At 39.7% G+C, this 144,179-nt stretch overlaps 1 protein-coding gene and 1 long non-coding RNA gene across 4 annotated transcripts; one reads left to right on the plus strand and one right to left on the minus strand.

Moving 5' to 3' along the window:
- Positions 1 to 15,070: 15,070 nt before the first annotated feature.
- On the minus strand, positions 15,071 to 24,216 carry LOC124805172. Its single transcript, XR_007017401.1, has 3 exons — positions 23,887 to 24,216; positions 17,143 to 17,281; positions 15,071 to 15,364 (listed from the first exon to the last, which is right to left on the minus strand). It is a non-coding gene; the product is annotated as an uncharacterized LOC124805172 (long non-coding RNA).
- LOC124805171 (germ cell nuclear acidic protein-like) lies at positions 24,149 to 102,008 on the plus strand. Of its 3 annotated transcripts, none has more exons than XM_047265657.1 (11): positions 24,149 to 24,211; positions 24,894 to 24,985; positions 25,065 to 25,806; positions 51,701 to 51,759; positions 59,499 to 59,667; positions 65,332 to 65,603; positions 66,276 to 66,490; positions 74,376 to 74,489; positions 81,582 to 81,694; positions 96,146 to 96,253; positions 100,298 to 102,008. In XM_047265657.1, the coding sequence occupies exons 2-11, from the start codon at positions 24,925 to 24,927 to the stop codon at positions 100,578 to 100,580; spliced, it is 2,136 nt and encodes a 711-aa protein (XP_047121613.1). In that variant the 5' UTR covers positions 24,149 to 24,211; positions 24,894 to 24,924; the 3' UTR covers positions 100,581 to 102,008. The 3 variants fall into 3 exon arrangements, with proteins under 3 accessions (XP_047121613.1, XP_047121612.1, XP_047121611.1); XM_047265656.1 differs by lacking the exon at positions 24,149 to 24,211 and adding an exon at positions 24,285 to 24,420; XM_047265655.1 differs by lacking the exon at positions 24,149 to 24,211 and adding an exon at positions 24,299 to 24,443.
- The last annotated feature ends 42,171 nt before the right edge of the window (positions 102,009 to 144,179 follow it).

Genomic DNA, 144,179 nt, shown 5'->3' on the forward strand with positions numbered 1-144,179 from the left:
TGCCATGACGCCTAAGTGATAATTTCATACTTTCTGGGATATGATTAGCGCTCTCGCAACTCATTTCTGTTTATGTGGACATACTTATACAGTAGACATTCAAGATGATAAAATGTGTAGGTTTATTAGATTACAAAACACGAACTGTTTCACTGTTTCGAAACAGCGTATCGAAACATTACATTGTACTGTTTCATTTGTTTTGAAGCAGTTACGTGTTTCAGTTTGTCCATTTCTACTTTACATACTGTATTACCCTTTCAATATTTTCATCTCTCTTCATATCTCTTCATCTTCATCAACATTGGCATGTATACCTGAACTATTGTTGTTGTTGGTTTGCTATCGATTCTGATAAGAACAACCTTATCACTGAACTGTTCACAGTAACACACTCTCTGTCCTACCTTCCTATTCATAACGAATCCTACTCCTGTTATACCATTTTATGCTACTGTTGACTTTCGTTCCATTGCCAAGGAACGAAAGGCTCTGAATGACAGCTAAACGTATTCACCCCGTCTCGCGTCTGTACCAGAGCTGATGGGGAATCCTTTGTGTCCATGAGGCCTCAGTCCTTTGTAGAGCATTTAGGGAAACAAGTTCGGGGAGGTAGCGGGCTTGTCAAAAATGCGGTCTGTGTAGGTCTTGATAAAAACAGCATCATCTGCCCAGTCACAGGCATTACTCGCTTGTAAGAAGCTGATTAGAAATTCTTGTCGTCTTTCCACTTCACTTCACTGACCCCTCCTATATCTAGATTGAGCCTTTGCGTTTCCCTTTTCAGATTTTTTTAGTTTCCCTACCATCTTCAAGCTTCCGACTTTCCACAGCCTGACTTGTAGAACATTATCCTTCCATTAATTATTCAATCTTTTACTCATAGTAAGCTCCCCCTTGGCAGTCCCTCCCAGAGATCAGAATGGGGGACTATTCTGGAAGCTTTTGCCAATGGAGAGATCATCATGACACTTCTTCAATTACAGGCCACATGTACTGTGGATACACATTAAGTGTATTTTATGAATGGTTTCCATTGCCTTCTGCATCCTCAAGCCATTGATATTTAGCTGATTCTTCCGCCTTTAGTGGCAGTTTCCCGCCATCTTTGACAAGGCCGTTGGCAGAATGAGGGGTGATTTCTCATGCCAAAGCTTCGAGCGCCAATGCTGATTATTAACGAAAATTTATGCAGTAACGGGATTCGAACCTGAGACCAAAGACCTTTTGATTATGAATGAAAGACGCTACCCCTAGATAGCAATTGTGATAGAAGGTGGACCATTGGCTGTATTTTGAAGTTTGAAACGATTTTAATTTGCCTAATTTTTTTAAGAAAGATTGTTCGAAAGTCAGGTTAATGATACAAAAAATTAATTTAGAGAACATATCATTGTGGTACAGAGATGATTTTACTTTGTTGAGTATTTCTGTTGTGTAGTTCAAATAGAAGCATAAGGATTGAAGATAAATAGGAAGGAGTGCAGTGATTGAGATGACGATATAGTAAACACAGGGTATGATAATCTCTATTCATATTGACATGTAACCATGATAATCGTGCATAGGCAGGAATGATATGGTCGAAATAGCATACATCGCCAGTTCCAGGAAAATGTGAGCTGTCATACAAAAGTCCTTGAAGAATAAGATCACCATAATCATGGATGAGGAGTATTAGTGACTGTATGCATTCCTTGCAAAGCTTGAGAGGAAATACTTTTTGTGTTTGTGCAGTGAATGAAGTGATACTGACAAATTCTCAGAGACTGCAGTTGTGTATGCAGTCCAGTATAGGTGATCATCCAGGACTATCGCAAAATTGCTTTCAGAAGAAAGAAAAGGTGATTTCTGCGCTGTTCAGGATTAAAGGTGGAAAAGACACTCTGAACTGAGGAGTAATAAATCTTCTGTGAGCGATGAAGACTGCTTTCATTTTAGATGAGTTGAGTTACAAACTTACGTTCTGTGCCCACTCTGATAAAGCAAGTGAATCAGCATTTACGTTTTTGATGGCTGTGTGCAGATTTGTTGGTCTTACAGTTAGGTATAACTGAAGGTCGTCACTGTCTAAATATTTGCAATGGGAGATGGTAGTCGATACATCATTAGCATACAATGAGAAAACAAATCGGCCAAATTCTGACCCTTGTAGGACTTCTGATACTGCATTCTTCCATTGTGACCTTTCTGTTCCGATTATTCACACTGTTGGCAGGATGTAAGATATGAGTGGAACCATTGTACAGCAGTTGAAGAAATTTTTGACTTTTGAGTTCAGCAAGTGGAATATCAAAGACGACGGAGTCGACAACTTTGCTGAAACCCAAAAAGCACCTAATAGTCACCTCTTGTTTGTCCATAGCTTACTTGAATTCTGTGCAGATACATGGTGAAATAAACCCCCCCCCCCCCCCCAGATATGGTAAAGTTAACATTTATTAAAATATGAAACAGTGATAATGACAGAATCAAGACTGACCATAAGCATCAGCAAAGACATTAATTATGAATGTGCAGTAAGGCGCAGACAAATGAACAAAAAACATCGTTCACATTTTTGTACACGATTTTGTTTCACTCTCTCGTATGTAGAAGGATGGTTAAGATGTATTGCTTGGAGTGTGACATGCTATGAGTGTTTTGTGTTATATGTGATTCTGAATAAGAGAAGACTTAATAACAGTATTAAGTATTCTTATTAAAGTGAAGTGTATCCAAGTTGGGAGGCATTCCTTCATGTTTGATATTCTCTTGAGAGGCACTGGTGTTCCTTGGAGTCAGCCGCCTGCATCTACAATTCAAATGTAGGGAAGGAAGTTCCCCATCATATTTTTGCAAGATGAACAAGAAGATAACAAATATAATTTATATATATATATATATAGATAGTGATGGACATAGAAAAAAGGAGAAATGATGCAAGTTAAAGTGAATGAACAATAGCAAAATTTTGTACATGTAGTACATTTAATAATAATGCACTTGTACTATCCTTTAATTTTTCCATTTTTAATTATATTTTTTTAGTATTATAATACAACTGGTGACCTAAGTACCACGACTTCAGGACACCAGTTGTTAAAAAAATAATAAAAAAATTCCTGTGATATTGATACTAGTCATAAATAATAATAATAAAAAATTCCTGTGATGTTGATACTAGTCATAAAAACTAAATGTCTGTATTTCATGTTTGCTTGAATCATAAAAGGGACCAAGTAAAGCATAAAGCTAAAAACTGAAGACAAATTTTTGGAAAGGAATAAGAGTTAGTCCTAGGTTACGTACAATTTTCCATAGTAAACGGTTTTGTTCAGCACAGCAAAGGTAGGACAGCTATGCAAGCTGCTTGAATGGTTACACTTGGTGACACCTCCTTTGATAGAAACCTTTTCCTCATTATTATTTCCTTGAGCTTTATTGTGGAAAATTTAGAGCAATGTTTCAGTGTGATACGCATTGTCAGTAAAACATAAAGAAAAGTAATGTATCACGAAGCAAATACTGTCCGCACTGGTGGAACGTTACGTGACACCACGTACTTATACGTTTGTGACTATTATAGCGCCACCTATCGCAAAGTGGTCCAACTAAAACATTCATATTTCTTTACATACTACACGAATATGTGATAAAAAATGGGGGTTCCTATTTAAAAAAACGCAGTTGATATCCGTTTGACCTATGGCAGCACCATCTAGCAGACCAACCATAGCATCATCTGATTCCCCCTTCAAGGTAGACAAGTTTCGTTCTTTGTAGTTTTTTAGTTTGACACTTATCTTGTGGGATATTTGGCCTGGTCACGATCAATTGACCACCCTGTATACAATTTAAACGAGCTTTTTTCGACAAATACTGGTCTGAGGCAGAACAAGAAAGACTCCAATGCAAGGTTTTCAACCCTGCACCATTCAATGCAAATACGATGATCGACACAAATACTTTGAAAAATACCTGAACAAGACACAGGTAGACGTATTAAAAATTTTGAAAAGTCGTTTACCATCGCACATTAGAGAAAAATTAGTCACAACACCAGAGCATGACACTGAATACTTTATGTCAGTGCTTGATTCTATCGAATTCTACCGAATAGAACAACAGAAAATCACGTACAAAAACAACATAGTTATGTAAACCAGTCAATGAAACGTGATCTAAACACACAGCAGGGATGGTACACGCAACAGCAAAGTTAAATACCCAGAGGTAGCGAGTATGGCAACGGGAATGGCAAAAAACAAACGATTTAAAACAAATTTTCAAAATAACAAGAGTTATTTCAATGCACGAGCGAAGTACAATCCACCATCACAAGGCCATATGACGAACATAAACAGTAACAGTAACAATCATCTGCAGCAGTGGCCAATGAGTGGCAACAATACCTTACGCTGTACCGCAGCCAACCTTTGGGTAACAAAATAATGCAACAGCAGCTTTTATTAATGACAACACGAGCACTCGCGAAGGAACGTCGCGAGCAGCCAACGATACAATTTGGCGAAGTACTCACACTGTGAACTAACTGAAATTACTCGAAGTAATGAATTAAGTCACACTACACCGTCGGAAAACACCAACCAGTCGTAGTTAAGCCCCAGGCTATTGACCTCTCAGGGAATGGGGTCAAAGCAAAAGTACAAACATGTTTCATAAGATTTGACAAACACAGTGACACCAAGGATGATCTGTATCAGCATGAGTTAGATACAATGACTAATATCCAGGAAGAACAAGTACAAGCAATCATTAAGGTGAAAATACTTAACATTGACACATAGTTAATTTTAGATACAGGTTCAACTACCAACCTAATGTCAAATGCATTTTTCTGTGAATCGAAGAAGAGAAGCAAATTTTCAACATTTCCTGTCAAAAATTGCACGGTACAAATTGCTACGGGCAGCAAGACTAAATTGGTAAAACATCAAGCACTTACTCCATTACAAACTGAATATTTTACAGTGAAATGCAATTTTCTTATAATTGACAAACATATAGTTAGTCGTCTTATTGGCATGGACATGTTTAGAACATACAAAACACAGATTGACATAGGTAATAGTAAATGCCACTTTTATGTAAAGGATCAGATTTTTCGATTGATTTAGTCAAAACACCATAAAAAATAACAAAAACAAACCAGAGTCAAATGTAATAGTACAATATTCCTTTCCAACTATATATCTCACAAGGAAATTTGATGCTGAACAAGAACCAAACACTGATGTTAGTTACGAAATGGTAGAGCAGAAACTAAGTGAACTGTAGACACTAAATGAAATGCAACAACAAGAACTTTCTAACTTGTTATTTAAGTATGCAAATGTTTTCAGTAAGGAGCCAGGATTAATTAAAGACTATGAATATAAATTTGAAGTTTACCCAAATGAAACCTTTTGTGTAACGTCATATCCTATTCCATGGGCAAAATGAGAGGCAGTAAGGGAAGAGTACAATCATATGATTAAATGGGGAATTATACTACCTTCATTTTCTAACTATTGTAGTCCTATATTACCAGTAAGTAAACCAGACGAATCTGTAAAATTAGTTCTCGATGCTAGATGTGTCAAGAAGATTTAGTACCAGAATGCGTAAGGCCAGACAACTTGGACGAACAGCTTTTAAAGTTTTACAATATAAAATAGTTTAGTATACTTGATCTCAAGCTGTGCTACTGGCAAATAAAGCTTGGCGAAGAAAGTAGAAAATATACAGCACTTGTTTCTAGTGGCAGAAGTTACGAATTCTGTGTTCTACCTTTTGGACTCAACATTAGTACAGGAGGGTTTATCTCTGCACTGGACAAGGTCTTAGGACCACGACTGCTTAGCAAAATCACTGTTTATGTAGGCGACATGCTAATAGTCACACCCACTTGGTTAGAGCATATCAAGCTGATTGAACTGAAATTTCAACGATTTACAGACACAGAGTAACAGACAATTTAAAAAAGTCTTGTTCTAGTAAGGAGCAAGTCAAATTTTTAGGATATGTTGTGTCAGAACAACACAGATCCGAAAAAACTTGATGTCATATGCAACTGTACAGCTCCAACAAATAAAAAACAACTAAAAGCTTACTTAGAACTAGCACCCTTTTTCGTAAATTCGTACCACAGTAACTGATGAACAGTAAAGCTTTACTCAACTTGCTACGAAAAATAGGCCTTGCTTATGGGATGATAAGAGTCAGAAGGACTTTAGTAACATTAAGCTGACATTAGTCAATGCAAACATTCTTAACCACCCTGACATGTCCAAGGATTTTTGTCTATGCATAGATGCCTCATCTCAGGCACATCAGATAACAAAATAAAGACAATACAGGATAAAGTGAAAGAGGAGACTGGTAGAACCAGACATGAAGAGGAACAAATAGCATTAAGAGTAAATGATACATTGGTGACAGATGTGTACAGTGTTGCAGAACTTTTTAACAAACATTTTATAACTGTTATTGAAAAGATGGGGTTGTCAGATTCTGTAGATGCTGCTATGGAATACATCAGACCAGACATTTCAAGTGACTTCCATAATATGAATTTGACCTCACTACCTCAGTAGAAATAATGTCAATCATAAAATCTTTAAAATCAAAAACATTTAGTGGGTATGATGAAATATCAACAAAGTTAATTAAAGAATATGATTCTGAGTTAAGTAACTATTAAGCTATTTGTGTAACCAGTCGTTTATCAGTGGAATATTTTCTGAATGGTTGAAATGTGCTGAAGTTATGTTTAAGAAGGGAGATAAAGAGACAGCATCAAATTTCCATCCAATTTCACTTTAGTCAGCATTCTCAAAAATTTTAGGAAAACTAATTTATAATCAGCTTTATAACCATCTTATCTCAAATAACATACCGCCAAAGTTGCATTTTGGATATCTAAAGGGTTCTGATATTGAGAAGGATATCTACACTTACAGTGAAAATGTGCTTAACTCATTAGACAAAAAAATTTCAGGCAACTGGTATATTTTGTGATCTGACTGTGTAAATTGCAATATCCTTTTAAATAAATTAGAATATTGTGGTGTAACAGGAAATGCAGCAAAATGGTTCAAATATTATGTCTATAGCATGAAACAAATGGTGTTATTAGGAAAGAGACATATATTAAGCTATCAGACATCATCCAACTGGGAACTAATTACATGTGGGGTCCCACAAAGTTCCATCTTGGGGCCCATACTTTTCTTGTGTATCTCAATGACCTTTCATCAGTAACATTGCCAGATGCCAAGTTCGTTTTGCTTGCTGATGATACAAACATTGCAATAAATAGCAAATCAAGTGTAGTCTTAGAAAGATCGGCTAACAAAATATTTGTGGACATTAATCACTGGTTCCTAGCCAATTTTTTGTCACTAAACTTTGAAAAAACACACTACATGCAGTTCTGAACTTGTAAGAAGTGTCCCACGAGTATATTCCTAACATACAGTGACAAGCAGAGAGAAGAAGTGGACAGTGTTAAATTCTTGGAATTACAGCTTGACAATAAATTCAACTAGGAGGAGCACACCACAGAACTGCTGAAGTATCTTAACAATCTCTATTTGCAATGCGAATTGTGCCAGACATAGGGGATATAAAAATGAAAAAGAAAGCATACTATGCTTACCCTCATTCCATAATGTCATATGGGATTATTTTTTGGGGTAAATCATCAAGCCAAGCTAAAGTTTTCTGGGCACATAAACGTGCAGTAAGTGTTATATGTGGTGTGAACTCAAGAATATCCTACAGAACCTGTTTAGGGAACTAGGGATACTAACTACTGCTTCCCAATATATTTATTCCTTAGTGAAATTTGCCATTAAAATATGTCACTTTTTCAAACCAACTGCTCAATTCATGGTATCAGTACTAGAAATAAGAATAATCTTCACAAGGAGTTAAAGACACTTACTTTTGTACAAAAAGGTGTGCATTATTCAGAAACACACATTTTCAATAATTTGCCAGTAGGCATAAAAAGGGTAACAACCAATAATTCAGTTTAAGAAAAGCCTAAACGATTTATTGGTGGCCAACTCTTTCTACTCCCAACTGGTGTGTGTGTGTGTGTGTGTGTGTGTGTGTGTGTGTGTGCGCACATGTGATTACCATAGCTTATAAATAAAACTTTTTAATTTTAAATTCAGTGCATTGGTGTTTCTAAAATGATTCTTTCATATAGTGTTGATAAAAAAAATGACAATCATTCCACTTGGGACCTGTGGAATGGTACATTAGCTTATTTGTTTGAGTTGTAAATATTTGTCATGTATTATTGTTTTTCTGACATGTTCTACTTCCTGGTGGACCTCCTCACTACAGATCAATTGGAATGAAAGTAAATCTAATCTAAATCTAATCTAATCTAAAGGGGTTGGGGCATGCTTGTTCCACATGCAAGAAGAAGAAGGTAAAGAAGTTCCCAAGGTCATCAGTTTTGCTAGTCGAAAATTATCAGAAGCAGAAAGATCTTACTCTGTATCAGAATTGGAAAGTTTAGCTGTAGTATGGGCATTTAAAAAGTTTGAATATTTTTTGTGGGGTAAGAATACCGAAGTTTACTATGACCATCAGTCGCTGTCATCTTTTAACATGTAAACTATTGTACTGTAGATTAGCTAGGTGGTGTCTATTTTTACAAGAATTCAATGTGGAGATCATTTATATTAAAGAAAGTGAAAATGTTATTGCAGATGCCTTGCCTAGGTTACCACGAAGTTTAGAAGAATTTAGTGAATTAACAGAGCAAAATGCAGAAATCAAAATGCTATTAATGCAAGGTACAACACAACAGTGTGATTACCATAAGTTTCGTAATCAAATGAAAATTATATAACAGCAAGATCACAGATGGAGTAAAGCCATGCAAAACCTTAAGCAAGATGAAGGTGGGAAGGTGAGTAAATGGTATCTGGAGTAAAAGGGCGTTTTGTTTCGTAAGAAACATAAAAAATATGATCAATGGTGTGTGTGTGTATTGCTGACGAATTTATAAGACAAACGCCTGAGGTATGGGGACATTATGGAGTAGGTAAATATACTGAAAAAATTGTAACACTTTGTTATTTTCCAAATTTGAAAAGGAGAGTCCTACAGGTATTAAGAAAGTGTGCGATATGTCAAAAATCAAAACACTCCAATGCGTAAAACTACAGGGTGTTTCAAAATGAATATACAGGTTTTAAGACTTTGTAGCACATATTACATTCACCTTACTATTATAAATAATACACGAAATGAAAGAGAAACTCAAACACTTTTTCTCAAAATTTTTCAGTGTGAACACTGATCACTAATTGAGTCGATAAGTGAGTTTTTTAGAAACCTTGATCATTGTGTCAGGACTAACTATTGCAATAACACCGTTTCTAAAGTCGGATAGATCAGCTGCTATTGGAGGCACATATACATGGTTGCATCAGATCATGTGTGAACCTGGAGGTCATGCTTAAAATGCTGTGTCAACCGGCCCCTCGCGCCCAATCCACCAGATGGATACAATGTAATTTAACCAGTCACATACTGAGTTACGCCAGTGAGGCGGCGCACCATCTTGCTCCCAAATAAAGATATGTTGTTCGGCTTCTTCCCATTGAGACATGGGCCATAGCTGTAACACATCAAGATAAGAACCATCAGTTACATTCGATTCACCGAAAAAAAAAGCCCATAAACTTTCCATGGGGATATTTCTTGGGGCTAAGCATGAAAAGACTCGCACCTGTTCCACACGTTTTTCTGTCACTCTTTGTCATTCCATACTCTTACCATTGTGCGCAGGTATACAAACAAAACTGTTTGAGTTGCTCTTTCATTTGGTGTATTATTTATAATTGTGAGTTGAACGTAATAAATGGTACAACGCCTCAAAAGAGGTATGTTCATTTTGATGCACCCTATATACTGAGCTACACCTTGTAGTGACAAAAAACCCTCTTGACAGATTATCCTTGAACATAGCTGATCCATATCCAAGAAGTAAGGGAGGTATAAGATATGTAGTGGCACTATACGATATTTTCTCGAAAGATGTCAAAATGCATGCCACTAAAAATGCAATAGCCACAAATACCAGAAAAAGAATTGGGGAAGACTATTTGAGAAGATTAGGTAAACCAATAGTACTACTAACTGATAATGCTTCACATTTCATTGGACAAAAGCGGAAACAATTTATGACCTCACTGGGCATAAAACAGGTATTAGTAAGCTTTTTTCACCCAGAAGCAAGCACAGTTGAACGGGTTTTTAAAGAATTTAACCGGTTTATTAGGTCATACACCCCTCACAAACACACCTGATGGGTAGAATACGTAACTCCTATCATCCAAATTGTCAACAAGCCGTCACTGTCTTCAAAAGGTTTCACACCTAACCAACTGATGTTCCACACAAAACAAACGAGTGAGTGGGAGTCACCCATACCAGAAGTACTCACTACAGAAATGACACTACAAGACAAATCAAACAAGCCATGATTACACTCAAAAACAGGGCCAAGTATAGAAAGAAAATTTATAATAAGAAATTGAAACATGTTACACAATTTTTTGAAGGGCAACGAATCGTCTTTAGGACGCACCTTAAATTGGCAAACTGAATAAGAAGTGGCAATTACTCTATTCTGGACCATATATAGTTTCTAAAATACCTTATCCTCGAATGTACAGATTATTCTATGAGAAAACAGGGAGAGACAAGGGTCTCCACCTTCACAAAGATATAAAAGCTGTTATAGAATGATGAAGCAAGGTAACATTTTTCTTTCTATCACAAGATAAATGTACATATTGTACATAACTCTAAGTGTAATTTTTTCTGGAGAGTATTTTAGGATAAAGTAATTCTTTTGATTTGTACACATAAGCATAAAATCAACAGGATTGAGAAGTAATACACCACTTCATAGAATTACCCTATGGCTCAGCTGAACCATGGACCTTGCCGTTGGTGGGGAGGCTTGCGTGCCTCAGCGATACAGATACCCGTACCGTAGGTGCAACCACAACGGAGGGGTATCTGTTGAGAGGCCAGACAAACGTGTGGTTCCTGAAGAGGGGCAGCAGCCTTTTCAGTAGTTGCAAGGGCAACAGTCTGGATGATTGACTGATCTGGCCTTGTAACAATAACCAAAACGGCCTTGCTGTGCTGGTACTGCGAACGGCTGAAAGCAAGGGGAAACTACAGCCGTAATTTTTCCCGAGGGCATGCAGCTTCACTGTATGATTACATGATGATGGCGTCCTCTTGGGTAAAATATTCCGGAGGTAAAATAGTCCCCCATTCGGATCTCTGGGCGGGGACTACTCAAGAGGATGTCGTTATCAGGAGAAAGAAAACTGGCGTTCTACGGATCGGAGCGTGGAATGTCAGCTCCCTTAATCGGGCAGGTAGGTTAGAAAATTTAAAAAGGGAAATGGATAGGTTGAAGTTAGATATAGTGGGAATTAGTGAAGTTCGGTGGCAGGAGGAACAAGACTTCTGGTCAGGTGACTACAGGGATATAAACACAAAATCAGATAGGGGTAATGCAGGAGTAGGTTTAATAATGAATAGGAAAATAGGAATGCGGGTAAGCTACTACAAATAGCATAGTGAACGCATTATTGTGGCCGAGATAGATACGAAGCCCACGCCTACTACAGTAGTACAAGTTTATATGCCAACTAGCTCTGCAGATGACGAAGAAATTGAAGAAATGTATGATGAAATAAAAGAAATTATTCAGATTGTGAAGGGAGACGAAAATTTAATAGTCATGGGTGACTGGAATTTGAGTGTAGGAAAAGGGAGAGAAGGAAACATAGTAGGTGAATATGGATTGGGGGACAGAAATGAAATAGGAAGCCGCCTGGTCGAATTTTGCACAGAGCACAACATAATCATAACTAACACTTGGTTTAAGAATCATGCAAGAAGGTTGTATACATGGAAGAACCCTGGAGATACTAAAAGGTATCAGATAGATTATATAATGGTAAGACAGAGATTTAGGAACCAGGTTTTAAATTGTAAGACATTTCCAGGGGCAGATGTGGACTCTGACCACAATCTATTGGTTATGACCTGTAGATTAAAACTGAAGAAACTGCAAAAAGGTGCGAATTTAAGGAGATGGGACCTGGATAAACTAAAAGAACCAGAGGTTGTACAGAGATTCAGGGAGAGCATAAGGGAGCAATTGACAGGAATGGGGGAAATAAATACAGTAGAAGAAGAATGGGTAGCTTTGAGGGATGAAGTAGTGAAGGCAGCAGAGGATCAAGTAGGTAAAAAGACGAGGGCTTGTAGAAATCCTTGGGTAACAGAAGAAATATTGAATTTAATTGATGAAAGGAGAAAATATAAAAATGCAGTAAGTGAAACAGGCAAAAAGGAATACAAACGTCTCAAAAATGAGATCGACAGGAAGTGCAAAATGGCTAAGTAGGGATGGCTAGAGGACAATTGTAAGGATGTAGAGGCCTATCTCACTAGGAGTAAGATAGATACCGCCTACAGGAAAATTAAAGAGACCTTTGGAGATAAGAGAACGACTTGTTTGAATATCAAGAGCTCAGATGGAAACCCAGTTCTAAGCAAAGAAGGGAAAGCAGAAAGGTGGAAGGAGTATATAGAGGGTCTATACAAGGGCGATGTACTTGAGGACAATATTATGGGAATGGAAGAGGATGTAGATGAAGATGAAATGGGAGATATGATACTGCGTGAAGAGTTTGACAGAGCACTGAAAGACCTGAGTCGAAACAAAGCCCCCGGAGTAGACAATATTCCATTGGAACTACTGACGGCCGTGGGAGAGCCAGTCCTGACAAAACTCTACCATCTGGTGAGCAAGATGTATGAAACAGGCGAAATATCCTCAGACTTCAAGAAGAATATAATAATTCCAATCCCAAAGAAAGCAGGTGTTGACAGATGTGAAAATTACCGAACTATCAGCTTAATAAGTCACAGCTGCAAAATACTAACACGAATTCTTTACAGACGAATGGAAAAACTAGTAGAAGCCAACCTCGGGGAAGATCAGTTTGGATTCCGTAGAAACACTGGAACACATGAGGCAATACTGACCTTACGACTTATCTTAGAAGAAAGATTAAGGAAAGGCAAACCTACGTTTCTAGCATTTGTAGACTTAGAGAAAGCTTTTGACAATGTTGACTGGAATACTCTCTTTCATATTCTAAAGGTGGCAGGGGTAAAATACAGGGAGCGAAAGGCTATTTACAATTTGTACAGAAACCAGATGGCAGTTATAAGAGTCGAGGGACATGAAAGGGAAGCAGTGGTTGGGGAGAGAGTAAGACAGGGTTGTAGCCTCTCCCTGATGTTGTTCAATCTGTATATTGAGCAAGCAGTAAAGGAAACAAAAGAAAAATTCGGAGTAGGTATTAAAATTCATGGAGAAGAAATAAAAACTTTGAGGTTCGCCGATGACATTGTAATTCTGTCAGAGACAGCAAAGGACTTGGAAGAGCAGTTGAATGGAATGGACAGTGTCTTGAAAGGAGGATATAAGATGAACATCAACAAAAGCAAAACAAGGATAATGGAATGTAGTCTAATTAAGTCGGGTGATGCTGAGGGAATTAGATTAGGAAATGAGGCACTTAAAGTAGTAAATGAGTTTTGCTATTTGGGGAGCAAAATAACTGATGATGGTCGAAGTAGAGAGGATATAAAATGTAGGCTGGCAATGGCAAGGAAAGCGTTTCTGAAGAAGAGAAATTTGTTAACATCCAGTATTGATTTAAGTGTCAGGAAGTCATTTCTGAAAGTATTCGTATAGAGTGTAGCCATGTATGGAAGTGAAACATGGACGATAAATAGTTTGGACAAGAAGAGAATAGAAGCTTTCGAAATGTGGTGCTACAGAAGAATGCTGAAGATTAGATGGGTAGATCACATAACTAATGAGGAAGTATTGAATAGGATTGGGGAGAAGAGAAGTTTGTGGCACAACTTGACCAGAAGAAGGGATCGGTTGGTAGGACATGTTCTGAGGCATCAAGGGATCACCAATTTAGTATTGGAGGGCAGCGTGGAGGGTAAAAATCGTAGAGGGAGACCAAGAGATGAATACACTAAGCAGATTCAGAAGGATGTAGGTTGCAGTAGGTACTGGGAGATGAAAAAGCTTGCACAGGATAGAGTAGCATGGAGAGCTGCATCAAACCAGTCTCAGGACTGAAGACCACAACAACAACAACAATACCACTTCATAGAATTAGCTTATGGCTCAGCTGTGCACACTCAACAATATGTGCTGACATCAGAAGTAAGAGAGGAGGCATTGACCTGTGCCCATGAGTGACAGACTGGCAGAAGGCGTAACCAAATGGGAATGCAATATGTACAAGTACCTAACTTAAATAAAAGCAAATAGAACTACTAAGAATTACATCTACTGTCTAACAATTACTGAATCTATTGATACATGTACATAGAGATGTAATTAAATACTAAGCGATATACAATATATTTACAAGCAAAGGGAAGCATTATGGAAAAAATATATGAGATGTGTAAGCTAAGAAGAAACTATAAACTATAGTAACAAATGTCAAGTAATTTTCTTTGCAGGGTAAATGATCATACAAGGTAACAGAATAAACGAGGATCTATGTATTTAAACAAAGCATGGAAAAATCTGCAGACAGATATAATGTATCAATGACACCACTGAGCTATGTAATGTAATTAGTTTTAAGTTACTTTTAAGTTTTTTTCTGTCAGCGACCAGTGCTCGTCACAGCGCACAAGAGGAGAATTACATCAAGAGTAGCAGGTACCAAATGAATAAATGGGCGGCACCTCGAGTAAACAATTTAGTAATGAGAATATTTGTACAAAGGTCATAAGGCAAATGAAAAATGCATCATTGCACTATAGCTCCGTGACATTTACCAGTACCTATTTGCTGCAAATTCCGTATTTACATTTAAGCATGTGATTTTACATAAAACCACTTAATTTTTAATGTGTTTCATGCAAGCATAAATGATGACATTTCCATGCATTTGAGAAAGATAAGTCTACAATGATTCGAACGCCTTCATAATTAACACTAAGCTACATGTGAATTGAAGTAAACAGCACTAGTGCATGTAGAAACAACATGATAGTACATGAATGATCAGTCAGTACACATCCTTTCTTTGAAATAAGAGTTCCTTGGCAACTAGTACATGATTGTACGAGTAACATTTCCTCATAAATCCTTGAACCAGTAGATGAGTATTTCCTTCCTTCCCTCCCAAGCAAGGGGGCGGCGCCAAGCATAGTTAGGCCAGCCATGTGTAACGTTTTAGTCCTATTGTGAATGTTTTTCTCTCTCCTCTACCTAAGAAAGAGATGAGTTTCCATAAAAGAGAAAAGTCTATCTATAAAATGACAAATAAATGTATCATATGCATGTGTTGTACCATAATAATGTGTTATGTAATTAATTTGTATATGTGATGTGAAGGGAGATAAGTTAAAACTAACAAGCAAACTGTAGTAACAGAATCCAGTTGATGAAAAATTTGTGATGTTTTAAAACATAAGAAATTTATGTTCATACTATAAGCGGTGTGCAGAATGTGAGACATAGGTGTAAGATATCCTGTAATATATTGTTGTAACTCAGTGCTTGTATAAATTTTCGTTGAAAACGAAACTCCATGTAAAGGAGTGAACTTTAAAGACAAGCAATTTATACCATGTTTTGATGGCAATATGAGTCTTTCAACAAAATAAATGGTGAAAAGTGGTCAGATTAACATATATGCGCAATGAAGTAATCTCTGAGTATTGTGTCTCGCCACGCCTGATACATTAATAAGTGAACTATAGTTTATAAATTATAGAGTGCAGCAATCAGTCGTCCTTTTTAAAATTTTGTTACATAAATCAAGATTTCGGCTAGTGGCTAGCCGAAATCTGGATTTACGTAATAAAATTTAAAAAAGGACCACTGATTGCTGCACTCTATAATTTATAAGCTACATAACGGATGCTGAGTGCACCCACTTTCCGAATGGAAGGTAACCTGATGAACTATAGTTGTTCGAGCCAGTACTTACCTTGTCGATGGATGCTGTTGGCCTGGGTTCTCTCCACTGAAAATGCGAGTACGATGAGTAATAATGACATCCAGGCTGTAAGATTGGAGATCTTCTGCTACAGCGTCGGATTTCGAACAACAAGCACACATACACACTGCACCCAGAATGAAGGCAAACTCCACAGAAATTCTTAATATGTAATACTCAGGTGAAAGTGTGACTCTCAATGTGAAGAAGAAATGAGTGCATGCACATACAATGGTAGCAACTAGCAAGTTGCTCGTTAGTGGCTCGTGCTTAGCTACTAAACCTACTAGTGTGCAGGTGCTAAACCTGGCAGTGAGGCCAAAGGAAACTGGACATTACTGTCAGTGGATTAAATTCAAACAGGTAAGGAACTATCATATGAGGTATATAATCTTTTAATTTCTTGTAGAACTCTGACATACATAGGATAAGCTAACATATCTATTCCATTAAATAAAAGAGAAACCGACAAATAAAAGGCATCGACGCCTATCAGCAAAAGTAAATGTAAGTTATGTACATGTAAAAACTCTGTAAATATCTGTAGTATATTAACATACAGTGTGAAGGCAATTGTGCTGGTACATGGTGAAAGACCACCCAGATATGGTAAAGTTAAAATTTATTAAAAATGGAACAGTAATAATGATGGAATCAAAGACCAACAATAAGTGTTGGCAAAGACATTAGTTATGAATGCACAGCAAGCTACAGACAAATTAACAAACAACATCACTCACTTTTTTGAACAAGATTTTGTTTCACTCTCTTGTAAGCAGAAGGATGGTTAAGATGTATTGCTGAGAGTATCACGAGCTACAAGTGTGTAGTATTACATGTGATTCTGAATGAGAGAAGATTTAATAACGGAATTAAGTATTTTTAATGAAGTGAAGTGGAGCCAAGTTGGGAGGAATGGGTCAAATGGCTCTGAGCACTATGGGACATAACTTCTGAGATCATCAGTCCCCTAGAACTTAGAACTACTTAAACCTAACTAACCTAAGGACATCACACACATCCATACCCGAGGCAGGATTCGAACCTGCGACTGTAGCGGTCGCGCGGCTCCAGACTGTAGCGCCTAGAACCGCTCGGCCACTTCGGCCGGCTGGGAGGAATTTCCTTCATGTTTTATATCATCTTGAGAGACACTGGTGTTCCCTGGAATAGGCTGCCTGCAGCTGCAATTCAAATGTAAGAAAGTAAGTCCATGGTCATATTTTCGCCAGATTAACAAGAAGGAGAAACTTTCAGAAGATGACAAATGTAATTAAAATATATATAGTGATGGACACAGAAAAAAGGAGAAACAGCGAAAGGTGAAGTGACTGAACAATAGCACAATTTTGTACACACAGAACATTTTATAACAATACAGTTGTACTATCCTTTAATTTTTCCATTCTAACTATTTTTTATAATTATAACACAATTCGCCAGTTACTTTTATGAGAGTAGTAGTCGTCACGCTGCGACATTTCAGGAAACTAAATTGGTATTCATCCAGAAGACCATTTGGTGTTAAGTAATTGGTAAGCTGATCATAAACTGTGTATTCTAAAGCTTTAGATAATGGTGATAGACTGCAAAAGAACCTGTAGTCAGAAGGTTCTTTGGCAGATTCCTTTTCGGGTAGAGGTTTTATCAGCCCATTTTTCCAGGCCATTGGGATGATGCTGGGGGTCAGAGAATGGTTAAAATATCCGTTGTTATGGGTAGTAATGGACGCAGGAATAAGCTGATCATTTATATTGTAATATTGTTGTGTCCTGCAGCTACCGTACGTATTCACACAATTACTTTCTGACTATGTTAAGGCTTACAAGCTACAAAAAAAAATTTTCGTTTGTACCGGCTGCAGATACTGCAAGAGAATCAGTGTACGCATGCTAGAGTACTTACCAAGTGCAAACGTAGGTGTGGTGAAATACTCATTTAATATAATAAAAAAACTAATATAACAAAACATAAAGTACATAATGGATCCATAGAGTGTGTTGCTGGTGCAAAATTTTTAAGTATGTATGTTGATCACCAATAATTGGTCGCCCACCGGGGAAGGGTATAAGTCCTAAAATGGCCAATTTGAGTTATTACATCCAGTGCATTCGGAAATGTCTGATCTTGCTTGAGGAAAGGGGTATAAGTTACATGGAGAGGTTTTTCCCGAGTTATATCTTTATGGGTTTGATAAGACTTCTGAAAACGAAGTTTCTTCCTGGGGAAAGGGATATAAGTTGACTTATGCCCCTTTGCACATTATCTGTTGTTGTGGAAAAGAACATACATTAACTTGTGCCCCTTCACACAATTATATTTCAAGGCTTACATCTTTAAACACAAGTTGATTCTTTAAATAACATTCTGAAGGGCGTTGTTTTATGAGGTTTTAGGGTAACAGTATTTTTACAGGTTTAACACATGTTTACTAATTCTTTTCTTATATGTAACAATGTAAGTGACATTGTATTTACATTATTACATTAATATTGTTGTTGCCATTTATCTCTGCAGTTACCAGCAACATCCTGGTAGAGGCTATTATAAAAAAGTGAATTGTGACTTTACATTTCCATTATTACATTACACTCTTGTTGGCAATCCCACCTTGTATTAAGATAACACACTATTTTCATCATCCATCAGCTTGCTTGTAAAACACAAATATTACCTACCAAAGTTTTTATGGTGTGGAGTGAACGACTTTGAAGAATGGTTCCAATGTGCAAAACATATTTGGGAATGGATGACTCATAAATTTGAGTACCTACACCAGGGATTGACTCCTATTACCAGTGGTTATTGACGAATAGTATTAGTTCAAACCTCATATAGAACCGTTTTTTATTTATTTCATGAGGTAACAGTATGAGTCTTAATATTACTCTTGTGCTATATTCTATTTTTCTGCAGGTTCAAATCATGTCCCATTAATTTCAAATGGCATTTGTCTAGTATTGAGTTATTTCGAGAAAGATACAATGTATGTCCCACAAGCTGAAATGCGTTCATCTGTTAGGTAATCAAATTGTATGACATTTAAATGTATTAGAAATCATAGAAATACGTTTAAATATTTTTTTCTGTCATACATCAGTGATGACGTATACAACCATGATTTCAAATGTTTTGTTTTGCAGGGTCCAGTGAAATCTGCAAGACTTTCATATCACAGAGGAATCAGAGGATACTTCTGAGATGGAGCAACATAATGGAAAACTAATAAGTTTTCGCAATCATAAGGAATAAATGAGTTTAAAAGGCGAAACACGTGATATAAGGTTTCAGAGGAAGGTAAACAGGAACCATGGAAAGGAATACGTTTCAAAGAGAGGAAAACTTGTCAAAAGAAACTCATATAAGAGGCTGGAAGTGTGTAGAATGAAGTGCAAGGACCGTATTTCTGATGAACAGCGAGAAAATGTCTTCAAAGAATATTGGAATATGGGAGATTATAGCAGAAGAGTTGCTTACATCGCCAGTCTTATTAAAAGTACTGGAAGGTCGGTTGCTGATCCTAACAAACTGAAGATGCTGTTCGTAAACCACAAACATCAATTACAAATATTTGGGGAATTGGTTATAGTGTATAAAGCATGTAGTCTGACAATTTTAGACGAAAATAATAAGTTTGTTACTCGATTTCAGGCATATCAAGTGAAGATAGCAGAGGCCCTCATGAACCAGTAAACGAATCACAGCAGGAGCATTAGGACATAGCAATCCAACACATAAATTCTACCCTGGCCTATGGCAGCGACTCGTGTGAAATATGTCACTACTTATTCAAATATTTGTGGTGGACAGAAAAAAACAGTCATTGGTTGCTATGGTATGTCTTTATGAAAAATGTTATCAACATAGAAATGACTGATGACTATCCTTTTTGCAGAGCATACTCACATGGAGTCCGAAACCAATCACTCCTCAATAGAAAAAAAAGGAACAGAAGAACAAACCGCCTATAAACCACCCTCAGGATTGGATGCAACTGGTACAACAAACAGGAAATTACAAACATTTCAAGGTATTACAGATGACCCAACATGACTTCTTTCAGTATTCTGATCCACTCAAAAAGTCTCTGTAAATAAAAAAGGTTGATGTGTTGGATACAAAACCATCCAGAGAGATATGAAATGGCTACATTTCACAAAAAAAAAAAGAAGTAGGTTCTATGTTACACAAGAATATGCTGGACAAAACACCTGAATTAATGAAAGAAACTTGCAGGCATCGAGGTAATGCTCATGATAATATTCTGCCAGAATTACCTTATCAAGGTAAATTGTGTATTAGCAGAGAAAAGAAGAAGAACCACCTGGATTTACTGCCAGTAATAGTTACTGCATTTCGTGCATATTATAGAGATTTAAATTGTGATGTACATATGAGAGACAAACTTCCTTACACCATTGAAGATAGTCAAGATGCAATTTGACTTAAGTAATCTTTGAAGCAGTTATTAATTAACAAATTTCAGTTTTTGAGTACAATGTAAATCGTTAAAAATGAAGTTCCTAGCTCTCAAAACTACTTTTTAGTTAAAAATATTATCACAATTATTGTTATTATTATTATTATTTTGTTGTCATTGTTGTTGTTGTTGTTGTTGTTGTTGTTGTCATCACGTGCTTAACGTTTAATTAACTGATAATATTTACTCTATGACTTATCATAAGACTCTAAGTAGTATCATCTAATCAATCACTTGATTACCAAATCAAATGACAAATAATGAAATGTACACAACCCAAACGTACACAACTCAGCTCTTTACAAATTTCACAATTCGTCACAACAAAATCTATTAGCCTTGAGATCATACTACTCTTACTCAGTTCTCTAATCAGTAAACTATCCTCTCTCATCAATGAAGGAAAAAAAAACAAATATGTGTAGTTAGGATTTTCAAGGAATAGCTGATTTCATTTTTGTTTCATGAAAAGTTGCATTTTTGGACATATGTCCCTTTATCCTGAGACCAGTAAATCAATATTGGATGGACACATCATGCTATGCATTATGAATATTAACCACAATGTGTAATAACTCATGCCTAAAAGCAACATATTACACAAACATACGTTCTGTCGCCGTTATGGCATAGTATTCTGTGGTGCAAATGCTCGGGATATGAGAAATATGTACAAACTGCAAAAACGAGCCATCAGAATGATGAGAAAGACTCATGAAAGGGTCCACTGCAAAGAGCTATTTAAAAATTGGGTGTTCTGACACTTTTAAGTGAATATGTGATCAAAACAGCATTTGTTATACAAAAAACATTGAGCAATATGAAGTAAACAGCTCCATACATTACCATCAAACCACATTGCTTGCACATTTATAGGGTGAACAGGGCCAATACCCAAACCACTATGTTTTACCAAGAAATCAAGATACGTAATAAACTGCCAAAAGGAATCAAGGAAGTCTATAAATTTAAAAGATATCTTAAAGAATTGTCACTAAAAATAGTTTTTATTCTTTTAAAGAGTTCATGCAACATAAATTATTACAAATAAACACACAGCTTAACCAATTACAAAGTAAATAAAGAGGATGGCATATACTGATAAGCAGCACAATACATTGTAGTTTGTAATTTACTCCATGCAATACAAAACCAAGGTGTATTATTGGAGGATACTTATGATTAATTTCTCTTGTTTGAAACAGGCTCTTTCTTTCTTATGTAATTCAGTGATATGTTAAATATAAGTATATTTGTATTAATTTGTATTATGAATTTCTTGTATATACCATGTTTTTTTTTTCCATTATCTTCTCCACCTCAGTTATATATGGTGTGTGTGTGTGCGTGTCTGTGTGTGTGTGTGTGTGTGTGTATGTAATGATGACATCCATAGAAAGAAATTTGTCTACAGATGAATGAACAAGTAAATAAATAAATTATAGATCATCAGTAGGAACTAGAGGTTCAACTGCAGATTGATGTTTGCCTATTTCTAGCCCTTCTAGATTTTCCTGCAAGACTGAGGGACTGTGGAAGTCCTCAGCGAATGAGTGAGTGTACCTGACTTTTGCATTTCTCATAAACTGACCTGTTCAGTTGCATAGTCTCCTGTAAGCGAGATGATTCTCAGCGGTCTGGTGCCGTTTGTATTTCCTTGTGTGTTGTGCCTCTGGTACTCATAAGGTGTCTGAGCTGATCAGTAAGCCATGGTGCAGGTTTTCCCCTAACTCTTACAGTTTTTATCAGAGCATATTTAACGTACAAATCATTGAGTCTCTCAGTGAAATTAGATACTTCATAATTTATGACAAAGTTATTTCCTGTCTTTCCCTACCAAGAGATACCATAGCAGTCAATTGTAAGTACAGATATATTCAGGTGCTTAAAATCTCTAAAAATTGCAACTTTTGGTTGGTTCCTTGGGACACTGCAAAGAATAAGTCATGAATATTACGTAATGAGCAATAGGCCAGGTGCAGAAATTTGATCAGCATATTACTCTGTTTGGAGACTTGGTTGCGAAGATATCGATCATGGTATGAGCGTTTGCTGTATGATTGATTGGGCCAAGTGGAAGCAGCGTAAATTGCAGCAGAAAACATACGCTTGTAGTTTGAAACTAGGGCTGTTGTCTACAAAATTTGTGTTCATGTCTCTGGCTACAGTTACGTGTTCATACAAAGATTCAATACCTGAGAGACCTTTCCAGATTCAGATGGATTGCTACACGGATGTATTCTGTTTAAATACTTAATTTCAATGAATATGTATTCAGGGTGTAAGTTAGCATGTATATACACAATCACACAACCACCTCTTCTGTTGTCCTCTCATGTATCAGAAGGACCTAATCATCAAGGCTTACAGAACTGGAGGGATACTCAGCTTCAGCCCCGTCTCCAACAGGAGTATAAAATGAAATCTAAGGTGCTGAAATATGCATATAAGTTCAGTCAAGTGAACCGGTAAATACTGCACATTTGCATGCAAGAGCCGTAACGTACAGCTGTCGCGAATTACTCTATAATGCTACAACAAGGGACAGTGGCTCCACTGGGCTCTGGCATAAGTTCCTTGCGGTATGCGACGGGGTTGGAACAGAGAGGGACCTACAGGCAGATAGGGGTTGGAGAAAGAGTGGAGTTAAATGCCGATTATGCTTCCCTAACACAAAGCGTGGAGGTCGGTGCGGATACAGAGATGTGGGAAGCAGAGAGTATTCGTTGTGAGAGAATGTGACTGAGAATTGTGACGACTGCAAAAGGATGGTGTATCAAAGGATGAAAATTACTTAGTGCACTGTACAGGTAGGATGGGAGGAGTGAAGCAGATGATTTACAAGACAGATGCTGCTAGCAGAGGAAAATAGGTTTAATAACTGCAAGATTCACGCAGAAAGCGAACAATTAAATTAGATATTACTAAAACAACAGTGATTGTGACTTTGTTCTAGGCAATTTAAACCAAAAAGTTGAGTGAATAACGTAACCTGAAAAAGAGTACTAATTATAGTACAACTATTACACAAGGTAATGAATTCTCTAGCAAATGATGTTAACAGTAAACAAAATTAAGTAATACTACAGTTAAGGGTAATAAGCGAAGTACAAAAATAATAATAAATTATAATTACAAGGAAAGTAGGTAAATACGCGGTTACGAAGATAGTTACAGACTTGGTACAGTTTCCAGATAGTTTTAGCTAACAGAGGATGTTACGGAAGGTTAGTATTAAACCAACGTGAGAGGTGTTAAATGCTCTCTTTGGCTCGCGTAGTTTCAGTTAATGCTGTTCAGTTCTCTCACGTTTGTAACTGTCTTCTTTCCAGCTGTGGTCTTGATAATTACTTTGCCATCCTGAGTTCACATATTCTGGAAACCAAAATGGGATATTCAAGGTCTTTAGACGCTCTTATGTAAGACTTTTCTTATTGTAATCTCTGTCCCCGTTAATTTTCTCTTGCGGTTAAAGCTCTCCGCTCATTTTAAGTATAAGACAAACTTCACAATTATTGGACGATATTTCATAGCACCTGATAATCTTCGTCCCACTTAATGGCAATGGCCCCTGTTAATGTGCGCTTTACTTATCCCAGTGCCTAATTTCGTACCTCGTGTAACCACACACAAGGTAAGTGATTTATGTCTCGAAAGTGTATCCCGTTTTATATCGATATTAGTCGGTCCTGTCGATATTAGTTTAACGGATATCCTTGCTACATTGCTGTATGAATAACATCTGTAAAAGATACGAGATTTAAATCCACGACGCTTGAATGTGTTTGTCAGATGGTAAAGAACTGATGCTGGACATGCGTTATAAATGCTGGTGTTGAACTGGTAATGTGAATCGAAGTCATAATGTGCGTGTCAACAGTAGTATCCATTATAACGACCAGTACTGGATTTGTTTTAGATTTCATACCAATTCTCATTTGTGACAACCCTATTGTTAAAATTAGAGGCGAACCAAATGTTTGACTAGCACTTTCACAAATTACTTGTTTGTTGCTTTCTTTTAATTCATTAGCTTAATGCGACTTAGTAACTTGGATTCGTAGGGCATCCTTGATAGTATTGCCAAATGAAAAGCAGTGGCATAGCATCATTGTATTAACTGACAGCAAAGTGAAACTTTCTTAGTGGTGCCTGCTCAGTATATTGTTAATCATGTGCACTGAACTGGTTGAAGGTTAAAAGTGTGAGAATTTACGAATTATGTGAAGACTTCTCTGACGAAATCTGTAAAATGTGCTATGAAATAAGTATGAAAACTTGAAATAAAATTTTAATTACATCTTATATTGTTTTAGGATTAAAGTGTGAGGTTCCAATTCCTTTAATATGGATTCATCCTTCGTTTCATTTAGCCCCAAAAGAAAACTAAAGAAACACGTGCATAGCAGTGAGTATAAAATTTATTTCAATGTACATTTTCGTTAGTGCATATGTGTAATAAATGTTCATGTCTATTTGCTTTACAGAGATTACCAAATTGTCATTGAGACACGCTAATAGAGGCCAGGATAAGAAAGCCAATGCCTTATGTAAAAATAAATCCCCTCAGAGATGTGATCGTCTACAACAGACGCCTCTTTTTACCAGGATTAGTAATTTGTCGACAGATGATATTCACCGTAAACATTTTGATAAAACATATTTGGACGCAGAGGATAACATTTCTCTCAAAGAAACTAAAATAGAAGTCGCCAAGACAAGCTTGCTGAATGAGGAAGACCATACTCTTCCCTTTGACCCATCTAGGAGGGGTAGTGTGTCTCAGTTTACTTGCAGTGTCAAAGTAGATAACAAGATTAGAATCAGCGAAGACGTAGAAAGCCCTAAGGTAAAGATTGAAGTGAGGACGCCAGCCAGTGTTTCCAGATGCAATAGTACTATAGTGATATCTGAGACTAGCTCTGACGAGTCCAATTCAGTTGCAGCGGGAAAGCCTAAGAAAACTTCTACTCAGAATGTAAACATTGTTATCAGTGAGTCTGATAGTGAATCTGAAAGTTCTTCCGAAAGTGCAAACTCTCTCATGAAAAGTGTCTTATCTCATAATGCAACCAGTACAGTATTATGTTCCAATGATTCATCTGATAAACAATCTGAAATTGAAAAATGGTTGCAGAACATTTCTCCCAAATGCAAGAATAATTTTCTTGGACCCCGGGAAGAACATGTGATATTCCCCAGGAATGAAGTTAATGATCCACAAAAGAGGTATGTAGCTTATGAGTATTTCTTTCCTTCTAATTTTCTTTGTGTAAAAATTATCCACCATATGACCATTTTTACAGTGTTTAAGACAAAAAAAAAAGGCAGATGTCCGTGTGTGCCGCTTAGATATCCCCTGTACTTCGGCCATCAGCCTTTATTTTGCTGCCCAAGTAGCAAAACTTGTTTACTACTTTCGATGTCTCATTTCCTCAACATTGCCTTCTTTATTTTGGCTACATTCCAGTACACTAGTTTTGTTTTTGTTAGTGTTCATCTTATATCATTTGAAGACATTGTCCACTCCATTCAGCTGTTCTTTGCCATCTGACAAAACTAAGCCATGGCTAACGTTAAAAGTTTTCGTTACTTCTCCGAGTTTTTCTTTGGTTTCCTTATTGCATGCCCGGTGCAGAAATTGAAGACGACTCGGGATAGTCTATAACCCTGTCTCTAGTTTCTCAACCACTGCTTCCGTTTATGCCCATTGACTCCTAGAAGTTCTGTCTGGTTTGTGTATAAAAGTTTTATGTAACGTTGTGCTCCTTGTATTTTATCCCTGCTAGCTTCAGAATTTTTAAGAGTATATTCCAGTCAACATTGTCAAAAGCTTTCTCCGAATCTACAAAAGTTATAAGTGTAATTTTGCTTTACCTAAACCTAACTTCTAAGATCAGTTGTAGGATCAGTGTTGCCTCGGGCATTCCCATATTTCTTCAGAATCCTAACTGATTATCCCTGATGCCAGCTTCTATCAGTTTTTCTATTCTTAGATAAATAATTTATATCACTATTTTGTAACCATAACTTATTAAACAGTTACTTCGGTAGTATTCAAACCTGTCTTCGCCTGCCTTCTTTGGAAATGGAATTACTACATTCTTCTAAAAGTCTGAGTGTGATTCCCCTGTCTTATCTTACACAACAGGTGGAATATTTTAATCATGCTTGGCTCTCGCAAGGATATGAATAATTACATGGGAAAGAAATATAGTCCAGAAGCCTTGTTTCTTTGGTCTTTAGTGCTCTGTCGAATTCTTGTAGTGTCGTATCATCTATCTCATCTTTCTATAATATTGCCCTAAAGTTTGTTTTCCTTATACAGGGTGTTACAAAAAGGTATGACCAAACTTACAGGAAACGTTCCTCGCACACAAATAAAGAAAAGATGTTATATGGACATGTGTCCGGAAACGCTTAATTTCCATGTTAGAGCCCATTTTAGTTTGTTCTTCCACCTACGCTCAATGGAGCACGTTATCACGATTTCATACGGGATACTCTACCTGTGCTGCTAGAAGATGTGCCTTTACAAGTACGACACAACATGTAGTTCCTGCACGATGGAGCTCCTGCACATTTCAGTCGAAGTGTTCGTACGCTTCTCAACAACAGATTCGGTGACCGATGGATTGGTAGAGGCGGACCAATTCCATGGCCTCCACGCTCTCCTGACCTCAACCCTCTTGACTTTCATTTATGGGGACATTTGAAAGCTCTTGTCTACGCAACCCCGGTACCAAATGTAGAGACTCTTTGTGCTCATATTGTGGACGGCTGTGATACAATACGCCATTCTCCAGGGCTGCATCAGCACATCAGGGATTCCATGCAACGGAGGGTGGATGCATGTATGCTCGCTAATGGAGGACATTTGAACATTTCCTATAACAAAGTGTTTGAAGTCATGCTGGTACGTTCTGTTGCTGTGTGTTTCCATTCCATGATTAATGTGATTTGAAGAGAAGTAATAAAATGAGCTCTAACATGGAAAGTAAGTGTTTCCGGACACATGTCCACATAACATTTTCTTTCTTTGTGTGTGAGGAATGTTTCCTGAAAGTTTGGCCGTACCTTTTTGTAACACCCTGTATATACCTCCCATCTTTCAGCTATGTCTTCTTTGCTTAGATTTGACATGTAATCTGAGCTCATAGTATACATACAGGTGTTTGTCTTCTCCAAAGGGCCAAGTGAGGTAGTGCAGTGGTTAGCACATTGAACTTGGATTTGGGAGGATGATGATTAAAGTTCCAATCCAACCTTCCAGATTAAGGTTTTCTGCAATTTCCCTAAGTGACTAAGGTGAATGCCAGGATTGGCCCTTTTAAAGGGTCTGGCTAATTTCGTTCTTCATCCTTCCCCAGTCTGAGCTTGAGCTCTGTGTCTAATGACCTTGTCAATTGTATGTTATACACTAATGGGTTTAGTGTTGTAGGATTGCCGGATACAATGATGTACACTATACCACTGACTGCACCCAAAGAGCTTGGAAAACTAAGATGTTGATGATCAACTTGGTTGATAATCGCCACATTAACATCGTCCCCTCCCTAGAGTGTGGAGACAAATATTAGGTCATACATGTAAAGGAAGCACCTGGGGGAGGGGAGGGGGGTGAGGGAGGAGGTTAAACAGAAAAAAACAATATATGGGTCATTCCATGTCAGTTCAACCAGAGGCTCCAGCTCATAATCTCAGATTTGACTCAAATTCTGTACACTAATTCTACCATGTGTGGAACACTTGTGTACAAAGTATTAGTTTCCCCTGCCAATTAGTTCCAGAATTATGACTTGTGAAAGAAGGTGGCGTGACTCGGAAATTGCAACCCGCATCTGGCAATCTATCTTCAGACCCAAATTCGGGTCGTAATAACTTTGGAACTATTCCACACAGTCCAGTGAAATTTTTACAACCCAGTAACATCCATTTAGAGAACACACTCCATGAATCGAAACACCAACAACATATTTCTGAGGGAAAATAAAAAATTCCAAAATGTGATTTAAAAAATGTAATATGTTAAAAGATACATATGGTAGGTGCCCTCTATGCCAAATATAGGCTAATTCACTCAAAAGGGTATAAATTTTTTTGTGGTAAGCTTAATGTGGCTTAAACACACACAGAACTCATCATGCCCATATCAGTCACAAAAACTGAGTTACATGCACACGAAAATACAAAAATTTGAAAAATTACCTGAAAAACATCGATTTTCAAAGTGTGGTAGCACAAAACGGACAAGTGGTATCCAAGCCAAATTTCACACACTGCATAAGTTGACCATAATGATATATATCTCAAAATTTCAGCATGTTATTGCTAGACATTTGCGTACAGTGGAAGTTGACAGATGTATTTGGTGATGTGGCCATTGTTCCACAACACAATTTTGTAAAAACATATCGGAAACTGTTCTGCCTCTTCTTATCCTCTCCCACAACCGTTTATTCACTAAGCAACAGCATATAGACAGATTAACACAACCTATCATTCATGTTTACTGCACCTTAACTGCTAAAAACCAGTCGATTGTGCTTCAAACAGAAGTTATCCCACACTTTAGTTACTGTACTCTGTACACTGAGTGGCAAATTGTACTGTCTTCTTGACACTGTGGTAGGAACTGGAACTGTCATAACAATATGTTCAAAAGGAATCCAACACCTGTCTGCCAAACGTGGCCAATAAAATGATCTTGCTGGTCCTGTTGGTGCCATGAAGTTCACAAATACGCCACCTTCTGCTTCACAGCACTATGCAACACATCCTAAGTACCATTTGTCATCATAAACAGCAGTAACATAGCAACCTGGTAGTATGTTGCTGCTTTTGCTTCTGAATTCTGAGTCAGACACACTGTGAAGACACATGTTGTGCATGAACCTATAGTTATAACCGGACAGTCTGCTCATCTGCACATTGTCAGAGCCCGCTGGAGGGAAGTGATGATGGCTCCTTGTGCCTGCAACAGTTTTAATGTGTTCTAGTCTGCTTTTTAGCAACTCTTCAACTGATTTCACCTCATCTTTCGAAACATAGAATGATTGTATGCCAGAGATATTTTTCTGTACCCAGGTAAATAATTGAAGAGGTGTTAGAATGTGACCTTCTGTAGGGTGCTGCAGACTAGCTCGTAATGTCATGCGCTTAATGGTAGCACCAATACCAACCGTCACGTACATTTTTACCATGACTTGTTGCGAAAAAATTCCAATCTGCGTTAATCTGAAAATCATGGCAACGCATGCATAAATTTTGGAAATTTTTACAGTTTTTGTACTGACTAGCTGCCCCATCACTCTGTAGGGTGATGTCACATGCACATGTAGCTCTGTCACAAGGCTGGGAGTAGGTAACATCACAAGAGTAGGAATGGTCGTCACTCACCCGCAAACCATTCGAGGCGGGTGTAGCAGGAGGTGGTGGCTGACTTGATGGAGTGTCGAGCAGTTCTCCTAGAGCCCACGCCAGTTTGAGGCAGCAGAGAGATACGGTTTGAGGTGTACTGTTAATGAGCACTTTGAACATGTTATGCTGCAAGATGACTTTGTATGGGCCAGAGTACGGAGGGCTGAGTGCGACAGTGTCATTGCGCACCATGATGCGAGTGCACAACGCTAAGTTTTGGTGCAGGAATATGGGGGTAAGTAAGTGCAGCTGAGGAGGGGCCACACAAATGTTAGTGATTAGCTGCTTAACAGGCCTGACAAAGGTTGAATCGCAGATTTGATCCAGAGGGAGTGAAGGCTCAACTAACTCTGCTGGGAGTGTGAGGGGTTCTCCGTATAATACTTCCACCAGAGATGCGCCAAGGTATTCTTTGTATGCTGCCCGAACACCTAATGTTACCCACGGTAGGGTGTCGGCCCACTTGCCTTCATGGCAGATCAGTGAAGCTTTAAACTTCAGTGCCAGCATTTGACAGGCCCGTTGCTCTGAGCATGGTATGCTGCTGTTCTAAGTTGTTTCACCCCGCACAGTTCACAAAGCTGCCAGAAGAGGGTGGACTCAAACTGATGACCCTGATCAGAGGCGATAGAAGCTGGGCAGCCAAAGTGCGAGATCCACAATAATAAAAGGGTTGGGGCCACCGTGTCGGCTGTAATAGTAGTGAGGGTATATCTGTCGATGGCGTCTGTATATAATGGAAAGAGCGTGGGGGGGGCTACAATATCTCTCTCTCTCTCTCTCTCTCTCTCTCTCTCTCTCTCTCTCTCTCTCTCTCTCACGTGTGTGTGTGTGTGTGTGTGTGTGTGTGTGTGTGTGTGTGTGTGTCAGACGTATGCATCCTGTTGAAATATTGCACCAGATGGGTGACAAGAAACCGGAAAGTGTCTAAATCAAGTTTGAGTCCTGTTTTAGTATTGGAGTGCAATGCGGCGTAAATGGCAAATAGTTCCCAGTCGAAGGTCGACCATTTGCATAGGGAAGTGGACAGTTTGTTGGAGAAAAATCTGAGTGGCTGTATAACAGAACCCACAGTTTGCTGAAGTACTGCCCCAACTGCTGTATCACTTCTGTCTGTAGTAAGCGAGATTGGAGCGTGAGGGATGGGGTGAGCGAGCGTAACAACCGTCTGTAAGGCTGACTAGAGGTTGTCAAGTGCATGTTGCATGTCGGGAGTCAACATGACCGCCCAAGACCCTGAAGTCTTTTGGCTTGCAAGAGTGTTCATCAGTGGGGTTTCTGTTTTGGCAGCTTGGGGAAATTGTTTGCGGTAGTAATTTATAGTTCCTAGGAAGCAGCAGAGGCCCTTGAAAGTCTTTGGGCAAAGGCACCGTACTAATAGCCTCGACCCGTTCTGGTACAGGGGACGCCGCTATCAGAAACTATGTGGCACAGAAAAGTGACACTAGTGTGGCAGAGTTGTGACTTAGCATTGTTTACCACAACAACGTTTGCTTGTAAGAGGGACTCCATAATTAAGTGGAGTTCATGTTCGTCGAGTGAGGAAGAAAAAAATTAACAAATCGTCCAGGTGCGCATACACAAAGTCCAGTTTTCCAACCAATGAGTCAATGAACCGTTGCCATGTCTGTGCGGCATTTTTAAGGCTGAACGGCGTAAACAGATACTAGAACAATCTGGACAGGATGATGGCAGTTTTTTCGATGTCTTTGGATGCCATTGGCAGTTGGTGGTACACCTTGTGACAGTCAATTGCACTGACAATTTGTGCTCCATGCAGTTGGGAAGTAAAATCTTGAGTATTAGAGATGGGATAATTATCTGTTGTTAATCGCTCAATAATCTCCGCAGAGAGAGAAAGTATTGTCTTTCTTAGGTACCAAATGAATGGGCAACGACAACTACTAGAAGGGTGAATAGTCTAAAAGTTCCTGAATAATCGCTTTGGCATGTTTAAGTTTTTCTGGTTTTAAACACCTGGCCTTTGCAAGCAGCAGTGGACTTTCCATGGTATTGATGCTACGGACAGTACCCTTGTTGATCCCAAACACTGACGTGGGTGATGGACCCGCACCTGATGAAGTATGTCTAACCTGTAATGCACATGTTTGTGTGTCCCAGGCAGGAAGATAAGCATCAGTGATGGTGATCCACTGGTAGTCCCTGTCGTGGAGCTCAGTGGGATACTTGGTGGTATCGTGAGCACAGCTTCTGCCTGATAGTAGAAATGTCACGCGGCATCAGTTGCGGGTGTGAGGAGGTGGTGCGGGAGCTGGGGCCGTGGCCTTGTGTGACAGTTGGGTGATGTGCTTACGAGCATCCGTGAGCTTGGCTTGCACTGCGGCAATGTGTAAGTGAGGGCTTTGCTGTTGTCCCAAAGCTCGTCATTGCATGATTTGAGAGAGAGCATTTCAACAGCTGCTTCAACTAGCACGTACAATAGAGTGGTGCTCTCTGAGGAGAGGGAAGAAATATCAGAACCAGTGGTACAGTCTGCCGAGTTAAAGATTAATGTACCTCATTGTAAGTTAGGAGAAAGAGCATGGCCTAAGAGAAAACCCTGAGCGCGGGTTCAACCACGTCGGTGATAATGAAATTCCACTGTAAGAGAGTGTTAATGAACTGCTGTTGAAAGTTTAAATTATTTATGTAATGAGATTGTATCAAAAAATTATTGGCAGCTCGAAGTGGGGGCAACCACCAAAGTGGGAATGGAAATAACATCAAGCAGAGCAGTGCGTAGTGTTATCCGTCGACCTGCCTGAGGTCGAAGCAGCGATGGAGGCGGTAGTGTTTGTAGATTCCTCAGATGGCGCCGCCGCAGTAGAGCTGGTATGCAAGGAGTTACGGCAACGGCTACCAGGCGGCGTTGGGTCGGCATGCATGCACAGAGTGATTTGTGTGCACTCTGTAACAAATGATGGAAACTGCAGCACAGCTGTGCCAACCCCTGAAGCTTGAGGGCTCCTGTGAAAGTACGCAGGGGTGGCAAGATAGTGTAAACCTATTCTGCAATCTTCAGTTTAGCGTCCAGTGGGGCTGAAGTTAGACGGAGAAAGTGAATTTGACCTTCTGGAGGAAGTTTGAGCAACCAGATGGTCCAAAGTGTAGCGTCCGGCATATGATGTGTGTCAATCGTAGTGCAGAGGTGCCGCCAGAGCTGTGAGGGGGATCTGGAGTCCAGCAACTCGTGACTGATGATGATGATGCGGATAGCTTCCTCTGTAGATCTGGAGAGGTGCTAGACGATGGTGCATTGGCCGAATACATATTTGTCCATAGTGAGGGGCGAAGCCACAAAATCGCAGATCAGGCCCGGTTCATCATGGATGTGACACAGTAAGCAAAAGAATTAGTTGTCATGAGCGATGCCATGTAGCTGCAGGACATGGTTGACCAAGGCAAATCATGTGCATGGGTGGTCCTTGTGAAGGGGCTGTAGTTTAGGTGAACGGATGGGGGAGTTCCGGTGTAATGATTTGTTGGAAACTGCTGCTCCCTGTTTGTAGCTCTACAGCGTAACTGGCTTGAGTGCAGTGGTGGTATACCAGTTCACGACATAGTAGGCGCAGCTGGCTCGACCGTGGTCGAGAAATGAGTCGGGCATTCGATGGAGTAACGCCATCAGGCGTAGAGTGGACTGGTGAAGAGTTGACCGTAGTCAACCGGTGTGCGGAAAAAAACAGAGTACAGTTCCTGGGCCCCTTCCGCTACCAATGCATTGAAGTTGTTGAAATAGTCTAACATTGCAGAACAGATGTGGCAGGGATGGCGTGTGCCATTGGATACACTCTTAAAGCAGATGCTGGTAGTGTGGGGTGGGGGAGTAGGAGGGGATGGCGCAAAATCCGTAGTTCCAGGATGAACAAGAAATTTCCTGGCCTGAGCATCTGGCTTGATTTGTAATGCCACTGACCTCAGCCCATGTGTCGCCTAGAAAAGAAGACACTGCGTCTTTCACATACAAGTGTCCTAGAGCATGAGGTGAAGAAATATTAACACACAGGCATCTGTGAGATGTGCCTGAGTGGGGTCGCGGTATTAGTTTGGGAACGACATTTCCTAGCTGCGTAACAAAAGCAGGAATGGAAATAAAACCAAGCGGAGTGGTGCGTAGTGTCGTCTGTCGAGTTGCCTGAGGCCGAAGCGGCAGTGGAGGTGGTTGTAGTTGTAGAGTCCGCCAACGCCAGCCTTTGTTGAGCACTCGGTAAACGTGGAAAGTTCACATTCAGCGTAAAACGTTCACATGCAAAGTTTTGTGCACGAAAAACATTCTGTTGGTACGGAACGCTGCCACACAATGGCAGATTCATGTAGGATAATGAAAAGTTATTATATGTACTTGATACCAGCACATGTGGCTGTGGAAATGTAGAAACACCATTCTGTTGAGTACAGTTAGTTGTTTTTCAGAAACTTCATAAAATTACTGTGAACTCGAGGTGGATAATTGGAAATTGATTCCGGGGCGTCCACTGGAAAATCTAGGTGGTTCGTGTGCAGTGTAGCAGGCTGCAAGCGGTCCATCGTGTAGTGCACGACAGAACGAGAGTTCGTTGTAGCACCCACGAATAAATGATTCCCAGTACACACGTGTTTACAGTTTTGCACAAGACCACAGGCTGCTCCCAAAGAGCTTGGAAAACAAAGATGTTAATACGTGACATGGTTGATAGTTACCACAAACTTAATACATTTATGTACAGAAGTCTTCTTAAAACATTTGTTGTACTGTGTTATGTTTAGACATAACTGCTTCAAACAAATTGGGGTGCTACCATGGAAATCAGGCTGGTATCATCGAATGCCAAGCTTTTTGTGGACTGCTTGGAAGAAGCACCTCTGAAGAACCAGAAGTTGGGCACTCTGGTTTGGTACAGATTTATCAGTGCCATTCTTGTGGCCTGGACTGGTAAAGAATTCCTCTGCTTCCTGCAAAAGCTTTAGTCATTTTTCAAACTCAAATTTGCCTGCTTCTTTTCCAAGGTCAAAGTAATATTTCCTTGACATAGACTGCCACCTCACTGAAACCCACATCCAAACCTCAGTCCATATAAAACCAACCAATAAGCAATAATAGCTACACTGTGACGCATGCTGTCCCTTCCACATCAAATGCTCCCTTACAGTATACACTGTGAAATCAAAAGTATCTGGACACCTGGATGAAAATGACTTGAAAGTTTGTGGTGCCCTCTATCGGTAATGCTGGAATTCAGTATGGTGTTGGCCCACACTTAGCCTTGATGACAGCTTCCATTCTTGCAGGCATACATTCAATCAGGTGCTGGAAGGTTTCTTAGGTAATGGCAGCGCATTCTTCATGGAGTGCTGCACTGAGGAGAGGTATCAATGTCGGTCAGTGAGGCCTGGCACGAGTCGGTGTTCCAAAACATCCCCAAAGTGTTCTATAGGATTCAGGTCAGGACTCTGTGCAGGCCAGTCCATTACAGGGATGTTATTGTTGTGTGACCACACCACCACAGGCTATGCACTATGAACAGATGCTCGATCGTCTTGAAAGATGCTATCGCCATCCCAGAATTGCTCTTCAACAGTGGGAAGCAAAAAGGTGCTTAAACCATCAATGTAGGCTTATGCTGTGACAGTACCATGCTAAACAACAAGGGGTGCAAGCCCCATCCATGAAAAACACAACCACACCATAACACCAGTGCCTCTGAATTTTACTGTTGGCACTACACACACTGGCAGATGACATTCATTGAGCATTCGCCATACCCACACCCTGCCATCGAATCGCCACATTGTGTACTGTGATTCATCATTCCACACAACGTTTTTCCACTGTTCAGTCGTCCAACGTTTGTGCTCCTTACACCAAGCTAGGAGTCGTGTGGCATTTACTGGCATGATGTGTGACTTGTGAGCAGCCGCTTGAACATGAAATCAAACTGTTCTCATTCCCCGCCTAACTGTCATATCATAGTACTTGCAGTGGATCCTGATGCAGTCTGGAATTCCTGTGGGATGGTCTGGATAGATGTCTGCCTATTACACATTAGGATGCTCTTCAACTGTTGGCGGTCTCTATCAGTCAACAAACGAGGTCAGCATGTTCGCTTTTGTGCTGTGTCCCTTCATGTTTCTACTTCACTATCGCATCGGAAACAGTGGGCCTAGGGGTATTTAGGAGTGTGGAAATCTCGCATACAGATGCATGACACAAGTGACATCCAATCACCCGATCATGTCCGTGAGTTCTGTGGAGGGCCCCCATCCTGCTCTCACAATGTCTAATGACTACAGAGCTCGGTCGTATGGAGGACCTGGCAGTAGTTGGCAGCACAATGCACCTAATATGAAAAAACATATGTTTTTGGGGGTGTCTGGATACTTTTGATCTCATAGTGTATGTTTCTGGTGTGACTGGATACTTTTGATCACATAGTGTAGGCACCTACAGCAAATCTACTCTTCTGCCAAATCTGTGATATTTCTGGGAAACTTATTAGCATGTCCAAAAATTTGGACATCCTGACAGAAAACGATAATGCTGTAGAAAGAATTAAAACTATATGGGATATAGTGAAATAGGGGACAGGACAACCAGTCCGTGTAAAAGATACCATACTTGTCATTTAGTTTAATTCAAAAGTTACAATTATTTTTAACAATCACTTTATAAATGTAGCATCAAAAATAGGATTTAATGGTTCATTTGAAGAAGCAAGAGACTATATTAAAAAAGTCATTCACAAAACTTTAAGCAAATAAAAGTACTACCAACATCCTTCACAAAACATTAATAGAATTCTAAAATTTCTAAGATAGAATTTCTAACAGCATTCTGAAGAGTTTTTTCTAACTTAATGTCCTTAGTAGTATATCCTTAGTAATATATGTAATGCATGATTGGCTCAAGGAATTTTTCCAGGCAGATTGTAATGTGCAATTGTTAGACCTCTGTGTAAGAAAGGTGACAAAGACAGTCATCCAGGTGCCTTACTGACATTGTTTTCCAAAATAAAAAACGTAATTGTTATGGAACTGATGGCTTTACATGCAACTAGTTACATAATATGTAGCAAACAAAATCCACTACATTGTGCTGTATAATCCAAATTGTGTTTGAAGTAGAGAAAACTGTAGTGACTAGGTAAAGATCACAAAAGGAGTCCCACAGGGTTCAACCTTTTGGTCCACACGTAATCCTTGTATATGTGAATCACATTCCACTGAAAATTCATAGAGCAAGAATTGATACTTTTTGCAGATATTAGTGTTGTTATAAATCATATTAGAAAGCAGCAGAAGCTTGTTAATGATGATTTTCAAAGAATTAAGTACACTGTAGCCGAAAAAAATTTTGTGTGTGTGTGTGTGTGTGTGTGTGTGTGTGTGTGTGTGTGTGTGAGTGAGAGTGAGAGAGGGGGGGGGGGTGAGGGTGAGGGTGAGTGTGAGTGTGTGAGAGAGTGTGTGAACAATAACTAAGAATTATCGTAAACTATTAAGCAGTTCTATGAAAATTATTCTCCTTCATCTCTGTACGACAAATACATAAACAAACACATACATACATACATACCAACAATTTATGTAGGACGTGGATAGGAGTCAGTAAACAGGATAGAGTGATCCCAATTTTTGAGTGTACAGATTGATGAAAACTTGAACTGGAAGACACATATTACTGAGTTACTGAAACAGTTAAGTTCAGCTACTTTTCTCTTTGCGTAGTTGTTAGTCTTGGAAACAAACAAATTAATCTTATGGCACATTTTGCATATTTCCACTCAGTGTCTTTCGAAATAATTTTCCGGGATGCCCTATCACCTAGAACAGCAGCCTTGATTGCACAAAAGTGAGCAGTAAGAATAATATATGGTGTTTACCTGGTCATCATGTAGGCACCTCATCAAGGAGTTAGGCATCTTAACTGCATTACAATACACGTATTCCCAAAAGAAATTAATCATAAATAATGTAGCACAATTGGAGAGGATTAGTGACATCCATATGTATAACAATAGAAGAAAAATTACCATTATTAAAGCAGTCTGTGGCAACAAAATTTTTTGATCATATGCACCATACCAAGTCTGGCAGGTAGCAAAGCAAGTTTTAAACCTAACGTTAAACAGTGGTCCTGGACAACTCCTATTCAGTGGGCAAATTGTTAATGGAAAACTGTTATCCTGTAAACTGACTCAGTTCACATTTTGATAAAAGAATAATTAGTTTTCTAGGGAATATGTTACTAACTCTCCCACCTATACAACCACCTCTGTCTGACTTTCCTCTCACAACTGTGTCAAAGATCTTATTCACAAACAAATCTCCTGTGCAGTATCCTGCTCCCACTTGCAAAATACTCAGTACTGCCCAAGTCTTGAATGCCTCAGATACTATTCCACGAAGGGCAACACTTTTTAAAGTCGAGCCTTGAAATGAAACAATCTCCCCCTGATACCCAGCCCACACCAGCCTATTGTTGCCCTCCCCCCAACATCCTAGAAATACTATTAGATGTCCCCAAATCACTATCCCTATACAAAGGTTCATGCCCTTTGCAATTGTTCTCGCAGCAAAACCTTTGTTTGTACTCACTTGCTACCAATTATTCCAACCCTACCACTAGTAAATCCTTTACTATGAAAGCTAGAGTTACTTGTGAAATCACAAATGCTGCTTATGAACCAACTTGTATCCTCTACTTAGTGTCTTCATCTTCATTCTCCCCCCCCCCTCTCCCCCCCCCCTCCCCCTTCCGCCCCTCCCTGCTCCCTAATCCACTAGTTTTTACTTGCACTTTCAGCTTAATTTCCCTCTCTCTGATACATCCTTACTTTTAACACTGTCATCTCTAGAGTGAAACTGACACGGTACTTAACTCTCTGCTGTCTCCACTGATCTTTTTTAGTCCCTCTCTTATCCATGGGATCTCTGTGGCCTGCTCTTATTTTTTAACCCTCCCTTGCCTATCCCTCTCCCCTCCCCAAATAATGAACTAATAGTTTCAAAGGTAGGGTACTGTGTGTACTTTTTTGTGTGTATCAGCAGTTCTATCGATATGTTCTGAAGATAAGTACTTGCTAGCAGTTCCCTTAATAATAATAATAATAATAATAATAATAATAATAATAATAATAATAATAATAATAATAATAATAATAATAAAATCAGCTTTGTTATGGTGACACTGATATTTATCATAGTTTGAGGTCTAGGTCAAGTTGAAAGGTGAAAAACTGGGCGAGAGTTGGTGAAGAATGTGGCTGTAGATTGACCTGCAGCACAGGCTAATCTTTATGTACTCAACTTATTTAACCGCACTTGCCACGTTTAATACACTTTCCATTATAAAAAATGAAACAAGGTAAAGCCAGAAAATGTATGTTAGATAAAGAACAAGTATCGTATGATTTTGATGTATACTATGTGCACATATTGTACATAAACCATGAAATACGGCGAAAGGGGTGGGGGGGTAGGGTCAGAACCCGTAGTAGCCGCCAGTCGGTCCCCGGTGATGGGGAACCCGTCCACAACCCGCTGCTCGGCAACATCCAGATGGAAACACAAAAGTTCGTCCCTATCGAATGCCAGGTCAGGACCCATGGGAAGGCGAGACAGTGCATCAGCATTCACATGTTGAGCCGTCAGCCGGAAATAAATCTCATAATTTAAACGAGACAAGTAAAGTGCCCAACGCTGGAGACAGTGTGCAGCCTTGTCGGGAAGTGACGTTGATGGTTGAAACAAGGAAATAAGTGGTTTGTGATCCGTAACAAGATGAAATTTGGATCCATAGAGAAAAACAACAAACTTATGAAGAGCATAAATAATGGCCAAAGCTTCTTTTTCAATTTGAGAGTACTTTAGTTGGGCATCCGTGAGCGTTTTGGAGGCATAAGCAATGGGTTGTTCAGAACCGTCAGAAAAACGGTGCGCAAGGACTGCACCGACCCCGTATTGAGAGGCGCCCATGGCAAGAACGAGATGTTGGCCAGGTCAATAAGTAACCAGGCACGGGGCCTGTTTCAGCATAGTCTTCAATTTCTGGAAAGCCGCTTCGCATGACGCGGACCAGTGAAAAGGCACGTTTTTATGCAACAGCTGAGCCACCGAAGCAGCAAACAGTAAAAACTTGTGATAGTATCCTATTTTCCAAAAGAAGGCCTGCAGTTCCTTAACAGATGTAGGGCGAGGAAGGGCATGGATCGCAGCGACAGTTTGCTGAAGCGGACGAATACCATCCCGAGAGAGTTGAAACCCCAAGTACATGATAGATGTCTGAAAAAATTTTGATTTCTGAAGATCACACTTAAGACCGGCAGTCTGTAGGACATGAAAAAGTGTGTGGAAATTTTGAAGATGTTCTTCAGTGGTGGAGCCAGTGACAACAATGTCGTCCATGTAATTTATACACCCAGGGACAGTGAGCAACAATTGTTACCTCAGCATCAAATTGTCCCAAGACAATTCTCATCCCGTCCGGTAAGTCTCCCCTGACTCACAGTTGTGTGTGACTTTACTTATATCTACCCCTCTTCTTAGACCTCTCCAGTCATTTTCCTTCACCCCACTCCCTTCCCCATCAACCCTCCTTTCTGAAGGAGGACACACTGGCTCCAAAGCTTGCATAATTATAACCTTTTATGTGTGTTCTGCCATTGCTTGGTGGGTAGATTTTTTATCTGCCCAATTAAACTATTTTGTCAAAAATTGATTGTTTTCATTGTTACACGGCAAAGTTTTGAATCACTAAAGCTGTGGGTTCACTTGTCATCAGCTTTGTGACTGATTGTAGAAGAAGACATTTAAAATTGCTAGTTGGATAGCAGTTTGGCGTCAATGCTTTATTGGATGGAATCTTGATTTACAATTCAGTATTGTTGATGAATTAGCTTTATCAGTGTACAACAGTATAGTAAAGTTTTGTTGTTGTTGTTGTTGTTGTTGTTGTTGTTGTGGTCTTCAGTCCTGAGACTGGTTTGATGCAGCTCTCCATGCTACTCATCCTGTGCAAGCTTCTTCATCTCCCAGTACCTACTGCAACCTACATCCTTCTGTATCTGTTTAGTATATTCATCTCTTGGTCTCCCTCTACGATTTTTACCCTCGACGCTGCCCTCCAATACCAAATTGGTGATCCCTTGATCTCTCAGAACATGTCCTACCAACTGATCCCTTCTTCTAGTCAAGTTGTGCCACAATTTCTCTTCTCCCTAATCCTCTTCAATACCTACTCATTAGTTATATGATCTACCCATCTAATCTTCAGCATTCTTCTGTAGTGCCACATTTCGAAAGCTTCTATTCTCTTCTTGTCCAAACTATTTATCGTCCATGTTTCACTTCCATACATGGCTACACTCCATACAAATACTTTCAGAAACGACTTCTGACACTTAAGTCTATATTCGATGTTAACAAATTTCTGTTCTTCAGAAACGCTTTCCTTGCCATTGCCAGTCTACATTTTATATCCTCTCTAGTTCGACCATCATCAGATATTTTGCTCCCCAAACAGCAAAACTCATCTACTACTTTCAGTGTCTCATTTTCTGATCTAATTCTCTCAGCATCACTTGATTTAATTCCACTACATTCCATTATCCTCGTTTTGCTTTTGTTGATGTTCATCTTATACCCTCCTTTCAAGGCACTATCCATTCCGTTCAACTGCCCTTCCAAGTCCTTTGCTGTCTCTGACAGAATTACAATGTCATCGGTGAACGTCAAAGTTTTTATTTCTTCTCCATGGATTTTAATACCTACTCCGAATTTTTCTTTTGTTTCCTTCACTGCTTGCTCAATATACAGATTGAGTAACATTGGGGATAGGGTGCAACCTGTCTCACTCCCTTCCCAACCACTGCTTCCCTTTCATACACATCGACTCTTATAACTGCCATCTGGTTTCTGTACAAATTGTAAATAGCCTTTTGCTCCCTGTATTTTACCCGTGCCACCTTCAAAATTTGAAAGAGAGTATTCCAATCAACAATGTCAAAAGATTTCTCTAAGTCTACAAATGCTAGAAACGTAGGTTTGCCTTTCCTTAATCTAGCTTCTAAGATAAGTCGTAGGGTCAGTATTGCCTCACTTGTTCCAATATTTCTACGGAATCCAAACTGATCTTCCCCGAGGTTGGCTTCTACTAGTTTTTCCATTCGTCTGTAAAGAATTCGTGTTAGTATTTTGCAGCTGTGACTTATTAAGCTGATAGTTCGGTAATTTTCACATCTGTCAACACCTGCTTTCTTTGGGATTGGAATTATTATATTCTTCTTGAAGTCTGAGGATGTTTCGCCTGTTTCATACATCTTGCTCACCAAATGGTAGAGTTTTGTCAGGACTGGCTCTCCTAAGGCCGTCAGTAGTTCCAATGGAATATTGTCTACTCCGGGGGCCTTGTTTCGACTCAGGTCTTTCAGTGCTCTGTCAAACTCTTCACGCTGTATCGTATCTCCCACTTCATCTCCATCTACATTCTCTTCCATTTCCATAATATTGTCCTCAAGTACATCGCCCTTGTATAGACCCTCTATATACTCCTTCCACCTTTCTGCTTTGCCTTCTTTGCTTAGAACTGGGTTTCCATCTGAGCTCTTGATATTCATGCAAGTCGTTCTCTTATCTCCAAAGGTCTCTTTAATTTTCCTGTAGGCAGTATCTATCTTACCCCTAATGAGATAGGCCTCTACATCCTTACGTTTGTCCTCTAGCCATCCCTGCTTAGCCATTTTGCACTTCCTGTCGATCTTATTTTTGAGACGTTTGTATTCCTTTTTGCCTGCTTCATTTGCCGCATTTTTATATTTTCTGCTTTCAGTAACTAAATTCAATATTTCTTCAGTTACCCAAGGGTTTCTACTAGCCCTAGTCTTTTTATCTACTTGATCTTTTGCTGCCTTCAATACTTTATCCCTCAGAGCTACCCATTCTACTTCTACTGTATTTCTTTCCCCAATTTTTGTCAATTGTTCTCTCATGATCTCCCAGAAACTCTGTACAACCTCTGGTTTAGTCAGTTTATCCATGCCCCATCTCCTTAAATTCCCACCTTTTTGCAGTTTCTTCAGCTTTAATCTACAGTTCATAACGAATAGATTGTGGTCAGAGTCCACATCTACCCCTGGGAATGTCTTACAATTTAAAACCTGGTTCCTGAATCTCTGTCTTGCCATTATATAATCTGTCTGAAACCTGTCAGTATCTCGAGGCTTCTTCCATGTATACAACCTTCTTTTATGATTCTTGAACCAAATGTTAGCTATGATTATGTTGTGCTCTGTGCAAAATTCTACCAGGCGGCTTCCTGTTTCATTTCTTAGCCCCAGTCCATATTCACCTACTACGTTTCCTTCTCTCCCTTTTCCTACTACTGAATTCCAGTCACCAATGATGATTAGATTTTTGTCTCCCTTCACTATCTGAATAATTTCTTTTATTTCATCATACATTTCTTTAATTTCTTCGTAATCTGCAGAGCTAGTTGGCATATAAACTTGTACTACTGTAGTAGGTGTGGGCTGTGTCTATCTTGGCCACAATAAGGCGTTCACTATGCTGTTTGTAGCAGTATATCCGCACTGATATTTTTTTTCTTCATTATTAAACCGACTCCTGCATTACCCCTGTTTGATTTTGTATTTATAACCCTGTATTCACCTGACCAAAAGTCTTGTTCCTCCTGCCACCGAACTTCACTAATTCCTACTATATCTAACTTTAACCTATCCATTTCCCTTTTTAAATTTTCTGACCTACCTGCTCGATTAAGGGATCTGACATTCCACGCTCCGATCCATAGAACGCCAGTTTTCTTTCTCCTGATTACGACGTCCTCCTGGGTAGTCCCCGTCCGGAGATCCGAATGGGGGACTATTTTACCTCCGGAATATTTTACCCAAGAGGACGCCATCATCATTTAACGTTACAGTAAAGCTGCATGCCCTCGGGAAAAATTACAGCTGTAGTTTCCCCTTGCTTCCAGCCGTTCGCAGTACCAGCACAGCAAGGCCGTTTTGGTTATTGTTACAAGGCCAGATCAGTCAATCATCCAGACTGTTGCCCCTGCAACTACTGAAAAGGCTGCTGCCTCTCTTCAGGAACCACCCATTTGTCTGGCCACTCAACAGATACCCATCCGTTGTGGTTGCACCTATGTACAGCTATCTGTATCGCTGAGGCACGCAAGCCTCACCACCAACGGCAAGGTCCATGGTTCTTGGAAGGGGAGTAAAGTTTTATATATTATCATTTATGTACAAGATCACAGAAAGTAAATGATTAGTTTCTAAGAATGCTTCAATTGAATAGAATTCATTGTATTTTACCCACATTTGTAATACCCTTTTACATTTATTTAGTAATAATGAACAGGCTTAGTATGGTAACTTAATGAGAAATGCTTAAGTGCTTTTAGGTATTATGAACTGTAGCAGTCCTTCAGCACAGCTTATCGTTGAATGTTCCCATGTTTTCTGTAGCATATATTAAACAGTTATATGTGTACAGAATAGGTACATTCATTGAGCTAAGAAGTTTATTAAAGTTTTTGCAGGGCTCTCTGGGTGCTAATCCTAATAGACAACTGATTGCTTTTTTCTGCCATGTGAAAATACATTAGCCCATGGAGAATTCCTCCATAGCAATATTCCATACTGCAGTTCGACATGGAAGAAAGCCAAGTATGAGCAGAGTAACAGTTGTTTATCCATACTTTTTTTAGTTTATGCAGTAAAAAGTGCACAAGCTTATTTGCTGCACAGATAATTCGCATGCCCTTGCGAAGAGAGTTTTTGGTTGTAATCATTTCATGTAATTTCAGATTTATTTTCTTTTTTAATTACATTCAGATTAAAAATTAGTCCCTCCTGCCTTGGTAATGCACAGCTGATTGGCCTGATGCCACTGGCTAATCATTTGCATCATTATATAATTTTCTAGCTTGCATATTCAGCTCTTCACTCGAAATGATTAGTTTACAAGAAAAAATTTACAGACTACAAAGTTGCTGAGTTTTGCATAATTTCCTACAGTAAATTTCCAGCAAGGTCAAAGTGACAGTTCATAAACTGCCTTGGGGAGAGCAGCAGTTATGGAAGGTGAAGACCTTTCTGTGGTACACAGTGTAGTAATTAAGCCTGCACTATGGTTTTCTTACCAAGTATCACAGTGGACAGTGGCGTGTCAATCCAAGAAAGTGTCGTAGGCATGCCTTGACTGCCTAGACTGATTCTTCACTTATTTTGGCACATACAGACCCCAACATATCACAGAAAAATGAAAGATAGCTTCATATTTAAGCCTGCCAGGAAATATGCCTGAAATTGTTAGATAATTGCAAACATACCATTAGTGGTATTGTCCAGGCAGCCCAAGATTTTAACATTCTGCTGAAAACATTAATATTTTTAGTTATCGCTATCCGTGAGATAGTATGTGCTGCCTGATATGTTCCAAAATGCTGCACATAAAAACGAGATTCTTCTGGGCCTCATAATTCCAGTTATATTGGTGATAAAAAGGTAGGGCCACGTGTTTTGGATATCCGTTGGGCTAGGGGCCATTTGTATATCCTACAGAAGGATTGTCTTAGTGTCACTATACTACAGTACAGGATCAAAATATGAATATTGCATACTTCCTCACGCTTAGGCAAATCGAGCTAACTGTTTGGGTCTAATTGCATATTATGTAGCCTACAGTGGGCTGTCCCTTTCCTTATCTCCCACCCCCCACCATACCAAAATAGAACTGTAGATTCCAAGACAGCAAACAGCTGAAATTTTTGGTGCATTCCTAAGATCCCGATCTTAAACAGTCTTGAAAATTTTCTTGATATCTTTATCCTTTTCCAGTATACATAGGGTCAAAGTTACCCTACCTGGATGCATAAAATAACAAAGTAAAATATGGTGTGAGGTGAAAATGTAGTTTATAAAGTGATGTAGCATGGAGAAAGATACTGGAAAGTGTCTATTACCATCAGAAGGGTTCTGGAAACCCCATCTTGTAGTACAGAAGCACATGCAAAAGTTTTGTGCAAGTAAAATGCTATCTGAGACGTAAAATTGGTTTTGCATTATTTCAGTTTCACATAACTAAACTATCAAAATTTTACTCACCCATAATGTTCTTGTCACATGAATGGTGTGCCCTGCTGTGGCATGGAAAAGAAGAGAACCAGAGAAAAAGTGCTCCTCTCAGAGCCCAAAAAAGTGAGTATGCTCCTGTTTAAATGCTGACAGCAAAGTGGGGTACCAACTGCCTCATTACACCCTCCTCAGCCCCTTCAAAAATTTTGGCATGTGAACGTATTAGCATTTGAATAAATTGAAAGCACCAGTTTGCTTTTGTTCTACAATATTACTTTTATTGTGTTATGTGGTTTGCCGGCCGGTGTGGCGGTGCGGTTCTAGGCGCTTCAGTCTGGAACCAAACGACCGCTACAATCGCAGGTTCGAATCCTGCCTTGGGCATGGATGTGTGTGCTGTCCTTAGGTTAGTTAGGTTTAAGTAGTTCTAAGTTCTAGGGGACTGATGACCTCAGATGTTAAGTCCCATAGTGCTCAGAGCCATTTGAACCATTTCTTGTTATGTGGTTTTCGGCTTACAAGGCCATATTCAAACATTTAAATGCCTGAAGATGGTCTTGTAAGCTGAAAACTGGTTAACACAATAAAAGTAATATTGTAGAACAAAATCAAACTGGTGCTTTTCATTTATCATAATGTTGTTATACCAAGAACGGATGGAAGATTTTGTTAACATGATATTAGCATTTTTTCTATGCTGACGGAGACTGAAAGTGGCAAAGAGACAGAAAAGTAATAAATACTGGAAGACAGCAGACAGTAGTTGTGATATAGAAAGAGTGAAGAAGAAAATGGCAGTGGGTCATAGTTAACAGTGACTGAACAGTGCTAGGAAAGGAATGGAGGAGACTGTGCCAGCTTGGAGAGGAATAAAGAAAAGGAGAAAGTGGAAGTGGGAGAGATCCAGTGATAATGAGACAGTTAATGACAATGAGGAAGAGAGACATTGACAGTGAGAAGAGAGAGCAGCACTGGGAAGGAATGAATGAGACAGTAATGGTGGTGGCGGTGGCGGCGGTGGTGGTGGTGGTGGTGAGGAGGAGGACAGAATGGAGGAGATTGTGGCTGAGATACAGAAGACAGTGAGTCAGAGACACAAGGAAAGAATGACAACAATTTGGAATAAATGAGTGAGAGAGAGAGAATGTGCAAATGGGAGTGGATGGGTATGAGCAAATTACAGCAATGGACTGATGAGTGAGATAGAGTTAGTTAGGGGAACGGGAGCTTCAGGGAGTGAGAGGTGAGCTGCATGTTAGAAAGGGCACAGATATGTTCGCATTCCAAAACTTTTGAGACAATTTTTAAATGTGCTGAGGAAGGTAGAATGAGGCAGTTAGGATCTCACTTTCTAGTCGGCTTTTTAAACAGAACTACATTTGCTTTTTTGTGCTCTGATAGGAGCTGGTTATGATTTTCCTTGAAGCTTCATTAATGGTTGCATTTTGGAAATTTTCTATCCCTGTTGTAAACTGTCTACCAGAATAAATTTAATATAATAAATTTTGTTTATGCTAGTATATATCCTGTTTGCTGGTGTTGTGAGAAAGTAATAATTGAATTTGTTTACCACTGATTGTACTGTGCTATTTTTTTGGTTTCAAGTTATTCATAGTGTTTGTGTGTGCATCTTTTAAGTTTGGGTATGACTGGAGGAGTTTACAATACTACAAGGGCTATCCACAAAGTACATTACGTTTTGGAATTAAAAATAAATAAAGTATTGGAAATTTTTAAATTATTATATAGATGAAAGCCACTCTTAAATACTACTTTTCTACATAGTTGCCATTTAAATTAAGGCACTTATCGTAGCGATGGATGAACTTGGAAATTCCTTCGTCGTAAAATTCGGCCACCTGCGCCTTCAACCACGTGGTTACCTCTTCTTGAAGCTGTGCGTCGTCATCAAAACGCTGCATAGCCAACCACTTCTTCATTGCTGGGAATAAGTGGAAGTCGCTCGGTGCCAGGTCGGGACTTTACGGCGGATGAGGAAACAACTCCCACTTAAGATTCGAGAACTTCACGAGTGGCATTTGCTGTGTGGGCCCGGGCGTTGTCGTGAATCAGCAAGATTTTTGAGCCCAACTTTCCCCTGTGTTTGTTTTGTATTGCTCTTCTGAGGTTGTGCAGAGTTTGGCAATACCTTTGAGAGTTTATTGTAGTGCCTCTTTCCAGGAAATCCACAAAAATCACACCTTTTCTGTCCCAAAAGACAGTCGCCATCACCTTCCTTGCCGACATTGTCTGCATGCATTTCTTAGGTTTTTGGGGAGAATTTGTGTGCCCCCACTGCATTGACTGCAATTTTGTCTTGCAATTCACATGCTTAACCCATGTTTCGTCACCAGTAACGATGCGATCGAGTAATGAGTCACCATCTTTCTCGTAAGCATCCAAAAACGTTAACGCTGCAGCCATTCGCTGATTTTTGTGAATCTCAGTCAAGATTTTTGGTATCCATCTTGCACAAAACTTGTGGTAACCAAGCTTTTTGGTAATGATTTCGTGCAACAAACTTCGTGAAATTTGTGGAAAACTCATAGAGAGTTCCGTTATTGTGAAATTACGGTTTTCACGGACCGCGGCATCGACTTTTTTGACAAGTTCGGCAGTCACTATGCTGGGTCTTCCACTTCGCTCTTCGTCGTGAACGTTAGTTCAGCCATTTTTAAATTTTATGACCCATTGACGCACTCCACCTTCAGTGATTATGTTGTCCCCATACACTTCACAAAGCTCCCGATAGATTTCTATCGGTGTACAGTTTTTTGCAGTCAGAAACCTTATTACAGCACGCACTTCACACTTCGCGGCATTTTCGATTAACGCTGACATTTCAAACTGTCACAGTAACTCAGCGGAGTACAGCACGAACCTCTCACTAGCACTGCAGGATGCCAACTGAGCAGCGGAATGCCCTGACACGAAGATGGCCGCGCTAGCCCCGCCCCTAACGGACACAAACGAAAACGTAATGTACTTTGTGGATAGCCCTCGCAATAGAGTTTGAACTCTTTACCTAAAAGTTTTCCTCTGAATTAAATAGAGCTCTTTTCCAGGCAAAGAGTATTTTACTCCCAGATAGCTGGAGTTTACAGAACAACTCTATACAAGAAACACAGATCATGAACATCACATATTTTCCTCCACACATGTTTCTGAGAGATGAATACTTTGTTTCTCAATAAATACTTATATTATATGCTTAGGAAGCTGTATATTATGTGAGTTCCAGTAAAAGTTCTTAAAAATGAGTACTTTATTACCATAGTACTAATAGTGTTTTCAGATAATTTAACAGAATGATGTATATGTGATTTTGTAGCTATAAATTTAAAAAAGCTAGTGACCGGGGTGGTCGGCTTTTATGGTGGCTGGTGGAATGAATTAGTTGGACATTGGATGCCAATATTTCACCATCCGGGTTGGGGAAGGCTACATTGAAGCTGTTTCCATCTACTTTGTTTCCTCATTTGCTATCTTATTTAATATCATTCATGTTTTTTACTTGTTGATGTATTAAAGTGTCTGGTGCAGTTGTTAAATTGGTTACTGGTGTGACAATAGCAGGTTATCAAGATTTAAGCGAGTTTGAACATGATTTTCTAGTCAGTGCATGAGCGCTGGGACACAGCGTCTGAGGTAGTGGTGAAGTAGGGATTTTCCTGTATGACCCTTTCCCGAGTGTACCACGAATATCAGGAATCCAGTAATATATCAAATCTTGGACATCGCTGCACCCAGAAAAATATTCTGCAAGAACAGGACCAAGGACAACTGAAGAGAATTGATGAACGTGACAGAAGTGCAACCCTTCCACTGCATGACACAAAACTTTACAACTCCCCTTGGCCCATCAACACCAACATTGGACTATTGATGACTGGAAACATGTTGCCTGGTTGGACGATTCTCATTTCAAATTGTATCGAGCAGATGGACATGTACTGGTATGGAGACAACCTCATGAATCCGTGGACCCTGCATGTTGGCAACTGTTCAAGCTGGTTGAGCCTCTGTAATGCTGAGGGACATGTGCAGGTGGAATGATATGGGACCCCTGATATGCCTAAATATGATTCTCACAGGTGTCACGTATGTAAGCATCCTGTCTGATCACCTGCAGCCATTCATGTCCGTTATGCATTCCGACGGACTTGAGCAATTACAGCAAGACAATGTGACACCTCACATGTCCAGAATTGCTAAAGAGCAGCAAGTTTAAACACTTCTGCTAGTCACCAGAATCCCCAGACATGAACATTATTGAGCATATCTGGGATGCCTTGTGACATGCTGTTCCAAGAGATCTCCATCCCCTAGTATTCTTAGAGATTTATGAATAGCCCTGCAGGATTCATGGTGTCATTTCCCTCCAGCACTGTTTCAGACATTAGTAGAGTCCATGTCATGTCGTGTTGCGGCACTTACGCGTGCTCACACGGGCCCTACATGATGTTAGGCAGGTGTACCAGTTCCTTTGGCTCTTCAGTGTATAAGTAATGTTACTGCCTCTCTGGTGACAACATGAGGTATCCACCTTGCCACCTCAGTTACAGGACTCACTGCATCAGCAAGTAGCTCCTGGTGTGATTTCACTTGGTTGGCCTAAGTTGTCCTGATTTTGTGGCTTTTTGCATTTACTGAGGAAGCTGTCTTTTTCACTCAGCCACACTAAGTAAATTATCTGCTGCACAACAAAACTCTGCTACAAGGTATTTGGACACTACCTGCCATTGTGTGCCTTATTCTTTGAACACTCATAAAGTTATTTGTGTTTCAATAACTGTCAGTGAGCTGCAATACTAAAAATGAGAGAATGCATCTGAATCAGGAGAATTTTTTTAATGGAAACTCTGTGGGTTATCACTAAAGTACAACAGCATTGTCTTGATGTGATAACTGCATCAAGATGTTATAGGAAATTGACAGGTAACTTTAGATGATTTCACTGGCACCATAAATCATTCCATGGTTGAGAACTGACCTGCAGGTTTAATAAAATCCCAGTCAGATTTTTAACTTCAAATACACACATTAAAGATTAATTCAGTGCAGTGATGATACAGCTTAATTTTATTGATTTATTAATTCAACTGTCCTTGATAAAATTATTCTAGGTCTCTCCAGTTGGGAAGTAGATATCAAACCTTTCAGATGGCAGTGAGTGTGAATTAAATCATTGTAAAAATCAGTGCTAACAAATTTATGCATAGACTACATGTGTAAACAGTAGTCACTGCAGTCTGTGAACATTCTCACATTCTGAAATGGTTATTTGTGCATAATTATGGACCATTGATTTAGTCACTACCTTGTTTTGATAAACCTTGGTAAACCTCACTTACGTGGCTGCGTCTGCTGTCATATGTTTTACACATTTGAATAATGTATGATGTAATAATTTACATTCATTTTCATAAACAGTGAAACCACTTACTCAGCTCACAATCAAATGCATATGGTATATACATCTGCATAGACAGCAAACTTCATGAAAAATGTTGCTCACACTGCAACAGTCCCAGAATCTATCAGCAGAACTTAATATTAAATTGACATATTTCTTGTTAATTATTGGTAATGTTTCATAGTAGTGTATGTTCTTAATTTTTTTCTTGCAGCTGGAGGTCTCCAACACACTATCAATCTTCTAGTGAAAGTGAAGACAACTTTGAGGAATGTGAGTAATGGATAAATGCATTCTTAAGTACTTATAGGAAGTGCGTAAGATATATCAAATGGTAATATAAAACTTGCAGTTAGTGAACAGGTACAAATTCTTAGGTGGTGAATACTTTCGTTGAGTGTAAGTTCATGTCCACATACATACATAAATAAAATTAAATCAGTTTTGCAAAGGAATATTGGCAGCATTTCCAGTTCTAGCAACAAATTAGTGAGATCCTTGCATGATGATGTGAATGGTTGCTGGTTACAATGCCTGTTATACATTGTGTGTATCTCCCCACACAATGTCATTCATGCATGCGTGCGTGCATGCATGCCTGAAGGAACAGACATTTTCACTGAAAATTACAGCTGCGGTAGGCATATGAAGTGATTCTACATACTGTGACTGCATTAACATCAGCTGTTTGTGACACATGAGAATTTGTGCTGGACCAAAACTCGGACCCAGGTTTTCCGCTTATTGTGAATGGTTGCCTTAACCACTTTGGCTATCAAGCATGCCTCCAGAACTGATCCAAACTTCCCATTTATTACGTAGTCACAACCCTTATTCTTGCACAGTTTGTGATTCCCAAACAAGCAGGCAAATATGCATGCAGATCAGGACAATGTACTGGAAAGATACAAACACTATATAAACACAGGCATTGAAACAGTCAGTGGTGTATTCATGCCTTGATGGAATAAAATGATGATATATTATTTATCACCCTGTGCAGGAATCGTGAATTGAGTGAGCATAAGGGTTGTGACTACATGCGATATGAAATTTTGGATTGGTCGTGGAGGCATGCTCAGATAGCCTAAGTTATTAAGATGACTGCTCATGGTAAGTGGGAAATAAAGTTTAGACTCCTGGTCCAGTGCAAATTTTTTTGTGCTGAAAACAGATGACATCAATGCATAGTTTCAGTATGCGAAACTATTTCGGATATGAATGGTTCACCTAAGCTTCACATTATTTTAATGGACCCCTCCCAGCATGCCGTCTTCAGCTGATGACGATGACTGTTGGAAGATTGTGCCAGTACTAACTACAGTAGCTAAAAGCACGACCTGCTGCTACCAAGTGGTAGTCTTTAGTATTGACACCTGTATAAAAGCTTTTTCTACTGAAAGTAGCAAAAATAGATCATCAAGTGGTATGCTAAATTGTTGCTGCTGCTGCTGCTGCTTCTGCTTCTGCTTCTGCTTCAATATGAAGACACTTTTGATGCAGCTCACCCTGCTAGTCTATTCTGTGCTAATCTCTTCAGCTTTGCACAATGAGTTAAACCTGTAAAATTAAGACCGACATGATGATCACTACTTAACTTAGTATTACCAGTAGACGTATGTTTAAGTATAAAGCACAATCCTAGCCTTCAGAACTATTCGTCCCTTTCTTTAGGAGGAGAGGGGGATTGGTTGTGGATGGTTAGGATGAGAGGGACCCAACTTTTGTGAGGACAATTGTCTTGAGCAGTTAGACAGCCCACACGGAATGGAAATACTGTAGACCTTGTAACTAAGGCCTGACCTTTATGACCGTGTCTGTCAGATTAGAGACAAGGATTAGTGATTGTGTCATCATACTGACAATGGTTATTACCATTAATAAATCCACCAAGAAGGCCAGGAGAGTATTTTTGCTACAAAGAGCAGATAAACAGTTGTTAGCATCTCACTTACACAATGCATGGACATCATTTAGTTCCAGTATGATGGACTTAGAGGAATTATGGGCAAAGTTTAAATGCATTGTAATTCATGCTCTGGAGAAGTATGCATTGAGCAGCAAGTGGGTTAAGGATGAGAAAGACCCACACTAGTTGAATAACAAAATTCGAGAAATGCCGAGGAAGCAAAGATTGTTGTAGGTTGTAGTCTCAGTTCAAAAGAGAACTTGCAAATGATGATAGTTAAAAGATAATAGATTCATGTGTTTGCAAAAAGATCGAAGTATGAAGTGTACAACTATCACCACTGTCATACTTCAGAAAAAGATCTTGTCAAGAACCCAATAAAATTCTGTTCTCACATAAAATTGCGCATGTCTGCCTGTGTCTGTATATGTGCGGATGAATATGTGTGTGTGTGTGTGTGTGTGTGTGTGTGTGTGTGTGTGTGTGTGTGTGTGTGTGTGTGTGTGTGTGTGGGCGCGCGCGTATACCTGTCCTTTTTTCCCCCTAAGGTAAGTCTTTCCACTCCCGGGATTGGAATGACTCCTCACCCTCCCCTATAAAACCCACATCCTTTCGTCTTTCCCTCTCCTTCCCATTTTCCTGGTGAAGCAACCTTGGGTTGCAAAAGCTTGAAATTTGTGTGCGTGTTTGTGTGTTTTTTATTGTGTCTACCTACCAGCACTTTCTCGTTTGGTAAGTCACAGCATCTTTGTTTTTTATAGTTAGTTTTAGCACCTTTCATGGCAACAGTTCTGTTACTCGGCACACCAAATGTCAGAGGAGTTGCATGAATATTCGCTATTTGGGTTAGTTCCACACTGGTTTTCTTTCGATGTCGAATAATAAGATAATATTTTCTCTTCATCCCCTTGTGGCATTTTGTGAGATATTTTGGTTGTTGGTTCACATGCTAGATGCATGATGCTTCATAAATCTGTTGCACCAACCAACACTACCCGTAAAGTCTGTTAAGTTCCACTCTAGCGCTACCTTATGAGTGTGTATTTGAGTCATTCTTGTATTAATTCCAGTGTTATTTTGAGAGTGTCCTTTAATACATTTCAATACGTCCTTTTGCATTCAGTCCTCTATTTGCACATGTAGTCTTCCTAATTTTTTTTTTTTTCAGCTCTTTATTAACCTGCAAATCATGAATTGTTTTTTTTTTCTGTTGGTGGAGGGCTGAAATGCTGCCCAGCTGCTCTGTTTCCATTGTCTTCTGCGTATGCTATTACTTTCAATTTATAGCCTGCTTCATTTGAATACATGTTATTTTTTTCCATTATGAAACTTACTACTAATAACAATATTGTAGTGTTACTGATAACACAAACCACTTTCAGTTCAAGTTGTTGATTGCAATGATGCATCATAGGCTGGACAGTGTTCTGGGTTTGTGATGGTAGGGCAGGAGTTAAACAGTGTTAGCAAGCTAGTGAATCCCTGCAACTTATGTTTGTCACATTGGTGCACTGCTGCTGCCACCAGTTGAATCCAGTATTGCCGGATATAGGTAAGTTTACCACAGCATGGAATATGACCATTTTTAAGGCTGATAGGAATTTTAAATCAAACCTTGGACATTTTTATATTACTTTTAAGTATAAGATGCACCTGAATTTTGGAGGCAATTTTTCAAAGAAAAAAGTGTCTTACAGTCCGTAAAATGTGGTAGTTTATAGTATCCATTACAATTTAAAATTGTCATTATGTGACTGAGCCCTTCTTGTAGATTGTTCTGCTCTCAAATGGTTAAAATTGTGTGTGAATGTTTTCATTATTATGCTGCATTGAGATAGACGCTGACAGTTGAATGCCAGAAGGTACACAATCATATCAATAGTGTACAACTGTTATGTATTGTGGAATTGAGTACTAAATGTCATGAGAGGCTTACCCATCAGTATAAAACAAGGTGGGGAGTATAGTGTTGTAAATAGAGCAGTAACAGCAGAATGGGTGGATCATGAAAGCACAGTGACTTTGAATGTAAACCAGTCACTGGATGTCACCTGAGTAACAAATTCGTCAGGGATATTTCAGTCCTATTAAAGCTGCCCAAGTCAGCTGTTGGTGATGAGTGTTGATGTGGAGTGGAAACGTGGAGGAATAGCTACATCTAAATAAAGACCATGGAGACGTCATGTACTGTGGACAGAGACTGTCAAGCATTGTGGCGGATGGCTGTAAGAAAGAGCATGAAATCCGAAGAAGGAATCATTTGTGAGTTCCAAAATGTTAACAGCAGTCCAGCTAGCACCATGACTGTGTGTAGGGAGTTGAATAGAAAGGGGTACAACAATCGAGCAGCTCCTCAGGGAAATGCCTTGGAGATGCGGCAGTGTTCTGTGGACAAGAACAGTCCTAAAATAGACTGGGCTGCTCAAAGTCCCAACCAAAGCCCAGTGGAACACCTTTGAGATGAATTAGAACATTGACTTTCCTCCAGACCCTACCCTCTCTGGTTTAAAGTCTTGAGAAAGAATGGACTACCACTCCTCCACAGACATTGACACCTCATTGAAAGTGTCTGTAACATAGTTGAAGCCCATCAGTGCTATTAATGAACAGGTAAATAACTCTTCTTGCACAAGCAACTAATCATAGATACATTTTCAGTATTGGAAGAGGGCATAATGCTGCTTTGGAACACCATATCTCAATTTAAACAATGGAAAATCCAGGATAGTGTGTGAGAATGTTGTGAAAAAGATAGTTGCTACTCACCATAAAGGGAGATGCTGAGTAGCAGTCGCATGTAGGCACAACAAGAAGACTGTCAGAAGGTAAGCTTTCGGCCAACAAGGCCTTCATGATGCTTGTAGTATCATTGTTGAGTGATTGTAGAAGGATACAAGATGGTGTGGACAGAATATCTATTTGGTGTGATGAATGGCAGTTTACTGTAAATATAGAAAAATGTGTGTTAAAGCAGATGAGTAGGAAAAACAATCATGAAATGAAATGTTGGAATACAGTGTTAGTGATGTGCTGTTTGGTACAGTAAAGTTTGTTGGATATGTAGGTGTGAGGCTGTAAGCAAAATGAAATGGAACAAGCTCATAAGTGGGAACAGGGAAGGTGAATTGGTAGACCTCAGTTTATTGGGAGAATTTTAGGAAAGTGTAGCTCATTTATAATGGAGACTGCATGGAGAACACTTGTACAACCCATTTTTTGGTACTGCTGGTGTGTTTGGGATCCCCAGCAGGCTGGATTCAGGGAAGGTGTCAAAGCAATTCAGAGGCATGCTAGAGAATAGGCATTTGCAGCAAACTCTACAATTATTCTACTGCTGTCAACATACATTTCGCACAAGGACAGTGAAGACAAGATAAGAGAAATTAAGTCTCGTATGGAGGCATTTAGACAATCTTTCCCTCCTCTCACTCCTTATGTGAGTGAAACAAAGAATGGAATTACTAGTAGTGGTACAAGGTATGCTCCACCATATACCATATAATGGCTTGCGTTGTATGTATTTAGGTGTAGATATTTTTCAAAAAAGATCATTGAGTGTACCATATTAGTAGCAGTGTGTTGATGATTAACACTTCACTATCCGCTTGTATCGTACAAATGTATTCGCTTGGCGCCGGCTGCACTAGTTCGGATTACTTGGCTGGTCGCCAGCTGTTCTTGACATTATTGGGAGATTATAAATTGTTAAGTTTTACTAATATCGTCATTAGTTTTCATAAGTTCAAAACCCTGTTCCCCTACTTTCATAAAATTTCGAAGATATACATACGTAAATAAATAAAAAATTTGTTTGTTTCATATATTTGTTTGTTTCATATATTTGTTTGTTTCATATATTTGTTTGTTTCATATATTTGTTTGTTTCATATATTTGTTTGTTTCATATATTTGTTTGTTTCATATATTTGTTTGTTTCATATATTTGTTTGTTTCATATATTTGTTTGTTTCATATATTTGTTTGTTTCATATATTTGTTTGTTTCATATATTTGTTTGTTTCATATATTTGTTTGTTTCATATATTTGTTTGTTTCATATATTTGTTTGTTTCATATATTTGTTTGTTTCATATATTTGTTTGTTTCATATATTTGTTTGTTTCATATATTTGTTTGTTTCCATTGTCTTTGGTACTTGCTACTTATCTTTCGTATGATATGCAGCAAAACAATCTCTAAGATGTAACGCAACTCCACAAGACTTGCACATTAAGTTTATTGTTCTCCTTTTTTTGTTTTTGGAACATACATGGCAGTTCCTTTGTTTTCGTTCATTCGTTTCGGAAATAAGTATTAGCTGGTGTCTCTTCATATGACCGGACAGTCTGTCAACCAGATCATGATGAGACGTACGCAGTGTGGTGGCAACCCCCAAGTTTTGCTCAGAAGCAGGTACATGGTCTTTTATCCACAAATCGGACACTTTCAATAAAAAATTGTGAAACCTGAGACTCTTATCTGTATTGAAATATTATCATGTACGGAACACATTAAATAATACGCAATTGAAGAGGTACATGCAAACCTTTTTTGACTATTTTATAGTTTTTCTGTATATAGGGTAATAACTCATATATTGGTCTGCCTGATCCATTCCTTTCATGTATTTGTTGTAGTCTAATACACTTTCAGGTTTTTTTTTTTTTTGTGTAATTGGTTTTTCTACATTTTCTTTGAGTGTCAGTCAAAGTGGCATTATGCCTTGTAGAGCATTGACTTTTGGGTGCTTTAATTTTTCTGGAAATCCTATATTTTGCCGTATCATTCCACAAACTTGAATTTTCTTTTCAAGTAACTTCTCTGCAAGTTCTACATTGTTATAATAATTATCCATGTAGAGGTCATGTCACTTTCCATAAGAAGGTGTCAATAGTTCCATCACTGTTTTTGCTAAAGACTGTCCAGCACCGCTATATATCTTGAATGAGGAAATGTATCCTGTACTCAAATCACACAGCATCCGAATGAGTATGTCATATTTCGTAATTTTCTAAGGATTGTAAACTTTAAAATTTAACGGTCCATGCCACAGTATCATTCCTTCATCAACCGAGATGTTTTTACTTGGATTAAAGGTTTCTTTAAACTTTTTGGAAAAATAATAAATTACGAATTGCACTTTGATAAGCCGGTCGGCATTATCTGAATTATTGTTCTGAATCCGTTGGAGGACATCATTTTGCAAAATATCGGTGTCTCTATCAACAGATTCATTGACCAATAATCATCGATCATTGCTTTTTTTACAGTTCCCATAAGAATAGCAAGCCCAAACCATTTTTTAAGTTCGGGTCCCGTAACGTCAACAAATTTGGCATTTTTTAAATCTAGTTTCCTTCTATTGCGATTTTGACTATAGTACTTGTTGGTTTCATTGCTAATACGTTCAAATACATTGTTCTCAATATACAATTCTACAATATCCTCGGCGCTCTGTGTATCTTTGGGAAATATGTTTGGACCGGGAGATCCTTCAAATTTAATGTTGGTCCTCAGTAAATCAAAGTCTGACCACTGTGCATTGTCGTCTCTTTTTGATTCATCCGAATCAGTTGGCAACCTTAGCATTTGCCGAATTCTTCTTGGATGTATTTCACTATCTTCTGATCATTCTGCTTCACTTTCATTTTTTTTTATATTCAGTGTCTTCTTCCCACTTGGCAAAGTCGTCCGAAACGTCAGACAAGACGTCCACACATTCATCGTAAATAATCATATCGTCTCTTTCGTCTGCCATGATGAAAGGGCATGTACTTGTTGACATGTGTAACTTATTGTTACCGAAACAAAAGACCAACAGAACGCAAAAGATACTAAAGTGCTGTCACCGGCCACTGATCGATACTATGCACATGACACCACTGTGGTGTCGCTGGATGGCATAACGTTAATCTTCAATCCTGCGAACTAGATAAACACATAAATGATGAAGTTAGTATTCTAGGTCTAGCAAGTTGTTATTAATATACACTGTGCAAAATCTGTTCTTCAAACATATCTCCAAGTAGTTATTTCAATTGAGTAGTTTCTGTTTTACTAGTGACAAAGAACCATTCTAATAAATACTTTCTTCCTCATACAGTTATAAAGAGTGTCAAGAAGAAAAATAAACTCCTTCAGCAGAAACTGGATACACCAGACAGTCTGAGAAATTTCTTAACAGATGGAAGTGCAGAGAACAGCCCAGCATTTTATTTGTCACTTACAAATAAATTGCAGACTGAGGAAAAGAAGAAAATTGTTGCAGAAAGGTAAACCTTTGTGACCTTCTGTAGCCATAGTTCTTACCACATTGCTCGACTTATTGTCATTTGTCGTTTTATTTCATATAGTATTTTCCATTGTCATAGGATTTATCAAACAAATGAAGATAAATGGTCTGTAATGAAATAACAAGGGTGTTCTATTAATGGTGTGCTTCAGTGTGTTCTGTTGAGTTGGTTTCCATTTTATACACACTAATACAAATCCAATTGTTTTCTAACGATGCACAGTTGACTGTGCTCAACTATCACTTTCTAAAAGTGATATGAAATGAAGCATTGCTGTGAATAAACCAAAAATTACTTGCGATAAACACCTTTTCTAGTAATTGGCAAGATACTGTGTACATGTCTCACAGCTGGTAATTACAGTTGTTAGCCATGGTGTAGTATTCTCCCAATTCAGCATCTTGTCCTATTTTTAACAGATGTGAATTGTCATTATTTGTGTGCAGTTTTGTTGGGAATGCAGGAGGACTGTGTAAGTTATCTCCAGTCAGAAAGATTTTCAATAATTAGTTATAAAATATTTATTACATATGAAGAAATACTCAACTTAAATTGATGCTGCTGCTGCTTCTTCATTGTGAAATGCCTAGTACAATTGGACATTTGAAATTATTACACTATTATTTTCATGTGTGTGGCACTGTTTTCTAGCTTAACTCTCAATAATGGCTTAAAAAGCTGAAACTAGTTTTGGAGTGAAGTAGTAGTCTAAACAAATACAGCCTAAGTGGAAAAAAAACCCTCATTTATTAAATAAATTTATGCTTGTGGTGCTCGCTATGAAGAATTTGCAGCATGCCCATGGCATACCAAGAAGCATATGCTCACCTTCCATTTTATGGCCAGAAGATGAGCGAAGAGTATATGTCTTCTGAAAAATCGTAAACTCTGTTTAAAGTAATGCAACAATAAAAAGAAAGAAAATTTATTGTTTTGATATGCCATGAAATATTCATTTCCAATTGTGAGGCATGGTATTGTTGTGATAATATGGGATATTGTACTACCTTTGTAATTTTTGGCAATGCATTATCACTTACCGGCATGGTACTGAGAAAAGTGCCACAAGTATTAGTTCTAATTTGTTCTGACATTTATACACAAACAGTTAGCCCATTTGTGAGCTATGGCTTGCAGCAAGTAATGCTAGGGGTAGATCAAAAGACTATATCATTTTTGCAAGAAGAACCCATTAAGTTTTGTTCTTGCTTATTGTTGCCTGAAGACTGGTGTGATGAGCCACATAGTCTACCTTATGCAAGCCTCTTCATCTAACTAATTACTGCATCTACATCTATATCTACATTCTGCAAGCCATTTCATGATGTTTGGCGGAGGCTGCTTCATGTGCCAGTCACTTCTACCTTTTTCGCTTTCAGTTGCAAATGGTTTGCAGGAAGAAAGATTAATCTTAAAGGTCTTTTCACAAGATAAATGTACACTTTTGGAAACTTAACAGTAAACTAGATGCTGATGCAGAATGGCAAGCTATACCCATTTGAACCTGCTTACCGTATTCGTGCCTATGTCTCCCTTGCTGCAATTTTTACCCTGCATGCTACACGCCTTTACCAAATTGGCAGTTCCTTCACGCCTCAGGAAGTCACCTGTCAAGATGTGCCATAAAAGTTCTGTTTTCCCCAATTTGTTTAAGTGCAACTTCATTAGTTATTTGACCTGACTATCTAATCTTCAGCATTCTTCTGTAGAACATTTCAAAATATACTATTCCCTCCTCCTCTAAATTGCTTATTGCTGACTTTTCATTTATGTACAAGGCTACACCCTAGACTTGTACTTTCAGAAAGATCTTATTAATACTTAAATTTATATTAAATGTTAACAAGCTGCTCTTTTTTAGAAATTCCTTTCTTGCTATTGCCAGTCTGCATTTTATATCTTTTATATTTCCGTCCTTTATCAGTTACTTTGCTGCCCAAATAGAAACTTATCTACTACTTTGTGTCATTACTTCAGTGTCACCCGATTTAATTGACTACATTACATTGCCCTTCTTTTACTGTTGTTGATATTCAGCTTGCAATCTCTTTTCAAAGAAACTGTCCTTTTTGCTCAACTATTCTTCAAAGTCCTTTGCCATCTTAGATAATTATAATACCTACAGCCTATAGGTCCTATAGGCCCTGACATAACTGGGTGAAGGAGACATAGTGATTTCTGTTACACTCTTCAGACAAAAAGACTCACAATGAAGGAATTATCTGAATGGGATGGAAATTGGTAGATGTGATGTACATGTACAAACACACACATGAGCACAATTTCAGAAAATTGGATGGTCATTTCAAGAGAGAGAACTTGACAAATTAAGCAGGTCAACATATGCAGGCAGTTGTTTGGCTTGACACTGATTGATAGAGGTGCAGAATGTCCTCCTGAGGGATATTTTGCCAAATTTTGTCCAACTGGCAAATCAGAGCATCAAAATCTCTGGTTGGTTGGACTAAGCCTATAATGCTCAACTTTCTCAGTTGGGGGAAATCTGGCAACCTTGCTAGCCATGTAGTGTTTGGCAAGCACAAAGACAAGCAGTAGAAACTCTCATTATGTGCAGGCAGGCATTATCTTGCTGAAATGTAAGCCCAAGATGGCTTGCTATAAAGGGCAACAAAATGGGGCGTGAATATTGTTGCCTTACCACTGTGCTCTGAGGCTGCTGCTGATGACAACCAAAGGTGCTCTGCTAGGAAAAGAAATGGCACCTCAGACCATCATTCCTGCTTGTTGGGCTACGTAGTGGGTGACAGTCAGGTTGATATCCCACCTCTGTCCAAAGCATCTGAAGACATGTCTTTGCTAATCGTTGGGGCTCAGTTTGAAGCAGAACTCATCACTAAAGGCAATTGTACTCCAGTCAGTGCGATTCCAGGTTAGAGATGTCTGGTCTGGTTTGGTTTAATCAAACAGTGGGAAGTCCACTATGGAATAACAACAGTATTAATGAAAAGGCTAAATCTGCTACTCACCATACAGAGGAGATGGGTTGCAGATGGTCACAATGAAAAAGGCTGCTATACATTTGAGCTTCCAGCTGATCGGCCTTTCAGACAGACAGAAGTGTGCATGTGTGTGCTTACCCCCCCCCCCCCCCGCTCCCCCCCCCCCCCCCCCCCCCACACACACACACACACACACACACACACACACACACACACAAGCGTGAGTGAGTCAGTGAGTGAGTGGGGCTGGAGGGGGGTTATGGTAATGTAGGATACATTGGTCATCCTCATTCTGCCCATGACCTTCCGAAAGAGGGCGGAGGAGCGGACAGAGGTTCAGGGCACTTGCCCCTGAAATGACCACTGCCCTGAAAGGCAGCAGAATCGGCAATGATCACTGGCGTGAGGTTGCAGAAGGCAATGGAAACTACTGCATTAAAGACACACATGTCTCCATAGGACACGTTGCCTGTAATTGAAAAAGTGTCATGATGATCTCTCTATTGGCAAAAGATTCTGGCATAGTCCCCCATTTGGATCTCTCAGATGGGACTGCCAATGAAGGAGATGAACATGAGAAAAAGCTTAAATAATCATTGAACTGTATGCTTCCACAAGCAGCACTTCATTGTTCCCCACCCAAACCCTGCTATCCCTCCTCCTCCCTGCCCCAGTCTCCTCCTGACTCCCATCACCCAGACTGCTTCTCCCACTAGGCACAGTTACTGGCAGTCTGGCCTAAGCAGCTAGACAGTGGTCATGTGTGTGTAAACTGTTTGCATGAATACGTTGTGTGTGTGCATGTGTTTTGTCTAATTCAGAAGGCGGCTTTCTGGCTGAAAACTTACTTGTTTAGTAGTCTTTCTGTTGTGCCTGTCTGCGACTCGACATCTCTGCTATATGGTGATTACCAATCTGTCTTTTTCATAATATTCTCGCACAATCTTCTATGGAAATTGAACAGATCATAGCGGGATAATCAAACTGAAACTGTGCCATGATGCTGTTTCTGTGGAAGAGTTTGCACATCTTGTTTGGTATAATTCAACACATGCCAAACAGGTGGTCATAGCTCTCAGTGACACATTCAGAATCATAACAGGTTGTTTGAAATCCTCCCTATTTGAATAGCTTGACCACATCACAGGAATGCAAGAATAGCATCACCTCCTGTTTGAAGAGAAATAGCTGCAAAGTAAAGAAAGAAAGAAAGAAAAAGTGGAGCAGGAGAGAACTTATTTCCTATAAGGGCACAAACTGTAACTGCAGCAAGTGAAGTTGAGGTCAAGTTTCCTAAGAGCATAGTCAACACTTGGAACCACTGCTGAAAAAGCTGGGTGGCAACTATGGAGGGCTGCAACCTACCTCCCCCCTGATTGGAAAGAGTTTCAGAAACTATGCCTCCTGGCTATGGTGTGAAGTGGATGACTTGTAAATCACTGACCAAACTGAGATCTGGGTTTGGCAAATCAAAGATTAATTTACAGGATGGGCTTCACTGATCAAGATGATATTCAGTGTTACTGTAGAGAAGACCAGAATGTTCATCATATGCTTCACTGTCAACTGTGTCCTGGTTCCTACTTGGAAGGTGAACTTCATCGAGGAGCAGAAAATGCATTGTAAGTGGCAAAGTTCTGGCCAAAAGTAATAGTCATAATATATATGATATTGGGCTCCAGCAGTACAAGAAATCAAAAATGTTCTGTGGGGTGTGTTGATGCAGTAACACACAAGAGTATTGTTGACATGTGGATTTGATTGACGAGTTGCCTATCACTTGTTTGCATCAAATGTGGCTTGGTCTTGTTAGTTCAGTTAATTCAAAGAAACATCCAACGTGGCTAGAGCAGTATTAACAATGCCAAGGATTTCCAGTACGCAGTGCTTTCCGCCCCCCCCCCCCCCCCAAAGTGCCCCCCCCCCCCCCCCCCGCTCGCTCTCTCTCTCTCTCTCTCTCTCTCTCTCTCTCACACACACACACACACACACACACACACACACACACACACACACACACACTCACTCTCACTTCTGTTGCTGCTGCAAGTGCTCAGTTAAGCAACAGCTTCAGGTCAGTGTAGCCATGTGTCTCTACATTGTTTGAAGAATGCCAATTCACTAGCTGAACTGCCAGTGTAAATTCTCTCTCTGTATTGGTTTCATATTGCTTTAATTTAAGTTAAAAAAATAAATAAATAAAAAAAACTTCAGTTTTAAGGAATCAATCCATGTTAATGTGTTGCGTGCTCTCCAAATAAGAAAATTATGATGGAAAGGAAAACAATAATTTTGATATGTAAGTGCAGAATTTGTTTTGACATGGTAGTTAATTTTATGGAAGTTAGGGAGGCCTTATTTAAACTGCTCCCAATTTATGTGCTGAAGGTTTCCTATTTTGTATCTTCACTTAAAAATAATTTGTATGTGTAGTAGGGATAACATTGTTTTTCCACCCGTCTCCAGTGCCTTTCATAATTGCCGTTCTTCCCCGCCTCCCTCCCGCTCATAAATTTTTTTTTTCCTGTTGTGGGCAGTGAAGGGTGAGAATAATGTATTTTACTTAAGATTATAATTGCCAAGCCTTACATCATTTTCTTTATTGTGATTTAGTATTGCACAATACTAAACATGGTCTTCTAATTGTCATTTATTAATTCTAAATATTTCATTGCTAATCCAGGACTAAGAAAATTTATGCAGAATCTGAGGAAGTACATCCTGTAGTACTTAAATTTGCTGAAAGTGAAGCAGAAGCTTCAGATGAGGAAACAAAGGGACCTGGTGCGGAACAGAAAGGAAATGAAAGTACAAAGGTGGACTCTAGTCCAGATGTGGAGACTGTATCATCAGACACAGCATCAGAGGACACTGAAGATGATTCTGACATTCCCTCAATCATACCATCTACTAACGATAGGACTGAGAGACCTTATCAAAAACAGCCACAAAAAGGTAACATATTCTCATCTTATATCTACATCTTCCTAAACTGTTAAATCTTTTGATGCTATAGCTTGTCTGCATCTCTCTCTCTCTCTCTCTCTCTCTCTCTCTCTCTCTCTCTCTCTCTTCATTGCCGAGACACATTTTTAAAATTCTGGCTAGCTGAAGATTTGAACTTGGTATTTCTCTTTCTCCCTTTTTCAAGCGTGATCCACAGTTTCCAGTGAACTGATTTATAATTACTTGTTGAGTTTTGTTTTTATCAAAATACATCTGCAGTTTTTTGGTAACCAGTTGTCTTTAACTCCAGTGGTTTATTGATGAATAACAGATCGTAAGTAAAATGCATCTGACTGTAACAGCTCATTGGATTTAGCTGTATATATTCCACAAAAAAATTAGAGTAAAACCACCTGTGCCATATTCAGTATTAAACCCTGAAACTAATTCAGACTCCCCTTCAGCAAAATAAGAAATTAGGGTCAAACACAACCGCACTGCCGTGATAAGTGTAGACAGTGCGTGCCCTCAGTCAGTTTGCTGCCAGCAAAGGTGGTTTTTTTTTTTTTTAGAAGTGTGGAAACTGTGGAAATCATCTTGTGAAATGAGTTCTGATTTCTGCTTGTAAATAAGTGTGATGTTGTGGGATTGTAAAATGAATGCCAATTTTCTTTTTTACAGTTTCTAGTTGCAGAAAGCCAAAAAATATTCAAGAGGAGAGAGAGACTGTTAGTCGGTCCCGTGTCTTCAGTTTTTTAGCATCTCTTTCTCATAATGTCCCAGAGCAACAGTCACATTCAGATGCAATTATGTACAAGAGAGAGTTTAAAAAAAGGAAAGAAGATTTGTGTTCAAAACTTTTTTGTTTCTATAATTCAGAGGTCTTCAAAAGACAGGTAATACAGTTCTCATCCTCTTTCACTTGGTTGAGAAGTGAGGTAATTAGAGACACTACTTTCCTCACAGATATATACTGTACCTACATTCAAGAGCTAAAAGACAATATCACACACTTATTGAAAGTTGATATCGCTTAGGAATAAAAGTATATTTGTGTTACCATGTGTGATTCAGAAGCTGACAACATACAATAATTTGTAAATTTTTTACTTTCTAATTGGAGATTCTATGGTTAAGTAAATGAAACTACGTAACAGCAAATTCAAAATTGCCATGTTAACAATATTATAAGGTGTTTTGATGATTTTGCTGTTTGATGTTGCGTTTGCGTTTATCAAACACTAAAAAACACTTTTCACTTTTATCATTAGTATAAAACACTTTTTTCCTCTCACCACATTAAAATTTTAGAATGTCTTTAATCTGCTTCTGTTACCTGTACATTGTTCCTTGTACGCAAAGGAATGTTTTAGCCACTGCAGCTACAAATAGATCTGATATTCAGTCATTACAAAGATAGGGATTAGTGATCATGTTATCATAGCAACAGTTGTTACTTAAGCTAAAAAAAAAAAAAAAAAAAAAAAAAGATCAAGAAGGCTAGGAGAGTTTTTATTCTGGAAACAACAGCAAAAAATCCTATTTAGACAATGAATGAATGGGCTCTATGTAATTCCAATATGGTGGACATAATAGGAATTATGGGCATACTTTAAACTGATTGTAAATTATGCTGTGGAGAAATATGTGCTGAATAAGTGGAGTAAGAATATAAAAGTCCCACAGCGTTTTAATAACAAAATTCAGAGATTACTGAGGAAACACTGTTGCATTCTTGGTTCAAAAGAGAACATGCAAATGTCAACAGGCAAAAGTTGGTAAAAATTTGTGTGTATATAAAAATATTGATGCTCGAAGATACAATATAATTTCTGCTGTCATACCTTAACAAAAGATCTTGCTCAAACCTGAGAAAATTTTGGTCCTATGTAAAATAACTGTGTCAAAGGCTTCTATTCTATTACTTGTCGACCAGCGTAACGTGACGTAGAAGACAGCAAAACAAAAACTGAAGTTTTAAATTTCATGTTAAAAAAATGGTCACACAAAAGGATCATACAGACATAAGATTGGACCCTCAAACTTCTGTATGGAGAACATAGACATAGTCATCCCTGGTACTGGGAAGCAACTGAAACAGCTGAAAAAAAGTAATTCACAAGATCTGTATTGAATCACAATTCTGTTTTACAGAATGTACTGTTCAGCATTCGCTCCTCACTTACATTGCATCTGTCTCAACTTTCTTGTTCAGGCAGCTGAAAATAAGCACAGCTGTTTCTTGTGTATAAGAAGGGTAAAAGAACAGACCTGCGAAGTTAAAGGTCAATATCCTCAACATTGGTTTGCTACAGAGTTCCCGATGATATTGTAAGTTCATATATAAAAACTTTCCTTGAGGCAGGAAACCTTCTTTCCACAAATCAGCATGGGTTTACCAAGCACCACTCACGCTGGAATTCAGCTTGCCCGTTTCTTACATGATATCCTGCAAACCATTGATGAAGAGCACCTGGGAGATTCCATAGCCTAGATTTTCAGGAAAGTGTTTGACACACTGCTTCACTGTAGACTGTTAACAAAGTTAAAAGCCTATGGAATAGGTTCTCAGATATTTGAGTGATGTTGTTGTTGTTGTTGTGGTCTTCAGTCCTGAGACTGGTTTGATGCAGCTCTCCATGCTACTCTATCCTGTGCAAGCTTTTTCATCTCCCAGTACCTACTGCAACCTACATCCTGAATCTGCTTAGTGTATTCATCTCTTGGTCTCCCTCTACGATTTTTACCCTCCACGCTGCCCTCCAATACTAAATTGGTGATCCCTTGATGCCTCAGAACATGTCCTACCAACCGATCCCTTCTTCTGGTCAAGTTGTGCCACAAACTTCTCTTCTCTCCAATCCTATTCAATACTTCCTCATTAGTTATGTGATCTACCCATCTAATCTTCAGCATTCTTCTGTAGCACCACATTTCGAAAGCTTCTATTCTCTTCTTGTCCAAACTATTTATCGTCCATGTTTCACTTCCATACATGGCTACACTCTATACGAATACTTTCAGAAATGACTTCCTGACACTTAAATCAATACTGGATGTTAACAAATTTCTCTTCTTCAGAAACGCTTTCCTTGCCATTGCCAGCCTACATTTTATATCCTCTCTACTTCGACCATCATCAGTTATTTTGCTCCCCAAATAGAAAAACTCCTTTACTACTTTAAGTGCCTCATTTCCTAATCTAATTCCCTCAGCATCACCCGACTTAATTAGACTACATTCCATTATCCTTGTTTTGCTTTTGTTGATGTTCATCTTATATCCTCCTTTCAAGACACTGTCCATTCCATTCAACTGCTCTTCCAAGTCCTTTGCTGTCTCTGACAGAATTACAATGTCATCGGCGAACCTCAAAGTTTTTATTTCTTCTCCATGAATTTTAATACCTACTCCGAATTTTTCTTTTGTTTCCTTTACTGCTTGCTCAATATACAGATTGAACAACATCGGGGAGGGGCTACAACACTGTCTTACTCCCTTCCCAACCACTGCTTCCCTTTCATGTCCCTCGACTCTTATAACTGCCATCTGGTTTATGTACAAATTGTAAATAGCCTTTCGCTCCCTGTATTTTACCCCTGCCACCTTTAGAATTTGAAAGAGAGTATTCCAGTCAACATTGTCAAAAGCTTTCTCTAAGTCTAAAAATGCTAGAAACGTAGGTTTGCCTTTCCTTAATCTTTCTTCTAAGATAAGTCGTAAGGTCAGTATTGCCTCATGTGTTCCAGTGTTTCTACGGAATCCAAACTGATCTTCCCCGAGGTTGGCTTCTACTAGTTTTTCCATTCGTCTGTAAAGAATTCGTGTTAGTATTTTGCAGCTGTGACTTATTAAGCTGATAGTTCGGTAATTTTCACATCTGTCAACACCTGCTTTCTTTGGGATTGGAATTATTATATTCTTCTTGAAGTCTGAGGATATTTCGCCTGTTTCATACATCTTGCTCACCAAATGGTAGAGTTTTGTCAGGACTGGCTCTCCTAAGGCCGTCAGTAGTTCCAATGGAATATTGTCTACTCCGGGGGCCTTGTTTCGACTGAGGTCTTTCAGTGCTCTATCAAACTCTTCACGCTGTATCGTATCTCCCACTTCATCTCCATCTACATCCTCTTCCATTTCCATAATATTGTCCTCAAGTACATCGCCCTTGTATAGACCCTCTATATACTCCTTCCACCTTTCTGCTTTGCCTTCTTTGCTTAGAACTGGGTTTCCATCTGAGCTCTTGATATTCATGCAAGTCGTTCTCTTATCTCCAAAGGTCTCTTTAATTTTCCTGTAGGCAGTATCTATCTTACCCCTAATGAGATAGGCCTCTACATCCTTACATTTGTCCTCTAGCCATCCCTGCTTAACCATTTTGCACTTCCTGTTGATCTTATTTTTGAGACGTTTGTATTCCTTTTTGCCTGTTTCACTTACTGCATTTTTATATTTTCTCCTTTCATCAATTAAATTCAATATTTCTTCTGTTACCCAAGGATTTCTACTAGCCCTCGTCTTTTTACCTACTTGATCCTCTGCTGCCTTCACTACTTCATCCCTCAGAGCTACCCATTCTTCTTCTACTGTATTTATTTCCCCCATTCCTGTCAATTGCTCCCTTATGCTCTCCCTGAATCTCTGTACAACCTCTGGTTCTTTTAGGTTATCCAGGTCCCATCTCCTTAAATTCGCACCTTTTTGCAGTTTCTTCAGTTTTAATCTACAGGTCATAACCAATAGATTGTGGTCAGAGTCCACATCTGCCCCTGGAAATGTCTTACAATTTAAAACCTGGTTCCTAAATCTCTGTCTTACCATTATATAATCTATCTGATACCTTTTAGTATCTCCAGGGTTCTTCCATGTATACAACCTTCTTTCATGATTCTTAAACCAAGTGTTAGTTATGATTATGTTGTGCTCTGTGCAAAATTCTACCAGGCGGCTTCCTCTTTCATTTCTGTCCCCCAATCCATATTCACCTACTATGTTTCTTTCTCTCCCTTTTCCTTGAGTGATTTGAGTGATGTGAATACATTTTAAGTAATTGAACCCGGAAGGTTGCTCTGCATGGTGAGTGTTCACTGGAAACAAGGGTATTATCGTCAGTGCCTCAGGGAAGTGTGAGAAGACTACCCTTGTTCTCTATACACAAAAGTAATCTGACAGATAGGGCATGCAGCACTCTGTGACTATTTGCTAATGACCATGTAGTGTATGAGAAAGTGTTGTGTTCGTCTTCGAGTGACAGTAGGATGATAAAAGCTTACTTGAATACAAATTTATTTGCTTGCTCTAAATGTGGAAAAATGTAATTTAATATAGGTAGTAGGAAAAAGTGTCTTGTAATGTTTGAATACAGTATTAGCTGTGTGTTGCTTGACACATTCATACCAATTAAGTATGTAGGTATAACATTGTAAAGTGCTAAGAGATGGAGTAAACACGTAGGGTCATTAGTAAGGAAGGCGAACTGTTGACTTTGGTTTATTGGGAGAATTTTAGGAATGTGTAACTCATCTATAAAGAAAACTATACAGAAAACTAGTGTGACCCATTCTTGAGTATTGCATAAGTGTTTGTGATCTCCATCATAAACCCACCCCATCCAGTAAGTCTTCCCTGACTGGGGGTTCAGGGTGACTTCTCTACTCCTTTTCCTACACCTCTCCAGTTCCTTTCCCTTCAACTCTTCTGCCGGAAGGAGCCGCCACTGGCACCCAGAGCTTGCGTAAGTAAAACCTTCTATTATGTGTGTGTTCTCATGGCGTTGCCTGGTGAGTAGACTTTTTATCCGTCCAATTACATTATAGTGTCAAAAATTGATTATTTTTGTTGTTAAATCATTCTCTGCTTATGTTTCTCCCTCCTGACTCAAACAAGGCCAAGAATCACATCCTGATTGGAAATCCAAATTCCAATGCACTAATCAAAAACATTTTGTAACATGCTAGTCCAACCTGAGAAGCCTCTTCATCCTTGTGAAGCTAGTACAACCTACATCCATTGCCATTTGAACCTGCCCCCTGTATTAAAGTATTGGTCTGCCTCTACTATTTATATCCCCCCTACACACACACACACACACACACACACACACACACACACACACACACACACACACACACACTCACACTCACTCCCATTACCAGACTGACATTTTCTTGATGCTCCAGGATGTGCCCTATCAACTGAACTTTCCTTTTTACTAAAACTGTGCCACAAATTTCTTTTTTCTCCAATTTGACTCCTAGTCCAATAGCAATTGCACAAAAGGACCATTTCCTTACAGAAAGTCCAAATGTGTTATATGTGGGTGCTATGTAATGTAGAATCAGTTTTCAATCTTGAGAATCCTCTGCTGACTTAGGGACACAAAAAAACAGTTGGTGCTTTTGTCAGCTTTTTGTCTCTTACCTTTTTTCCATTGAGCTATTCAACAAAAAGAACTTAGACCATTGGTTTTCAAACTTTATGGGCACACAGTTCCCTTAAACACCCACAGCTGCTTGTACACATGACATTAGACTTGAAGTGAGGGGTCAATAAATTTAAGTTATAAAAGACTAAGAATAGTTAATAAATAAAAAACTGTTGACATAACACATTTTAAGCAACTTTTAATGTTATGTGTTGTTCTTACAACAAAATAAATGGAAAGATTGAGCTTGCTTCTTCATCAGTTCTTCAAATCTCGGCACATGGTTGTAAATTGCAATTCACTTGTCTTTCTACAGATTTTTTACAGTCTATTTTTTCTGTTGTTGATTTCCAGTGCTGAAAAATGTACCTCACATTAGAATGTTGCAAAAAAGTGCAGGATTTACAATGATGGGTAAATGATAACTGATCATATTATTGCTGAGTAGGAAGAAGCTAATACCCAATTTTACTTAGCATCTTGATCAGAGAGGACAAGGCATTTTTTTCTCTGATTCTGTAATGTATGGTAAATTGAGAAATTTTTGTACCTTAGTAAATATGTATTGCAAAAATGCCTCTATCCAGAGCAAATTGTTGGCAATTTAACAGTCTGCAAGAAAGTTCTGTGTGTGTTGTTGGACAGTGCAAGGGAAAAGGTTTATAGGCAGAATATGCCAAAATTTCATGGCTGTAAGTCCATATGTCCGCCCCCAAGGAATTTTCACCGCAAGTGGTAATTAAAAATGAGTGCTGATGTAAACAGAAACAAATATGGATGTGATGTGAACCTGTTGGTTCAAAACCAGTGGTGGTTCTATTCATGTGATTAAATAGCATTATTGGAAGTGGCCAATTGCCGTTTTCTTCTCTGCAAGAATGAACCTGCATTTTGTACACAGCCATGGGCTCAAACTGTCAGATTTCGGGGACAGCTAAGGGCTTGGAAGAGCAATTGAATGGAATAGATGGTCCCCTTCAGCTCTTATAATTGCGATCTGTTTTCTGTACAAGTTGGTGATAACTTTTTGCTAACTGTATATTATCTCTGCTATCTGTAGAATTTGAGTATGTATTCCAATGTCGTCAAAAGCTTTCTCTAAGTCTAAAGGTGTTATAAACATAAGTTTTCTTTTCTTCAGTCTTCTAAGATAAGTTGTAGGGTCAGCATTGCTTCATGTTTTCCTATATTCCTCAATAAATCAAACTGACCTCCTCAGAGGTTGGCTTATAACATTTTTTTCAGTTCTTATGTAAATAATTCATGTCATTATTTTACTACGATAATTTAATAAACTGATGGTTTGGTAATATTAATAGCTGTCAGCAGCTGCATTCTTTTGAACAGGAATTAGTACATTCTCCTTGAAGTCTGAAGGTATTTTGCCTGTCAGATACACCTTGCATACTAGGTGAATAGTTTTGTCATGGCCCTCCCTTGCAAGGATCTCGGTAATTCTAAGGGAATGTTGTCTACTCCAGGGAACTTGTTTCAACTTTGGTCTTCTAATGCTGTGTCAAATTGTTTTGTAGTATTGTATCTCCCATGTCAGTTCCATTTTCTCTTCTATTTTTGTAAAATGGTCTTAAAGGCTGTTTCCTGTATATAGCCCTTCTTTGTGTGGTACTGGCTTGCTATTACACCAATTCGCACTTCATGTCAACCATTTTTTAGATATCTGCATTACCTTTTCCCAGTTTCGTTTGCAGCGTTTTTGTATTTTCTCCTTTTCGTAGTTAGATTCCTTACTTTGTGTAGTATCAAAGGATTTTTGCAGGCATTATTTTTTCATCTGTTTGATTAGCTGCTGTGTGCGCTATTTCATCTGTCAAGTCTATCCTTCCATCTTGTACTTTATCCTGTACCACGTTCCAGTCAATTCTTTTTGTTGAGAATCTTAACTTCTGGTTCTTCAAGCTTATTTATGTCCCCATCTCCTTAATTCCCCGCAATTCGTTCAGATTTAATTTGCTGTTCACAACCAATAAATTATAGTTGTAATCCATACACCCCCCCCCCCCCCCCCCCCCCCCCCGAAACGTTTTCCAGTTTAAAATCTTCTTTCAAAATCTGGGCAGTTTCCTTTTCGTTCCTCTCTCTCCCCCCCCCCCCCCCCCCACCCCCCCCCCCCCCCCCCCACCCCCACACAGTCCCTGTTCTACTGCTATTCCTGCTCATCCTTTTTAAAATTGTTGGAAATTTATAGCTTCTTAAATAATTATTGTGCAGTGCAGTAGTTATAAAAGAAAAATCAATGTATTAATTTTGTTTTGCATGATTGGGCACTTGTCTTTTAACTTCTCTATCTTCTTTGCGTGAAAAACATTACCGTTGTAATTTCTTTGTGTCTTCAGCTTCCGTCAGATATGTCCATAACATGGAACTCTCGACTTATGAAAACTGCTGGTCTGTGCTATAACAAATATAATGCTAATAAGCGAACGTCGAGGATTGAGTTATCAGTAAAGGTATGTTAATAAAATAGATTTGTGTTATATCATTGGTATATTGTAATACTTCAATATTTGCTCTAAAAGTCTTGGGAATGCTATAACGTGGTGATCAGCCACATTGTAAACAAACAGCAGGGGAAAAAAGAGGAGAAGGGGAACAGGCCCCATCTCCCTCTCACAGGGGTGGCAGCCTATGTCTGTTTTCTCTGCTCCTGCGAAAGCAGAACTGATAAAATTAGCAAACTTTTCTGGTCAGTCTTGTGAGGGCCATATTCGTACCCTGTCGTGAACCAGGATTAATCTCTTCACTCCCTTCGACGTAAGAAAAGAACACACGCAGTATTTGGTAACAACTAAAGTGGAGTTGTTTGCTGAAGTTGACAGGGTGATAAATGTTGCAGTTGAGGCCCAATATCTACACCCATCAAAACACCCCCATCTAAAATTGCCATGATAACGTGTCAACAAAACGATCTATTCATAGTGTAATTTACAGTCACTTCATTTCTTTGAATCATGTGTTCAACAAAACTAGTAAAAGAAAATCTTATTATGCAGGATGCCTATGACATGAAGAAGGAAGATTTGAAAACTTTTTCTGTTTTTTCTCAATTAAAGAGCTTGGGATAGACTTGCAGTCATTTAAAGCAATAAAGTGGCGAAGTCGGATCTCGAGAGCTGACTAAATAACTCTTTTTACATGCCAAGATATGTGGGCATGTTTTCCGTAATTATGGAGCGACACAGGTATCTCAGTTACTTGTGTGGCCATGTGTGTGTGCTTGGGGGGGGGGGGGGGGGGGGGGTCTTGTTTTCATATGAGTGGATATTGTACATCTTACAACTGTAACCTTTAGAGTGTGCATCCATCAGGGGCTAAACAAGGGATCCCACAAAATCTTGTGATGTGGTTCACATATAATGAACAAGGGACCTTGTACCAACAGTGTCATACAAGGTCATTATGTAGATGATGAGGAGAGTAGCTTCGTGTGGTCTCCTTGTTGGATCCAACATCTGTACCTCCTTTGCAACACTGCCCTTTTTTAATCTTTCTCATCAGTCACTCTTGAACACCTGTTCTTCAGTCCTCTGGCTATTTGAGTACTTTTGGGTAGAGAGTGTTCTTCTTCTTCTTCTTCTTCTTCTAACTTAATGAGACTCTGTAACTTGTAACTGAAGTGAGTAGGCAAATTGAACAAACCAGCCAAGGCATAAGGCCTGGAGCTGGCAGTCTTACCCCCCCCCCCCCCCCCCCCCCCCCCATAAGTTTTGCTCTGGTACAAGGTGGTTTCCTGTAGAGGCAACTTTGATATTACTCACAAGCTTCACAGAAAAAGAAAACCAGATGAATCCAAAGAAAGAAAGAAAGAAAGAAATTCAGTACACATGAAAAGAAGTGTATGCTGAAGTTAGAAACACTCAGTGATAAGACAGCTGCATTTGCCACTTCAACTTGCAATGTTACCATGCAATTCAAAACATAAATAAGCCTCAAGGAAATAGTTCAAAACCTGTGAGCATTGTAATAATATTGTCCTTTTCCAGTAGATCAGCTGTCGGTGTTGGCATATTTGTTTCCCAAAACGAAATTGTAAATTTGTTTTAATTCTCTTGCCATGCATGTTTTATGCAACTCTGACCACCACAGATCATTGTGTGGGGTAGTTGCAGAGGTGGTTGACAGATACAGTTAACCAGCAAGTTAAGAGTTCAGAGTAATGTGCTCTCCCTGGTTATCTCCTGTACCGTTGCAGGAGCCTAGTCAGAGCAAACAGAGGGAGCAGTTATTTGACCGAAGTATACCCAGTTAGTGAATCTCATCAATAGGTGAGTAAATCAGAGCTTCTGAATAGCGTAATATTGCAGTTATCTAAAATGGTATCATACGAGGTGATGAGGAAACAGGAAAGGTGGTTTGATCTCTTTCAAAAGATAGTGGATGAACATTCACATTGTATATTCTAATATACTTCATACATCATACAGAGAAGCAGATACAATGAAGATTGTTTACATTCAAAGATTCTTTTCACCTTTGAGCATTTTATTATATTTGTAATCTGAAAGTGAATATTTTTTTAGACATGTAAAGTGAAAGAGCGGAGGACCAAAGCAAAGCTATATGTAGCTTGTTGTGTGGGCAGTTCTATGACACTGAATGAGGAATGTCTTATCTCCACAGTAATTTAATACAATTCAGCAAAGATCACTATAATAAAGGTGAAGGGTCAAAGTAAGTCTTAAAGTGTGAAAAGGAATGCATGTACATAGATTTTCTGAAGATCATTGTATGTATACTTGAGGATAATTGTAACAGGAATGAGGTGTATGATTATTTCAATGTGTCTCTCTCAACAATAAAATGTTTCACTAAGAAACTAAATACTTGATTAATTATCGATTGCTCTTCTGAAGATTTGATTGAAGTTCAGTGGAATCAAAGTCTGTGCATATCAGTGGTGTAGAGAAATAAAAAGTTCATTTAATTTCTGCTATACATTACATATTTTACACATTCCCAAAGTATTGCGAGTGGAACAGCAACCAATACAATATTGAAAAAGTATGTTTTAGCCTATAGTCGCGACTACTGGTTTTGGTACACACTGCCATTCTAAGGCCATCCCCTGGAATCCAGTTGTCATGCTCACTTCCCAAGTAGGTGTGTCGAATACCCAGCACACTGACCGCTTGCCAGGGTAAGGTCTGATGATGGTACTGTATACTGAAACTGATAGCCAGTAGGCAAAATAAATAAACTGCAACTATAGACCAAAAGGCATATTTTTCGTTAAATATTTGTTGTAGTTACTTAATTTGTAAATGTTTTTATGTCTACAATGATTTTTATAAATGAACAATAAGCTGATAATATATGAACTTGCAGAGAACGCATTAAGAGCAGCAGAACTCGTAGAGAAATACTATCCTGGAACCTAAAACTGACAATGACACACAATTTGCTGTTTTATAATAATGTAGTGACTGTTCGTCAAACTTAATATAGATCCTCAGCATCTTTTGCATATGAGAAAGTACTTAATATTAAATGAATGCTTCTCTCTATGGATGAGTGAGAGGCAAGGAAGTGACAATATTCTGAGGCCACAGAGGTCAGCTGTTGGAAATTCTCACTCCCTCTTCAACTGGGGAAACTTGGAGGCAGCGACTGAAATGATGTGGAAGGTCCACCCCGGAAAAAATTGCTTCATCTTCAGTGCCAGGTGGTTTTATGAAAATGTAACACATTCTTTCACATCCTTTTCTCATCGCACACTTTCAGAAAATTACTGTAGATACATTGTTGATGTCTTCATTCCAAAGACTGGTTTGATGCAGCTCTCCATACTGGTCTCATACAGTACTGCTGTATGACCTTTGGAAAAATAACAGCTCTAGTTTCTCCATACTTCCTGTTGTTCACAGTTCCCATACAGCAAGGCTACAGCAAGGCTGTGTTGGCTGATATACAAAGCCAGATTAGTCAAACTCTCTTGAGCAGCCACTAGTTTGTCTGGTCTGTCCTTTGTCTGTTGTCATTTTATGTATGGTAAGAATGTCTGTATCTTTGAGGCATGTTTACCACTCCACCTTAGCAAGATCCATGGTTCAGGGCCTCCATATCTTTGTCATTGATGTGCAGAATGTAATTTTCAGCCTGTGATATACTTGCACCAACAGAAGTAGGAGTGTTCATAATTCAGAAGAAACACGTTTTGACCTTGAGGTATGTTACACACTTTAGTGCTGTAAAGGGGATATTAGTTGTCATTCTTGCTTCGTTCTGTTGTCTTTGCTGATCTGCTCATTAGGAAGTGGGTGAAAAAGAGTGTATAGTAACCACTTGGAATCCAGAAACATAATCTAGATACAGCACAGCCAAACAGGTCCCCAAAGAGGTATCCCATCAAAATGAGCCACACACTTTCCAGCCATTTGCTACAGTCGGCAAAAGTTGATCGAAGGGATGACTTTGTTAAAAAGAAGTCAATGGATATCATTGAGTGTATGCTGGCCACTATTCACATTTAACAGAGGTGGGATTCTTCCTACACATCAGTAAGGGGGCCTTAAGATGATGTAATTAACACTGAAACTGGTAGCAAAAATAAAACTGAAAATTTAGACAGCTGAAGGTGTTTTTATTTGACATTGTATATTGAACAGCTGAGGTTTTGCAACCATCCTATTTAAAGATGGACTTACAGAGATTTAATAAGTATTATGTACGAAATTTAAACGTCTTATTCAGATCTCTTACACTGAATAGTTGAACTTGTTTTTCCCAACATTTTTGTAATTTTACTTACAAGGGAACCTCCCCATCGCACCCCCCTCAGATTTAGTTATAAGTTGGCACAGTGGATAGGCCTTGAAAAACTGAACACAGATCAATCGAGAAAACAGGAAGAAGTTGTGTGGAACTATGAAAAAAATAAGCAAAATATACAAACTGAGTAGTCCATGAGTCGGATATGCAGCATCAAGGGTAGTTTGAACTCAGGGGCGCCGTGGTCCCGTGGTTAGTGTGAGCAGCTGTGGAACGAGAGGGCCTTGGTTCAAATCTTCCCTATATTGAAAATTTTAATTTTTTATTTTCAGACAATTATTATCCGTCTGTCCGATGCGAGGTAACTGCGCCGTAGTATGGGGACGCTACACCTAAACAAACATCGAAACACACGTCAGTCGACTACAGCGCACGGGAGAGAGAGTATTGCTGCTAACGAGGCTCTCTGGCTGGCAGTTGACTGTTCGCTACTTTGGACGAGAGTGCATTAAATACGTGAGATGTATTCCATGGGCAATAGGAATCCAGCAAATATAGCTCGCCACTTTCGTCTACTAATTGCATGGTTTTGCGGTGTGGTCGCAAAACACAAACTAAACTTATTACAGTGAACAGAGACGTCAGTGAACGAAGGGACAGATCATAACTTTGCGAAAATAAAGTAAACTTTTCACTCGAGGGAAGACTTGAACCAAGGACCTCTCGTTCCGCAGCTGCTCACGCTAGCCACGGGACCACGGCGCTCCTGAGCGCACACTATCCTTGATGTTGCCTATCTTGCTCACACTATCTTTGATGTTGCCTGTCTTGCTCACACTATCTTTGATGTTGCCTATCTTGCGCATGGACTACTAAGTTTTTATATTTTGCTTATTTTTTTCATAGTTCCGCACAACTTCTTCGTGTTTTCTCAATTGATCTGTGTTCAGTTTTTCAAGGTCTATCCACTGTGCCAACTTATAAATAAATCTGACGGGGGTGCGATGGGGAGGTTCCCTTGTTAGTGACAAAACCTTATGAGCTAATTGTTAGACATTTATTCTTTCTTTCTTAAGTACCTCTTCATGATTTTTTTTTATGCTGGATCTTCTTTCCCATCTGTCTGCTACTTTTGTGAATAGTTTTATGTACACACACAACACTTTCTCTTTGCACCTTAATTTGGAACTAATTGTGTTTGAAATTGAGAGTGATAGTGACTTTCGTGCTCTGAATAAAAGGCCAAAAGAATTGTAGTTGAGCTAGGTGCTTAATTTGAGTGCATAATTTGAAAAAAGTATATTATTACCAGTTTCATTTGTGCCAAAGAATTGAATAATTATTCAAGTGGTTACTATCTCACACATTTGAAATATGAGCCTCATAAAAGGTGAAATTTTAGTGTACAATCAAACAATGGAAAATCCAAGATGGAATGTAACAATACCAGAGAAGGAAAGTTGCTCTACTCACCATATAGTGGAGATGCTGAGTCGCGATAGGCACAATAAAAAGATTCACACAATTAAAGCTTTCGGCCATTAAGGCCTTTGTCAGCAGTAGAGACACACACACACGCACCTGCAGTCTCAGAGAGCTGAGACCACACTGTCAACAGCAGCACCAGTGCATGATGGGAGTGGCGACTGGGTGCGGGTAAGGAGGAGGCTGAGGCAGGGAGGGGGAGGGATAGTGTGGTGGGAGTGGCGGACAGGTTGTGGCCTAGAAACAAGTGGACCACCCTGATGCTGAACACGCTGCCAAACATGATATCCCTCATCTTAATGACTGCTTCACAGCCTGTGCCATGTGGATCCTTTCCACCAACACCAGCTTTTCTGAACTGTGCAGGTGGGAACTTTCCCTGCAGTAAATCCTACGTTCCCATAACCCTCCTGGCCTCAACCTTAGTTAGTCACTGTCCTCACCCATCCAGCCCCCTCCCTGTTCCCATTCCAGCACTCCACAGCCGTCATATCACTGCCACACCCAGTCTTTTAATTCCTTTTATTTCTCTCCTTTCCACTACTTACCCCCTGCCCCCTCTGCACTTCCTCTCCTGCCCTCCGCCTAAACTGCAACACTTGACTGTCCGCCACTCCCATCGTACTATCCCTCCCCCCTCCCCGCCCCAGCCTGCTCCTTACCCCCACCCAGTCGCCACTCCCATCATGCACTGGTGCTGCTGTTTGCAATGTGGTCTCAGTGCTCTGAGACTGCAGATGTGTGTGCAAGTTGTGTGTGTGTGTGTGTGTGTGTGTGTGTGTGTGTGTGTGTCTACTGCTGACAAAGGCCTTAAATGGTCGAAAGCTTTAATTGTGTGAATCTTTTTATTGTGCCTATCGCGACTCCGCATGTCCGCTATATGGTGAGTAGCAAATTTTAGTATAAGTCAGATCTAAAATCACTTACTCCTCAAAATAAATGAAATGGACAACTACAGTGCCAGAGATGCATAAAATCACACATACAAACGTCACAAGAAATATTTTCATAAAATTCTCAAAATGTGGTGTGCAAAGCATGAAAAATAAGTAGCTGTTGCAGTTTTTCATTATTTAAACCAAAGTTTTTGGAAATATCTTTTGTAACACGTTTCTCCTGCATCTTCTGTGAATTGCTTTGTTTACTGTTACTTAGATAACTCATCATTTGTGTTCTTCTCCTTTCTGTTATTGCACTGTCATCAGGTCTTGCATTTTACTCAGTTCTATTTCAGTTGTTCTATAACATACTGAAGTACCAAACCTACATATGCAGGATTGGCTTAATGCTTCATTAAAGTAATATTTATTGTGAAGGAAGTAAAATCTAACTTAAACTATTTTTTCCAGGTTTGTGATTCAGCAGACAGACTCCGTGATACTCTAATCCATGAGCTGTGCCACTCTGCATCGTGGATTATAGATGGTGTGAAGAGCGGCCATGGACGTCACTGGAAGAGATGGTAAGTGGGGCTAGTCAAGCATATTGGTTCCAGTTTTCTGTCATTGATCTGCTCTGTGTGTCAGGGGTGTGGGGTGGGGTGGGGGGGGGGGGGGTGACTGAGTTAAAAGGAGGTCATTGCATCTGATGCTCTTCAAATAAATTAAGAACAAGAAAATGTAATTTAACAAATTCCACTTAACAAGATCATTGCCTGTCAAAAGTAACAGTGGTGAGCACAGGAAAACATAGTTTTCATGTTACTGCTCAAAATGCCTTGGCCTACTTACTTACACAACTTAGAGCTCTCATATTCAGTTATATTGCAAAATTAGTATTGATTTTACAAACTAATTTAGCAGTTCTGATTATGTAAAACAGTTGAGAAGTAAACAATAGGTGGCTTATGTCTTTGTTTAAATTTCTGTTTAAAATGTTAGTTAAGTGTAGCTATTGTAATACTATTACTACCATTAAACTGAAATGCAGAAACGAACTGCTTGCTCAGGTAAGAGTAACTGGAATACTAGCAGCAATAACAGAATGATTGTATGCAGTTTATCGTGTTTTTCTGCTCTTGGTGGTGTTATTGCTGACTACAGATTGTTCTTGATTTTCTGTCGGTTAGTCTCACTTCTTTAGTTTGAACTTTGTCTATCCGACCTTCTGTTCTCCAGGTTATTGCTCTGGACTTCCTTAAATTCTGGATAATGTATTTACTTGTGTCATATACCCACATGATCCTTTATTTGCTTTGAAGTTCATTGTATGCCAAGCAATTACATCCAGTTTTTCAACATGTGAAAAATGTATTAGCAAAAATAATTTAAGCTTATGTGTGTGTCTGCCCATAAGCAAACAACCATAAAACGAAAAGAATTGTACATTTTCCTTTGTTTAGCCACTTGGTCTTAATACGTTTATGCCACAATAATATTTCATCTGCATGAAGGAAATATAGTTTGTAGAGGTAAAGATAGTATCTTCAATTTTATTTACACTGCTCCTGCATACAAGGTGAGAAATAAGTGTTTACTATAGAGGTCCTGAGTCACTGACACACAAACAAGAATGAAGACAGCTGTACAGGTTCGCGGTGTGTGTGTGTGTGTGTGGGGGGGGGGGGGGGGGGGGGTTACGGGTTTGTGAATGCGCGGAAAGAACTAATCTGAAAGCTAGTGAAGTTCTCTGTTTCACTTACACGCGTATCAAAGACTCAATGCCTCTACTATTGGTGAGTTATCTTTCCTCTTAGATTGTTTACATTCAGCCAGAACTCTCCACTGCCAGATTCTATATTCCCAGTGCTTGTTGGTCTGCCAGTGCTTGTTGGTCTGAAGTTCTCTCTCAAATATTGATAAACTCAACACAAGTGCACCAAAATTTCTAAATTTCATAAGTACAAGGTCAACACTGCTTAGCAAACATATTACTAATGTTCACCTCCAGCAGTTCTCTGCCATTTATAAACTGTGCAGATTCTGACATTACCATCTGATTATAGAACTAACTTTGGTATTCATTACTTGAAATTTTGCGAAATATAAAATTTATGGTAGCTAGGGGATTCATTCCGAACAAGCTGATATCACAGAGTTAGTAGCATTAGGTGGTAATACAGAATTCCTATTTGTTTAAAATAGTGCGTAGTTTCGGGGGTTGAACTGATTATTTCATAGGTTCAAATTTTGTAAATAATAACCTGATAATTGTATGTGTTTGGTCTTTTTGTTCATTAACTGCATTAGCACCAGACTTCAATGACACTGCTTGTATTTACATTTAAGATCTGTTGGATCACTTTCCACAAATTAAACATTAACACAACTCCATAGAATTAACTGCACAGCTGCCACCTAAAACATTTATAGGAATACAACAATCAAAATATTATAAAGCTTTATTAGAACAACATAATTCAACTTATAATTAAAAATTTCTATGAGGAGGTACCAAAAAAAAAAGGCATGTATAGCACAACTCATTGCCAGTTCAGTGCTGCCTGTGTTATTGACCTGGCTTGTTCTGTTTATCTGCAGTGATTATTTTTGCTAACACTGTTTTGTTCTGTTCTTGTTTCGTTTTTTATAATGGCAAGTTTAAGTGAACAATGTGCAGCTGTGAAATTTTGCTTTCTACTCGGAAAAATGCTGCTCTTACAGTTTCAGTGTTGAAAACAGCTTACCAAGATGATGCCATGGGAAAACCTCAAGTGTAAGAATAATTTGCTCGATTTAAAAAGATATGTCGATTGATGACAAATCTTGTTCTGACATCCATCAGCTGACTGAATCGACAAAAATATTTAAAAAATTAGAGATCTTGTGCTCACAATCCATTAACAGACAACTGATGAACTGTCAGATATTAGTGGGTTTATCTTGGAGCTTGGTTCAGTGATTTTTAATGGAAGACTTGGGAGTGAAAAGGTTTGCTACCAAGTTTGTGCCTTGGGTTCTGACTGAAAATCAAAAGAAATGCAGAGTTGAAACATATCGTGCTTTGAAACAACAGCTTGAAACTGATCCAGATTTTCCTTCCAAGGTCATCACTGGTCATGGGTCATGGTGTTATGGTTACGACCCAGAAACAAAGCAACAGTGAAGCCAGTGGAAGACATCATCGTCACATCATCCAAAAAAATGTCTTAAAGTCAAATCAAACGTCAAAACAATGCTAATTTCCTTTTTTTGTGCCAAGGGCATATTTCATTCAGAGTTTGTTCCCCCAGGTCAGACTGTCAATAAAAACTTTTATTTGGAAGTTTTAACAAGATTGTGCAGCAGTGTTCATCAAAAAAAGGCCTGATTTGTGGGAGACATGCGACAGGCTCTTCCACAACGACAACACACATGCGCATACAGCCATCTCAGTTACAGTTTTTGACTAAAATGACATGGTCCCTCCCCTCTGCAACACGCGCCTTACTCGCCTGACCTGGCTCCGTGCGACTTTTTCTTATTTCCACTCATGAAAAGGGCATGAAAGGACACTGATTTGATAGCATTGAAGAAATCGTGAAGAAAAAAAGAGGGGCAAACTGTCAGCCATTTCTAAAGATGACTATAAGAAATGTTTCAAACAGTGGAAGCGCCTGTTGGACAAAAGTATTAGTTTGTAGTGGAGAGTATTATGAAGAGTATAAGATGTTTTGTAAACAGTTTGAAAGTATATAGCTTTTAAAAAATAATATTTTTTTAAATAATTTTGATGCTGGTTGGTTGTGTATTTTTAATTGCAAATTAATTAAACATAGTTTCAAAACTCACACTTTATTAATTTTTAATTACATCTTTCAGATTATGTTTCTATTAATAATTATACAGTACAGACAAGTAAGTACAGTACAAACAAGAAAGAAAGAAAGAAAGAAAGAAAGAAACATTTCAGGAATCCAGAGACAGTGGCACTCATAGTGTGCCTGTGCATGCATGCTCTGTATTTATCAGGTCTATGATCACCTGAAATTTTGAAGGACCGTAAAATGCTGTTCAGCTTCTGTATTGGCAGTTTCATATGCAGTTCCATTTGGTCCTGTTAAGTCCATGTTTTATTTGTTTCCTTCAATATGTCTGTGATAAGGACAAATATGTTGTTCTTTCTGGTATATTCTACTTACATTTACTGTCACATATGTTGTAACTGGACTACCCATCTAGATAGCTGACCACATTAAAGTGCCCACTTCTGGGACATGGAGAGGTATGCTGACCGGGATCAAATATTCCTTGCAGTTAAAGGTTGTAAGAGCTAGCCTCAATGTCATTTTTTAGACAGTTCTCCACATCCCTCTAAGTAAATACCAGTTCCCATGACCTGCCTCAGTTACACTGTGCAAACACTTTGGACAACTTTGTCACATTTGACCGTGCAATGTGCACTAAATGCAGACAGAAGGGGTGCACGAATTCCTCCTCTGTGGGGCAGCTTGCAGTAGCTTTAAAATACATTCAGGAGTGGCAGTTCCCTTGTAATAAAGCCTATAGTGTTTAAAGGTATGATAGGCTCTCTGAGAAATTGAAGTCCTGTGTCAGTTCTGACCAGGCACTAGCAGGTTATGGGACATTGGAAAGGATGGATGTTACAACCAGGTCTTCCTGCTAAACAGTTACTTTTGTCCTACTGCACAATTAAGAAGGCCCATTATCTTCTCGTGATTTGATTTCATTTGTCAGTTTCTGCAATTGTTAATGAGATCTTCAATATTGAGTTGTAGATCGGCACAACAATAGACTTTCACAATTAAAGCTTTTGGCCATTGGCCTACACACACACACACACACACACACACACACACACACACACACACACACACACAACTCACATACACGACTGCAGTCTCAAGCAACCGAAACCACACTGCGAGCAGCAGCACCAGTGCATGATGGAAGTAGCAACTGGGTGGGGGTGAGGAGGAGGCTGTAGTGGAGAGGGGGAGGGATAGTATGGTGGGGGTGGCGGACAGTGAAGTGCTGCAGGTTAGACAGACGGCAGGGGAGACGTTGGGGGTGGGGGAAGTTGCGGAAATATTGTTATATTCTCTCCTGGATTTTCTATTGTTTAATTAGATCTTCTACCTCCTTATCAAAATATAAGCACATTTTCATTGGGATACCTTTTATTAACCTGTAAAGATAGTCTTTTTATTACTCTTCATATTGCTTTAATGTCTGTAACAGTTTTCAGTTTTTCATTTGCAATTAACCTAAACCAGAATTTGTTGTCTCCTGTTCTTCTGTAATAAATTATGCAATAACTTTATTTGGTCTATCCTGCTTTATTACATTCAGTAATGCTTTCAACACTGCTTACTTAACTTTATATCCTAAAGTTGTGCAATTTATTGACCCTAGATTCAAAGTAGCAGAAACATTTGGGTTTTCTAGGTCCATGTTGTTATCTACATAGTTAAACTGTGTCGGAAGGTGTGGACTCTGTAGCAATTGAATCTGCCCCATGACATGAAACCATTGCCTGTGTTCCGTCTGCTCCAGGGCACGAGACATATGAACTGTGTGGAACCGATCACTTAGCATGCTGTTAATCAGTCAAGCCATTGTTCTGCAGGGTATGATGTGGAGTAATTTGTAGATAAGGCCTTCCCTCCACACAGTGTTGAAGGCGGCAGTTAAGATCAACAAACGCCACAGATGTTTCTGCTTCATTTTGTATCCTGACTCTCTGAAGGATGTGAGAGACAATACTCGATGCCAGCAGCTACGCCCTGGTCTGAAGCCTGCCCGATCAACTGGAACATTCTCTAAGATAGCACTACTTATTCTGTTATATACTAGCCTTTCAAAAAGCTTGTAGCAGCAGCTAAGTAGGACAATGGGGCGATAGCTTTTACCATGTTGTTGCGTTTGCCAGGCTTCAGAAAAGGTATTGTCTTAACCTTTTTAAACTCCAATGGAAGTTGACCAGTCAGCAGGATATCAGTGAATAATTCTGCCAGCCATTTCTTAGCTTTTCCTCCCTTATGGATAAGGAATTCTGGATGGATATCATCGAATCCAGGTGCCTTAAGAGGTTTGAGGTCCTTCAGTCCAGAGTCGACATCTAAAACTGTGAAGGGATGGGTATACTCAGATGAGGGAAATGGCATATTTTTCGGGTCATGACGCTGTCTTCTGATATGTTTTGTATGTTTCTTGTCAGGAGGCACTCTTGAGGTAGTAATGATGTGAGAAGCAATTTGGTCTGGTGTTACTTTGGAATATTTTCTGCATGCTGGTGCACTTCCTCCCAGTTTTCTCAGAAGACTCCATGCTTTCCTGCTCGAGTGGGTGAGGTCCATATTTTAGACTGTTTCTGCCCATTTCTGCCTTCAAGACATGTCCTAGCTGACAATAGTTCCGTAGCTATCGCTGGATCACCACTTTGATGGAAGTGTTGATACAGTGTTTCACTTTCATCATTCCATCCTGGAACATATTCTTTTCGGTATCCTCTTGGCATACACTTTTTAGCTGTTGCTGTTACTGCACCAATGAAGCGTTGATAGTTCTTATGTGATTGAGGTATCCAGCAAATGGTCTTACCCAGTTCCGTTGGAAACTTCTTCCAGTCAGCTTTCTGGAAATTCCATCGAGCATGCGAGGTTGATTGTATGACAGTAACTGTGCAGCCAATTTGTATTATTACAGGTCTGTGTTGGCTGTGAGGAAAGGCATCTATCAGTTTCCTTGTGGTGTTGATGGGAAAGCCACTTGTGTTGCAGCTAACAAAGCATAAGTCAGGATTTGAATCCTTGTCCCAAGCAGCTGACCTGAAAGTGCCTTGATCTTTGGCATGACACACTAGATGAAGATTATTCTCTTAAATCCATTCTGCAAGCATGCTCCCATTTTCATCATTTTGAGAGTACTTCCAAAGTTCGTGGTGACTGTTGAAGTCTCCTATGTAAATTGCAAGATGTTCTGCTGTGTGTAGGACAAAATCGGGCCATGATGTTTTGGGCAGTTTGTAAACATTTGTAATAGCAATACCATGCAATTGTATGACAACTGTATGTATATCTGCCTCCACACTGACAAAAATCAGTGAAGCTTCATTTATGTTATTACGGACGTACGTAGCAGTTTCATACACCTCATGGTAAGTTACACCAAGTACAGAATATCCAGGAATTCAACCTCGGCTTCGGAATATTTCTTCGCTGGAAATGCGAGTTTCCTGAATGGCGACGATGCCGATATTGTTGTCCAGCAAAAATTTTAACAGCCATTTGCCCTGATAATGCTTTCGATATTCAGTTGAAGGAGTGTGATAGTTGGTCTAATGTTTCTTGTTAGTGGGCTCTGAAAATAACTGTTTCTGCAAGTGTTCATGTGTCATTGCCAGGAGGTCCTGTGGATAGTCTGGCTGCCTGTAATCACTGCTGCTCAATTAGCACCACCCAGGAGGCACGTGTAGGGTATTTTAAGGTTAAACCTATGGACATGAGCAACGCTACCTGATCTAATGACACTTCGTCCAGAAAATACTGCTATGCCAGTGACCTGGCTCTAGCCGTACGACACCAGGAAATGAAGACAACAGAAGAGATTCTAACCAATGACCTATTTGCATTAGATAATTACTTCAAAATCTGGAGACTCCAACCCAATGTGAGTAAAACAGACGTGTGTTGCTTCCATTTAAATAATCAGTTGGTGAATGTAAAACTTGAAGTAAGTTTCAGAGGCAGGATTCTTCATCATAATTGGAACCCAAAATATCTTAGTGTCATCCTGGACCATACACTATGCTTCAAACAACACCTTCTTAACTTAGCTCAAAAGCTGAGGACTCGAAACAGCATCCTCCATAAGCTATGCGGAACTACCTGGGGATCTTCAGCAACTACCATGTGATCTTCAGCTCTGCGCTTGGTGTACTCAAGTGCTGAGTATTGTGCATCTGTTTGGATGAACAGTCATCATTAAAGGCTTGTTGGCACTGAGCTGAATATGACAATGTGCATAATATCTGGTGCAATCAGATCTACTCCAGTTTATTGGCTTCCAGTGTCAACTGGCATAATGCCTCCTGATCTACGCAGATCTACTGCCCTTATGATAGAATTCCTGGAGATCTTGTGGAATTCTAACCTACCCATGCGTAGCAACCTGCCGCTTTTAAATGGTAAGAGACTGAAATCACACCATCCAACTCTGTGCGACTCTGCTGACATGGTTACTAAGGATTTCAAACCTCTTGAAGAATGGAAAGGTCAGTGGGAAGCAGTGACAGATGTGCGCATGCATAACATCTTCTCAGGTGCTAAACTTCCAAGCGGATTCGACCTACCACGCAAGACCTGGACTACTCTCAAAAGAATCTGTACTGGCCATGGCCGATGCAGGGGTGCTCTCTTTAAGTGGAAGAAGCTGCCTAATCCAGCCTGTGACTGCGGGGCTCCTTACCAGTTTATTCACCACATTGTCAGTGAATGCAGGATTCGAGCCTATCATGGTGCTGAAGAGGACTTCCTGCTAGCAACTCTAGATGCAGTGTGCTGGATTGAAGGACTGGATATTCAGTTGTAAAGGCAAACTTAAGTTTTTTGTGTGTCAATATGTACACATGTATATGTATTTTAATTTTATGGTATGTCTGTATTAGCCATACGCTAAATAAAATGTGTGGAACCTTGTTTAGAGCTAGGCTGATAAGTCGTAGCCCACACCTCAGTGGTTCTGAATTTCTTTTTTTAGCCTGGAATCAACATGATCGATTTGCATACTGATCACCTGCTAGTACAGACCCCAGGTCTTCAGATAATTTTGTCATTTAACAGTTAGCCAGGCTTTGCATGACATATAATACATGTAGTTGAGAGGTAAATAGACTGAATCGCCATACTTTCTACAATGTAAGGTGAACAGTTCGTGAAATTTATTTTCTATGAAGCAGTCCATTAATGTTGGTACTCAGCTGCATACCTTGGATCTCTAGATTGGATATTAGAATCTATCCTGGTTGGTTCCCTCAAACTTCATTAAGCTGTAATTAAGTTATTCTGACAGCTCTTGACAGTGACATTTTTGTTTGTTAACTAAGTTATTACACAACTGCTAGCCAGTGCGTTCCTTCGGGAGGCAAAATGTGTAGCACTGCTGGTAGACATACACAAAAGTTTTTAAAGTTACTACACACTACCTAGCTTTTGGCACAAGTAGTTCCTTTGCAAGGAGAAGTTGTAGGTATCTCTTACTCTGAGGTCTGTCTTGTTTGTTCTTCCTTTCAAACCTTTCCCAGCCCCATCTCTCTCTTCGCCCCTGAAGGAGCTTTGAGTTCAGAAAGGCTGGTAGTTTGTAATTTTTACTTTTATGTGTGTGTGCCTGGCAGTGCTACAAAATTCGCCTCCTGGAAACAAGTATGAGCTACCAGTTTTGTCTTGTAATTTATTGCATTTTATGACTTAGTGTCAGACTAAGGATGAGTGATGGATAGTGTAGATCATTTCTCCTTCTATTTTTTATGAATGTTACTGTTTTCAGTGTTAGATAAAAAAGCTTCATAAGGGAGCAAATGTAATAAGAGGCTGTTGTCAGTATGCCCAATTGTTTAAAGAGCTCTCTGCAAGAGGTTCTAGAGTGAATGCCACTCTTCTGTGTATCGCACACTTTTTTTCCTCAATGAGGAGTTAACGTAGAATGTGGTGCCATAAGACATTAGTGAATGAAAATTTGTAAAGTAAGACATCTTTTTGACAATTTCATCTCCAGTATCTGTTACTATCTGGAATTTAAAAGTTGCAGAGCGTAGATGTTCAAGGTGATCTGCAACTTGTGACTTCCAGTTCAAGTTTTTATCAGTATAAATACATAATAACTTGGAGTGTCCTGATTCATTTAATCAATTTTCTGTCTTGTTATTTCTAATTTTTTGGTCAGGTGTTGTGCAATACTTAATTGCTTGTATTGTGAGTTATCTGAATTCACTGACAGTCCATTTGCAGAAACCTGGTTATTGATTTTTGTGAAAATATTACTTACATTTTAAAGTGTTGAAATTACTGCATTAGGGTTGATTATAATACTTGCATCATCAGCAAAGAGAACTAGTGCATGGAAGCTCTTGTTATGTGAGAGCAAGAGTGAGCCCAATATTAATCACTGTGTTACTGTCATAATGATATTCTTCCTTCTGATATTAGCTGTTGTGTTGAGCATTTTTTTAATATGAGGGTAATCCCAAAAGTAAGGTTTCCTATTTTTTGTAAGTACATAGACTGGTTATTTATACAATGGTTTATATCAGTTTACAGCTTGAACATTTAGCTATTTTTCGACATAATCACCATTTCTGTCGATGTGTTTTTGTAGACGCTGTGGCAGTTTTTGTATGCCCATGTCATACCAGCTCGCCACCATGCTGTTCAGAAAGTTATGAATCTTTTTTTCACATCATCGTCAGAGCTGAATAACTTTCCGGCCAAATGTTCTTTTAACTTAGGGAACAGGTGATAGTCATTGGGCGCCAAGTCAGGACTGTAGGGTGGGTGGGTGGGTGGGTGGGTGGGTGATTATGTTCCACTGAAACTGTTGCAGGAGAGCAACAGTTTCCGAGTGATGTGTGGGCGAGCATTGTCATGGAGAATGTGTATGCCCTTGCTCAACATTCCTCTTCTCTGGTTCTGAATTACCTGTTTGAGTTTTTTCAGAGTCTCACAGTACCTGTCAACATTAATTGTGGTACCAGTGGGCATAAAGTCGACCAACAATACCCCTTTCCAATCCCAAAAAACGGTTGTCATGACTTTATCGGCAGACTGTGTTTGTTTGAATTTCCGTGGCTTTGGCGAAGAAGGATGCCACCACTGGCGTGATTGTTGCTTGGTCTCAGGTGTAAAGTGGTATGTCCAGGTTTCGTCACCCGTGACAATTGAGTCCAGAAAGTTGTCCTGTTCGGCTGGAGGGCGGTGAAGAAATGCGTGGGAAGCATCAACTTATTGCCGCACGTGGCCCTCAGTCAGCATGTGTGGCACCCATCTTGTGCACACGTTCCGGTAGTTCAATGTTTCCGTTAAAATTCTGTGAGCGGTGCTTTGGGAAACCTGAGGAACCAACATGCCGAGATCATCCAGGGTGATCCGTCGATATTTACGCATGCTTTGCTCAACCTTCAACACTGTCTCCTCAGAAATTGACTGTCTCCTGCTCCTTTGTTCGTCATGACTTTCGGTCTGACCAGCTGCAAACTCTCTACACCACTTAAGAAAATTTTTGACATCCATGCATGACTCGCCATACACTTCTGTCAATTGGCAATGGATTTCAATCGGCGCAGTGCCCTTTGCGTTCAAAAACCGAATAACTGCGCGCAATTTGCACTTGGTGGTAACACCCAACAGGAGCTTCATTCTCTACGGCTGCCAAGCCAAGACTGAGCACCTCAGCGCTGCATGCGCATGTTCACACACAGTGCATGAAGCGCTCTTCATAACAGTGTGACCAACTGCCAGATAGAGTTCTATACTTATAAAAAAATAAGAGACCTTACTTTTGGGATTACCCTCGTATAAACATGAAAGCTTCCAGAAATAATGTTTTATTAACTAATTGGTATGTGTATAACAACCACTACAAGCCACAGAGCCTATAATTACCATGGAGTAATTAAAACACAAAAAGAGTAAAGAAAAAAACTGTCAGTATCAATTTACATATCTCAACATTTCCCCTTAAATTGTCATTGACACAGTATGAAGTCTAAATGTACACTCCTTCACTCATTTGAAAAGGCCAGTTTCCTACCCATATTTCATGTCTGGCATTGCTAAGTGGTCTTGTGAAAGCATTGACTAACATCTCTTTAGAAGGGAGATGTTCAACATTAACAATAACTGATTCAGCATGTCTTCTTATAAAAAGGTACTTTATACGCTTGGATCTATTTGTCACTAGATTGTTGGCTAGCTAAATGGCTCTTTATTATCACAATATACTGTAAGTGACTTTGAGACTGCTTGGATCTATCTCAGACACAAATTGTCTTAAAACACAGTAAATCTTGAACAGTTGATGCCAAAGCCATATATTCAGCTTCACAAGTAGAAAGTGCTATAGTTTTCTACTGGACCATGAAATTATAATTTTGCATTTTTATGCATGGACCAGTTACAGAGTTTTTGTCATTGATTTTACTACCCCAGCCTACATCACTGAAGGTCATTATTTCTCTGTTAGCATCTCTAAAAAATTCTAACTTATAGTCCATGTGTCCCTTTAAATATCTAAACAATCATTTTACAGACAACCAATGAGTCTCTTTAAAACAATGATTGTATCTGCAAATGAGCTTTACAGCGAAACACATATCAGGTCTAGGGATTTGGAATACACATAGAAGACTTCCTATTGTATATTGATACAATACATTATCACCTGATTCGACTGCTTCAAGGTCCAAACCAAGTTGAAGTGGTGGTGACACTGGCTTGGCTTCACTCATTCCAAATTCCTCCAAAACTCTTTTTACGTAGTATTTCAGAGGAATCCCAATTTTTCCTTTTCCACGATCCTGTGTAATTTCCACACCTAGGCATTGGCTTATCTGTCCTGAATCTTTTGTCTCAAAAAATCTCTTCAAAGAACTTTTGAACTGATCCAAAACACTTCCGGTGCTTAAAAATAGCAGCATATCATAGGCATATAAAGCTGTGATGACTAGACTAGTTTGGTGCCATCTCTGTGAATACATGGATAAGTGTTCGACCGGTTCAGTTTCAGTATCTTTAACACCTCGTCAATTTTTTGATTCCAGTTCCTACCAAACTGTCTGAGTTTGTAAACGGCTTTCTTCAGCCACCACACTTTTCCAGGAGTTCCAAAATTTGCTGGTGGAATGACATAAGCTTCTTCATTTAAGTCCCAATAGAAATAAACAAAAGTGATGTCAACATAGTCAGTCTCCAGGTTCTCTCGAGCTGCCATAGACAAGAGACATCAAATGGATGGATGCATGCATGACCACAAGTGTGAAGGTGTCCCCATAATCAACACCTGGAACTCGAGTGCATCCTTTATCGCTAGGCATGCCTTAAATGTCTCTGGTCTACAGCTAGCCCCCAAGCTTTATTTTTAATACCCACTTAGTATTGAGTGGTTTGTCCCCCCTGGGTAGCTCTACTTCTTCAAATGTGTTGTTATGAGAATTCTTTCTTCATTGCTTTTTTCCATTCTTCGTTATTTGTCCCTTCTTTGACATCAGTGTTGTCACTTGGAAGTCCTTCTTCCAAATAGTAACATGATCTGGCCATGTCTTGGGTTTTGGTTCCCTGTTTGACCTTCGAGGTGTAACCTCTTAAACTACGTTTTGATTTACATGACCCTCATCTTGAGCTTAAATTTCTATTGAATCACTGTCAAGGCCATAAAAGGGTTCATTATCACTGTCTTCTGATTTAACTCCTTCAGTTAGTGAAGTACTAATGTCCTGAAGAACTGCTTCTTGTTCCAATCCTAAGGCATTTGAGGTCTTAGGTTCCTCTGTTTTTGAGCTTTAAAAATCCTCATCCTACAGCCAACTATCTAGCCAGTCTCGCTATTGATGAATCGATAGCCTTTGGGTGTCTGACAGTAGCCTACAAATGTCAGCTTCTGTGACTTCTTATCCCACTTCTTGTGATGGGGTTTTGGAATTTTAAACATTACAATACAGCCAAGAATACTCAAATTTGATAAACAAGGCTTTCTCCTATGACAAAGTTCATGTGGCTTCTTATCTCCAACTGTGGTGGACAGCAAACAACTTGATAGGTATGCAGTTGTAGACACAACTTCAGCCCAATACTCCTTTAGTAGGTTAGCATTGATCATCATGGTATGAGCTTTCAACCAATGTGCTATTAGCTCTTGTGACAACACCGTTTTGCTGTGGGCTGTAATCTACTGTAAGCCAGTGGATGACACCTTCAGAAGTCAGAAATCTTTTTAGTTCATCATTGATGTACTCCCTTCCGTTGTAAGACTGCAACTTCTTGGTAGTTTTGCCTGTCTGCTTTTCCACCACAACTCTGAAGTTTTTAAATATCCATGTTACCTCACATTTTTTCTTCAAGAAATAAACAAACTTAAATCCTGAAACATGATCAAGCAAGTGTGAGAAAATAATGATTTCCATTAATAGATACTGTCTCCATTTGCGCACACAAATCGGAATGTACTAAATCTGTGTGTAGAATACATTTTCCTAGGCTTGAGTGGAAGATGTGACTGTTTTCTCATGATGCACAACTTGGAGGTCCTTACCCACAATATCTTCTTTTAGTCATCTGACAACTTCAGCATACTTTTGTGATTCTTATGTCCTAGCCTGTGATGCCGTAAGAATCCACTATCTTTTACATAGTAGCACTGTTTCATTTCACTTCTATTCAAACAATAGATGCCACTCTTATGCATTGCTTTGTCAATTAGCAGTTTGTCATGGACCAAATACACCTTCATGGCAAATTTCCACGTCGAGTAATTTTCACACTGATCAACGTTTCAACCACTGGAAGTCCAGTTGGGGCTGTACCAATCATTTGAAGCTTTGACTGGGAAAAAAAAAAATTGGCAGTCTGCACCCATGACTGACCAATGAGCAAAAAATGAATGATCGGCACCACATGTGTAATTTCCAAATCGGCTCTGGATTTCCGCACACAACCTAAATTTTAACATTTATAAAACCTTACTTTCACTCCTGTGCCTGGCCCCATAACCTTTTGTTGAGCATTTTTTAAATGTAAATGTGAAAGCTCTCTGAAATAACATTTAATTAATAAATTCCTGCATAACTTGTTGCACATATATGAAGTATATGCATAATGTCGTTAACATTATGAGATGCAGTTGCTTTAAATTCCTATGCAGCTTGTTCATAGCTAGTGTGCTTTATTATTGACATAAATAATACCTTAAGGATTTGTTTATTGTCATTGTTAGTTCGCATTGCTTTTGTTTTCTGTTAAAGTTTCATTTAAGCGACAATTTTGCAGGGCTAACACAGCAATGAAGTGTTTCCCAGATATTCCACCTATACGACGCTGTCATGATTATAAAATAACAACCAAGTTTATATACAAGTGTGTGCAGTGTGGCTATAGGTAAGTATAGATCTGTTAGTTTAAAATAAAGCTTGCCATCTTTGTAAGAACTTGAAATGGAAAACCAAATGGAAACAACAAATTGCAAAAAGAGGAAGAGACAGTACCAGTCTTTCTGTAAACTATCTTCGACACCAGACTGTGCCTTGTGTTCACCTTACTTTGCAATTAATTGAATGTTTAGGATAAAGTTTCCAGAGCTTACACTAAAATGTATTTACTTTTTATAGCAATTTAAAAGGATAAAATTTGTGTTACATTGCATAACGTTCTTTATTACCTTGCCATTTAAAATAAATTATTATAATTGGAAGATGAGACGATGGAAAAATAAAAATTAATTTTATTTAGCAGTAACTGTTGTTCACTATCTGTCTGTCACTTGATTCTAACCTCAGACCAACCATTTAGTTCTCTGATGGGGTGTGTGTGTGTGTGTGTGTGTGTGTGTGTGTGTGTGTGTGTGTGTGTGTGTGTTATTTCAGCTGTTTTCTGGTATTTTGAAATATAAAATAAAGTCTTCTGTTCCACTTCATAGCTTGATGCGTCCACACTGCTTCTGACAAGAAGCAACAGCGCACTGCCAATCGCTGGATTGCTTAGCCTCTCCAAACCCTCCCTCCATACCAGTTTTGGCATTTATTCTTCTTATTTGATACATAAACTCTTAACAAAATTCACAGCTGTTCTGTTTGATACATTTCCACTGTTCCTGTGATTTGTGTTCTCGGATTGGAAGTACTTCAGTAGCTGCTCCCATAGTACATCAAAGGAGCTAGCTCCCTCAGTTTTCCATGGCATCTGATAAATGTAAGCAGCTTGCTCATTCACTTAACATACTTCATCCTTAATGCTTGTTCCACTTCTTTTATTCCTAAGCTGCTGCCATTTCTAGATTCTCAGAAAACCCCTTCAACAAATAATGTAGGCTTTCCAGAAAACAGGGTAAGCAAGTTAAAGCTACTACACTCCAGATTAAGACCTGTGGAGCAGGTGTTGCTGGAACTTCAACCTTCTCACCCATTTCAGCTTTACTAGCACATTTTATAAGGCTAAATTTTGTCCAAGCAACTGTGGTACATCATTGAGGAAATGAGTGACTATGTTTCGGGTACTAACTTACTCTGCTGTAGTGCTGCTCTCACTGTAATTCATTACTTCATTATGAAGGATTAAGGGAAATGCAACTAACAAGCGCATGTCACTGAAAATACTACTGTGGTTTGTCAAGACTCAACATCTGACAGTACTTCTGATGTCAGATTATAATGGGCCAGGTAGCTGTAAATGTAATCATGATAGCCAGGTGGATGGTGAAGGGTTCCAACATCACATGCCGACACTGTCGGAGCAGCAGAGCTTTGAATAGGGCACTTTGATGTTGAACAGAATCCAACAATAAAACTCCAGGTTGACTCGTCAGATACATTCATTGGTAGATATAGCTGCAGGAGGCGGAGTTCCATATTGCTGGCTGCCTCATAGGCAGCTATAAAAGAATTGGTTGCAAACTTTGTAGGTTGTTGTTAAAGTGTCTTGGAATTCTAAATATGCCATCCTTGGACATACACTCCATCATGGGATTTGTTGCTGACTTTTTCAGAGTACTAAAAAACTAAACTGTGTCCGAACAGGCCATGAAGGCCCAACGGTACCGACTGGCCACCTTGTCATCCTCAGCCCACTGGTGTCACTGGATGCGGATATGGAGGGGCACGTGGTCAGCATACCACTCTCCTGGCTCTGTCAGTTTACGAGACAGATTCAGAGTACTAGGCAGAAAATAATGCACTATTCAGCAGGTTTAATTTTCGATAGGCATCCAGCAGAAATTGGAGGGGGAGGGGGGGGGGGGGGGGAAGAGAGGGAATGACAAGCCTCAAGTCATGAAATCTAAAACTGTAAGGTTTCCTTGTGCACATTCCATCTCTTCTGTGTACGATTCTCTTACAGCAATTGACCTTCTTTCTTTAATGCTTTACATATTTCTATATTATCAATGTTTCATGTTTTATTAATTCTTTTCTGTACAAATGCCCTAAGAAACATTTTGTAAAATTCATACATTAATTGGTAGTAGTAGTAGTTGTTGGTATTAACTCGGGACCCGAGTTCGAGTCTCGGTTGGGCACACAGTTTTAATCTGCCAGGAAGTTTCATATCAGCGCACACTCCGCTGCAGAGTGAAAATCTCATTCTGGATTTTGTAAACTGTTTACTGACTCCATGACCAAGTAGCTTTGGCTTTTATGGTCCCACAGGACTTCACAAATAAAAAAAATAAGAGGTCAGTTCTTCAAGCTGGAACTACCCCAGTGGACAGGCTCCACCGAATGACTGCCTGATTGGGAAGAAAGGCCAATTTATGAGCAAGATGATGGCTTCAGGTGTGGTGCAGTAATATTTCCTCAGCACTATTGCAGTGGTTGCATATGGCTGATGAAATGTACAGCTGACATATCATGCTCATAAGCAGTGAGAGGCCAGTAAAATGTGTTACTCCCTTGTCTGTCTATGATGACTGAAACAGAAAATGAATTCATTCCAGACTACCTCATTCTTCCTTTTGTATTTTCATATTCCCCCCCTCAGTGGTTCATCTGACAAAAAAGTTATCCATTTTGTCTCTCATTATCCTGTTGGGGCAACAAATTTCATTTAGTTATTTCTCACTACCTAATTGAAACTTTCCTCAATTTGCAGTATGTTAGTCTGTAATCTTGGGGCTAATGAAAGTACCATTGACATATCAAGATTGTAATTACTCTCCAATTATCTGTCACCATAATATCTCACTCGTAAACACCAGACCAGTGGCATCTGTTTCATAATATTTGATTGAAAAAGTTTTGGAAATTGCTTGATTGATTTATTTTTTATTTTTTATTTTTGTCTTTTCATTGATATTTAAGTGTGGGAATGAAGGTTCTTCTGACATCTTTGTACAAAATATTCTTGGTTTTCTTGCCATGTCAAATTACAGTAAAACATAGAGATTCAGAGAGAACATCCATCAGCTTTATCAGTTATCAGGAACAACTAATGATCCTAATTGCTGTTTTGATGGCCTTATTAAGAGCCCAGGATTAGTCAGTCCATCATCGTCATGTTTTGCAACCACAGATTGTGTTGGTCCGCAGTGCTAGTGGCACCTATTGGAACATCAACAACTTTGTGAGTTTTTCTGTTATCTCTTCATTGAGACCACTCTTCAATGCACTAGGGTGATTATAGCCACTGCTGTTGCACATACTGATATCTACAGTATCTTTGATAAAATAGTCACAGTATGTTGATGGATGGGACAGGAGTTTTCGTTAATCAAATAAAATTTTATGTTTATTCATAAGGCTATATTCAACAACTGCTAATTTTTGTCAATACAGATTTTAAAAGTGCTGTTGGTATTGCCAATTGTAAGGCAGACACAGCAGCAGTTATGACTGTCAGTTCTCTGTGGTGGTTGAAAATTTGGGTTTTATTCTAATTTGACATTATTACTATTATTATTTTATTATTATTATTATTATTATTATTATTTCTTTCTTGTCTCAGACGTTATGTCTGGTTAAAAATGGAAGGTGACGCGGACCTTGATCAAGCGTGACTTCCTTTTAACTGTACGGTATATGTTACATTGCATTTAGGAACTTTCGTGTAATTGAACAAGTGTCAATAATTACAGATTTCTGTAGTTGTATATATAAGTTTGGGTGTAGCTGTATTGCATTGATGTACTGGTGGATATTGTGTGGTATGACTCCTGTAGTTGATAGTATAATTGATATAATGTCAACTTTATCCTGATGCCACATGTCCTTGACTTCCTCAGCCAGTTGGATGTATTTTTCAATTTTTTCTCCTGTTTTCTTTTGTATATTTGTTGTATTGGGTATGGATATTTCGATTAGTTGTGTTAATTTCTTCTTTTTATTGGTGAGTATGATGTCAGGTTTGTTATGTGGTGTTGTTTTATCTGTTATAATGGTTCTGTTCCAGTATAATTTGTATTCATCGTTATTATTATTACTATTATTATTTCAGCATTGGCCGACATTCAAAATCTTTGGACTTGGAAAGAAAAAGATGTGGATATTGCCTTGGCAAGTTTGAATTGTTTATTAACAAGCCTACGAGTACAAGGGATACAAAGACACCTGCACAACTACAAACACCGAGGACTCCTTCAGCTTTTGCAGTTTTTGTGAAAGAAAATTATGGTTCTGTTAAAAAAGAAAGATCTGATTTGAAACATGGTGAAGTAATGAAGTTACTAGGACAGAAATTTGCAGCTGTAAAGGTTTCTACATGTGTAAACAATGTTTAAGAACTGTACTCGTATTGGCATGGATGCTCATAAGGGTAGAGGAGCCGATTTACCTTCACACAGTGGGAATATTCAAATGTCACAGGTTTACCTTCCCCTGGGAGAATTAAATGCTATTTTGAGTGTTATCAAAGACAAAATTACAATGGTGATGAAAAATATTGGGTGCAATATAAGCAATAGAATGGATGGTTATATCTGTTATCCAGATAGCAAATATTTTATGCAATACAGAGGCATGTAAACAAGTAAGCTTATTACTTCTACAAACTTAGCTTACAAATAAACTTTCATCTTCCTCCAATATGCAACTTTCTCCCTTTCCCCTCTCTCCTTTGCAAAAAAAAAAAAAAAAACATGCACATAGGTAAGGAGAGGGAGTTTAACTGAACTACCATGTTAAAGTTCTTGTTTAACTGCCTGTATGCTTCTGAATATCTCCACCATATAGTGACTGATGCTTTACTCATTCGTTTATTAATTATGTATGATAGGTGCTCATACTTTTCAAAAAGACCACGACTTCAGTGGTGAGATACCTCCTCAGTCTGTAGGAGATCCTTACTGGTTTCCATATAACTTATATTTACAAAACAGCGAACACAATACTAACAATTCATCAAAATATAAAGAGTAATTTCATTCCAAGACTGATTTTTGTTACTATTTAATCTCTATTTTGAGCATGCTTTCTTTACTTTGTATGTATAATATACATCAGGTCTTCCAATGAAAGGTATCGGATGCCAATTTTAATTTGATGCAGAGCCTGCCATAGAACACTTACTTTAATAAAACCAGTGCATATAAACTTGCATGTAAAATTCAGGCATTAATTGGTAGTAGTAGTTGTTGGTATTAATATGTATGTTGAAAGAGAACATGGTTGGCTCTTCTTTTTTAAATTTTACAATGAGATTTTCTTCTCAGCTATTATTAGTGTGTTTCAGTGTGCACTGTCTACTGCAATATGCTTCATGTGTTCAATTGAGTGTTCTCCTGTCTCGTTTTCAGCTACTTTGTCATACTCTTTGTTTCCCACCTATGTATTTTTATAGTTACTGTTGGATGTGTTTGCACTTCATTTGTGTAATGTACATGACATGTTTGGGATAATGAAATTTTTTTAGATGAAAAAAGTATTTAAATGATTGATAGTTACAGGCCTTGCTGCACTGTTATACTAGTTTAGTATGCCCTATTGAGGGGAATCTAATGTGTATGTAATAACAGCAGCAATGAGTGCCACTATCATCAACAAAAGGATATTAATTGTGTAAGTATAGTGCCTGTTGCACAGCTGGTTGTCAGTGAGTTCTCTGGGGAGTAGGAAATGTATGTTCTCTCAAAGTAATGCTTCATTGTATATAATTTTTGTGTCAGAATAAAACAGGCATCAATATATGTGGGTAGTGTAACATGTTTTCACAAATATCATTCTTTTGGTTGTTAATGATTTTGTCAGGTATACTAACAACCAGTTAAAACCAAATTACTTTATTATACACTCTAATATATTACATAAATTATGGGGCAAATAAAAGTGGCCTGGAGAACAGAGTTATAGGGTACAAAGAAATGCAGCAGGGGAAAGAAAGTACAGTACTAACCTGACTATAGCAGATGTTGAAAGTACCACCATTCATCTCTTGGCACTTATGGGATCTGGTCAGTAAGTTGCTAAAGGCGGATCGAAGCTGGACTGCTGGAATTGTTGCAGTCTCACCCAAAATGTAATGCCGCAGTTCTTGAAGTCTACAAGGGTTGTTGCAATACACCTCAGGCTTGAGGGTTCCCTACACAAAGCAGTCGTCCACTGACGGATAATGTGACCTGGGTGGCCAACTAGTGCCGCAACCGGACTGACCTCTGTTAACAGTTCTGTCAGGCGTGAAGAGTGTGTAAATGTTATCCAAGGTTTGGCCAGCTCTGTGGGCAGTTGCTCCATCCTGTTGGAGTGTGGTTATATGTATACGTTCACATCGAAACATATGCACTGGTCTGGGCCATTTTTATTTGCTCCTCCAAGTATATACAAGAGAACGTGAAAAAGCAAGTTACGCAGTATTGTGGTAGACTAAGTAACTTTTATTGAATGCTGAACTAAATTTCAAAGTGACACAGATAAATGACACTATTTTTCTACATACTCAACAAGTCTTAAAAAGACTGTTCCACCATTCTTTCGATTTCTTGACTGTAGAAACTTGCTCATTGATTAAGGAGCTATTTGAGAACTGCTGTGTGGACAGCATCATTGAAAAATGTCCTCCCGCCTCCAGATGTTGTTTCAGCTTGCTGCAGTCGTAAAAGGCTTTTTCCTCGATTCCTAGAAAAGTAAGCATTTGTAGACTCTTATATAAATGACAAAAAATGTTGTATTTTCAATTGTCTCAATTTGAGTTGAGTGTGGCTCTTGAAGTGATTAGTTAAAAGCAGGGGGGGGGGGGGGGGGGGGGGTTGTAATTGAGCCAAAATATATTTAGTTTTAGGTTGTATTCAAAGAATCTGCCAAATTGCTGATCCATGTCTGAGGCTTTCCTCGTGAGAACTGTTACATATTTGAAGGGGAAAGAATTACACACGCATAATCTGAATGAACATATTGAAATATGGGAAGAATGGAAACAGAATGCACGAAACTGAAGACCACATTCTTTGCTGACATCAAAAGGAGGACGTGGTAGATAAAACGTACTGATACTGGATGTTGGCTTTGATCTGTGTTGCACTGATTTTGTGACATGTAATGTCATACATACGCAAACAGCAAGAGTACAGAACACTGACAAGTTGTTTTGGCTTTATTATTTTTGGGGTGTAGTTAGAAGTCAAACTGATCTGCAGCATATGTTAGCATTTAATGTTTATTAGTTAACAGCACATTTTTCAATACAATTTATGAGTCAGTGAATTTTGAAGATTAAAAAAGTGAAAAAAATTGAAATCAATAATGAAAACTAGACATATTCATCTTGATGGAGTGGCTGCAATTGTTACAGAATGTGTCCAAATTAAGTCTCAAAATTGCTTTCCCTTATTTCCATATGACTGGCTTTGGGTTGTCTAACGCTTTCTTGAATGACAAGAGACAGTGCAGTGTTGGGTTGCATGACTCTCACATCTCTTTCAGTTGACTTACACATTGTGCGTGCAGCCAATCCTCTTCTTTGGGTTATCAGCTACGTTGCTCTCACCGTTTAATTCGTCTCCGAAGACTGTATCAGGTTAAAGGGAATATTATTAACCAGATCTATATTCTTGAAATAAATTATGGACTTATAGGATCGTGTCAGTTGAACAAAAATATATTTTCAACTCTCGTCCCAAAGTAACAATTATTCTGTACAAACTCCAGCAAGCTAACTGGTTCCAAGATAAATGTCAGAATCCACTAAACACTCATACAGTTACATATGTTCTGCCTCATGCAGAGCCAAGACATAAAGTAAAGGTCTGTATATAATACACCCTTCATCTGTCCGTGTAACAATCCTCGTGACACCACACACACACACACACACACACACACACACACACACACACACACACACACACACACGGCACAGTAAAAAGGCTCTCTCACCCTCATCATTAAAATATCGGGTGTTTGAAACAGAAGTTGGAGCAACAACGGAGCAAATGGAAGTGCTACACAGAGCTCCAAAAAGTTTTTATTTGAATGTGCTGGAGGAATTAGAAACTTACGTCCACCAAGTGAAAGATTGAGAGGAACTACTTAATGAGGAAAGTGACTTCATACAGACTAACTATTACAACAAAAAATCAATTACTGGCAAAATTATTTAATTGGGTAGATAAAAAATCTACTCACCAAGTGGCGGCAAAAGCTCGCACACAGAGAAGGTGGTTGTAATTGGCAAGCTTTTGGAGCCAATGCTCCACCTTCAGGCAGAAGGGTTAAGTTACCCAGAACTGCGGATCAGGAGAGACTTACCGTATGGGATGAAAAGGATATACCAATTGTTGGGGACTGCATCAGGTGAGATTTGAAAACCTGTAGGCTATCAGGTTCTCAAATCTCGTCTGATGCAGTCCTCAGCAATCGGGCTTTCTTTCTCATCCTGTACGGTAAGTCTCCCCTGACCCACAGTTCTGGGCGACTTTCCCGAAATCCATTTTCCTGGACCTCTCCAGTTCTTTTCCTTCACCCCTCTTCCTCCCCTTTCAACCCTTCTGCCTGTGGAATGAGCCACTGACTCTGAAAGCTTGACAATTACAACCGTCTTTTATGTGTGTGTTCTGCCACTGATAGTGAGTACATTTTTTATCAGTCTAATTAAATGATGCCTTTTATGTAATTTTCAAAGACTTGTTACAGCATTTACTTTGAGATGTATGATAACTAATTTCTTAAGAATCTCGAAACTTTGTAAACTTAAATTTTAAACGATTTGTAGTTCGCACTGGTCGTAACTATAAAAGTTTTTTAAAATAGATATGAAGATGAGCAGCTAGCCCAAAATTGGTCATACTGAGAAGAAGGAAACCAAGCTGTAGACTGAATTTGGACACTTTTTGAAATCATTAACACCTTAGCTTACAATGTCAATGACCTGGCCAAACATCAACTCGACGTATCAGAGATGTGGTATGTTTACTGCGCCAAATTTAAACAGAACATCTCTGACATGTTGTGGAGCTGATCGAGTACATGCGGCATACGTGAAGTATTCTTCGCCGCATTTGGACCTGTAGACATTATAAAAATACTTTCACAATGTTCCCGACGTGTAGCAAACATGTTCTTGAGGAAAGGGAGACATGTGGTGGCATAGCCAACAATGATTTTGCCAGGATATTTTGACAACGGTAGTGACAGTGGTAGCGATGTTTTACCTCATGTACGAAAACAGTGTAAGCGGCTGGTGATTGAAGATGATACTGACAAAGAAGAGCAAACCTACCAGGAACAGTCAGTCATGGATGTGGCAAAAGGAAGACAATGAACCAACAATCTGTAAGTATACGGAAATTCCTGGAGTACAGGAAGCAGCTTTATAGCAAGTGAGTACAAGCATAAGAGAATTAAGACGTTTTCTATGTAATATTTAATAGTATATTTTTGGGAAAACATCGTAACTGAAGCAAATAGGTATGCACAAGGTGTACTCTACAATGAACAGAAGAGACAAAAAATAGACCAAAAGTGGTCTCCTATCGGCTGTAATGAAAAAAATTTACATTGCGCTATGTATAATCATGGCTGAAGTAAGGAAACCGTCGATTCAGATGTATTGGTCTAGGAGGGCCGTTATAGAAACGCCAATATTTAAGAAGACGATGCCATTCAGAAGATTTCTGCATTTAGCGAATAACGGTTTAGCCAACAACACAGATAAGCTGTACAAACTAAGACCAGTCATAGATATGTTCAATCAAAAATTTAAGAAAGTGTACACAGTGCAAGAGAATATTGCCATTGATGAATCATTCATGAAATTTAAGGGGTGCTTATCATACAAACAATTTAACCTATCAAAAATAGTGAGGTTCGGTATTAAAATTTATAAATTGTGAGAGTCAGGTTCAGGATGCTGCTATGATTTTAAGATATACACGGGTAGTGACAAACATGATGCTAGTGGTAGTGCCTCTGAAAGTGTAGTTGTAGAACTATCACAGTCGGTATTACACAAAGGGCATACTCTGTATATAGATAACTTTTCAAAACTCTCCTCACCAATAAAACTAATGTGATTGGAACAGTGTGCTCATACAGAAAAAGTATGCCCACAGACTTCCTGAAGGCAAAATAAAGAAGGGAAAATATACAGTGAGGAGTTGTAATGGAATATTGGCACCAAAATGGAAAGATAAACAAGACGTTTACATGCTTTCCACAAAACATTCAACCGGAGAAATGATTGCCACAGACACACCTCTCTGCAATGCGTTGTGGAAACCAAAATGTGTCGTCGAATACAATAGAGGCATGATGGGATCGCCAAGTTCAGATGCTCGCATGCTTCCCTGTGGTGAGAAAATGTATGAAAGGATACTGCAAGATATTCTTTCACCTATTTTATGTTACTTTATTTAACACGTACATTTTGTATTTCAAAATGCATTGCGGCAAACGACAGAGTTACGCAGTATATAGGGTTCACATTGCAGAATCCTTGTTGAAAACTACACCTTTACCGGAAAATAATCGGAAGGGACGATTAGCATCCTGCGATATACCACAAAGACTGCAGGTGCAACATTGGGCACATTTTCCCAAACATCAAAAGTAAATCCTGCAAGAGCTTGTGTAGTGTGCAGAAAGTATAAACGACGCAGCGAAACAACGTGAGAATGCAAAAAGTGCAGGGTTGCATTACATGTGCCAGATTGTTTCGAACGATATCATGCAATCGAAGACTAATCGTGTGCATGACATTGTGAAGACGTTGCGTTTGAAAATATGTTTGCCAGCGTACTAATGTAACAGGTCCCAGAATGTTTTGAACAAAATATTATACAGTCTTAGATCATTGCATTATTGTGGATATTATTATTAAATGTATTTCATCAATGTATGTTTGCTTATAAAGGGAAATAAAACGTTTGTAAATATATTGTTGCGTTTGAGACAATTAATGTTTCATCTCCAATGGGCAACTAATCATTATTTATGATACCTGTAGAAATGTCATGTTACTGGTATCACACACACATACTTACAAACCCCAAGGGCGTTTGCACGACTTTGGATGCCACCAGGCATAGTGCACCGCAGCCTTAACGTGTGTAAGTGCCGGGAATCGTTAAGGCGCATCCGTACCCTGCAGCCACTTACGGCTCACGCTAATGGAACTTAAATCATAAGGCAAAGGGTTAAGGTAATCAATATGATTAACATCATGATGAACAGCTGTAATTTTGCAGAAAGAACGAAAAGTTTAGATTCTTGTCAGTGCAATAATTATCAGTGTTTCAGTTTTAAAAATTACTTGGAATGCAACAAGCAAGCAAATGTTACTTAATTTTAATTCAAATACTGGGCAGTTATAATTAAACTTCCCCTATTTAACATATTACAACATGGGAACTAATTACTGTAAGAGGACCAAACTTGGCAGCATTAATGTCAAGGACTTGGGGAAGAGAATTAATTCAATTGAAACACTTTAAACGTGCAGTTACAGTGCATCATACCATTACCTACTGCTACAGAAGGGGTTCAGTGTGGCTCCCATTAGTGTCCAAAAGAGTCTGAAAGTGCAAGATTGCATTCTGCACAGTGGAACGCAGCATGTCTGGTAGGTATGCTGGCTACCTGTATTGATACGCTGCACTTCAGCACTGGTAAACACTCTCCTTCAGGTAGCCCCACAACCAGAAATCATAGGGAATGAGACCAGGTGATCGTGCCGGGCAAGCAATTGGAAACGATCGGCTGATAATTAGTGTTTCCACGTTTGGGAGAATCAGGTGAACTTCATGAGCAATGTGTGGTGGGGCCCCATCTTCTATGAAAACTGTTGAGTTCGGTGCGTCTCTCTTCTTAGGGCAGGTATGACATGCTGGTGAAGCATATGGCAGTCACACTGGACGTCTTTGGGCCTTCAGTGCCAGCCTGTTCAAAAAAAGGATGGGCCAGTGAGGAATGTAGCCATGAAGCCACACTATACAGTGACACGTTCACCATCAGAGGAACTTCATGGACAGTGACTGGAGGTCCTCCATTTGTACTGGTCCCTTGTCTGTTCGAAACTAGACTATGAATGTTTTGTTCATGCATCTGCTTGTCCATCCCTCTTACACTGTCTCAGTACTATCCACCATTGTGGCATCCATTTGGCCACTAGCACCTTTTACACTAATTATGTTGAGAGTCTGTATGCAGAAGCTGTCAAATTACTGCTGTCATACCTATGTGATGTTCTCCTCAGTCTTTACGCATGCCATTTGTCTACCATGTGTGGCCACTCATCTTATGCCTCCTCCTTCGCGTCTCCTTTGATCACCAGTATGGGGTGCATCCCTCTTCTCTGTTACCTCCTGGAGTTTGCTTTCGGCTCTTGCTCAGACAGCTTAATGTCATGCAACATGCCACTTTCCCGATGGGTGTGAACTCTTTGCCATCTCGGCTTTCTGTGGTGGGCCATATTCTCCTTGGCCTTCTTTGCTTCCTAAGGACACTTCTCTAGCCTTGCTCTATCGCCTTCAGTGTCACGAAACTTTGCGATAGCACCTTTGTGTTAACTGATGATTCCTGGACTGACCATGGTGTCATGTGTGCCTTCATCATTGGCACCGATATTTTGGTATTGGCTTCTGGAACACTGCTAAGTATTTACAGCAGAGCTCTTCGCCCTGCATGAGGCCACGCAGTACATCTGGTGACACAGGCTTTTCAGCACCCCTGTAGGCCCGCGGGTTAGAATAGGCCCGAGGTATTCCTGCCTGTCGTATGAGGCGACTAAAAGGAGTTTCACAAGTTTTGGCCTTTATGTGGTGATCCCCTGTAGGTTTTGACCTCCATTCTTCAAAATTTTCCTGAAGAGCGAGCCAGTTTGGGAAGGGTGCCTTACAAGGTGCATCGTGCATTGAGATCTTTAGCCCACTTTCTCGTCGTTGCATTGCAGTCCTGCCCATTCTCCATCTCGTGGGTGAGGACACCTTCCTGGATGCGTTTTCCACCATGGACTTCTTTGCACGTGATATCCAGCACGGTAGCCAGTCCATTGTGGTGGGGCCGCCGTGTACCCTTTTGGTTGTAGCCCCCTGACCATACAGGGATCGCTCTGCTGATGCCTGTGCCGCTAACTCCCCATGTATGCCAAGGGGTAGATACCCATCTCCCTGGGGCATCAGGACTCCCGGCAATGGCCATCCTCCCAGGTGGCCTTTGCTGCAGCTTGGTGGCACCTGTGGGGAGGGCCCCTAGTTGGAGTGAGTGGCATCAGGGCGGACGACATGCGATGAAGCATAATCCATCATCTCTTGCTGGTGGTGAAACACCAGCAGTCTCTAAGCTATCACAAGCTCAATTCAATGCACAGAAGTACAACCCCAAATTGTTCCCCCCCTGGCCACACCATGGGAGGAAACCTCAGGCTAAGGGTAGCAGTGGATCTTATTCGCCCCGGCACCTTGTATGTTCGAGAGCTGATGGGGAATCTTTCATGACGATGAAGCCTCAGTTTTTTGTTAAGCATTTAGAGGACAAGTTTGGGGAGGTGGAGGGCTTGTCCAAAATGAGATCTGGGTCAGTCTTGATCAAAACAGCATCCTCTGCCGAGTCACAGGAGTTACTCGCTTGTGACAAGCTGGGGCATGTTTCTGTAACCATCACGCCCCATAAGAGCTTAAATATGGTCCAGGGTATCATATTTCACACAGACCTTCTTTTGCAGTCTGATGATGAGCTGCGTGCCAATTTAGAGCGGCGAGGTGTAAATTTCGTCTGGCATGTCCACCAGGGTCCGAAGGTTAATCAGGGTGCCACTGGTGCCTTCATCTTGGCTTTTGAGGGTTATTCATTGTCTGAGATGGTCAAGGTGATGGTCTACCAGTGTGATGTAAAGCCCTATATCCCTCCCCCGATGTGGTGCTTTAAGTGCTGGAAGTTCAGCCACATGTCTTCCCGTGGTACTTCAGCATCATGTGCCGAGACTGCGGACACCCATCACATCTCTATACTCCATGTGGCCCACCTCCCATCTGTGTCAACTGATGAGAGCACCATTCGCCTTGCTCGCCGGACTGCAGGATTCTCAAGAAAGGAAAATCATGGAGTACAATACCCTGGACCGACTGACCTACACTGAGGCTAAGAGAAAATTTGAATGCCTGCATCCTGTGCGTATGACATCGTCTTACGCTGCCACTACAACAGTTCTGGCACCGTCAGCTCCGCCAACCCTGGTCACCTCTCAGTGCCAGAAGACTGCACCTGCCCCCTTGGTGGGGGGGATATTTCCCTCCCTGTTGTTCCTGCACCACCTAATTCGGGAGCAACACCCCCCCTCAACCATCGGGGCCGTCCATCCCCACTTCTAAGCCAGAGAAGCGTAGGTCTTCTTCAGCTTCTCTCGCTACAAAGGGGTCCCTTGGGTCACTCCCTTCCCAGGTTTCTTCTATTGGGTAAGACGACACCTGCCAGTGGCTGAAGAACCCAAAAGCAGCAGGTCGTAGGTCTTCACGGTCATCCTCAGTCCCAGAGACTAAGCCAGTGAAGTCCTCCCTGCCAAGGAAACCCAAGGAACAGTGAGAGAAATCCAAAAAGAAAACCCCTAAAATTGCGGTGGCACCCACGCCACCACTACCTACAAGCTCTGCAGCTGAGGATGGGGCAGGTATTTTGGCGTCTGCTGAGGACCTAGATCTCGCCAGACCCTCAGACACAATGGATATAGACTACTCAGGCAATAAACCGGTGGCATCAGGTGGCTCTGAGGCATAAACTGCCTCATAGTATGTTCCATGCCTTCCCAATCTCACAGTGTTACCCTCCAGTGGAATTGCGGCAGATTTTTCCACTGCCTGGCTGAGCTACGACAACTGTTAAGCTTTACACCTGCTATCTGCATTGCCCTCCAGGAAACCTGGTTCCCAGGAATAAGGACCCCTGCCCTCCGCAGCTATAAGGAATATTACAGGAACTGTAGTGACTATAATAGAGTGTCGGGTGGAGTTTGCGTTTATCCCCTAAACTCGGTCTGTAGTGAACATTTGCCCCTTCAAACCTACCTTGAAGCTATGGCTGTCAGAATAAGGACAACGCAGGAAATAACTGAAATGTATATCTTCCTCCAGATGGTGCAGTACCCCTGAATGTATTAGCTGCACTGATTCATCAACTCCCTAAACCTTTCCTACTTCTGGGAGATTTTAATGCCATAACCCCTTGTGGGGTGGCACCATGCTTACTGGCCAAGGCAGAGATGTCGAAACTTTACTGTCGCACTTTGACCTCTACCTCTTAAATACTGGGGCTGCCACACATTTCAGTGTGGCTCATGGTAGTTACTCGGCAATTGATTTATCAATTTTCAGCCAGGACTTCTCCCATCTATCTACTGGAGAGCACATGATGACCTGTGTGGTAGTGACCACTTCCTCATCCTCCTGTCCTGCCCCAGTGTCAGGTGCACGCGTGCCTGCCCAGATGGGCTTTGAACAAGGCGATCTGGGGAACTTTCACCTCTGCTGTAACCGCTGAATCTCCCCCACACGGTAACATTGATGTGATGGTTGAGCAGGTGACTAGCACAATTGTTTCTGCGGCAGAAAATGCGATCCGTTGCTCTTTAGGGTGTCCAAGGTATAAGGCAGTCCCTTGGTAGTCGCCGGAAGTCGCTGAAGCAATTAAGGAGCGTTGGTGAGCTCTACAGAGGCATAAGCGGCACCCTTCCCTGGAGCACCTCATAGCCTTTAAACAGTTCTGTGCCCATGTTTGTTACCTTATCAAACAATGGGAGGAGGAGTGTTGGGAGAGATACGTCTCCACCATTTGGTGCCACACGTCACATTTCGAAGTCTGGGCAAAGATCAAACATCTTTTTGGGTACCAGGCCCCAACAGCTGACCCCAGTTTTACCATAAATGGCGAGTTATGTACCAACGCAATTGCCGAGCACTTTGCTCGAGCCTCTGCATTGGAGAATTACCCCCAGCTTTTCGCACACTCAAACGACGGCTGGAAGGGAACATTCTCTCATTCACTCCACACTGCAGTGAATCCTATAACACCCCACTTACAGAGTGGGAGCTCCTCAGTGCCCTTGCACATTGCCCCGACACAGCTCCTGAGCCTGATCGCATCCACTGCCAGGTGATTAAACATCTCTCATCTGACTAAAAGCGACATCTTCTCGTCATCTTCAGCCGGTTCTGGTGCAATGGCGGGAGAGCACCATCATTCCGGTGCTCAAACCCAGTAAAAACTCGCTTGATGTGGATAGCTATCAGCCTCGTTAACATTCTTTCTAAACTGCTGGAACATATGGTATGTCAGCGGTTGGCTTGGGTCCTGGAGTCACGTGGCTTGCTGGCTCCATGTCAGGGCAGCTTCCGGCAGGGTCGCTCTACTACTGATAATCTTGTGTCCATCGAGTCTGCCATCCAAACAGCCTTTTTCGGACAGCAACACCTGATTGCCGTCTTTTTGACTTACGTAAAGCATACGATACGACTTGCCGACATCATATCCTTGCCACATTGTATGAGTGGGGTCTCCGGGGACCACTCCCAATTTTTATCCAAAACTTCCTGTTGCTCCGTACTTTCCGTGTCCAAGTTGATGACTTCCATAGTTCCATACATATCCAGGAGAATGGAGTCCCCCAGAGCTCTGTATTGAGTGACTCTCTATTTTTAGTGGCCATTAATGGCCTAGCAGCAGCTGTTGGGCCCTCCATCTCACCTTCTCTGTATGCAGACGACTTCTGCATTTTGTACTGCTGCTCCAGTACTGTTGTTGCTGAGCAGCGCCTCCAGGGAGCCATGCACAAGGCGCAGTCATGGGCTCTAGCCCACGGCTTCCAGTTTTCAGCCGCAAAGTCATGTGTTATGCACTTGTCAGCATTGTACTGTTCATCCGTAACTCGCACTTTACCTAAATGACGATCCACTCACTGCAGTGGAGACATATCAATTACTAGGACTGGTTTTCGACGCTCGATTGACTTGGTTCCCTCATCTTCATCAGCTTAAGCAGAAGTGCTGGCAGCACCACAATACCCTCCATTGCCTGAGCAACACCAATTGCGGTGCAGATCACCCTACACTGCTGCAGCTCTACAGAGCCCTTGTCCAATCCCGAATTGAGTATGGGAGTGTGGTTTATGGTTCGGCAGCACCTTCAGCATTGCATTTACTCTACCCTGTGCACCACTGTGGGGTTCGATTAGCGACAGGAGCTTTTAGGACAAGTCCAGTGACCAGCATACTGGCGGAGGCTGGTGTCCCTCCACCACATATCAGACATGGGCAACTTCTTGCCAGTTACACAGCACACATTCATAGTTCCCCTGAGCATCTGAATTACTGACTTCTTTTCCGGCCCGTGGCAGTCCATCGCCTGCATCAGTGGCCCAGATCAGCGCTAATGATTGCAGTTCGCGTGTTGTCCGTTCTCTCCGAACTGGAGTCCTTCCCTTTACCACCTCTACTTGCGGTCCGTTTACATATGCCTCCATGGTGTGCTCCTCGGCCACAGCTTCGTCTGGACCTTTTGCATGGCCCTAAGGACTCCGTTAACCCCACCGCTCTCCGTTGTCGCTTCCTCTCAATTCTAGATGTGTTCCGGGACTGTGAAGGGGTTTACACTGATGGCTCAATGGCTGATGGTCACCTAGGCTTCTCATATGTTCATGGAGGACATATTCAGCAGCACTCCTTGCCAGTTGGCTGCAGTGTTTTCACTGCAGAGCTGGCAGTCATCTCTCATGCTCTTCAGTACATCCACTCATGCCCTGGCGAGTCATTTCTCCTGTGTACTGACTCGCTGAGCAGCCTACAAGCTATCGGCCAGTGCTACCCTCGCCACCCTTTGGTAGCTTCCTTTCAGGAGTCCATCTATGCTCTGGAAAAGTCCCGCTGTTCCGTGGTGTTCGTGTGGACCCCAGGACACGTCGGAATCCCCGGCAACGAACTTGCCGACAGGCTGGCCAAACAGGCGATGCGGAAACCGCTTCTGGAGATAGGCACCTCCGAAGCTGTTCTGCGTTCTGTCTTACACCACAGGGTTTTCCAGCTTTGGGAGATGGAATGGCATAACAGCACACACAACAAACTGTGTCTCCTTGAGGAGACTAGGAATGTGTGGAAGTCTCCAATACAGGTCTCTCGCTGGGAATCAGTTGTCCTCTGCCGGCTCTGCATTGGCTATACATGGCCAACGCATGGTTACCTACTCCATCGCGAGGACCCACCTTAGTGTCGCTGTGGCTCCCAAACGACAGTTGTCCATTTCTTTCTGGACTGCCCAGTTTTAGCCGCTCTGTGGCAGACTTTTAACTTTCCCAGCACCCTGCCTTCGGTGTTCAGCGACAGTGCCTCCACAGCAGCTTTAGTTTTACGTTTTATCCGACAGAATGGGTTTTATACTTCTATGCAGGTTTTAGCGCATGTCCTTTGTCGCTCTGTGTCCTCCATCCTAGTGCTTTTAGGGTGGAGGTTTTAATGTGTTACAGAGTGGCTGGCTTTCCCTTTTTATTCTTGTGGTTGGCCAGCCACTGTAATCTGCTTTCATGTTTTACTCTCTTCTGTTTCTAGTGTCTCTCTGTTGTTTTCTTGTCCTCTTTTGTTTCTTTTAGTGTTTGTTGCCTTCCTTTTGTTCTTGTGGCTTTTCCTTTCTTTCCGTTTTGTGTTATATGTTTCATCCGCTTTCTCTCACTTGTGGGATTGTTTTGTTAGGAACAAGGGACCGATGACCTCGTAGTTTGGTCCCTTCTCCCGCCTTTAAACCAACCAACAGGCTTTTCAATTGCGTCATCTGCTCTGACAATTTGTGCCCTCCAAAGCCTCTGTGCGCTGTATACTGTCCATCCCTTAGTGCAAGGAGTCCAGGAAAGCTGTCACTTTCTCACTCTTGATAGAGCCACTGTAATTTTTATGTGGGTTCCTGGTCACATCAGTTTAACAGGAAATGAGGCCGATGATGCTGCTGCCAAGGCTGCAGTCCTCGTACCTCTGACTACTAGTTCTTTCATTCCCTCCGATGATCTCTGCATTGTCATCTGTCAGCAGGTGGAGTCACTTCGGCATCACCACTGGTCCTCCCTTCATGGGAACAAGCTGTGGGTTATTAAGCCTCTCTCAACGGCTTGGACGACCTCCTCTCTGCCCTCTCTCTGTGAGATCATTTTAGCTAGGTTGTGTATGAGTCACTGTCTTCTTAGCCGTCGCCATTTGTTAAGTGGTGCTCCCCCACCACTTTGTGCTCATTGCCCTCAACCTTTGATTGTCCCCCATTTCCTGATGGAATGCCCTTTTTTTTAGTCACTTACGTTCTCATTTGTTTTTGCCATCTGAGTTATTGCCCATTTAGTGAACAATGTGTGGGCTGCCGACTACGTTTTACTTTTTATCCATTGTACCAATATGGCCTTTCTCTGTGGTGTATTTTATAGACCTTTCTCCATGTCCTTGTTTCCATTGATTGGGATTAATGTGTAGTCGTTTTCAACTCCTCTCTTTGTCTATGTGTTCTACAGTTCTGACATAGGCCCGTATGATCCTAGTTGTTTTTGCACCCTAAAACAAAACCAAAACAGTGACTGGATGTGAAGATCCCCACATTCGGCAATTCTGTGCGTTCACCTCACCCATCAAGGTGCTTGCAATAAGTATCCCATCATTAATATGGATAAATGTATTGTCAGGCTGCAATTTCTACACTGTTAAGAACAATATAAAGAGAGACCAATTTGACAAAAACTACACATCTTTTGTCACACAGAACTGAACCTCAAGGCTAGCAAGGAAACTATTAAAAAAAAATGTTGTCTATGGAACTTAGATTGAAAAGGTGCTGAAATGAGTTGTGTGAATGAGAGGACATAACTCAAAAAGGTGCACTACATTAGGTTTTTATGGAAGAATGAAGCATTAGAATCAAAGCGGCCAGTAATTTACATAAATGAATTCACACATTGTTAATATGTGTTTCCAGTGTGACAGTGAGAGAGTATTATCAAATTTGTGCCAGTCAGCATTTGTCGTGCGTGCAGGCAGTAATAATGGTCTCATTCTGGGTTCACTCCTCTCATGTGACCCAAAAACCTAAATATCAAACTACTGCTCAGAAATGGACAGTAAAAAATTTTGAAGAATGTCACAGTGCCAGTGTATAACAGTATTACCTTAAGTAGTGTTGTCATTTTTGATAAGGTCACAATAAGCAGGAGAGTAAACCACCATCTTCCAGTTCTCTAAAAAGTGAAATTCATTCCTAGCTAGCCATTAACATATTACGAGCCAGATTTATGGAAAGCCAACATATGTCATTAGTTAAAGAGCATAAACATTCTCCTGTTTTGTTGCATAGACAAAATTTTGCAAGAAAATGGATTTGTTCCCCTCAGACTTGCAATGCCTTGCCCAGTTCTCTCCTTATATGAATCAGTTTTCACCTATAAATGACCATGGTTGGTGATCGGACCCTTAATTGTAATGGGCGGACACTTGTGTACAGTAAGACCTCATCGTTGATTTTGCTAATCGCTCTAAGCTCTGCAGAGCACAATATAAATCGTAACCGTTTTGAAATAGTGACATACACTGCATATGGACAACATGAATCCTGCACATGAATTACATTCGTTACCACAGCAAAAGACCTACTTTAAACTTGGGGCACTTTTCTGTAAAATAACACTGAAATGTCAAATGAAAAGCTCCTGCTAAGCATTGAAGTGGTGGTGGTCTTTTTAATTTTTGTAATGAATAACAATCTTTTTTTACCCTTATCTCTACACAGAATTGACCACTAACTGAAAATGAGTCTTTACACTGATGTTTTTGATAATTTTCAATGTGAAGAATTTTTGAACTGATATGAATTGGTGAAATTGTATGTTCTGCGTATACCACAGCAATAATCTTTTTTTGTGGTAATGAAAATGTGCACAGTACCTTTTGTTGTTTCTTCTGCAACTGCTTTTATGATGCTTGTCAATGTAATAAAATAGCTGCTACTTTGTACACAATCTGATGCTTTGCTTAATATGGCAATAATAATTTTAAGCACTTTATAAAGGCCTGCGTATAACCAGCTTATGATCTGCAAATGTTCCTGAGTAAATATCACAGTGTGTGAAAAGGACACACTAAACATTTACTGATATAACACTATGATAAAGCTTGTTGCTTTTAAACATTTAAGTTGTATTACTTAACTTGTACAAAAGGACGACAAATCATGACTTTTACAAAATGTCCGTCACTATGAAACATAGAAGATACTGAACTTCACCATAGAAATAAATACTTCAGTTCTTTTGTGGTGTTGAGCAATGCATTGTAGCCTCTGACAAGATTTTGCTACCAAAGGATGATTTAGCAGCTTTTACACAGTGGCTTCCAAGTCGTCATTCCCATCATAATATTTGGCCAGTACAGTGGGTAATACTACAACATAATGTTTGCCTCCTTCACAGCAAACGACTTCCCACTGGCCCTCGTAATAACATTGCCAATTCTGTGTGGTTGACAAATAGCTGCTTAATACTGTAGAATTATGTGTAGTGATAATTTCCCGTCCCTCCAAGGCCATTTAACAATGCCTGTGCTCCTTTTAATCACCGCAAAATACAGTACATGGACATCGCACCACATGCTACTTCACAATCCTTCCAACTCGCAAATAGCACTGTTCTGGAACTTCCTATTGCAATGTTTCTCCCATCTCACCCTTTCGCAGGGAAGTCCCTTTAGATTTTAACTTAAGTCTAAAGCCATGACTCATTACAGCTTTAATTACAAAGGTTCTAATACTTTTAAAACTAAGATCTACTTAACAATATATAGAGATTAATACAAAAAGCATTACTTACAGCTATCCATTTAAAACACAGTTACAGATTATTGGTTGCGCACTTTGCACGCTGGTGGTAGCACCTTACAGTGGTGAGTTGCCTTCCTTTACCCTGCTGCTATTAGATGACACATGTGCCCTCGGCACTCTATCACCTCACTGCTTGCTTTATACAGGATTTTATAACTGCCCTGCTACTGATCGTATCTTTTAAGTTGTGACTGAGAGTAACAAAACAACTTCTACATAACAAAATGGAACAATACTTGCACTGTGTGACGTATACTTGTGTTGTTACAGACTCCCACCATACCATCGAGACCCAAATCCCATAGAAATAATCTGAAATACTACAAAACATAAAATTTGTAAGCAGAATAGGTCAAGTGTGTCACTCCTGTAGTGGAAAATAATGGCTGGTGCTTTCGCTGCTGTGACCTTAAAAGGTTGGAGAAAGGCAGCATGTCACATTTAAAATAAAAAAAAGAAAAGAAAAGCCTAGGACAGGAAAGAGGATGTAATTTTTCTGTCATTCTTGAGTTTCTGCTGGCATATTTGTTGTTTGAACAGGCCACAGGTGCACAGCTGATTCGTAGTGTCCAATGGGCACAATAATTCAGCAATCAGACATGGTGCTATTGTCAGGTGCACTGATGAACTGAGTTCCTGGGGGCATATGACAGATTTATACCCCCATCACCACCAATGAGCCATTCCCCATGTGGTCTGCACCTGCGAGTGTACACAGGAAGGAAGGAAGGAAGGTAGGTTACTTGGAATGGCAGATTACATGCACTCTCCCACCACTACATTACAACCTGTGGAGACTAGAGAAGTCACAGAGCAGAAGATAGCCACTGCATTTCTGCCATCACCAGTGCACTATCAGGAAAATGGGATACATACCGAAAAAGCACCAAGTAAAAACTGTCTTTTGCCAAACAAATAACCTATTGGCATTACTGGGAAGAAACGGAGATGACCTCAGGTTTGCAGAAGGCTGTCTGTTTTCATTCTTTTTATCCCAGATGAATTCACATGCCATATTTTCAGGTATTTTTTAGTGTCTTGGTTGCTCTGAAATGATCTTATCTTTATTAACCTTTTCTTTTTGAAATTTGTCCCCACTTAAAACCCCACATCCCCATGGTTGTCCCATTGTTTTAATTTTCTATGCTAATTGAGATACTTTGCCTGTTTTCTACATTTTTTATGGACATACTGATCTAGCTTGTCATTGCCATTTTGAAAAACATAATTGGCCTGTCATTAAATGTTATCTGTGGTTGTCTTAGTATCTAAGGTAAAAGATTGTCTGTATGTGTAATATGACATAATTAGTCAAAGTAGATGGCTGGAATTAGAGAGAGAGAGAGAGAGAGAGAGAGAGAGAGAGTGTGTGTGTGTGTGTGTAAAAGTAACTCTTTCTGATGACATGATGACAAAAATCTGTAAGTACTGCCTGTGTTTTTACAATTTCAAAATGTTCTTTTCACCTGAAAGTTTCCTGTATCCGTGATGTGCGTGCACCAAGTACTGGATAGTGGTCTTCAAGTGAACTGGTCACACAATAAAGAATAAATAGAATGACAAATCAAATTTATAAATGCTGCGTAATCAAGCAAAAGATTCGTACATTAAAAGAGATGTATCATTTGAACATCTGTTAGTGAATCTGTCTGTTATATTACAGGAGAAACCAGCATGTCCTTGGGTTGGCCAAGAGGCTATCTGCTTCCCAGTTGTTAGTTTTTCTCGTGGTGTTGCCCTGCAGGCAAGATCACTTACATGCTTTGTGTAAAACTCTCTCTCAGTACTTAGGCATTAGTAAGGGAGTAGTGTGGTGTCTTGCCCAACTTCTGGAATCTTGGCTACAGACTTCATTCACTAGGCAATTCTCATACATTACTGGATAAAACTGTCTGTTATTCTATTAAATTGTAGGTAAGCACTGCCTAGCAGGAAATATTGTGACTTTAACAATCACTTTTAACATGAGTTACTTTGGTCATAAGCCTGTTTACAGGAAATTATGCCTTTTCCTTGGAACGGTGGTGGTGTAAAGTAGTTGTGAAGCTTTACAGAACTTTACTAAATTAGTCTCCACTTATGTACTTATCTATGATCCCAAATTTGTCAGCTGAAACGAGAATAAATCATTTTCTTAACTAGAAGAGCAGAAAAAAATGGAATATCAAGCTCAAAAATATCTCCACTCTAGAAACAGGAAACTTCTCAAACTCCATGGGGTGCAACAGAGCACAACATGTAGCCATATAATTACAAATTCTGCTCTCCACTTTGCAGAGCTGCATAATAAATCCGCCCACTACCACTCATGGAGACAAACAGATTTTTTAACAACATTAACTTGGCAGAACTCGTAATATGTCCGCCTGCTATTACTTAGAGACGAACAGATGAATATAGTGTGTGTGTGTGTGTGTGTGTGTGTGTGTGTGTGTGTGTGTGTGTGTGTGTGTGTGTTTGCACTCTGGTCAGTAGGCAGTTTGATTAGATTTACTCATCGCAAAACAAATACTTTACATTACAACTATTATAATCGACCACATATAAATGAGAGAAACTTTTCTTGGATGGAAAATGAATTGAGTATTGCAAAAACAAGCTCTGCAGTTTTAATGAATGTCACAGCACATCTACATCTACATATATACTCCACTAGCCACCAAGCAGTGTGGGGCAGAGGACACACAACATGAACTAAAAAGAAATATTAATAAATAAATTAACTAATATCAGAAAATACATTTTATCTTTGTATGAGGTATAATTTTGCAGGCTTTATACATGTAATTTTTTTTAATCTTGTTACACATTTTCGATGTCTGTTCGCCTTTTCTGCTATTCTGAATATTTAATTTCGTGTTGACAGTAGAAAAGGTTTTATATATGTTTAAATTTTTACTTTTGAAATGGATAGCTCAGAGAATTTGCATTAAATTTTTCTTCAAAAATGAAATAAAGGGCATCACCACATTTGAAATGTTGACTGTGGCTATTGGCGAGTCTACTATGAGTAAGATAAGGGTTTACAAGTGGTATAAACATTTCAATGCCGGTCAAGAAGACAGTGACTGTCCTGGACTTCCAAGCACATCAATTACTGATTACAAGAAAAGAAAATGATTCTGAAAAATTGCCGAATCATCATCAGAGATGTTACTGATGGTGTCGGTATATCCTTTGCCTCATGCCAAGAATTTTTTTTTTTTCCAGACGTTTTGGGCATAAAACATGTAGCAGCAAAGTTTGTTCCAAAATTGTTGAATTTTGACCAATAATGAAGTCACATAGACATCACTCTGGAAATGCTGAAGGAAGTCTACAGTGATGCAGAACTTCTAAAGAAGGTTATAACAGCTGACAAAACATGGGTATAAGGGTATGATGTCAAAATTAAGGCCCAATCATCCCCACTGGAACTGCCTGAACAGCCAAAAAAAATTGACAAGTTCAATCACATGTGAAGGTATTTCTCCTTCTTATCTCCAATTACAATTATCATGAGTTCCTGCCTTTTGGTCCTACAGTCAATAAGAAATACTACCTGGAAGTTATGCACTATTTGTGCACTGCAATCCGAAGAAAATGACCAGAATTGTGGCAAAACCATTTGTGGAAACTGCATCATGGCAATGCTCCCGCTCACACCTCGATGCTTATCCATGATTTTTTTGCAAAAAACAAAACCATTATGTTGCCTCAGCCACTGTATCTGCTGGACGTGGCCCGTTCTATTCCAGAGTCCGAAGGGAATCGTAAAAGGATGTCATTTTACCACAACTGTTGAGATGAAAACAGAATTGCTGAAGGCACAGGCAAAAACATCTCTGCCTGTGTGTGTGTGTCTATATATATATATATATATAAACACACACACACCTGTCCCTTTTTTCCCCTGAGGTAAGTCTTTCTGCTCCCGGGATTGGAATGACTCCTTACCCTCTCCCTTAAAACCCACATCCTTTCGTCTTTCCCTCTCCTTCCCTCTTTCCTGATGAAGCAACTGTGGGTTGTGAAAGCTTGAAATTTGTGCGTGTTTGTGTGCTTTTTATTGTGTCTGTCTACCAGCGCTTTCCCGTTTGGTAAGTCACATCATCTTTGTTTTTTAATATATTTTTCCCATGTGGAATGTTTCTATGATGTAACTTACCAAACTAAAGCGTTGGTATGTTGATAGACAAACAAACAAACACAAACACACACAAAATTCAAGCTTTCGCAACCTAAGGTTGCTTCATCAGGAAACAGGGAAGGAGAGGGAAAGACGAATGGATGTGGGTTTTAAGGGAGAGGGTAAGGAGTCATTCCAATCCCGGGAGTGGAAAGACTTACCTTAGGGGGAGAAAAGGACAGGTATACACTCACACCCACACACATCTATCCATCCGCACATATACAGACACAAGCAGAATTGATATGTCTGCTTGTGTCTGTATATGTGATATCCAAAACGGAAAGTGATAGAAAAAGTTCCTTGGGTTCAGTGTAGTGTCCTACATTCTGATTTAAAGTCTTCAACAAGTTTACATTTCACTCTGCAAGGAATTGAGAATACCTAAAAATTCAAAAGACAGTTAGAATCACATATAATTACTCACTCCTACAAATCAACTGATTTCCAGATGCAAAGTTTCTGTTCACTGCATGAGATGCAGCAAGGTTGCTTGTAAGTGGTCCTATGTTCTTATGGCTCACAGATAACTATTTTTGCCTGATAAATACGTTGTAGTAACGGAGATATTAATTTAGCATTAGGCAATAAATGCCAGCTATCTAATATAACTTAGGAAGAATAACTTTTTTCAGAATAGTGGCTTTCCTGTTATCCTTATTGTGTTAAACTTAGCTACAATAAGCACAAATATCATAAAATTGTTCTGGGTTGTGGACTGTGTCATATTATAAAATGTTGAACCAAAGTTTCAGTCACTGTTGGAAGTGGCCTGTATCAGGAATATGTAGTATGTCTGTAGCGTTGCAACTTACCTACAAATACCGATTTCACACCTGCTCTAAAATTTCGTACAAGGGGTGTTGAGGAAACAAGCTGGTGTTCTTTATTGACTGTAATTTACAATGAACCATTACTGGTCCACGTTGATGAATCAGGGGGAACAAGTTTTATGATGTACTACTGTTCCCAGAGTGTCTGGCAGTGATTAGTGTGGGTCAGTACATTTACAGCAGTGTGCAATGGAGCAGCGTGTGCACAGATTGTCTGCTGGCAAAGAAGCCGATAGAGAGGGATCATCATCACAATCCATGTGTGGGGGCTAGTTAGCTATCTCAGTCCCCTCTCCTATGTTCCTTTTGAAAGTAAGTGGCTGCCAAACTAGTGTGCAAGTCTCTTTTAACAATATATGTTTACCACATTCATTTTGGCATTTATCAGGTTATTCAAGCTGTATGTGATGTTTGTGCTCCCTTAGCTGTGCTCTGATATGTTGTCCCCCTCTCTCCCAGGTAAACTAATCCAAACCTGCAGCTGACTTTGCAAGCACCCAACGCATGTACCATATCAACCCCATCTTTGTGGGCCTGATCAGATCTCTAACTTTATTTTTGCCACTCAGTTATGGTAGAAGAGTGGTGCATGGTTGTTCCATCTCCTTATCTCTGTTGCCCTTGCTCTTTGTGGATGTGATTTTATTACTGTTTTTTTGTTTGTATCCATTAGTTCTGGGTGGTACACAAATCTGACCTTACATTATCTGTACCATAGAATCAGTTAGCTCCCTTGGACTGAGTGTAAAATGCCAATTCTATTGTTGTGAGTGGTGATCGTGGTGGGACATAGTGTGCAAGTGTTGGCGGGCTTCCTGCCTAAGTGTACTATCTGGCAACCTGCACACTTCCACATTGAGGAATGGTGGCATGTTCTTTCTGTCTGTCTACATTTTTTTTCTTGTTAAAATGCTGAGAAACAACCAATCTCAAAAGAGATCTGACTGGCCACTGGTGCTATAGTAGTTGTATGTATTGCTGCCTGATTATGGAGCAAGGACAGTTGCTCTTGAAACTAAAAGCTGACCTGGCAGTAGCACAGGAAGAATCAGAGCAGTTGACAGCAGCAGCAAGGTTAGGAACAGGGCAAACAACTGGACTGTGATCAAGCCTTAGAAATCAAGCAAGAGATTTAAGACATATGGCAAGTCTGCTAGCTTTTGTCTACACGTGTCCAACAGCTTCAGTAATCTGGAGACTGTAGACAAAAGTGTACACACAACTTAATGAGTTTAGAAAGAGTCTGACCAGAAAACGAAAAAAGTGTAAGTTAAGGCTGACAACAGATAATGTGCTAAAAACACCATAAAGGAAGTAGTCATGGGATATGAATGTCAGAACTATGTAACAGTGTTGGCAACATTATACACTGCCAAACCTATTGGGGATGGGGTGGGGGCACAGGTGTAGGTTTTTCAGGGTGGCTTTTATGACCTTCTTACCAAGGATGTGCAGGTTCATTATTGGGGAGCAGAAGCAAATTACGCAATGCTCATATTGCAGCCACACTTATTTATTGATCTATACAGTGGGCAGAGTAGGCATCAAACCAAAAGTTCTTGTCAGTGGTACATTACATAAACAGCACAACACAGCTCAGGAGCTGAGTGCTCCTGCCGGGCAGACAGTTTGGATGACAGCTGGTGCTGAGTTAGCATTAGCAACACAGCTGTTTTTCATGACTGTCACAGCTGCAGGTTGTGCCGAACAGTCTGCACACAAGCAACTTGCAGTGAAGATGATGTCATCTGGGAAGGGAACTGTGACCTCCATCATCTGGCTGGTGGCAACAGCAGTTCCTCAGTGGTCAGTGTTGATTATGGTCCCAGTTTGACCCTCGAGCCCATCAATATCAAGCAGTCCCTGACTGAGTTGATGGCTCCACCAGTAGGTGATGATTGAGCAACGGGGCTTCTCTGGATCACATGGAGGTAGCCCATTCTACAAGTCATTGACTTGATTCCCTTTGCCAGTTGGGGGGCATTATTTATGTGTGTCCTCATGTTATCATGCATATTCCCCAGGTGTTGTGTACTCACCTTATTATAATGTTACTGCTAAACCATGTTTAATGAAACTTTAAGTAGGCAACTCTTTTTTAGAAAATAGAAGATATGTAAATAATGCAATAAATCTATTAGCATGATAAAATGTGGATTTTTGTAAGCAGATGGCATCAAAACTGAATAAGCATTTTTTAAAGTTCATGTTCTGTTTTCATTTATCTTTTGTCCTCCAAACTCATCCTTCCTTTTTTTAGCTTTTTTATTTCAGCCTAAAATTATAGATATATAAATAAAAATATATTTTGTGATCTAAATGATTAATGGAAAATCTCATATAAGATGTGAAACAAATACTAACAAAGAGATAGAGGGGCTGGCCAGTACTTACCTCAGCTCAGTACAGCCGATAGATACACATAAAACAGAACTGAACATTTTGTGAACATTTTATTGCTTTATCTCCTAACTCAATGGATATAATTGGTTTAATCAGATGAGAATGTAATATCAGATAATTAAATCACAGAGGTGGTAGGCCTATCCATTTTAATGTGGGTTTTGAATGGAAGATTTAAAGTTTTTCCCACCAATGTAACAAGTGATGCACCATGAGGCGTGGCGCCTTATATGTCGCCTGTGTATCGGGAGAATGACTCATGCATGCACACTGACTGATGATCTGAAGCAGGTTCATTTGAGTATGTAGTTCTAATTCATCCAGCAGAGTACAGTAGTGAACAGAGACATTCTTGTAGATCATTGTTCTACTAATGAATGTAGTAGTGTGGGAAAGTTTTAAGAGAGTGAGAAAGACTTAAGAGTGTGAATGCAGACAATGGGGAATTTTGTATCATAATATGAACTGTGGAAGTTGCTGTTGGTGGGGAGGCTTGCGTGCCTCAGCGTTACAGATAGCCGTGCCGTAGGTGCAACCACAATGGAGGGGTATCTCTTGAGAGGCCAGACAAAGGTCTGCTTCCTGAAGAGGGGCAGCAGTCTGGATGATTGACTGATCTGGCCTTGTAACATTAACCAAAACAGCTTAGCTGTGCTGGTACTGCAAATGGCTGAAAGCAAGGGTAAACTACCGCCGTAATTTTTCCTGAGGGCATGCAGCTTTGCAGTATGGTTAAATGATGGTGTCCTCTTGGGTAAAATATTCCAGAGGTAAAATAGTCCCCCATTCAGAGCTCTGGGCGGGGACTACTCAGGAAGACATCGTTATCAGGAGAAACAAAACTGGCATTTTATGAATCGGAGCATGGAATGTCAGATCCCTTAATCGGGCAGGTAGGTGAGAAAATTTAAAAAGGGAAATAGATAATTTAAAGTTAGATGTAGTGGGAAGTTCAGTGGCAGGAGGAATAAGACTTTTGATCATGTGAATACGGGGCTATAAATACAAAATCAAATAGGAGTAATGCAGAAGTAGGTTTAATAATGAATAAAACATTAGGAACGTGCATAAGTTATTATGAACAGCATAGTGAACGCATTATTGTAGCCAAGACAGACATGAAGCCCATGCCTACTACAGTAGTACAAGTTTATATTTCAACTAGCTCCGCAGATGAAGAAGAGACCGAAGAAATGTATGATGAGATAAAAGAAATTGTTCAGACAGTGTGGGAGACGAAAATTTAATAGTCATGGGGGACTGGAATCCGATAGTAGGAAAAGGAGTAGGTGAATATGGAATGGGGGTAAGGAATGAAAGATGAAGCTTCCTGGTAGAATTTTGCACAGAGCACAACTTAATCATAGCTAACACTTGGTTTAAGGATCATGAAAGAAAGTTGTATATGTGAAGGAGGCCTGGAGGCACTGGAAGGTTTCAAATAGATTATATATTGGTAAGACAGAGATTTAGGAACCAGGCTTTAAATTGTAAGACATTTCCAGGGTCAGGTGTGGACTCAGACCACAACTTATTGGTTATGAACTGTAAACTAAAACTGAAGAAACTGCATAAAGGTAGGAATTTAAGGAGATGGGACATGGATAAACTGAAAGAGCAAGAGGTTGTAAAGTGTTTCAGAGAGAGCATTAGGGAACGATTGACAAGAACGGGGGAAAGAAATACAGTAGAAGACGAATGGGTAGCTTTGAGAGATGATATAGTGAAAGCAGCAGAGGATCAAGTAGGGAAAAAGATGAGGGCTAGTTTGTATAAATCCTTAGTTAACAGAAGAGATACTGAATTTAACTGATTAAAGGAGAAAATATAAAAATGCAGCAAATGAAATAGGCAAAAAGGAACACAAAGGTCTCAAAAATGAGATCGACAAGAAGCGCAAAAGGCCAAGCAGGGATGGCTTAGAGGATAGATGTAAGGATGTGGAGGCATATATCAAGAGGGGTAAGATAGAAACTGCCTATAGGAAAATTAAGGAGCTCTTTGGAGAAAAGAGAACCACTCGTATGAATATCAAGAGCTCAGATAGAAAACCAGTTCTAAGCAAAGAAGGGAAAGCAGAAAGGTGGAAGGAGTGCTTAGAGGGTCTATACAAGGGCATTGTACTGCAGGGCAATATTATGGAAATGGAAGAGGATGTAGATGAAGATGAAATGGGAGATATGATACTGCATGACAAGTTTGACAGCACTGAAAGACCTGAGTCGAAACAAGGCCCCAGGAATAGACAACATTCCATTAGAACTACTGGTAGCCATGGGAGAGCCAGCCCTGACAAAACTCTACCATCTGGTGAGTAAGAAGTGTGAGACAGGTGAAATACCTTTAGACTTCAAAAAGAATATAATAATTCCAATCCCAAAGAAAGCAGGTGCTGACAGGTGTGAAAATTATTGAACAATCAGTTTAATAAGTCACAGCTGCAAAATACAAACACGAATTCTTTACAGACGAATGGAAAAACTGGTAGAAGCCGACCTAGGGGAAGATCAGTTTGGATTCCGTAGATATGTTGGAACACATGAAGCAATGCTGACCCTACGACTTATCTTAGAAGATAGATTAAGGAAAGGCAAACCTATGTTCCTAGCATTTGTAGACTTAGAGAAAGCTTTTGGCAATGTTGACTGGAATATTCTCTTTCAATCTCTGAAGGTGGCAGGGATCAAATACAGGAACCAAAGGGTCTATTTACAATTTGTACAGAAACCAGATGGCAGTCACAAGGGGCATGAAAAGGAAGCAGGGATTGGGATGGGAGTGAGACAGGATTGTAGCCTATCACCGATGTTATTCAATCTGTATATTGAGTGAGCAGTAATGGAAACAAAAGAAAAATTTGGAATAGAAATTAAAAGCCATGGAGAAGAAATTAAAATTTTGAGGCTTGCCGATGACATTGTAGTACTGACAGAGACAGCAAATAACCTGGAAGAGCAGTTGAACGGAATGGATAGTGTCTTGAAAGGAGGGTATAGGGTGAACATCAATAAAAGCAAAACAAGGATAATGGAATATAGTCGAATTAAATCAAGTGATGCTGAGAGAATTAGATTAGAAAATGAGACACTGAAAGTAGTAGATGAGTTTTGCTGTTTGAGGAGCAAAATAACTCATGATGGTTGAAGTGGAGAGGACAGAAAATGTAGACTGTCAATGGCAAGGGAAGCATTTCTGAAGAAGAGAAATTTGTAAACATCAAGTATAGATTTAAGTGTCCAGAAGTCTTCTGCAAGTATTTTATGGAGTGTAGCCATGTATGGAAGTGAAACATAGATGATAAATAGTTTAGACAAGAAGAAAATAGAGGCTTTGGAAATGTGGTGCCACAGAAGAATGCTGAGGATTGCATGGATAGATCACATAACCAATGAGAAGGTACTGAATAGAATTGGGGAGAAGAGGAAGTTGTGGTTTCAAGTTGACTAGAAGAAGGGATCGGTTGGTAGGACACGTTCTGAGGCATCAAGGGATGACCAATTTAGTATTGGGAGGCAGTGTGGAGGGTACAAATCATAGAGGGTGACAAAGAGATGAATACACTAAGCAGATTCAGAAGGATGTAGGTTGCAGTAGGTACTGGGTGATGAAGAAGATTGCACAGGATAGAGTAGCATGGAGAGCTGCATCAAGCCAGTTTGTGGATTGAAGACCACCACCACCACAACAACAAGAATATGTTAAGTAAGTTTATGGTAAAAGGAAAGCTAATTTGAGTGCAAATGAAAACTGTTATAACATAAAGTATCAATAATATATCAGAATGTTAAATATTTATTTCAGGAAAAAATACAGTTCGAAAGTGTGTTATTTATTTATTTGTCATGAAAAGTGTGGACTAACATGGGAGAATAATATTTTTCTGTTGGCCGTAAAGAAAACTGACCAATCAGAATGACGTATTCTTCACACATCTTTTCTCTTGGAGACAGATAATGTTTACAGCAGTCTAAGGAGTCAGAGCCCAGCTTTCCAATGGTACGATCATGTGTAGTATGAGCTCTGAAGGAAGTTATAGTTTGCCGGTTTTAGTTGCGCTACATGTGTCAAAAGTGCTCTAAAGTGAAGGTATATTTATTTTGGTGTGTCTTTTAGAAAGTACAGATTTTTTAAGTAATTTTGTGTGTGAGAAAAGACAGTAATTCTGTGTGGCATATTGAGCAGATCGGTGACCAAAAACTTGAGTACATTAGACACCAAGAAACTTAATAATGTGGTGAGCATTTTCATTTAAGAACAATCCATGTTTAGTAGCTTTTCAGATTTCAGAAAATACATTACCATAAACTTAATAACATGAATGAAAGGGTTTGTGAGCATGACTGTGTTAGGATTAGCATGGGCTTGGCAGTGAACTTGTAATTCTCAACTTCAGAATATACCAAAGTTTTGCCAGTATTTCCACCTTTCACTCAAAATTAAGAGCTCTTCCTGATCTTTAGAATTGTTAAGTTGTATGCAGCCCAGTGCGATTCGCAGTATGGTAGATTTCTGCTCGGCTTTCCTACCAGCGATCTGCTGTGACGAGCCCACAGGTAGGTGCAGGATGAAAGAAACCGCGTCGCCGCACATGGCGCATCTATGCTGGGAAAACAGTTAAAAATTCATAGTACATTGAATCCATGGTTGGGAGAAATTTTGTGAAAGACCAAATAATGAACAATAACGAAAAATTTGGTAAATCAGTACACTTGGAATTTTGAACGGAATCGAGTCATCAGAGAGACTTACAAGAAAGATGATGATGTTAAACAGTCACAATAACAACTATGGTGCATCGAAGCAACAGACAAGATCATAGCAGTCTCAACGAGCAGCACTATGGCAGAGCAGCACTTCCAACTTACACAATGAGCAGGGACCTTGAAACTGGTACAGCAGACGACGGAGGTTAGACTTGCAGTTTCAGTACACTGAGGCTGCAACATTCAATGAAAGGTAGGTGTGTGTGTGTGTGTGTGTGTGTGTGTGTGTGTGTGTGTGTGTGTGTGTGTGTGTGTGTGTGTGTGAAAGACTGAGTAACATGGAAAGTGATAAAGATTTTGTATTTAAGAGGAAGGACTCTCATTCAGTGTAAGTGTTTCACAAACTAGCACGTCTGAACAGAGAGAAGGAGTAGATGTTAAAATAAAAGAGGAGGCTTTTGGTGATATTTCTTTGTTATTCATAGACAGTGGAGTTGTATCAGCTTCAAGTATGTCAGTTGATGTAACTAGTGGAGATAATGTATATCCTGAAAGTGGCATTAAGCATGAAATCGATAACAAACAATTGTGTTGTGACAATGCTGGTAGTGTTACTGAATCAAATTTTTTCAAATGTGGATACCAAATTTGGTATAGTACCAGTGGAACAAGATAAATAGGAAACAGTAATGCAGAAAACAGAACCAGGAAGTATGCAAGAAATGTTTGCAGCATTAAAGGATTCTATTAAAGATGGACATACTAATTTGGATGAAATAATTGGTCAGAAAATTGAAAGGCAAACTAGTGATTTTAATCAGAAAATCAGTAAACTTGATGAAAAACTCTAAGAGTAAACTAGTGATTTTAATGAAAAACTTGAAAAGCAAACTGCAGTTTTAAAAGAAACGTGGAAAAATGATTTGAAGTTGTTAGAAAGTAAAGCGGTTGGCAAAATTTCCCAAGTTGAGAATAATTGCCAACAGTCCATTAAAACTGTAAAAAGTGAATTAACAGATGCCTTGAGAAAAGTTGTTATTGGAAACAAACAAAGGGTAGATTTGATAAGAGAAAGTGTACAGAAAGTAGAGGTCAAAATAGAGGCAGTAGAGTTTGTGTGTGTAAATGATCACAAATAGTTAGACAGTAAAATCAGTTTTGAATGTGTCAAATGTATGAATGAAGTAAAAAGTGTGTCTGACCGAGTGGGTATGTCTGCAGAAAATGTTCTTCAGCTAACTAGCTAGGTAGAAGAGGTCGAAAATAAATTACAACAGCACAGCAGTAGATTATGCTAAGTTGAGACTGAACTCAGACATGGAACTAACAGTAGTGGGTGTAGTTTTGTAGCAAAATTGTCTGAAATATCACATGTCACTAACAGGCAGTTTTTACATTTTGATCCAACAGGAAATGTACATTCAAAAGAATTTTGGAATGACTAGGTGTTCTACCTAGTTTGTGGTCAGACATACAAAAAGTAGGTTTTATAACATCTAAATTCTTGGGAGTGACTAGAATTTGGGGGATTATCACTACTGAACAGCACGATATGCTAGATAAATTTAAAGAAGTGTTTTTTAAAGAATATTGGGGCAACCAAAAACAAATGCAGTTGCTCAATGGCTTCCGGGCTGGGGAAAAGTTTAATCCCAGAAAGGAAAGCATAAGAAAGTTTGCGTTAAAGTGGATGACAAATTTGTCATATTTGCACAATAAAGTCAAGCCAAAACAAATTGTTATGGGCCTGGAAGGTAAATGCCCATGAACTGGAGAAACAAAATTATTGCATCTTCAAGGGATTCATAAATTCAATAGTCATTTGGAGAGAGTTGAAAAGTTTTTGCATGAGGAAGGGCATTTAAATCGTAATGTCAGACCACCAAATAATGCAGAACCATGGCAGAATGCAAATATTAACAGAACTGATGTGTACCGTGGAAACAGCAAGAGCAGAGGTGCCGGGAATTGGTGCTATCCAGCAAACAATAGGCGAAATAACGGGGAGCAGGTGCACAATTATCAGTCGTATTGTCCAGTGCGAGAGAATGATGTTGCACCAAGGCGACAGCAAATGGGGGTAAACATAAGAAATGGTACAGAATCTGTTAAACTAAATGCCATCTGTGAAAGGGCTAGTATTTACAAGACAGGAAGTAATAATTTGAACCCGCTAGCAAAACCCTTTGTATGTGTTAGAACTAAACTGACAGGGATTGTAAGTGAGGAGCAGAAGAAGGTAGTAACAACAGATGAAATGAGCTGCATAAAAATCTATACATTTAATGGAGGTTTAGGAAACTTTTTGGACAGACATAAACAAAATAAGCACTGTATTGCAGACAAAATGGGTGATGCATTATCGGAAAATATGACAGAACCTGATTGCCAGAAAGTCTTTAGCAACCAAGCTGAAGTCAGGTCATGTTCAGGGGAAGAAGAAAGTACAGAAGCTGCAGAATTATGGAGATTAGTGATGTCAGTGTAGAAGAAATACTAGCGTCTATAAATGATGACATTTGTGAGGCTGTAAGGGAGAGGCAGGAAAATGGCAACCATAATGGGGGTCAGCCAACTAATTGTGGAAAAGGGGGGGGGAGGGAGGGAGGGAGGGAGGGAGGGAGGGAGGGAGAGAGAGAGAGAGAGAGAGAGAGAGGAAAGGGAGAATGGCGAAATGCCAAAAAAAAATGTTGACCTGTCATTAGTGGACAAAATAGTTAGTTTGATGAGGGTAATTCTGCAAAAATCTGTGTAATTTCTGGAAACAAGGAAGATTTTGATAGAAGGAAGGTTGTGAATGATTTGTTAGAGGAGTGTTCTGAAACTAGCAATGAAAGGAAGGTGTTGAGTCAGCCAGTAATTAGTCTGCAAGTGTGTAATGAAGATGTATGGCGTTTAGCAGATAGTGGCAGTAATTTATGTGCTGTGAGTAAAAGTTGGTTAGAATCATTGCCAAATAGAAATGAACTTGTAATAATGCCAGTAATGGGGGTGCAGATAATTGTAGCTACAGGTAAAGTTAAAAAACCTGTTGAACACGAAGTTATGTTGCCAGTAAAAATGAATGGTGTGCAAGTATTTCACAACTTCCTTATAATCGCTGGTCTATGTATAAAAATGCTAATTGGTGTAGATTTCTTTAACCAGTACAAAGGGAGACTAAATTTTAATGAAAATGTAGTAAACTTTGAAAGAAATTGGAAATATATTGTGGTACCATTTTTTGGAAAAATAATTTGACCAAAGAAGAAGTAGTCAGCATACAAATTAGATATTGTAGAAGGATGGAAGATTTAGAGGACTACAATGAGTATGGGGATGATGTGGGGGTGGATCATGAGGAAATGAATGTGGTACAAGAAAAAATAGAACAAAAAGTAAAAGAGGTGCCAGAGGAGCATCAAAGGGACAAATTGAAAGAGGCCTCAGAGGGCATTGCAACCTATGCAATGCTAGGTGTTTGACAAACGCCAGGTGCTCGAGTTATTGACAATGCTATTTCAGTTTCTTTTTGTATTGTCAGTCTTCCTCTTCTGTCATTATGAGCTGAATCTATCATCTTTAATTTTCTTCTCTAACAGTGAAGGTAAAGCGTTTGAGAGCATCAGAGGGTGTTATGGTGTCTTATGACGAAATAAGTGAGAGAAATGGGCATCAAATTGTAATGGAGTGAAGTGACGACATAAGTATGTTGACGTAAGAAAATAATTAAGGTATGAAGGTAATGACGTAAAGGGAAAGTAGAAAGAGAGTGCATTATCCTGCTAAAAGTTGACAGTAATGTTTGACTTTAGTAATATGAGAAGTTAATCCATGGTATGTGGAAGCGTACAAAACATTCTACATCTACATCCATACTCTGCAGGCCACCTGACGGTTTGTGGCGGAGGGTACCTTGAGTACCTCTATCGGTTCTCCCTTCTATTCCAGTGTTGTATTGCTCGTGGGAAGACAGATTGTTGGTATGCCTCTCTGTGGGCTCTAATCTCTCTGATTTTATCCTCATGGTCTCTTCGCGAGATATACATGCAATATACTGCTTGACTCCGTGGTGAAGGTATTTTCTCAAAACTTCAACAAAAGCCCGTACTGACCTACTGAGCATCTCTCTTGCAGTGTCTTCCACTGGAGTTTATCTATCATCTCAGTAACGCTTTTTCTATTACTATATGATCCTGTAATGAAGTGCGCTGCTCTCCGTTGGATCTTCTCTCTCTCTTCTATCAACCCTATCTGGTACGGATCCCACACTGGTGAGCAGTATTCAAGCAGTGGGCGAACAAGTGTACTGTAAACCTACCTCCTTTGTTTTCGGGCTGCATTTCCTAAGGATTCTTCCAATGAATCTCAGTCTGGCATCAGCTTTAGTTTTATATGGTCATTCAATTTTAAATCACTCCTAATGCCTACTCCCAGATGATTTATGGAATTAACTGCTTCCAGTTGCTGAGCTGCTATATTGTAGCTAAATGATAAAGGATCTTTCTTTTTCTGTATTCACAGCACATCACACTTGTCTACATTAAGATTCAACTGCCATTCCCTCCACCATGCATCAATTTGTTGCAGATCCTCCTGCATTTCAGTACAATTTTCCATTGTTACAACCTCTCAATATACTACAGCATCAACCGCAAAAAGCCTCAGTGAACTTCCGATGTTATCCACAAGGGCATTTATATATATTGTGAATAGCAACAGTCCTACAACACTCCCCTGCGGCACGCCTGAAATCACTCTTACTTCGGAAGACTTCTCTCCATTGAGAATGACATGCTGCGTTCTGTTATCTAGGAACTCTTCAATCCAATCACACAATTGGTCTCATAGTCCATATGCTCTTACTTTGTACATTAAACAACTGTGGGGAACTGTATCAGACGACTTGCGGAATTCAAGAAACATGGCATCTATGTGGGAACCCATGTCTATGGCCCTTTGAGTCTCGTGGACGAATAGCGTGAGCTTGGTTTCACACGATCGTCTTTTTTGAAACCCATGCTGATTCCTACAATATTAGTTAAAATAATGGAAGATAGGAAGGAATATCCTGTTGGAATAATTAAAAACAAATTGAAAGCTGAGTGAAATGTACGGAAATTAAAGTAACCGGATGTGACAAGTGTAGTTAATAAAGGAGCTTTTGATGATGAACACCAAAATGTGGTGGTCAGGAAAAGGTGTGTTGTAATGATGAAAAGGGGTATACAGTGGCCACATAGTTAAAGGAAGTTTAACAAATATGTCGAAAAATATACTTGGATAAAGCTGAAGAACATTTATTATGAAAGGAGTATGAATGAATGTGGAGACATATATATTGTAAATAAAAATTTTTGATTACAGTTCAATAGTGATAAAAAATATGGAGAAGAAGTGATGCAAAGAGACATTGCATAAAAGTGGTATCTATGTATTACAGAATGTTTGTAAATAATTGCTTTGTGTGAAATGTATTTTTGACAATTAAAATTTCTCCAGTTGGGTTAAAGTAAAGAAAAAGTTTCAGTTTTGCTTTCAATAGTAACTGTTTTAACTCATTAAGTCTTCTAATGGAAATAAATTCTTGAAAAAAATTCCTAGTAGATTTGATCTTGCTGGAAATAAAGAGCAATACTCTGTTAATTTACTTTCATTTGAAATCAAGTTAAACAAAATATAAAATTTGTAAATAATTTCTTGTAATAATAAGTGGCTGTGTATTAGGATGTATGTAAAGAAAGTAGTCTTAGACAGAATTATGGTTTCAGGGACAACATTGCATGTAAACCCTGGAAGGACACATATGTGAAGAATAGAGGAACATTATGGATGCTACAATGCAAAAGTGCTATAATCAAAAACCAAGGAAATGTATGTGATGCATATAGTGATGTGCTTGTGCTAAGGTAGGATAAAATACCATTATTTAAATGGAAGGACACCAATCGCAGTGACTTTAAATAAGAAAGCAAGAATAAAGTAACTTCAAATGAGTTTCATGAAACATGAATTTAAAAGTGTTGAAAAAGTTATTAAATGTTGAAAATCTGTTTTGAAAATTTGCATCAAGTTTGTCAAGTAAAAAATGATTTTTCATAAAGAAATTAAAAGATTAGGCTAGGTTAATTGTAGACTGCCAAGTTCAGAGTAAGAAATTTGTAATTTTAGTTTATAAGAATAAGAATTTTTTGAAAGATTTAAAATTTCAAACCAGGATCAATAATTTGTATATTTCTAAAAATTTTGAAAAAAAAAAAACTTTATAGTCATAGGGGGTGTGAGGCATGTTGCCTTATATCATTCCTGTCTAGAGCCTGTGTATCAGGAGAATGACTCATGTGTGCACAGTGACTGATAGGTTGAAGTGGGTTCAGTCGAGTGCGTAGTTCTAATTTTCATCCACTAGAGTACAGTAGCAGACAGAGACATTCAAGAAACATGCCAAGAGAATGTTTTTGTGAATTGTTCTGTTTATTTCTTGAAGGCTTTTTTGTTTACTTATGTTTGTACTGTTTTGTATATGCTTTCAGTAGTGTGAATGATGCATGAATGTGTTCTAAAGTAAATATGTATCATTGTTGTACTGATGAACACGGTAGTGTGAGAAAGTTTTAAGATAGTGTGAATGCAGACGACGGGGAACTTTGTATCAAAATATGTTAAGGGGGGTAGGACGTTAAACGGGCCGACTTGGAGCAGGAGAGGCACCACAGGACATTTTAATTTACACTGTCTATACTTTTACAAATAAATTCATAAAACTTTGTCGGCATGACCAGGAAGGATTCAGGATTCACTCTCATAGCAGTGGAAGTTCAAAACCAAAGCAAAATAAGTCTTTTTACACATGAAATTTCATCATTTTTTCACTTACAACTGACTGCATTTGTTGCTGTAGGTACACTCTTCTTCGTAAGTAAGAGAGATTCGTCGATGAATTTTGCACAGCATGCAAACAATACTTACAGGTGTATGAAACTCTAGAATTTTTCAGATCTATTAAACACTGTGGTAAAAATTAAGATAATTAACTATAAAATTTGAGTTTTTTTCTAAACGTGAAGTTTAAAATGTAACACCTCATTCATTTTTTCATAAATTAAATAAATTCTATAGTTTCAGACACCTGTAAGTATGGTTTGTATGCTGTGCAAAATTCATTGAAGAATCTCTCTTACTTATGAAGAAAATTGTAGCTACAGCAACAAATGCAGCCAATAGTAAGTGAAAAAATGATGAAACTTCACATGTAAAAAAATTTATTTTGTTGTGTTTCTGAACTTCCACTGCTATTAGAGTCAGTCCTGAATCCTTCCTGGTCATACTGACAAAGTTTTATGAATTTATGTATAAAAGTGTAGACAGTGGAAATTAAAATGTCCTGTGGTGCCTCTCCTGTTCCAAATCAGCCCGTTTGATGTCATATCCCCCTTAAGTAAGTTAATGGTAAAAGGAAAGCTAATTTGAGTGCAAATGAAAATAGTTAATAATGTAAAAAAGTATCAATAAAATATCAGAATGTTAAATATTTATATCGGGGAAAAGTACAGTTTGAAAGTGTGTTATTTGTTGATTGGTTAGTCATGAAAAATGCGGACTAATGTGAGAGAATTATGTTTTTCTGTTGCCCTTAAGGAAAACTGACCAATCAGAATCAAGTATTCTTCATGCATCTTTTCTCTTGGAGAGAGAGAATGCTTACAGAAGTCTAAGTAGTTAGAGCCCAGCTCTGAAGGAAGTTATAGTTTGCCGGTTTTAGTTGTGCTACATGTGTCAAAAGTGCTTTAAAGTGAAGGTACATTTATTCCAGTGTGTCTTTTAAGAAGTACAGATTTTTTAAGTAATTTTGTGTTTGAGAAAAGGCAGTAATTCTGTGTGCCATATTGAGCAGATCAGTGACCGAAAACTTGAGTGCATTAGATACCAACAAACTTGACAGTGTGGTGAGCATTCTCATTAAGAACAATCCGTGTTTAGTAGCTTTTCAGATTTCATGGAATATGTTACCATAAACTTGCTAATGTGAATGAAAGGGTTTGTGCATGACTGTGTTAGGATTAGCATGGGCTTGGCAGTGATCTTGTAATTCTCAGCTTCAGAATACACCGAAGTTTTGACTGTATTCCCACCTTTCATTCAAAATCAAGATCTTTTTTTGATTTTTGGAATAGTTATGTTGTGTGCAGCCTGGTGTGAGTCGCAGTACAGTAGGTGTCCTACTGGCGATCTTCTGCAGTGAGTTCACAGGTAGGTGCAGCACAAAAGGAACCATGCCACTGCAACCAGAGAGGATGAAAATTGCTGAGTGGTTTTTTAAGTGTTTCGAGAAACTAATGGTATGTTCACACAGTCATTGGCTTTATTCTGTTTGCCAGCTGGGTGCATTATTTATATGTGCCCTCATGTTATCATCCTGTCTCTATACTGACTCCATCAGGAAGGTCAGGTCTGTTTGTAGTTACAAGGTCTAAAATACTTCCATTGCATGTGAGCTGCCTAACTATCTGTTCAAGACAGTTTTTGGAAAAGTGTTCAAAAGTACTTCGCAAGACCATCTGTCCATACCACTTGCAATGAATCCTTAGATGTCCCAGTCTATACTCGCTAGGTTAAAGCTGCCACCAACTAATATTACATGATATGGGTATTCTTACAGTGCTGATAATAGTCTTTTCTTTAATGACTCTAAGATAGCAGAATCAAGTGGCTGGTTAAAACACCCAGCAATTAACGTGATTTCTCTTAAACATGTTACACACATCCATATAGCTTCACTGTAATGCTCAATTTGATCTCAATAGAGACAATATTTGTAGCCACTGCAGTCAACACTTCTTATCCTATGGTGGCTAATCTGACTTTCTGATATACATTTCACGTCTTGTTAAACATGTTAGAGCTTTCTACTTTTGTTTTCAGCCAGCTCTCAATCTTGAGAATAGTGTGAGTGTGAGAAATTTCCTGGAGGGCAGCAAATTCGGGAACTTTGTTATGAATACTTCGACAATTCACTGATAAATTTTGACAGTCGAAGCGCCTTTATCTGAACGTGGTCTGATTTTGCTAGTGTGTTGACTGGTGAGTGTTTATCAAAGTACCTCAAATTATCACCTAACCTAAACAACCCCTATGTGCTTTCCACAAATATTCTGCTACCCAAGTAGCTACTTCCTTCATATAGTGTACTCCTGACCTGGGGAGGCCTACAATTCCCCACCCAATAATGCAGGACCAAAAATCTGTAGCCAAGATTGTCACAGAGTCAACAAAGCTTTTGGTTGAGACCCCCCACTTGGCTCCAAACAAACAACCCCAATCAATTCAGGGAACTATGCTGCAAATTGTGAGCTCTACTTACACTCCATGCACGAGGCCAACAGTATTCACCACTTCTTCTGGCCACCTGTATGAAGTGAGGATATCCTCAGAACCCAAGTGACAGGGATCACTAGTGACGATGGGAGCCACAACTTGTGGATGACTGCACCCCATTCACTTGATAACCACAGGTAAGGCATCCTCCACATACACCAATCCAAGCGCAGATGCACCCATACAAGTCACCCTCGACCATAAACCGTAATCACCATCGTGCTATAACTTGGCGTAAGAGGCAGAAACTACTCCCTGACAACTACCCCAATGATGGCCACATCCCAGGTTTGGCACACAATACAAACCTGGAAGACAGCCACTACACAATCGTCGAATTCATAGATGACCATACATTAACACGACAGATATCATCAGACGCAGGCAAACTAATCGAGAGACAAATCCTGCACTGGATAACTTTCCAGATGACACTAATGAACAGAATTGACAAAGTTGAAGACGCATTAATTGCAACAAGCACTGTATCCTCAGACAACCAAGACAACCATGACACACATGACCAACCACAGCAACATCACAAAAGTGTGACGCCAAAGAGCCAAGACTATACATCTACTCCAGCGCAGCGCCATACTTAAGACACCAAAAAATGCGAGGGATGCATAAAGCCTATCAGATTTGTACAAGGTGAGACTTTAAACCCCAAAGAAACAGACTTACTAGTCACCCAAACCAACAAGACTGGCACACAGACGAAGAACCAAGACACTGACAACACCCAACACTCTGTACAAAACAAACGGAAGATATGTCACACTGACACACCCTCAGAAGACAATGATGACATATACTGCTGCCCTTACGCCAGTGAATGTAGCGTACATAATCGTCAATCTAATATGACCACCCCTGAGCAACCTGAAGTGCCACCCAAAAGAGCCAACATCACATGCGAGACAGAAAAACCCAAGGAGTCGAAACAGCTAATACGTGTGGAAAAAGAAATAGCATGTGACGACCATCTACGGCAACAACAGGCGCCTCCACCACCCAGTGCTACAAAAGTGCACTCTACAGGCGACACCAGCACCCTATCATCACCCAAGTCCTCGTCAGCAAGAGGAACACCAACAACACCGGCTGCTCCTCCTGCACAAACCAGCAGCAGCAGCATCAACAAGGCACCCATCGCCGAGGGGCAACATGCAGCTGCCACCCCGCCACGATATCCCAAGACGGCGCAGACACCGACACCCGCTACCACCAATAGCAAATTTAATTATAATAACGTAGACTTAAACCTAAAATTAAGTAGACTAGAGAAAAGGGAGCTTTTGGAAACAGCACAAAGGATGATCATTAGACTATATCACCCTTATGGCAACTCAGTCTGCTTTCGCACGACAGAGCAGACGGACAGAATACTTTTGAAAACAGAAAACATTCCCACAGATTCAGAAAGCCTGTTAGACCTACTTTTGCAGGTATGCGCCTGCAGAGAGGAGAAATTCGATCTGGATAAGCTATATACGGATCACGTCAGGGCCTATGGGAGGACCTACTTTGACTTCAGTCAAACTGGAAGCAAGTGCTATGTCCATGTCAAGCATCTGAACTGAGGGTTGCTCAGTTGAATGCTATGAGAAGCACATACGTTAGTTTGGAACTCCCACGGGTCCTGAGTGAGCTTCACTGCGACATCCTGTGTATACAGGAACCATACACCAAAAAAGGCCACATCACCAACATCCCCACCCCACCCTCCATGCGGTATCGATATCTGGAAAGGCAGACTGCTAGGCATCAGTCATAATCCTAAATAAAGAGATTCAGCCAGTTAAAATCACAGAACTTTGTACTGAAAATATTGCCACAGTGGAGATCACACACAGGGGCGACACATGGGTCGTCACATCGATATACACTTAATACAGCCACTGCATCAATCCATATGCAAATGCCATTAGACAAATTGCACAACACACTGGCAACAAAAAACTATTAATCTGTGCAGACATTAATGCAAAATCCACCCTATGGCACTCCAACAGAACTGACTACAGAGGACGAATAATCAATGACATAATACATGAAAACGGACTGCACATAATAAACGAGGAAGGACACCATCCATCATTCATAGGGCATGATGGCTCCTCATCCAACATAGATATCACCCTTGTAAACAATGCTGCGACCATCTACATACAAGACTGAAGGTACACGACCACATCACCATGAGTGACCATAACGTCATCACACTGACTTTACAGAGGACAGCACACAACAAGACAGCAACACAACCCCGAAGACTGCTTTTTCATAAGACAGACCGGGATACAGTAAGACGCAAGATACAAGAACAGTCACTGCAGAACATCACAGGCAGTGTAGACTATAGAACTCACATGCTCACAGAAATCATTACACATATACAGAATGCCTACATAACCACATCACGCAAAACAAAACAGCAGACCATCCCCTGGACTGCACATCTAACACAACTCAAGCAAGACATCAGACGCAAACATAGACTCTGCCAAAGGGCAATCTCGGACAGAGAAAGACAATTACGACCACACGAATACTGGCTTGCCAAGGACAGATACAAACAAGAACTAAGTAAGACTAGAAAGGACCAATGGAATGACCACGTAGCAAGACAAACACAACTAAATATGTGGGGGAAACCATACAAGATCATGACCGAAAAAATCAAGAGCCCACTAGTTCTGGGAACGCTATGACAGGATGATGGGGTGATGATGAAAGGCTGGAGAAGCACAGCAGAGTACTTGCTGGGCAAACTCCTTCCTGACGACATCGCCACCACAGACACACCAGAACAAGCCGCATTGAGACATGAACTCACCACAGTCTACACCACACCAACCGTCACCTGTCCATTTGCACAGGAAGAGGTGGCGATAGTGATCTCAGAACTTAAAAATAAGAAAGCGCCTGGACCAGATGGTATCCACTCTGAGGTACTAAAACAAATTGCACCACAGATCACCCCATACCTTACAACACTGCTGAATGACGCATTAAGGCTAGGCCGTGTGCCTGCAGTGTGGAAAGCCTCTAAGGCAGTCATCATCAAGAAAGCACCAGACAAAGACCCCTCAGAACCCAAATCATACAGACCCATATGTCTCATCAATACTCTCGCCAAAACACAGGAAAAACTACTTTGTAAAAGACTCCAAACACACCATACGCTTCAGGGATTGACACCACACCAATATGGCTTTCGGGAAGGAAAGTCAATCGATGACGCAATCAACAGAGCACTACAAATCGTACACAATACACCTGCAAACTACACACTAGCCATCTTGATAGACATTTGGGGTGCATTTGATAATCTATGGTGGCCGGCCCTCTTTAAGAGGCTCAGACACCTGCAGGTACCGGAATCACTGTACAACAGTCTCGTTGACTACTGCAGGAACAGAACAGTCGCTTGGCATATGGACGACCAGAAAGTAATCAAACGCATTACAAAAGGTTGCCCACAAGGGTCAATCTGCGGCCCCATTTTCTGGGACATAATGATAGAACTGCTTCTACAATTACTTGAGGAGCACAATACGACAGATGGAGTTGTCGCTTACGCTGATGATCTGCTTGTGGCAGTGTCAGCAAACAACTGTGCCCAGCTAGAAGACAGAGCCAATGATACACTCAGAACAATAACACAATGGTGCACAGACAACAAGCTCAAGGTAGCTGAAAACAAAACAACATACACACTGCTAAAGGGTATCTTGCATAGGAACCCAATAGTCAAAATCAGGGACATGAACATCAAAAGATCAAAAGTAACACGCTACCTTGGAGTATACGTAGACGAACGGTTGAACTTCCACGAACACATACGAATATCCACAGACAAAGCAGAAAAAATACTGGACAAACTGGCAAGGTTAAACTCGGAACAATACAGACTACCACTGTCAGTCACACGGACATATCACTGCGCTCTCTTCGAGTCAGTACTATGCTTCGTTGCCAGCACGTGGGCCCATAGACTAAGCCTCTCCACTAACAGAACCGCCATACGGCATGGGCAAAGAAGCGTCCTGCTTCGACTAACGGGGGCCTTCAACACAACTTCAGTCGATGCACTATGCATTGTGATGGGAATTTTCCCAATAGACATAACTATAAGATACCGTGCGGCAAAGTACTGGCTTAAGATGGGGAAACTAGACCAGGTTCGGTAGATCACTGGTGTATCATATGTAACATCACATCAACTTAAAGCATGGCTACCTGGCAGAGAGAGTGGGTTAACAGCGATAAGGGCCGGCGAGTCTATAGCTTCTTCCCTGATATCAAAGAACGACTAAAATTAAAGCATATCGATCCTAGCCGCGGTATGGTACACTTTCTGACAGGCCATGGCCCTTATCCCACGCACCTGAGCCGCGTGAGTATGCAACAGACTACCAGATGCACTTGCGGGGAAGAAGGTTCCCCAGAACACACTGTCCTATTCTGCGGGCAACGCACAAACACTAGACACACACTACACATTACCCAGCAGAACACTCAAGATGAACTGTACGCTATCTTACGCGACCCGAACCTATGTGACAAACTCAATATACTAACTGACGAAATCTCTAGGACCCTGTTTAC

The sequence above is a fragment of the Schistocerca piceifrons genome, chromosome 7 (genome assembly GCF_021461385.2).
Source record: "Schistocerca piceifrons isolate TAMUIC-IGC-003096 chromosome 7, iqSchPice1.1, whole genome shotgun sequence".
Taxonomy (NCBI): Eukaryota; Metazoa; Arthropoda; class Insecta; order Orthoptera; family Acrididae; genus Schistocerca; species Schistocerca piceifrons.

What these genes read in the sequence shown, in the direction of transcription:
- LOC124805171 (XM_047265657.1), top strand. Translation starts at nt 24,925, where the DNA reads ATGGATTCATCCTTCGTTTCATTTAGCCCCAAAAGAAAACTAAAGAAA. An exon ending in TCAAAAACAGCCACAAAAAG is followed by an intron (nt 65,604 to 66,275) that starts GTAACATATTCT and finishes TCTTTTTTACAG; the next exon opens with TTTCTAGTTGCAGAAAGCCA. An exon ending in GGATTGAGTTATCAGTAAAG is followed by an intron (nt 74,490 to 81,581) that starts GTATGTTAATAA and finishes TATTTTTTCCAG; the next exon opens with GTTTGTGATTCAGCAGACAG.